The sequence below is a fragment of the Esox lucius genome, chromosome 16 (assembly GCF_011004845.1).
Source record: "Esox lucius isolate fEsoLuc1 chromosome 16, fEsoLuc1.pri, whole genome shotgun sequence".
NCBI lineage: Eukaryota > Metazoa > Chordata > Actinopteri > Esociformes > Esocidae > Esox > Esox lucius.
This window is the reverse complement of record NC_047584.1, coordinates 22,743,934-22,865,829: the sequence shown is the minus strand read 5'-3', so window position 1 is coordinate 22,865,829 and position 121,896 is coordinate 22,743,934. Positions and strand designations below refer to the sequence as shown.

General features: G+C 41.9%; 3 protein-coding genes across 7 annotated transcripts; 1 reads left to right on the top strand and 2 right to left on the bottom strand.

Moving 5' to 3' along the window:
- The first annotated feature begins 267 nt into the window (after positions 1 to 267).
- Positions 268 to 63,682, top strand: pde1a (phosphodiesterase 1A, calmodulin-dependent). Of its 3 annotated transcripts, XM_020054530.3 has the most exons (17): positions 268 to 675; positions 9,186 to 9,330; positions 21,785 to 21,811; positions 50,827 to 50,940; positions 53,460 to 53,642; positions 56,279 to 56,345; positions 56,970 to 57,086; positions 58,379 to 58,519; positions 58,987 to 59,087; positions 60,291 to 60,416; positions 61,006 to 61,107; positions 61,343 to 61,463; positions 61,811 to 61,892; positions 62,097 to 62,217; positions 62,464 to 62,657; positions 62,822 to 63,094; positions 63,470 to 63,682. In XM_020054530.3, exons 1-17 carry the CDS (start codon positions 480 to 482, stop codon positions 63,523 to 63,525), a joined length of 2,166 nt encoding a protein of 721 aa, XP_019910089.2. In that variant the 5' UTR covers positions 268 to 479; the 3' UTR covers positions 63,526 to 63,682. The 3 variants fall into 3 exon arrangements, with proteins under 3 accessions (XP_019910089.2, XP_034153526.1, XP_010878399.1); XM_034297635.1 differs by lacking the exons at positions 268 to 675; positions 9,186 to 9,330 and adding an exon at positions 16,243 to 17,715; XM_010880097.4 differs by lacking the exons at positions 268 to 675; positions 9,186 to 9,330; positions 21,785 to 21,811 and adding an exon at positions 32,971 to 33,285.
- Positions 63,683 to 63,998: 316 nt separating this feature from the next.
- Positions 63,999 to 79,408, bottom strand: ppp1r1c (protein phosphatase 1, regulatory (inhibitor) subunit 1C). 2 transcript variants are annotated; one of them, XM_010880098.5, is made up of 6 exons: positions 79,075 to 79,406; positions 77,981 to 78,047; positions 67,739 to 67,770; positions 67,005 to 67,071; positions 65,270 to 65,479; positions 63,999 to 64,893 (listed from the first exon to the last, which is right to left on the bottom strand). In XM_010880098.5, exons 1-6 carry the CDS (start codon positions 79,165 to 79,167, stop codon positions 64,796 to 64,798), a joined length of 567 nt encoding a protein of 188 aa, XP_010878400.1. In that variant the 5' UTR covers positions 79,168 to 79,406; the 3' UTR covers positions 63,999 to 64,795. The 2 variants fall into 2 exon arrangements, with proteins under 2 accessions (XP_010878400.1, XP_010878401.1); XM_010880099.5 differs by lacking the exons at positions 67,005 to 67,071; positions 67,739 to 67,770 and having other exon boundaries at positions 79,075 to 79,408.
- A 6,192-nt stretch (positions 79,409 to 85,600) lies between these two features.
- Positions 85,601 to 120,739, bottom strand: itprid2 (ITPR interacting domain containing 2). Of its 2 annotated transcripts, XM_010880100.5 has the most exons (18): positions 120,590 to 120,739; positions 106,695 to 106,940; positions 106,441 to 106,483; positions 102,948 to 102,997; positions 102,157 to 102,210; positions 99,911 to 99,953; positions 99,657 to 99,752; positions 99,204 to 99,412; positions 94,545 to 95,236; positions 93,793 to 93,853; positions 90,163 to 92,033; positions 89,892 to 89,960; positions 89,664 to 89,791; positions 89,185 to 89,329; positions 88,293 to 88,358; positions 87,607 to 88,071; positions 86,754 to 86,887; positions 85,601 to 85,780 (listed from the first exon to the last, which is right to left on the bottom strand). In XM_010880100.5, exons 2-17 carry the CDS (start codon positions 106,879 to 106,881, stop codon positions 86,780 to 86,782), a joined length of 4,287 nt encoding a protein of 1,428 aa, XP_010878402.3. In that variant the 5' UTR covers positions 106,882 to 106,940; positions 120,590 to 120,739; the 3' UTR covers positions 85,601 to 85,780; positions 86,754 to 86,779. The 2 variants fall into 2 exon arrangements, with proteins under 2 accessions (XP_010878402.3, XP_010878403.3); XM_010880101.5 differs by lacking the exons at positions 102,948 to 102,997; positions 106,441 to 106,483; positions 106,695 to 106,940; positions 120,590 to 120,739 and adding an exon at positions 102,468 to 102,700.
- Between the last annotated feature and the right edge of the window lie 1,157 nt (positions 120,740 to 121,896).

Below are 121,896 nucleotides of genomic sequence, written 5' to 3'. Positions count from 1 at the left end.
GAACATTACGTAAAGGTTACTTAAATTATAACTAGGATGAGTAAGCTACTCGATTTATTAGAAATCATCAAAGAATTTCATTTGATAAGCTAATAGGCTTACGTTATTGTTACTTTGAAATACGCTGTTTGAATAAGAAACGATACCCCATACCCAAATGCCTTTAGCACGTTCGCTAGTCACGTTCAATCACATCAGAGCGGTTGGGTTGCCGCCCAATCGAGAGGATGCTGTGGTAGACAAGACAACTGTCTTTTGTTGAACATCAGTAGCAGTGAGTTGGGAAGTGAGACAACACAACCAACCGACTGACTACTGCTACAACTTTCCCCATATCGATATGGGGACATTTTGTTATTAGAAATCATCAGGTGAATGACGCATCCAACAGGTGCGCTAATGTGTTTTCTATAATTGAGGTAGTAGGGAAGAGGCACCTCTCATGTTGACAGGTTTCGGCGGGGAATTCTTATTTCCACATGGGCACTCTCTCTTCCACACTTACACGACGGAAAACGTCGGTAGTCTCCGTCATAGTCACAGAACGAGACGAACCGGTGTGGACTGCAGCGAGAGAGGACCACCTGATCGAAACTGGACCGAACACAGGCTTTAAAAATGCGGTTCAAAAGGTCGTTCGAGAGGTGCAAAAGGTGTCTGTCATCAGCGAGGAAGGCAAGTGCTATAACTTCAGTTGCCCTTATCAACGCTGCATTCACTGAATCCCGTTCTCAGGGGGAATGTCATTTCACTGAATAGTGATTTATATTTCAATTTGGGGCTAACTATTTAAAGAATTTAATTATTATGTCAGTCAGTGACATTTGTCATTAATAGGGCTATTTCAACCAAACCTACACACAACCTCCTGGCTTGGGTAATCTTTTACTTTTTTATTAGTGTATGTCTATCCTTTGTTTCAAATAGTTTGAGTAAACAGACGCAAAAAGCAAGATTAGTTTCAGAATACTTTCATCAGCCTAATTCCATATAGACTTTATGATCTCCCTAAAGACACAGTCCAATACTCCCTGACACTGTTTTTACCTGCATGGACAATCCTGAAAATTATGTTAAAACACATTTACTTCCAGTAAATCCAGACTGTAAGCCTCATTTCAAAGGCTAAGAATAACATGACAACCACTTTCTGTCAAGATTTACTGTTTAATGCCCATGATAGAATGAGTGGAGCACATAAACACATTTAATGCTTTCCTTGGGACCTAGACTCACAGGACCTTGTTACACTCTGCATCACACCCGCAGTGGAGCAGTCTAGCTGTATAGTCTCTAGGGATTTGACAACATCATGCAGCTTGCAAATCTGAGGCACATCTTTACTAGTATAGTGACACTACTGGGTCTACTACTAAAAAATGTACTTACTCGTCTAGTCAGTATTTATGGCGTCGAAAACATCTAGTCTTATAACAGTGCAAGAAGGCTCACTCTCGCTCTGTCAGCTCTCAACACCCAGAAGGAGTAGACTAATCAGCTATCTGAACCGAGGTCCACCCCTTCCCAAAACGTTCCCATGACGGTTGCTAATATTACACCGCCAACAATCAGAGTTACAGATTGTTCATATTCAGAGCAATGTTGTTCAATCACAGCTGGGGTTGTCCTTGAGACAGGACTCCCATAGAAAACAATCAAAACACGCTGATTTAGATATCCTAAATGGTTAATAGTCTGTGTATGTGCCAAACAAGGGTTAGTGTAAATTAGTCTATGGGTTCACTGGGTCATTATTCAGACATTTGTTGTGTCATGGCAACCCCGTTACACATAAATCCAATGTTGTTGTCACTGTCGTCTTTATCGCCCTTTTGAAATCCATGATAATGACTCAGTCTTACTGTTTTTTTCAAGCCCACTGGACTCACAAGGTTGAGTATGCTGAACAAAGACAGTGGAATTCATTATGTGTCCTCTCCTCTACTCTCTGGGCAGTAGATTGAGCATACAAAACACACACACACACACACACACACACAGACACACACCTCTTCTATGGGCAGTGGATTGAGCATACTGCAGGTTCAAGCTCTAATGTGTACTCCAGAACTAAGTACAGCTACGATTTAAAATAATGAAAAATGCTTTCTATGATTTGGGTTTGTCTCAATACAGTTGTCCCAAAGTTGTTAAAACGCTCATCTGGCATGCCAGGCAACCTACAGCATACATTCGTGGTATTTTTATCATTGTAAATACTATTTAAACCCAGGTCTGTGGCTCTCTACTGTGTTGTCTGCTGCCAAGCTTATTGGAAGGCTGCTAGGAAAGCAATTAAAGATAGCCAAATGAAGCGTAATTAAAATAACTGAATTCAGCCCAATCACAGTGAATAGCTGTTCAATTAACATAAGTACAAACCAGGGTAAATCTGCAATGTCTTTTTCCATGGGCATCTCTTCAAAACAAGAAACATCCTCTGTACCATTGAGAAAACTTGAGATTTTCTCTTTTATAATGCTTTTGATAACGCACGTTGCTCCAGCAAACAGTTTATTCCCCTGCACTGTGTTAATGGAAAGATTTTGTAGAGAAGAGTCAGTAAAAAAAATCAGAGTACTACAGTTTTTTCATATTGAAAGGAGGCATACAGCAAGTTGCCTTAAGTGCGTAGCTTAGTTGCCATTACATAATATTGCACTTTGACCTCTCACATTAATGAGTAGTCCTGTCTTGTAACATCTACCGGCCTCAGGCCACAGCATTGTCTTGTAATGAGAAGGTCTGAATCTGATGTATGTCACCTGTAGATCTGAGATGTAGGCCGCCCTGTTGCATGTACTGTCACACTACGGTAAATGCCACAGTCTGACAATGGTCCCGGTCAACCTGATGATGAGCCAAAGTAGTTGGAGAGAGACTCTACTTTTTGTTTAGATGATAATTCTAAACTTTGTGTTTGGAGCTATATTTTGAAATTGTAAAAATTATGACAATGCATTTTTTGTTCAGGTAATATTACCTTGTTTCACTTGGGGTAGAGAATTGGACTAGAGATGTCCCCAGCCAGTTAAATAATCCGCCCATGCAAAACAAGCTTATGATTCAGTCTTTTCAAAAGGCTCTTAGAAAATGCTAAATCCCTCGGTCCTCTATTTGCACTTTATGCACACCTTTACCATTTGCATACTTTTCCCAAAGCTGAGGGAGGGAAAATGATCAAGTGTGTAGGGCCTAATAAGACCCTCCAGTGGCCCCTTCCAGTGATTGAGAAGCCGAGTGGAATCCCATGGTGCTATGCGGCCCTCTTCATCCCATTTTACATTTATGTGTGGTTTCATACATAAGAATAAATAGACCTTATTTTATGATCTATGCATTTGTTGATGTTGATTGTGAGACTTGACACATAAAAGACTAAATAGTGAGGATACATTTTCATAAGATGACTGATGAATTTGTTCATTTGCATGTCATGCTTGTTTGATTATTTAGTAGTGTAATGTGAATTGCATCATTCAAGTCACAAGTGTGTCATGAAGTTGATGGTTTTGTTGATCCCCTTGCCACTTGAATTCATCCTCAGAGTTTCGACAGAATCATATGATAATAGAGGGTACTCTGATCAAACGCGTAGGCCAGAGAGGTTAGTTAGGTTTTAATGAAAATTCCAGTCCTAGAAAAAATTGCGCTTGAGATTACTTTTCACTGGAAACTTTTTAAAATTGTATTCTGCCAATTGAATTTGAGCAACAAAAAAAATCACAGTAACATATTTATTACAGAGAAATGACTTGCTTGTTTCTCGTCAAGTACTGCATACACACAGGATATTTATTTAACATGGCCACTAGATGGCTCCCTGTAACAACAAACTTCTCTCAATGTGGAACCAGTTTGGGTTTATAAGGTGCAACACATAAGGGATGAGGGATGTGTTGGTGGGTTTGTGTGTTAAGTGGGTGTACACAACATAGCATGACATGTTTATTAGGGATTTCTGTGTGTGTGTGTGTGTGTGTGTGTGTGTGTTAAGAGGTGTATGGGTGAAACGTAGCAGGCCTTACCTGAGGGAACATGACCTCTAGGACATGTTCAGACTATTGTTTAATCTTAGATGATCATTTTGTCACACCGGAGAGTTGATTTAGTTTTTTATGAATGGATTTCAAAGTGCCACGTGCCTGAGGATTACCAAGACCTTTCAACAAAGTTGATGCTGACCAGGAGTCAGGATTATGTCTAATGTTTGATCCTGTTTGATCCAATCTCCAACTGGTAATAAAAGGAGCAGTTAATAGTGGTTCCCACTGAGACACAGCCAAAATAGCATTTGTTGAGCCTGGCTTCCGTGAAAGTAGTTTTTATTTCAGGTGCTTGTGGGCTGAAGTTAATTCAACGGAAAGGATGGGGATGGCAAGGAAACCACCGACGTCTTGACAGCATGGAATAGAACGGAGAATATATTATAAAAGATTACAGTTATTTTTAAGTTCCTGGCAGATATGTATTACATTCCAGTTGTAAGACCTTTCCTGACATTTCAAACAGAAGTCTTCTCCTGTTCCATCATTAATGTATTTGGGCTTTGCATGGCATTTGGGTAGCCAGGCAATGTTTAACCTAGGACATCCTTTTTTAAATCACAGTTAAGCTGTATTAAAAGTGCCAACATCATTTATTAATTTATGTCAGGCATTGTCATCCATTATCATCAACTAATATAAAATGTCTAGTAAATCAACCAGGGAATTTTTGAGGCTTAATTTAATTAGCTCATAAATGTTCCATCATGGTGAACTATTGAGTTCAGTGTCTTTGCAGATGGATGTGGATATCAATAGTCTGGAAAAGTGTGACTGGAATTATCGGTGGTGAGTGATCATTTTATCTTTCTGGTCTTTGGGGGTCTTTAACTAGCCCGCCTCTAGCCTTGTCTCCTTCCCAGGCATTTTTGCCTCAATGAGCAGAAATGTCTGGCAATATAATTTTGGTGACCAAATGTAACACTCTTACAGACCTCCCCACTTGGTCTTTTGCTGATGTAAAAAGGACTTTCAAATAAATGATATACCAATGAAATAAATCCCAATAAATTAAATCCCAGTGAAACCCTGTGGGGTAAGCAGATGGGTGAGGACGGGTGAGGATGGGTGAGGAGTGTCCACAAAGGACCGAGGACTCATCTGCAGAGCTCCTATCTTGGCAAAGAGATTGTGTATTAATGACTAAATGCAGAGGTTCCAATAATTGTGGCAACCATGTTTTTGAACCAAATAATTATTTAATTTGTAAATTATTTTAATCTTTTCACTCAATTTAAATTTGGATACATATACCTTTTGAGTGCAAGGTCAAGTTGATAAACAAAAATGAATTTATTACCCAGGGTGCCAATAATTCTGGAGTAGCACACACACATGCTTTTCTGCTTTGCTTCTCTGTTTGCTTCTTCCCTTGGTTCACATTTGTTTTAATAGTGTTTTATTAAAATAACTTTATTTAAGCTTTTACCGATATGTACTTTCCATATTACTGTCCGTAGTTGTAAATAGACTATTTTAACCAAAGCATTGGGTTATTAGCAACAATGTCATTAAAATAGCTGGTGAGCACTCTCAGACTCACATGTTACCAGAGAGCTGTACACACTGGGCTTCTATTGCTGAAGGTTACATTCCATATCCCTGGAAACATATTCATCAGGCCTTCTACAGATTTATGAAAAACCTTTTTTCTGTTATCAAAGGGGAAATCTACAATCCAGAATGTCTTTCCTCTACGAGCTACACAATGTTTGAAAATATGTACTCCCATCTTTTTAACGTTTGGAAGCTCTATGTATAACAAGTAATGTTGTTGAAATGTGTTCAATGACTTACCGGTTGACTTCCTAAACCATAACCTTGGAAAGAGGGGCACAGCGTGTGAGCCAATAAAACTCATTCAGAACACATAAACAATGTCAGGTCCAGTTTTAATCACTTTTAGCCTTGAGGGCAGCAGGAACCAAATTGTAAGATGTTTTTATTCAGGGTCTGATTTGCAAGGGGACCCTGAGAACCAGAAGGCAATGAATACAACCATTCAAAAAGAGCTCTTTGAACCAAAAGGTAATAATGAAGTGATTTATGGTTCTTCTGAATCAGGATGCAATGGTGCCTGTTAATTTTGTCATGTGTTATAAAGAGCACTGCGATAGCATGAATCCAGAGGTTTTATAAGTATACTCTGATGCATTTTATGATATTACCATAGTCCAAGACTGTCAGGAAAGAGGATTGTGTCTGCTTTAAGCTATTTTCAGAAGCGCACCGGCATCTGTTGTCAGATGGAAAAGCGGCACCCTTCCCTCTTATCTCTCACTAGAGAGATGATCATCTCTCAAACCCATTGACAATACAATGCCAGACGGGGACAAGCGAAATCCTTCAGTTTTTCCACAGCTAAAATCTTCCACAGCTAATTACTGTGCATTTATATTCAAGTAAGGAAGAACTGAATAGTGTAGGGAATAATTGTGCCATCTAAATCTATTTTTCTATATATTGGTTTACATATATTATTTTTTTAATGTAGTTTTATGGCTGTTTTAAGCTTATCAAAAAAAAGTTGCTAGAATGGGAGGCTTGATATGATTTGAAGCTAACTTCCACTAAGCAGAAGAAAATTAGCCATAAAATGCTTTAAATAAAAAAAATTTTTAAATTATTAATGGATTTCTATAAGGTGACACAATTAGATTACAGATCTAACATAGCATAGTCATCCAACTCCCCTTCTCTCAGTTCTCTGTCCTATCCAGAATAATAAATTAAGGTCCCTGGATGTCCACCATTAAAAGTAGACAAAGGTGAGAAGGTGAAAAGTTGTTTGGTACCGTGTTGACTGACAGCCAACATCACAGGGATGTTGACTGTGGGGATGTAGGGTTGACTGTGGGGATGTAGGTTTGGCTGTGGGGATGTAGGGCTGACTGTGGGGATGTAGGGCTGACTGTGCGGATGTAGGGGTTGACTAGGGTGATATAAGGCTGACTATTGGGATGTAGGGTTGACTGTCGGGATGTAGGGCTGACTATGGGGATATGGGGATGTAGGGCTGACTGTGGGGATGTAGGGCTGACTGTGGGGATGTAGGTCTGCTTTTCTTCTCCATTACTCTATGGATGCAGTGAAACAGATTAACGGATTTTGCCTGTGTAGGCTGAGCAAAGTATGCCTAGCATTTTAAACCCAACTTGATGTGGGTTTGCTACATCTAATGTCAGAGAACAAGATCAGAGTACATTCCATTTGACAGTAAAATTCTGTGGGACATTCATCAATTGTCTAATTTAGCATTCTTCTGTAGAGGATAGAGAAATGTAAGTTTTATGTTATTGACCTACAGTGGTGTTGAAATCACAAACTGATTTCCATTTCACGCCTACACTGATATCATTTAGATAGGAATTACAGTATTTCCATATAACCATCTAGGCCAATAACTGGTGGCGTGAAATGGTTAACCTGAGAAGTTTAAGCCCCCACTGTGGTTCCTGTTTCAGAACTGATTATGTATTTCCTTCATTCATTATATTTCCTGATAGGATGTCATTTGACACTTCTGGTATCTGGTTTTTATATTTTACCATGGCAACCAGAGATACAGCAGTTAGCGTGTTCTGTTCTCAAAAGCCGGAACCAGCCATCATCCAATCAGAATAAGATCGCTTGCTAATGGGCAGCAATGGAAGGACACAACAACACACACACAACATGGGTAATGGGTTTGATTTGAGTTAATCTAATCATAGAACTATCAAGTACTATTTTCATGTTTACGTTTAGTTTAGTGTGTGTGTGTGCGCGCAATAGTCATTGCTCTTCCTCAGTATAGGATCACTTTTACCCATTTAAGTGAGTGACTTCTATGTGTGTCTGTGTGGGCATTTGTGTGTGTGTGTCCTTACAGTCTGTTTGATCTGACTTCCTGCAAGTCAAGTCAGTTTAAAGAGATGAAAGAGCCAACCATTCCACTGACACCCCGTTGTCAGCAACCTTTTATCTAATGCTGTTCTTCCTATGACATTACAGGCTAATATTTCACCATGAACAAAAGCTGTCCCGATATCATTAGCAGCATTATGTCACTGGACAAACAGAATTACAGCACAGGAGGCTAACACAAGCCTCCTTTGTAGTTTGTAACCGGTTTCCAAACATTTCACTTTCGACTCAGAAAGAGAAATGCCTGAACCCTCTTCACTATTCTAATCACAAGCCTCCGAAATTACCCAATGTTCCTACTCACTAGAGAGCGAAAACATTTATTTGCTCTAAGACTAGGCCTATATTGCTGTTCCATCATGGAAGAGAAGCTTTGCCATTATATTAGTGTGCTGTCAACGTTGAAAGGGCTTCACTGACTGTGTTTCCATGGCAACCAGTTTAACCACTGACTGACTGTCGCTAACAGTGATCGGATGTATAAACAAGCTTACACATGTACAAACCTTTCTGTTTGGCCTACCCTTTTCCCTCCCTCTGTTTCTTTCTCTCTCTTCACTATCTTACCCACCCACCTTTGTCTCACTCAGTCACTCACTTAATTACAGTAATGGACTTCTGTTAATATTGTCTCATTTTGATCCTGATGACTTTGTGCTCTGGGCCTGACAGGAAAAGCATTAGTATATTAATGACGTACATATCCAAATGCAGCCAGTGGGATGGAATAATGAGACATTCCCTGGATGACTGTACTGCATTTATATTCTAATAGAATATCAGATGATCATCAGTTATCGACGTCATAAAAAGGACTACGGTGGGAGCATTTTTGGTGTAGATTGCCTAATATTATTACCGTAGGAAAAGAACTTTAGCGTTGGTGAGACGAACGGTTTGTATATTTCTGCCTAATTAAAGTGGATCAGGTATAATCGACTCTTGCCTCATATGGTCATACGGTTGACCGGTGTGTCGGCGTGCTGAACCCACGGCGAAGATGTGTCGTCTGCTCTGTTGCCAATGACGTCCTCCTCTTAACCCTGACAGGTGGCTCCCTCCATCTCTCAAAAGTATTTTCATGAATGCGTCGTGCCTCTGTCCTCACCTCCTTCAGTGATATTGTGAGGAGGTGAGGGGAGAGGCCACCGGGGATCACGCGCGTGCACGATTCAGGATGCAACTCGCTGGGTCTCGGTGGGGCTCTAACCGTCTGCTGTACTGTCCTGCCAGGTGATTCACCGTCGTCCCACCCTGCTTCGCACCAGCCATCCTACCCCTCGCCCCGCCTGCTGACGAGCAGGTGCCTCACGGTGGGCGTCCGGCCTGGGCTGCAGCCAGGGAAGGGAAGAACTGCAGCCAGAGACCCCAGGATCAGGTGAGGGCCGCGTTGGGGGACAGGCTGGCCAGCTACTACAGACGCTCGGTTCCGTTCCAGCCATGTCTCGTCGTGTTGACGCGTGATTACCTCCTATGGGGTTGGGAGCACGGTTCAAAAGCAAGGCTCAATAAAGTGCCAGTTGTATCCTAAGTGGTATATGAGACAAATAAATCCTTCGTCTCTAAATCCGAGTAGGAATTCACTGCAAGTTTGCAAAAGCTTGCAAATGTAAGTTCATGAAACGGGACAGTTTTACTATAATGTCTTTCCTCATTCCGATCCTTCTGGCCGGATAAGAACATAATGTTTGATCTATACTTAGATGTGTTAAGGAGGGTCTTTAATTACATTTAAATAACCCTTTGATCCTCTTTGATTCATCAGCTTAATGGGTGAGGGGGGGGGGTACAAAATGGTGGGAGTAATGGAATTCAGTGCTTTGGCATCTGTTCTAACACAAAAACACACACATGAACACACATACTCAGGTACTGTAGCCATAGCAACAAGTCCACTAAGTCATCACTGTTGCGCCAGTAGAAGAGCACTACTAAGACAAAACTTTACATATGTAACACTAATGGATTTTTCTTTTATCAAAAGCAACTACAGTGGGCATGTGTGATCCCTGTGGAAGTTGACCCCTCATCCTGTCCATTAAATTCTTCCTATTCACATAGGCTAACTAGCTGCCAGGACCAGTGCAGCTCTGACCCCAGTCAGATGAGGTCTATCTGAGTAAGATAACACCACCTAACACGAGACTGAGGTCACAGGAGCCGTTTGTGGCAGTGGCACACAGTCTACGTCCCAAATGGCAGCCTATTCCCTAGATGTAATGCCTTTGACCCGAGCCCTGTGGACTTAACGCAGTGAATTTTGGGACCCGCACCGTGTGAAGGCTGTCATGTGTCCTCCAGTAACATCTCCATCCTAATGTCACTATCTCTCCTATCATTAGGGAGATAATGATGCCTAGGAGGCCAACTCCGGAGGACAGATCGTAGTCAATGTGTGAACTAAATAGGCTAGCCCGCACATGCTAATCTCTCTTTACTGCTAGAATGAGGGAAGGTCAGTATTCAATATGCCGCTGTTCATTTCGGAGGAATTTACAGGGATTGTGTACACATATTGTATACCATATTAAGGAATGACATACTGTATGACATACAGGCCATACAGTAGGATTTACCTCATCGCACTCTAGCGACTCCTTGAGGCGAGATGCATGGCTGGATGTTCAGTTGTTCCGGTTGGCCCAGAGAATTCGGATCGTTTTTGGAGGATCACCCTGCACTCACACCAAAATTTGATTTAACGTCTCTGCAGTTCTCTGCATTGGTGATTACCAATCATCATTGATGAGCTTCCAGTGAAGCGCATGCAGACACCAATCTAGAATGTTCCCTCTGAAACTGAAATGTTTGCATGCCAATTGGCACACTACAATCTAGTGCATTACATTGATTAAAACCCTGTGGGTCCTCCTCCAAAATAGTTATTGTGGTTAGGGTGCCATTTAGGACGGACTGAATCCATAACTGATGAGCCACTAATGAGACAGGAGACAATATACTGCATATATCAGTCTAATTTAACAAGGTGTTGGAGCACAAACAAAAGAAATCGTAAATTTGTCAAATTATTGTCCCACATTGTGGGTACTCAAGTCACCTTTTGGTTGATCAATGGTTTTTCTTTAAAGCCTTTTTTTGCTGAACGATACCATTGGGTCAGACCATTCTGGAGGGCACTGTGTATTGAAGTTTACATCCATACAAGGGCCATACTCATATTATACCTCAGCATAGTGTAAAATGGACACTTAAACAATAGCCTGAATGTCAGCTAATTGTTCTTCTCCAACGACATCTGTCCCCTGTGTATTTCCATGGCATTTCCATAGTTTTGGTTGAGTTCCATTGACCTCTTTACTACATCTATATTAATCTAATTGAAAAGATTAGATTTTCACTCATTGCCTTATTCAGGACTGGTCTCCATGGTGATAGCAGTATTTCACAGTCCCATTACAAGGTCAGTATGAGACTTTCAATAGGTCTAGATGAGACTCTTCTATATGGTTTTCAAATGTCTCTCTGGTTTGTGGAGATCATTCTAAAACAGAGCTGCTACAGGATAGGGCCTGTGTGCTGAACCTGGCTTCCACAATAACAACTTTAACTAAGAAGTTCTGCCCTCTCTTTCTGACACAACGTAAGCATTTAGAAAAATTTCTACTGGTTTTGGAGTATTTAGGTATTTTGGTTTTGGTATTGTTACAGTATCATACTGTAGGTACTTAAAAATCAGTGTAATTAAGACGGCATATTAAAAGCATGTGCCCACACAGTGCTGTCTCAGCTGACCCTTAGCCTTTTGTCCTGACAACGATTGTTTTCACTGAGCGCTGACGTCAATGCGGTGTGTCTGTTACTGCATTACTGGGCCACAAAGCTTCAAGACAAATGTTTGTAGAAGTCAAATCAAGTTCACTCTTTGTCCGTTCACTGCTATGGCAGGTATCTGTCGTTGCATAACAAATAGGATTGAGAGCAGAGTTGATTAGAGCAGATTTAATGACTTTGCCTCTTAATGCCTCTGGTGTGTGTGCTTTGTGTCAGATGCACACTGATGACAGCTCTGGCTTTATACAGGGGGCCGAAAGGAAGGATAGTGATGTGCCCTTGAGCAGCACTGTAACATAACCTGTATAGGCTAACATACACACAATACCATTTCTGCTCATAGTTTATTCACCAACTCCCTCTTGGAGGAAGGTTGACTTCGACAAATGTATTGACAGTTTTACAGGTAAAGGTCAATGACCTGCGGCATTGTGTGCAGCGGTGAATAGCGTCTCAGCGTTGTCTGGGGAGGATGAGGTTGGTGTCGGACGGAGTGTCCTCCTCATGCTCTAGCAACTCTTCATGGTAGGTTGGACAAATGCAAGCTGAGTGGCATTTTTTGACTGGGAAATGCATTCTCCTCCATGCATAAATGCTGAAAAGTACTTCACGGTTTAGTAAGCGGCATAATTAGAAGCAGAACCGTTTGCTGAAATGTGTTTTCTGAGGACACATTACTTAATTTCTGACTCTCCCAGGCATATTGTAATTTTGTGAATTCTTATTCACTCTTATGGACATGCAATGAAGCAAAGTTACACTTTTTCAATTCACAAAAATGGATGGAAGAAAAAAGATTTGGGAGAGAATAAATATTCACCTTTTCTGTAATACCATATTATATCGGCGAATGTTGTCTTACATACCAAAAATATACTGTATGTTCTATTCTATAGAATTCTACAAAATACCATACAGTTTTTGTAATGCTCAATGTTAGTAAATACTATGTATTTATTAATACAAGAAAGAAAGACTGTCAAGTAAAATTACCTCAGACAATATAATACACACCTCTGCCTTGTGGGCATCAGATCCATTTATCTCTGTGTTTTTTCTTTTCTCCTCTTTGCAGCAATCAAATCATCACACTCAGTACTAAGAAGCCATTTGTGTAACAAGAAAGGGCATTACCATGGCAACCAGTCTTATCAATCACAGTGCATGGAGTTGTAGATGAGTTCACTGTGAGTGTTACCACAGACCGTTTTCTGTGTTTACAAACATTGCTTCTAGAGGGCGATTTGCACGCATTATTTCGTCAGAGAAACCAGGCAGATTTGATTGGAACTAGTTAGGGAGACTTTTCACTATTACAGTAGACTATCGTTTATCATCAGCAAACTAATGGACTGGTACAGTGAACTTACTTGAAATAATGGTATCAGCCTGATAAACCCACAACCATGTTAATGGACCTCTTGTTATTTGATGGACCACACAACAAATGAATGTAAGGACTTTAGGTCTTTGTTAATAAACATAAGCTTATTGACCTCAAGACGTGAATATGAATTCACATCACTGAATTATTAATTATAGTGGTGGCAAAACATTATACATTTCGTAACATGCAAGGTGTCATCTCATCACCTCAACAATAATCAATCAGTATTGAAATGATGTAAAAGAAGTTTCCGTTGTTGATGGTCGTGTTTGGTTAAGGTCAGTTCAAGATTCGATACCACGTTGGTATATTTTGCTTTGGGGCGACAGGGCTAGGTGTAGTTGACTATATTTCAATAGAGCAACAAGTGCTTACTAGTTGCATTTATTAATAAATCATTACAAAGAATTGTTAAAATATCTTTGTTTTTGCTTGAGTCCTGCAGTGACACGCGCTGATGCTCTACTTAGCTAACTGAACCAGGTTAGTCATTGCAGGGCTACAGCATGTTTCTGTTTTTCTGGTGGTCTCCTGGGCGAGGGTTTGAAACGCTGGTCTGAAGCCTTGCATACAAAACAACTGAAGATTTTCTTAAGTTCAAATTCAAACACATGAAATTCAATATCTAAATATTGTAACATTTAACCAAAAAATCATGTGACAATAATATTTGTATTTATCTATTCCAATTGCTATTAAAGGACAAGTAAAGCTGCAAGCAACACTGTTTCTGTGATATTTTCTATAATTTTCAATAACACGGACTGCTTTCAGTGTCTACTTCTCCAGAACCACTGACCTATAGACACCCAACTCAGGATACCGCATCCATATTAATGTCTTTAAATGCAATTATTTTGAAACCTTTTAAGCACCATTTACATCTTAGTCGCCATCACCTTAGTTATCGTCATGCCCCAACTTAATTCATCATTCAGCATTGACAAACAGACAAATAATAGTTATTTTTAATCATGGTGACTGAACAGATGTAAAATATGCAAAGAATAAAAATAAACGGAATTATCAGAACCGATTCTTAAGGAACCGCACATAGAGAGGCCAGTGGGACAAAGGTTCCTGGAGCTACAGATAACTGAGAACACATCATGGTATGAATGTGATAACACTTGCAGGTGCCATAAGAAAGAAAAAACATAACATTTTCCATCATTCAGCACACCTTGTTTTCCAAACTGACTTACGGGGGTGAGTGAATAAGACAAATCGTATTATACACACCCCTGGCTTTGCATGCGCCATGATCTACCAACCAAGCAGTAGAACTCAAAAATTAATTTGTGACAACATTGGCTTTAGACAAGACAGGAAATACCTAAAGTGCCTTCTCCTCTGACCTCCTCCAATGGGCTTTGAAGAAGAGAGAGGATTTACGGGACTCTTTCCAGTGTTTTGTGAAGATAACATTGTAAAAAAAAAAAAAAGATTTTGAAGGGTAGTCCTTAATTATTCTGCATGAACGCCTATTTATAGTTGAGAAAATGAATGAATAAATCCTTTCCAACACCCGTAGGGTACGAGATCACCTCAGCCGTGTTGCTCACTAGGGTCCCACGTAGTTGGTAGGACGTTGCCAGGGTTATAGGTTGGTGACTTCCTCTTGAAGCTACAACCTCACTAACCCCTTTTTCCATTTTCCAAGTGTTTTCAAAGTGTATCTGAAATAACTGCACATCCCGCTGTTTTAATTATGTTCTAGAACTAAATTATAATCCATCATTGCGGATCGAAGGCTTTATGAGGTAACTTTGTTTCTTGTGAGTAGAAGAACCAAATGTAATGACAAACGAGGTGAGGGGGGGCACTTTTTAGTAAGTTTACGTATTAAATTCACGTGTAATTGCGCCACCATCTGGACAGTAAGGGGCTAGACACATCATTCAGCCATGTTTTGTAAAGTATAGGCCTGTAGTGTCTGATGTAACATGCCAGACCTGCATATTAAACTGTAATTAACAAGGACTCAAGTAAATCATTTCGCATATGTCCAACGCATTGTAATGGCACCATGTTACGCCAGGTAGACATGCAAGATGCATGTAAAGGGTTTACCTATTATTTATTGTGTAACTTGTAACCTTGAATAAGCTACTTAGGCCAGATAACATGTGACTGACATGAGAAGCTCTCTTTACCACTCCAGTTTAATTGAGTAGAGGAACTGTGCTTCTGCCCGTCGTGCCATGCTAATTTGGAGACAATTAACTTGTTCTGCACACTGCTAACTGCTGTGCTATAATTATATGAAGGCAAAGCAAGCAGACCTCAAGGATATGATTAGGATTCATCTGTTCACAGTGAAAAGCATAGTGCAAGTGGCCCCCTTGAAGTGATTTTAGGTAGAGGAGTGAAGTGATGTTTCAGTATGGTGAAATTAAGACGTGAACATTTACTGCAGTGGTCGTTATAGTGAGAATGTTTGTGTTGCAATCTTAGGTGTTGTAACAAAGAACACGGCGAACAGTCAATGGACATTCCCCTTTTGTATTGAGCCTGGGTCTGTGTTTCTGTGCTTCAAACGTATTACCTTACAGATGTATGGTCTTCTATTCTGCAATGATTTGTTCAGATTGTAGGGCAAGTGTAAGAGATAAAAGTTCTGAATCTTTTTGGGGCCGGGGACCCATTTTATAACAGCAAATTCCCCATAGCCCGACTCATAATCAGAACCCAAATAGAGCAACATAAGAAATGAAAAGAAATCTTCGCAGTTTTTCTTTTACTTTGGCCGTGTTTTTGCAGTACAGAACTGAACTTGTACTGCCCCACTCTTTTTAACCCAAATGAGAAATAACAAAAAAAAAATCATGCAAATGTCCTGTGATTCTATAGAATTCTAAAGAGTTTCTTGTATGTCTGAGAGATTTATGTTGTTACAGCTTCAAAATGAATATCTTGCAATACACATTTTTCCTCGAACCAAAGCGAGGAACACTTGGGGGAACACTAGTATTACATTTGAATCTGTTCTTGTTTTCGGTAATAAAAATGAAAGAAAACCATTTACAGATCTGTCGGCAGTACCTCCGCGGACCCGCAGGGGTCAGCGGACCCAAGTTTGAGAACCGCTGTGCTTGGATACTGTGCTTTTCTCCCTGGTCTTGTTTCCCCTCTCTTCCTATTGTTCCCTCTCACTATTTTTCCATCTTCCCTCTGTCCACTAATCAGCGACGATTCATCTTCTGCTTTATAAACAGTCATGACATTTTCATCAGATCAGAGCTCTCCTTCCGTCCAGCCTTCCGGCAGAGAGAGCATTCAGCATTAAACAGCAGTGGAATGGAGCGATGAGACACTGTAGCAGCATCAGCCGCATGACTGTGTAAGGAAGCATTGAAAGAAGGCAGGACGCAGGATACTGCTACCGCTACCAATCTGCTTTATTTCATTAGTGCTGCACCTTGGTGATGTATAAAGAAACCAACCCAGCACCAGGACTTCCATCTATTGTGTTTTCTCCACAGCGGCTGATGCTGTTCTTCCCCTGCTAACAAAGCCGTGTGTAGTGTCTCATGGTCTCTTTCCCATGAATGAGGTGCCCATGCATGATAATTATGCCATAAGCAGCTGACGTTAATTGTACATCCTAGCATCTCTCAGTCTGGACAGAATGCAGCAGATGTGACCTGATCTCAACAGAGGAAACTGCTGCTATAGCTTCTGATAGGCATCTACTGTCCACATCATGTTTGACCGGGTCTGGATGTGGGGAAAGGCAAACGGACCTCTTGGAGAGAAAGGGCTCCGCTTGTCGTAGTCTGCCTCTGACAACTCATGGTGGTGCTGTCTCCGTCGTTTCTGATACCATCTGCTGCATCACCGTACCTCCCACTCAGTCTGTCAAATGAACGCCACCTACCCGCCTGTACCTATGTGCCACACGCAGGACTGGGTGTTTTATAAGGCAGCCGCAGCATCAGTGTGCACAATGCTGTAAAAACACAGGGAGAGACAGTGATCAGCGCTATGAGAGAGAGAGTGGCGGGGGGGAGAGAGAGAACAGAGATAGAAAGAGAGGGAGAACCAGAGCCTGAGCAACAGGGGGAGAAACAGACGCACCAGAGAGAGAGACAGAAAGAGACAGGAAAAAAAGAGAGCGAGCACCAGAGAGAGAGCTACTCTTGGGAGAGATTGAAACCCCTGACAGTCAGACACTGTTGGTGTGCTTTGGAAATTGCTTCCTGCCTGCCTGCCTGCCTGCCTGACAGACCTGCAGTGTGAAGCCACTGTCTCCCTCTCTGATACACTAATCGACTAATGAGTGCAGTAATGCAGGAGCTGTAGAGAGAAGAGACCCAAGCCTCCGTGACTACAGCTGAAGGATGATGCTCTGAGCACAGGACCGCAGAGCGCTCTGAGGATACAGCGATTCACACCGCAGAGTGCAGGGAGGGCTGGTGTAGTGTGTGTACCTGAGATACCGCCTCTTACCACTGTACCTTGTAACACATTGAGCACGGATATGGACGAACTGTGTACCTATACAGATGGCGTGGACGACAACTCCATGAAGTATCCAGCGACGGAGCAGTCAGAGAAAATGTGGATGCGACTCAAGGGAATGTAGGTTTTTCCTTTTTTCATCCTTCTGTTCATGTTGGTCCCTCAGAGAGTCTCTGACTGAGAGGCGTGTGACCTGTCATCACTGGACAGAGCTGGTGGTTTTATGGTTTAGCAAAACGGATGCCGTGTTGTTAAAAACCAGTTCACATCTGTTGCTGTCGGATCCTTGTACTCCATCACTATAATGTCGTGTGTTTTGAAACAAGTTTGGAACGTTCATCTGTGTTAGGGTTAGGGTTAGTGAAGACATAATGTTTTATGTATACTACTACAACAAGGTTTGAGACGATTGAATGCCCGAAATGTAATGATTTTAACTTATAAACATACATAGGGATGTATGTACTTAGCTCATGTATGTACTGTATGTGTATATTTAAGCAAATAGCTATATAGGTATGCCGATATAGTGTATATACGGTATATTGTCATGTAAGTTTAGACTGATGTGCTTTGTATAATTCCATAGCTTACAACATAGGGATAGGTCCTTTATGTAGCTGTTAAAACTGTGTGAAAAACATGAATGTATTAGTACATTCATGTTCAGTACATTCAGTACATTCATGTACATTCAGTAAACTGTTTATCACAAAAGGTTGTCTCAACTCGTGAATTGAATAGTTCATTATGAAGCGTGCTCGCACGTTATATACACGTTTGCTCCCACTCAAACAAACACACACACACACACACACACTCCACTGCTGAAATCCCTGATCACTTAGTCCATGACTGCGCCCCGTCCTCTGAGCATCTCCTCTCCACGCATGTCCCTACCCAGGCACACGGAGCCAAGTGTCTCTCACTGTAATCCGGTGAATACCTGTGGCCCGCTGGTGCATGAGATGGACAGACGTGTTGCTACGGAGGGGAGGTGAGGGGGCAGATACTGGGCATCCCACACCACGGCTGGGGGAATGGGGATGGCTTCTTGTTTCTGGCTGGTTGGCTGGTTCATCTCAGAGATCAGAAGCCTTACTTCAGCATTCGAATCGCCTCAGCAAACAAAGAGAGCACACACGCCAGTCACAGTCACACACACACCAGTCACAGTTACACCTGTCACACATGCACACCAGAGACAATTACACACACCAGTCACAATTACACGACAGCAGTCACACGTACACTCACCTGTCACAAATACACACAGCGGTCACACAGGCACACACCAGGCACACACATGCATGTGTACACTCAAACACACACGGACACACCAGTCACACACACACACACACACCAGTCACACGTACACACAGAAGTCACAAAAACAGTGCGCACACAGGCACATTCTTTCGTCAGGCATTTCCACTGGTCTGACATGATGTCATACTAATGACCTCTGTTTAGGCAGGGGTCACATACAGGGTCACGTAACGTCCTGGTCACATACAGGGGCACATTCAGGCACAGCAGATCCTTTCACATCAGATCCTTTTACATCAGATCTCTTTCAGGGCTTATCTGAATATCCTAATGACACGATAAACAAAAAGATCTGAATTGGGCTGCCTGTGTAAAGGCCACATAAAGACAACAGGAACACATTTGTCAATATTATAGTCCAGGGGGAAATCATTTCTTAAATAATATCACTAAAGTGGAGTGGTTTTGCTCTCCTAATAACATATTGTTCGGGATGTGCCTTGCTGTAATGCAAAAATGAGAAAAATAAATCTTGTGTAACGCTTCATTCACTTCTATTGACATTATCAGAAAGTGGCAGCAGATCAAGCATTCCTCTGACATTCATTTCTGTCGCTATGGATCTGGAAGCTTCTGAGTATGTTCAGATCAGGTGTTTCATTGTGTCCACCACCCTTCCCGTTTCTATTTCTGCGTCAAATTTCTCTCTTCACTCATGACTCGATGGACAAGAGACATCATACAACAGCAAAAAGCCAAAGCCTGCAGTAGATTCCCAGATGTAGGACTCTGGTGAATATCAAATAATGCGCTGTCCATTATAATTGTGTGGTTGTCTACCTGTATGATAATTGTAAACCTTGGTAAAGCAGGGGGCAAAGCAGTGTTCTTGTTCAGCAACCCAGGCTATTATATGGCAGCAGAACTGCAAACATCTTCGTTAGAAATGGCAGATAGTTGAATGGCAACTTCCCCAATGCAGTGTGTTGTCGACTGCCCTGCTTCTCATACTACTACAATAGATAGCAAGTTAAAATAGGCAGCGATTTAGGTAGCGTCTTAATTTAACATAAAGAAAACATACGATGCCTTCCGTAATATGTTTTTTCAATATTAGGTCACGGGAAGTATTGGGATATTTGGCTTGACATGTGTTTCTTGCTAGTCCGGTGTGTTCTGTAATGTCATTTGTGAAAGCATAAGACCACAGTCAATGTCTAGTCTTGGTTCTAGATTTTGCATTTCCTTTTGGGGTTTGCTGTTGGTGTCTGTCGACATGAGGACCAAAGATGTTTCAAATAAAGTGGAAGAAGCCATTTTGAGGTTAAAAATAAATCTGAGACGTAGCCCAAACCTTTATTGGCCCAGGAAGATCCCTACAGTGGATGTCTAAATATTGCACACCATAATAAAGAGAAAACCCCCAAACAACTGTTGGACAGTTCAGGAACATGCTCCAGGAGGTAGATGTGGATATGTCTGTTACTACCATCCGCAAAGATCACAACAACAGAGGCTACATCACTGGGCAAACCACCAGTTAGCCTCAGAAACAGGTTAGCCAGGTTTTACTGTCTAAAAAAGCCTACATAGTTTAACTTGTATAATAAATTTATGGCAAGAGGAAAGTGTGGAGAAGTAATCAGCATATAATGTCATTTTTGAAATGTGGTGAAATGGATGTTATCACTTGGGCATTTATGGCTGCCACTGGAACTGGGTCACGTGTCTTCATTGATGATGTAATCGCTGGTTGCTTGGTGCAGAATGTTTCCATAGTTACTAGGGAGTTTTTAGCAAAAAAGTGGAAAGTTCTTGAGCGGTCAACTGAACATGCCTTACATTTGCTGAAGATGAGACTTCAAATCAAACTGCAACTAATGGTGTATGCACCGAACGCCTGGCAGAACATTACCAGAAAAGATGCCCAGCATCTGGTGGGTTCAATAAGTTGCATACATGCATGTGTGGCTCAGAACTGCCCACAAACATTTAGTAAAACCTGAAAATGCTATGAGCTTAGAAGTTTAGGGTAAAACTTAGATTCTGGGTTAGCAGGACAATGTTTAGTTTTAGTTCATTTTTGGTTATCCCCTTTAGTTAAGGGATACAGCATATAGGGAACCGTTTTAATGGTTTCTACAAAACTTGGAAAACAAACATGTGTGGATAGGGTTAGGGTTGTGTGCGTTCCCTACAGGAGATGACTGACTGGAGAGAAGAAAGAAAACAGAAAAACAGCTCCCACATTACTAATTTTAACCCCCCAGACGATGCTGCTCCGGAGAACAAACACTCTAATTATTAATTTCTCTGTGTGTCTGAAATGGTTCCCTATTTTCTCATGATGCATCACATATTCAGGGGCCATAAAGAGGGAAAGTAGTGCTCTACAAAGAGAATTGGTTGTCCTTTTGAGTTCTGGTTCACCACACTTTCCAAAACCATCTAACTGCTTGATTTGTAAATTGGTATTTTAATAGACCCTGGTTGAGGATATGAATTGTTTTCAGGCTCTTTATACTGTTGGAACAAAATATCTGGAGATTTTAGGAGTTTCTGTTCATGTTTGGATCATGATCTGTACATATGTTTATTCTCTACGTGGTCTCCGCTACTCCTAATAAACAGCTGATGGTGTTTTCTGTGGCATGGCCTACCTGTATATTCAGGCACTTTCATACAGAATTACTTGATCGTCCAAACATTTGTCTTTTTGGGAAGCTCTGGACCTTTTGGTCTAAAGTTGCAATAGAGGTCAGATGTGCAGGCTGTACATTTTGTTACACTGTAGTGCTTTGTGTTTTATAAGATTGTTAATCTCAATTAGTAAACCAGGTAAATAAAAAATGGATGATACAGCTCTCAGCTCAATATGGCCTACTAATCTAATACGTACATTCTTCATTTTGTTTTTCAGGCAAAAGTACAAAGACACATCTCAAAGGTAAGTCACATATGCATGTCTGCTATCTCTACTTTATCGAAAAAGCCACATACTGTACAACCCTACTCTTCTAATTCACACAATAACAGACATTTCCGTTAAATAATCCAAATGTATGAACTTTGTATTTAGCGAGCAACATGTAGCAATTTGTACTAAGACATTTTTAGAAATCAACTATATATCCCAGAAAGCACTGATGATTTGTCTAGATAGGATGGCTAGGATAATTTATACCTAAGTGACTGATCTGCATTAGAGCATCTGCATGCCAATAACTTGGTGGGCACTTGGTGGGCAGGGCATTTAGAGGGAATTGTTGGAAGACCTCTTGGATTGTTGTGAGACCAACATTGTGAGAATTAAGTTGTTAACATGGCACCTGTTCTAACATGTCCAAACTCTAAACTCTTTACCTATATCCTGAGAACCTTTTGAATTATAATAACTCAGTTTGAAAATACCACAAACATAACACAAACTTAACACAAACATAACACTAACATAACACTAACATAAAACTCTCGCAGCTCCGACTTCCAAGTCAGTCGTTGCTGCCAGCATCTAGTCACCATTAGTGCATAGTTCTTAGCATGCCGAGGTGCCAATCAAGAGGCAGCAGCACTTTCACATCCTTAGTCCTGATTATCATCAACATTTCTCAAGACTGCTTTGCCATCTGGTTGTTATTACCGTCAGAAAAACTTCTGCTTCCTTCATACTGCAGTCCTCAGCGATCATGTTAGTTTAATATCTGACTGTCCAAACAGCACATCACAAGCGACCGAATGTTTATGTTTTCAGTCATTTGCTAAAATGGCTATGCTAGTTGTCATAGTAACAACAATTATGTGTGTGTGTTCTGCACCCTTATTGCCATCCCATACAAGCAGACGTTTTAAAGACATATCCCGTAACACATTTTAACCACTCTGTCCAAAATTGGACCAATGTATAAATTGAACAAAGCTCCTTCCTGCCCACAAATGAATGCAATTTCTTATTATGAAAAGGCGGGCCAAATTATGTAATAGAGTTTCCCTAAAAAATCAGCGTTGACATGTCATGGGAACCACTCCACCCCCCCACCCCACCCCCCCCAATATGCACTACAAACCTGAGACCTTGTTTTGAGAGTCTTTTCATATATCCTTTCAATTGTGTGGATGAACTTTGGTAGAATCAATGGGTTTCAGGCAGCACAAGTCCTCCAGTCTCCTCATCACCTGAGGTTCCTAACGAAGGGTATGCCTCAATAGGCAGATGATGCAGGTACCCTACATTTTCAGTAACTTTTATTTGTGGCGCTTTGTCCATTTTCCTCAGCCAACAACATCATGTGGCTTAAGTGTAGCACAATGTAATAGCAAAATCAAAAGACATTTGACCCACATAAGTGGGATGTTATCTCATTCCTTTAATGAACTATTTTACTTATTGGTCCACATTCTAAAACATTTATTATTCATTAATGTATGGCATTTTTTTCTTTAGAGATAAAAGAAGAGAGGGAAACAGTATCTATTTTATGTTCAGTATTGCCTTGATGTACTTTTGTTCATAAAATTAAAAGAAAAAATCTATATATGTATATCTAAAAGACGATAATGCCTGAAGAAATCAATGGGTTTATGTCCAACACCGAAAATGACCTTATTTTTACCTGGACCTTTGTTATGTGTTATTTAGGGATGAGTTTGAGTACACTAAATAATTAACATCACTTGATCACTACGTTGTTACTTTTCTACAAAAGTTGCAGACTTTGTTAATCCCACATGAACCAGCTCAGTTTTCTATTACTGTGTGGAAATGCTCTCCAGCTCTGTTTACCTTTATTTGTTTATGTGGGTGATGTAACCTGGCAATACTGGGCTGTACTTCTTTTGTTCTCGATTGGTCTGCTCCTCTCCTACTCAAGCAATGGGGATGTCAATGACATGAGAGGGCGCCATCAGACCAACTCTTGAAAATATCTAGTCAGTGAAGTTTACACCTGTTTCAAAAGCAATGTTTCACTCCCCATAAAATGTTTTTAGCCTTAAGTGTGTGGAAAAACTGCTACCGCATACTTCGGATCAAGAGGCCTTCACACATGCATTAATGCATGCAGCTGCTTTATGTGTTTGTCAGTACCTACGTGACAGAGTCTGAGGGTTTCCTTTCACTGTTGTCCTCTTAGTGAGATTGCCGATGAGCCAGGCTGCTGCAGTATCACTAATGTTCACAACAGTCTGACATAATAACAGCTCAGAGGTTCCTTTTCCAGAGTCAACTGGAGACAGAAGGCCCCAATAACACTGACTCGCTGTCTCTCAGATCTTTTTTAAGTGACTGATAGATATCCTCAGAAGACAAGTTTTGCGTAGCTTGGTAACCCATTCCATGAATCTGATAGAGTACAGTAATGATCTTTCCCTAATAAGATCTTTAATTTAAATGGCACAAAGTTTGTAGAGCTCCCTCTGGTGGAGCACTGGTGCGTATAATTTACACGGCAAATATAATTGCGTGGATGTTTAGGGATGTTATGGTGGACAATTTGGGTAAGCCCTAACTTAATAATTGAGCGATTTCTGTTAATCAAACGAAAATAGTTTTAAATGAGTTCATCGGGGGAGTTTATTGACACTAGTTAACACTACTTTATTCTTAAAGGTCTAAAGCCTGTTCTTGAAAAGCTGGGGGACATTGCTGAATTAGATACATTCACAATTATACTTTACAGGGGAAATGTCAGTCTTAAATGTTTGCCTAGTTAGAAATTCAGGTTTCCTAGCCAGATCTATCTTTGACATTGACCCTGATCATAGCTTTTAAAACAATGGTTTCACCAGAGATGTGACTGTCCATCTGTCTCAAATCCAACATTGCTCACATAGAAGTGCTCTGCCACGATGACCCTTGTGGGAGTTAGGTTCTCAGCTCAACTCTGTCCTGCTGTCCCTGAGTTTGAAGGTGGGTGTAGGTTGAGAACTGTGGAGGAATATGAAACAGAACTCTGCATTAATATTCAACTTCAGTATGTTGAGCCAGCTGCAACCAAACTGAACTGTGGAGTTATACAGTATTCAACACAATGAACTGTCAATTTATACATTATTCAACCCATCTAAACTGAGGGGTTCTATAGTTTTCAACCCATTTGAACTGAGAAGTTATATATTATTCAACCCAACTGAACTGTAGGGTTATACATTATTCAACCTAACTGAACTGTATGGTTATGCATTATTCAATTCAGCTGAACTGTAGAGTTATACAGTATTCAACCCAACTGAACTGTAGTTAGACAGTATTAAACCCAACTGAACTGTAGAGTTATGCATTATTCAACCCAACTGAACTGTAGGGTTATACATTGTTCAACCTAACTGAACTGTATGGTTATACATTATTCAATCCAGCTGAACTGTAGAGTTATACAGTATTCAACCCAACTAAACTGTAGAGTTAGACAGTATTCAACCCAACTGAACTGTAGAGTTATGCATTATTCAACCCAACAGTACTGTAGAGTCATACATTATTCAACCCAAACTGAACTGTAAAGTTATACATTATTCAACCCAACTAAATTGTGGAGTTCTACAGTATTCTACAGAAATTATCCATAGAGGTGTGTTTATACAGTCTTCAACACAATGAAACCAAGAGGTTATAGAGGTTAAGTCATTTGGAAAGCAGCACTAAGTTTACGCGTTAGGCTATTGCCTTAAGATGCCTAATTAGGTTCATGGGAGTTTCAATCCGGCCCACAGCTCTTTCAGTAAAATATGCTCTCTTACTTTCCTCACTCCCTCTATCATTGAAAGCATAAATGAAAATGCATCTTTAAAAAAGAAAGGGTTAATCTTGATCAGCATATCCAGTCGCTGCAACATTACGATCCTGTTTTGTGAAACTGGACCGAAAGATATAAGATAGGACAGATGCACCTTGAATAACTCATCCTGTAGTAAGCTTGCCTGACTTCTCTCCAGCTGTGCCTTTTTCAGAATAAATGTTTGCTCCATAAGTCTCGTCCATGAACCGTATTTATTGTCTAATAGTATTCAGTGTCAAAGTAGCAGTCGGCCAACTTGTGTACACTCAAGACCTTTTTAGTAGGTTATTATATTCTACAGCCTTGAAGCCTCATGTTCTACTGTTCATGGATATTTTTTTCTACTAGTGAGTCAAACTGTGCCTCTACAGGCAACGGCTGTCTCAGTAAAAGTGTGAAGTGATTATGTATTCATAGTACATGCAGCATGTGTACAGATTCAACAGAGAATAGCAGACAAATATAAGCTACCTACACTTTAGTATCCCTGGCATTGACTACTCTCCATCCTTCTTTCAAGCAGAGCTTTGTCTTCTATGGCGAATTTTCAGTTAACCCAGAACCACAGTCTTACGTAGTTGGTCAGATGCTCGATAAACTTCGGGGTCCATGTGACACATGACATCAGAAATGGGTTAGAGCTTCGCCCTCTTTCTTCCAAAATGGCCATCAAGTGTGTGGGCCAAATCCACCCTCCCCTTTCTGAGATTCAAAAGATGCACTAGAACTAAAGCTGCTTGTGATCCCAAGTGAACCATTGTTTCATGTCCAGTCCATGTTGCCATTTTTTATTACATAGTCTGTCCATGAGAGATTATCAGGTGGGAACAGAATCCTGCCACTAAACCCCTTTCCGTCTCCCATATTCTCCATTATGTGTGAATGCTCAGTAACATCTTGAACCCTGTCCACTCAAATCCAGCCCCTACGTTGTGGGTATGTGTGTTCCTGTGCATGCTGTGACTCCAATACAGAATCTTCTATTGTCTCCATACAGTATTTCCATGAAGTCTATGTTCCTGAACCAGCAGCAGCAGATGGTCTGGATGATCCACTGTGCTGTGGCGTTTCCTGGCAACTAGCTGTTCTATTCTCTCTTTGTTTTTTTTTCTTTCTTTCCTTTTCACACTCTCCAGTGATAGGCAGCTGTTAATGGGCAGCCAATTATTGTGAAGTGTTCTGTGGCCATGCTATTGAGGAATGTGATGTTCATTATGACAGTGGAAGTTATTACAGATGTTGGTTGTTCAGCTTTAATGTTGAATTCTTTGAACGTACACTGTGTGGTTGGCATGTTGCCGAACCGCTGATAACACGTCTGTCACCATCCATGTATTTTGCCCTCTGGAAAAAATGTCCACCCTTGGTTATGAATTTGGTATTTTTTAAAATGTATTTGCACACCTGTGATTTGTACTTTGTTGTACCCTCCTCTTGCCAATATAACAGCAATGAGATCACTGAGTTGTCACATAATTATGTTTGATAAGGCGGAAGAACACTTTGCTATGTGGAATCTAAGACCATTCGTCTATGCAGAATCTATACCAACAAGGTACCATGGGCCTTCAAAAGCTAAACAAAGTTGCGTATCCATCACTATACTTTAACGAGCTAATTGGGATCACTTGGGCTGGACTATCCTTCTTTTCATGCCAAACCTGTAACTTGGCTGAAGGAGTTGATGTGTCACCTCATATTTATACCCCAGTGAAACAGGAAGTTGTAGATGACCACTTAAGAGTGTTTTTAAGAGAAGATACTTAGATTTGGTTTATAAGAATCCCTAGGGGTGCCAAGAGTTGTGACACATTTCTGAGAAAAAAGAAATTTCGGGAAAATTCCAAAATAAATAATTTTTTAAACTCTGTAATTTTACAAGATGATGAACAACAATTAAGAATATTTCAATGCTTTTTTAAATCTCCAGTCATTTTAGATGGCAATGCATGTATGGAATCTATTGACCTTTTTTTGACATTATCCTTTACTTTTGACAGTATCCTTTACTTTGAAAGTTGGAAAGTTCTTCAAGGAAAAATGTCAAAGGGTATTGTGAAGAACTATTTATACTGTCAAAGGGTATTGTGAAGAACTATTTATACTTCTTACTCAAAGAAACACGAATAACCAACCCGTTCAAAAATCTACCCCAAAAGGTTCTTGAAATGGTTACTTGCAACTTCCAGGGGTTCCCCGCGGTTTCAGTGTGACAAGAAACATTTATTTTTAGAGGGTATTATGAAGAGATCTGCCGTTCTCCCTTTCTCTCTTGATTAGAGAAGACATCACCTTACAGCCAATTCTGCAACAGAATGAAAACGTTGCAATGCAATTACCAATTCCAATTCCCCCCATTCAGCCTGTGTCCCCTATCCTATACCACCTAAGGCTCCATCTGATGTTTTCAGCCAACAACCTAACATCAAGGGACGGTTGCATGTTTTTCAAATAGCTAGGCTACCCATTCAGCTTATTACCCTGTCTGTAGTCGTTTGGCCGACTTATTACATATTTCGTCTCTCTGTCGCCACAGTTCATTGGACGTTTATAGCTTGTACGAATAGCTGAAATGGCAACTTGGTGATTTTGTATTCATGTTAACATCAACACTTTTATTGTAGGTCAAAGTGTTCTGTTTCATTGTGGCTTTCTTAGTTGCGCGTCTGTCACTGTCTTTGAGGCCTTTTGTCGTGAGGTTGACTTACAGTACTGTGGAAGGATTAATATTACAGGGATCAGGATGAGAGCGCTCTGTTGTCTCTGTTGGAGAGTCACTATCAATTGTTTACCAGCGACACACTGAATCCCAGGGATGATTTGGTGTTTCTTGAAGCCGGTGAGTCGAAATAGTTGAAAGTCTCAATCCCTTCACATAGTGCTAAACTTCCTAACCCCACACAGGGCTTGACTTGGGCTTATCGTACATTAGACTATGTTCATCAAAATGTATTGTGTTAGTAAGTCTTGCCTTAAAAAAGGAACCGGAACGCTGTTTGCCTTGAATTAGAAGTACCGGAACGCGGTTCCGGCTCAAGTCAAGCACTGGCCCCACAGGCGTACACAGCCCATAACAACACAGGGCTAACAGCGTTGGGGTTTTGATGCATTGCCAGTTTTTAAATGACACAAACTGAAATGCGGTCAGAGCTGAATGCAGAGCTGGAGTAGAAGGAGTACATTTTTTCCACTTTCTGTCAGGGTAAGGAGGGAAAGACTAGACCATACACCACACCTGGGTTTTAATGCTATTTATCTTTTCATTATGTTCCCCTTTAGCTGGTCCACACAAAACATGAAACATGACAAAATATAGAAAACTAATAGACAAGATCAACTACACATTTAAAAAAAGAGCAGTAGCACTGAGAAAAAGCTGCATATTGCTATAAATCATTAGGTTGTATAAGTTGAAAAGGTCATGTTGAGTGGCATTGCCTCACTTTGCTAACTTTGTTGCTTGCCAGAATTACATTGCTACCGTCACACACGACCGCACCCATTTTTACTTAGCTATTCAAATGTAGAAAACCTAAATAACCTAAAATATTTCCCTCAACATAACCTGGCCCTAATGCCTAACCATAAACCTAACAAGTAATACTTAATTTTAATTGTAATTCCTTACCACCAATTAGAACTTTTGCTCTTAACATAACCCTTAAGCCAAAAAATTGACCTTTTCAATATGGGGTATTTCTTTCTGATATAATTGCAATTTGGGGTTATTTTTATAACCATAGTTAGGTTAGAAACATACAAGATTTGAATACTCACTCATATGATGGTTCTACAGTCTATTTGAGGCTTTCTATATAATAACCTTTTCATTATTTCTGTTTGAAGTGATTTATTTACACTTTCATTGATATTTATTGTTCAGTTGATACAAACATTAGATAATAGTGAATGTCTCTCTCACTTACTGTTTTATCTGTCTCATAACAGTAGATCAATACCCCCGCCACCGTTTCTGGGTTTTCAAAAAATATGAAAATAGCTGTTACTTGGCTTTTATTTGAGTCCTAAAACAAGCTGAGAAGATAATGTTTTGCGCTTAGGAAAAAAATAATGGAAAAAACATGGTAAAGCAATCATAATGGCACCCAAATATAACTCTGTATTCCATGCACCAAAGCCAACACTAATACAGGGCTGACCTAAGACCGGAGCTGAGCAGTAACAAAGATTCTACATGGCTCTGGGTTTCAAATATCAGAAACACTTACACACATTTACTATATAAATATTATCTATCTATCGATCAATCTATCGATCCATCTTTCTATCAACACAATAGCTGGTAGATAGAGAGAGAGTGAGAGAGAGAGAGAGCTAAGGTTAACCCTTTTTACTGTACTTCCAACATTACTTTGACTTCAGCTACCTCATCTTACTTACAATATGTTGCCTGTCCAAGCATTACATATGACCCCTGTCACAGATGAGAGCACAACATAGACATGCATATTCTTTTCTATAATAGTATAAAGGTGAGTAGTTAAACAGTTAACATTTTGGAGGGCTTTCACTGCTTTCAGAACCTTTCATGTTTCAGCTTTTCAAGTTTAGAAGAGTTCCACAAAGTCATTGTGCTGCCACTGCCAGTATGTATTTTCCAGTCTTTCATATTGAGCAGCAAACTGAGATTTTTAGTTTCTTTCCTCCCGGGCAGATGTGCTGAAAGTCCCAAAGAAACCTAACCCTACGCTGTTTCACAGTAACAATAGACTCTCATTAAATACCTAGCTAGCTAGTGCAAGGTTTGATTCTGGGTTCTAAGATTATGTGAACACTTGTATATTCTTGTCAAGTTTTCCCATGTGATATTCTGCCAGAGTGGGTACTGTCTGCGACAGCCCGATGTAGCCTGTGATATTGTGTCAGTTGCAGTCATTTTGTGCAGCCTTGTCAGTCAGCCAGTCAGCCCCCCCTGGCCAGAGAACAGTGTAGTGGTATTGTATCTCTCACTACCATCTGCCTCCTTTCCTTTTAAACAGCTTTCTTTTTCTTCTGCTTTCATCCAGTGTTTTCTCATGCTGAATCTGAGATCCAAGCTGCCCGGAAAATATCTTGTTAATGCTTGAATTGATACTTATTTCTTGCTACATAATGGTAATATGTTGTTTATAGAGAATGCTCCTAAGTTATGCACATTTATTAGAACTAAGTTATTGGGGTTAAAAATTCTATAAGTCTTGAAAATAGAATTGATTTAAGGACAGATTACTCAATATGTATTGTTTATGTTAGGTTTGCGTCTGTGTTCGTTTTCCAAAATGTTTATCAAACAAATGTTGGTTTCACAAACAAACTTTGAGTAGAGTTGAATATTTAACGAGTGACATAAAAAAGATTTTGTTCACTGCAGTGCATTTGTCACTGCCTTCATTTCTCAGAACAACAATAGACCGACGAGTTTCAGAAGAACTTTCTTTGTTTCTGACCATTTCGAGCCTGTAATTGAACCCACAAACGCTGATGCTAAAGATACTGAACTAGTCTAAAGATGGACAGTTGTATTGCTACTTTAATCAGCACAACAGTTTTCAGCTGTGCTAACATGGGTTTTCTAATGATCAATTAGCCTTTTAAAATAATAAACGTATACAATGTGCCATTGGAACACATGACTGATGTTTGCTGATAATAGGCCTGTACGCCTATGTAGATATTCCATTGAAAATCAGCCTATCCAACTACAATAGTCATTTACAACATTTACAATGTCTAGACTGTATTCCGAATCAATTTGATGTTATTTTAATGGACATAAAATGTGCTTTTCCTTCGAAATCAAGGACATTTCTAAGTGACCCCACACAGTAGTGTAAATATCGTGGTTGAATGTATGTAAATTGTAACATTTTGTTTGTTGGACCAAGGAATATTAGCTGTTGCTATGACATCAGCTAGTGGGTATCCAGGCTAATAAGAAATAAAGCCTGTCCCCTGTACTTTGATCTTGTGACCTGGGGCCACAGGCTTTGATTGAAAGTATTGCACTATGTAGTTAACAGGGTGGTTTTTAGGACACATTCCCAGTGTTGGTGATGTTTATCATTAGTTTCCTTCAGCTCAGTTGGGGTGAAAAAGTATCATAGCTTCACAGAAGTTAAACAAGCCAATCTCCTGTTGATTAAAGCATGGCAGGACTCTGCTTCTAACCCCTCGTTGGTCCCCCTACACATTCACGCCCACAGGAACAGCATCCTAGCAGAATGAAAAGGAGGTTGTGTGTTAATGACCATGTCTTCATATTCAGCCTCTATCATCATGCATTTGTTTTCAGAACATTCGCTTAACAACGTGTAGGAAATATTCCGCTCAAACAGATTGAAGTCGAGACAGCAGGCTCCGAAACATTCGGTTTTTCTGTTCCATTATCGTGACAAAGTTCGCTGATTGAGGCGCTTGCTGCTGGGCTTCTAAATCTCTGCAGTTGGGGGTGCTGTTCTGTATGGTAGCAGTCTTTCTCAAACCCAGGTCTGCGTACCGGTGCGTGCACATGGAGAGTTGCCTTGGACATGCCCCTTGTGAACAAGTCATGCTGATTTCAGTGCTGTTTAGTTCATAGTTTGGTGAGTAACTTCTGGTTTGAGCTATTTGGTATTTGGCACATTTGTGGAACTATCTATTTTCCTTGTACTTGTTGGAGCTGTTAGTTATTGGGTTGTAAAAGATATGACTCCCAAGAACAACACAACCTGCAGGGCACATTAACAGGAACCACTTGATGAACTTCCCTGACGTATTCATGAACTTCCCAATTCCATTCTGATACGTTTCATTCACTACAAACCAAAGGCTCAAATACTCCAGACTGAAATTTGGTTTACTTAATTAGATGTGTGTATGTTAGATTGAGATGGCAGTTGCGTAAAGGCCAAATTCAGAAGTCTCGTCACTGTAATTGTTTCTGATACAGTACTTTGAATACATTATGTCCTATGAAATATATGTTAAGGATGAATAAAAAGCAAAGGTCAAGAATGTTTTACCCAAGAGGAAGAAAGACATGCTTTTCCAGTCCCTAGCATATGTTTGAGAATGGCTGGACCAGCAAACATGCACAAACATAGAATAACATACACACACACACACACACACACACACATACACATTGACTTTTAGAGGCGTGGCAGAATGTGAGTGTGTCTTCCTGCGCGTGTATTTCTACGTCAAGCCGAGCCCCTTTCTCCCATGGCTCACTCCTCTTTCAGTTCCAGAGTAGAAAAGCAACACTGTGAGGTGGCCTCTACGGCCTTTCTTACTGGGCTCTCAGAGAGCAAGAGAGAAAAGTGCGAGAGTGAGAGAGAGAGAGAGAGAGAGAGAGAGAGAGAGAGAGAGAGAGAGAGACTGAGGCAGAAAGGGTAACTGGTTGAGGGAGGGGGAAAGAGAGTTAAGTAGAGAGAGAGCTGATAGAGGTAGAGCCAGGACAATAACTAAGGGAACAAGGAGGGACCAGGCAGGACCGGTTGTCCCAGTCCCAGAGCAGTTCACCGTGAGGAGAGGAGCAGCTGGGGCCAGCCCAGTCCCACACAGAGCTCCCTGCTCCCATCCCCGACACAGCCCAGTCTGGACTCACACTTTAAATGGAAGAGTATGTTACCATCAAGAGGAAACTTCTCCATAGACCCGTCTTCAGGTAAGAAGAAAAGAGCAACCGTCCATCCAAAGGAAACCACGACTACTCTACTATGTTGCTCCTCCTACCTGCCTGTCCTCCCTGGGCTGTGGAGAGTGCAGGATAATGGTAACCTCCAGCAAGGTCTCTGCCTCTCTTCCTTGTCCTGCTGTTCCACCTTCCTATTGTTCCTGCCTGATCATCCGTTACGTTGGCATAATCAGAGTCTTATTTCATGGCTTGATGATAATTCCCAGTCCTCTCTCGCTTTCGCTTTTAACGCTCACCCCGAATGTATGTGTGTATGTGTGTTTGTCTGAGTGTGTGTGTGTGTGTGTGCGTGTGTGTGTGTGCGCAACATAGTAGGAAGTACTGAATAATGTCTGTTCTCTGTTTTGGTTATTACGGTCATTAGAAGCAGAACATGGTGGCATGGAACATTGGCCCGGGCGGTTGTTACAAGCAGGTAGATTATAGCTTCTTAGCATGTAAAACATGAGGGACAGAGAGCTGTTAAAGAGATACAGCCTGGCAACAGGTTCCCCGGCGCTCTTACAGTAAGCCCGGTTACATCAATATTTATCAGATACTTCCCTTCAGGAACTGCTGTTTTAAAGATGTTTTAAAGTGCTTGTTTTTCAAGGGGCAGGAGTTGTATTCACATTGTCAAGAGTTCATCTGCGTTGAGTCTGACGGAGACTGAAAGAAATTCTAGGGGACTGCATCTAGTTGGCCAGTTTATAGACTGCTGTTTTCTCAGGACCATTATGATAAGACTTTTCATATTGTTTGGAATGGATGCTTTTGTTCTGGATTAAGAACATGTCGTAGTACTCCGACTGCACCACATCAAAGATATGTTGGTCTTTAAACAATCATTTGAGTGGGATTGTTGGGATGTTTCTGGTAAAGTTTAGGTATCGAATTCTCTGAGCTCGTAAGTTGTCTATTCTCCTATTTTTACATCATGGTAATAGCAAAAACTATGTCTTGTGTTTTTTTTTTATTTGAACCCATCCTGAGTAAGGAGGGGGGGAATGCTTTCCAGGCTTTACAAAACTGCTAGGAAGACGGTCTCCATGGAAAACCTGTTTTTCGACACACATCGACACACATACACTGTCGTTTTATGGTCCTCCACGAGAAGAGTGAAACAAGACACACACGTACTCTCTCTGAGCAAAGTAAAATCTCTAGACTGGTCTCCAAAGAGGAAATGAGGCACGACGTATCTTCTGTTTATAACAACCGACATCCCAGGCTGCACTTCAACTCCCACTGGATAGACAGAGAGAAGAGGGACCAGAGGGGCCACATGACATCTGTACTGCATCATCTTGGCCAACTATTTCTGAGTCCCAATTGGCACCCTATTCCCAATATAATATAGACTAGTTGACCAGAGCCTAGGACCATAAACTATATAAAGCCCTCTATGTGGGCCCTGGTTAAAAGTAATGTACTATTTAGGGAATAGGTTACTATTTGGGACTCAGCCCTGATAAATAAATAACATGACATTTACTGAGGGACCAGAGGGACCAAACACACAAGTTGGTCAGGATGCCCACACACACTTGAAATACTTTATTTAGATGTACAAGTAAAATGTATATTTAAAGAAGGATTCAGAAATCTCTTATTTCCTTGTACGTATGGACAGGCAAAGGGACAGAGATTGGCCCCTTCTCCGAACAACTGTGCTACTCCCCACAGCTGAAACACAACAGACCACTGCTAGGCCTTTGTCTTTGGCAGATCAGCAATCAGGAGGCCACACACTGCACCACACTCCACTACGTATCTCAGATGTCCTGCATGTTGTTTCCCCAGTGGATATCTTTAGAATCACCTTAGCAGCTAACCAGAGAAACAATGCGAACATCTTAAAGTCCTGATTTTATAACTCAGGGTGTAAAACTTTAAACTCGCCTTAACAGTGGAGCAGACTGAAAGCCCACAACACTGAAGCCCAGCAGGTTGGCCACAGGGGTCAGAGGAATCTTCCAGAATTAGCGAGGCACTGGCTTTCTCCCTAACTGTCACAGCATCACAGGTTGGCATGTTCAACGGGATAGTCTGGTTGCAAAAGAATAACACTATACAGTCTGAACACGCAAACACACATATTTTCAGCTCAGGGAGTTAACGCCATGCGTCGGGTGAAGGATTAAGGCTACAAACTAGATCCTGAACAGTAATGTTCTTTATTTCTCTGGAACCTTTCATGGGCTACAATATGCACACTGACAAACAGATATTGAATGGTCATTTCTTTCTTTCACCTTTCTTTTACCTTTATTTATACAAAGAAATCCTATGAGACCACTGTCTCTTTTACAGCTGATCCCTGTATTACAACAATAAAAACACATACAAAATGGAAATTAAGAAACATCTGACAGTTGACAACAAAAATATATTTTATAAGAATTTTAAAATGTCTTATAGGCACTAAAACATTTAACTTAAGATCACTCTGAATGGCATTCCATGAGTTTGGTTCAAAATATTCACAAGCAGCTCTACCCAGTTACACTGAACAAAATTATCATGAGCTGAACTCAAAGATCTAAGACTTTCTCTATGTACACAAAAGGCCTATTTCTCTCAAATATTGTTCACAAATCTGTCTATCAATCAATCAATCAAAATTTATTTATAAAGCGCTTTTTACAACAGCAGTTGTCACAAAGTGCTTTACAGAGACACCCGGCCTTAAACCCCAAGGAGCAAACAACAGTAGTGTTGAATTTCAGTGGCTAGGAAAAACTCCCTAAGAAGGTCGAATTTTAGGAAGAAACCTAGAGAGGACCCAGGCTCAGAGGGGTGACCAGTCCTCTTCTGGCTGTGCCGGGTGAGATATTAAGAGTCCAATTGGAATAATAAATAAATTTCTCTTGGCTAAATCCAGAGTATATTTGATTTTAGACTAGGTCAGAAGTATGACCAGGTGGACAAGGACAGGAACAGCAACGGTCCCCCCAAACCAGGTAATCCGCAGGTGTGGACCAGGACCTCATCTCCTTCTAAAATTTAAAATTGGAGGAAACTGAGAAAAGTTAGTAGTACATCCCTCATGTCCCCCAGCACAATAATATAGCAGCGTAACACCTTGGAAACTGAGACGGGGGGGTCCGGTGACACTGTGGCCCTACCCGGGGGAGGCCCCGGACAGGGCCCAACAGGCAGGAAATCAATCCAACCACATTGCCAGGCATCAACCAAAGGGACACCCACCAACCGCAACCCCCCTGAATGAGGGCCGAGTATTGCTAGTAGCGTACAGCCCAACTGCACAAGTGCGCAATAGAGAATCAACAACAAGCCAGTGACTCTTCCCCGAAGGGCATTGGAGGGAGGGCATCCCAGTGGCGACGAGAGCCCACCTGGCAAGACAGCAAGGGTGGACAGTATCAAGCCTACTGGTCACCTTCACGCCCCCGGGCCAGGCTACACCTAATTATAAACCGTGCTGTAGAGATGAGTTTTTAGTAGACACTTGAAAGTTTGCACTTTTTAGTAGACACTTGAAAGAAGTGCTCACTAAATCTGTCTTAGTGAGCACTTCTCCTTTGCCGAGATAATCCATCCACCACACAGGTGTGCCATATCAAGATGTTGATTAGACAGCATGATTATTGCACAGGTGTGCCTTAGGATGGCCACAATAAGAGGCCACTCTAAAATGTGCAGTTTCACTTTATTGGGGGGGTCCGAAAACCAGTCAGTATCTGGTGTGACCATCATTTGTCTCACGCAGTGCAACACATCTCCTTCGCATAGAGTTGATCAGGTTGTTGATTGTGGCCTGTGGAATGTTGGTCCACTCCTCTTCAATGGCTGTGCGAAGTTGCTGGATATTGGCAGGACTTGGAACACGCTGTCGTATACGCCGATCCAGAGCATCCCAAACATGCTCAATGGGTGACATGTGATTATGCTGGCCATGCAAGAACTGGGATGTTTTCAGCTTCCAGGAGTTGTGTACAGATCCTTGCAACATGGGGCCGTGCATTATCATGCTGCAACATGAGGTGATGGTCATGGATGAATGGCACAACAATGAGCTTCAGTATCTCGTCACGGTATCTCTGTGCATTCAAAATGCCATCAATAAAATGCACCTGTGTTCGTTGTCCATAACAGACGCCTGCCCATACCATAACCCCACCGCCACCATGGGCCACTCGATCCAGCAAACCGCTCACCCACACAACGCCATCTGCCCTGTACAGTGAAAACCGGGATTCATCTGTGAAGAGAACACCTCTCCAAAGTGCCAGACGCCATCGAATGTGAGCATTTGCCCACTAAAGTCGGTTACCACGACGAACTGCAGTCAGGTCAAGACCCCGATGAGGACGACGAGCATGCAGATGTGCTAACACAGATTTAGACAGATTTGTGAACAGTATTTGTGAGAAATAGACCTTTTGTGTACATAGAGAAAGTCTTAGATCTTTGAGTTCAGCTCATGATAAATGAGGAACTCCTTTGTGGACTACAAGGGGCAAGTGTCCTTGGCCAGTCCCAATGAAGACAGCTTTTTCAATAAGTTTGAGATGTATTGTATCAAACGCCATCGGCAAGTTAACAGACAGAACAACACAGTTTAATTTCTCATCTAAGGCTTTGACAATATTATTTACAAACAGTGTAGTTACTGTGCCCAGATCCAGATTGAAATCTGTTCGAAAAGCAATTTTCTGATAAAAACGAAGGTAACTGTTTATTTATAAATGCCTCCAGGGTAAATGATAATTTACAGATGAGGGCAACAGTTATCAAGGACACTACTGTCCCCAGCCTTGTGCAGTGGGAGCACATGAGCAGTTTTCCAGACTTTAGGAATAACCAAATAACTTAATGTTGGATTAAATATATGCATTAAAGCTCCGAGATAATTAGAGCAGCACTAACCACTAAGCCTGAATCTAGCATATCAGCCCCTGTGATTTTTCTCTAAAACTAGCAATGAATCCAGGACCTCTTTTTCAGTAAACCTACTCTGACGCTTAAAATCAGTGTCCCTGCAAAATTACTTGATTTTCATGTATTCCTCCTATCATTTTGTATCTATTATTACGAGTAGGTATAGAGGTTTCTTTTCTCCAAAAAAGATCACCTACTGCAATAGTGGCAAATAAAGTCATCACCAATTGTATTTTGATCAGTAATGTATATAGAGTCCAACACGATCTGTTGTGGCAGTGTGGTGGTGGCACTTTTCTGTTCAGAATTTTCTGTTCTTATTTCTAGCCCTTTTATTAGTGGCATGCTTATCTGCTATTGAGGTAAAACACTGGTGATATACTGTAGTGCTACAGTACATTTTGTTAAGATCACTTTGCTAGAGATCTTGCAAAAAACTTGTCCACAACAATTCTTATTGCATACATTGGGGAATGGTTGCTGATATCAAGCGGAAATACACTGCTTACCATAAATCTTTCTTGAACAATTGTCAATATATAGTCAATCAATGTAGAGTTGGCTTGGTGATTTGTTGGCTTGGTGATTAGTTGGGTTAAGTTTAGGCCAGCACAGAACTCGTTCATACAATCTCCTTCCTGTGATTCCGAGTCTAGGTTAAAATCACCAATGATAATCACTTCATTTCATATGAATGTGGCCAGTTGGTCCATTAGGTGATTTAGCATACCTCTCTTGGCAGATGCTAAGCAATATAATCCACTATTACAATTGTTTCCTAATTTAATGCTCAAGGCTAGCATTCAAGTTTTGTATGAACACAGACAGACTTAAGAAGTTAAAGATGATTTATTTGTAAAAATGGCCATGTCTCCACCTTTTCCTAACCTATCTGCTCTAAATACATTGTACCCACCAAGTGCAATTTCTGCATCATTGTTCTCTTTGATAATCAAGTTTCAGATAAAATAAATAAGTCTGGATTGGACTGAGATATCAATATCTTAATAACATTCATCCTCGACAATAAACTGTGTATATTTAGCTGTAAAAACCCAAGATCCTCGTGTTTTTTATTATTGTCCACATATACAGGATTACTTGTGGAGTTGGTTGATTTGGCCAGTCACTTCCTTTAAGGCAACCCTGTATTGTTGAGATTTAATCCTGGCACCCAGATGATTTAGGTGGATACCATCTGCCTTATATGAATTTTGCTGCCAGAAAATATAGAAATGGTATATACAGTAGGGAGAACAAGAATTTGATACACTCCCGATTTTGAAGGTTTTCCTACTTACAAAGCATGTAGAGGTCTGTCATTTTTATTATAGGTACACTTCAACTGTGAGAGACGGAATCTAAAACAAAAATCCCGAAAATCACATTGTATGATTTTTAAATAATGAATTTGCATTTTATTGCATGACATAAGTATTTGATCACCTACCAACCATTAAGAATTCTGTCTCTCACAGACCTGTTAATTTTTCTTTAAAAAGCCCTCTTGTTCTCCACTCATTACCTGTATTAACTGCATCTGTTTGAACTCGTTGCCTGTATAAAAGACACCTGTCCACACACTCAATCAAACAGACTCCAACCTCTCCACAATGGCCAAGACCAGAGAGCTGGCCTAGCCAGTCTCCAGACCTGAACCTAATAGAAAATCTTTGGAGGGAGCTGAAAGTCCGTATTGCCCAGCGACAGCCCCGAAACCTGAAGGACCTGGAGAAGGTATGGAGGAGTGGGCCAAAATCCCTGCTGCAGTGTGTGCAAACCTGGTCAAGAACTACAGGAAACGTATGATCTCTGTAATTACAAACAAAGGTTTCTGTACTAAATATGAAGTTCTGCTTTTCTGATGTATCAAATACTTGTCATGCAATAAAATGCCAATTAATTACTTAAAAATCATACAATGTGATCTTCTGAATTTTTGTTTTAGATTCCGTCACTCACAGTTGAATAGTACCTATGATAAAAATTACAGACTTCTACATGCTTTGTAAGAGGGAAAACCTGCCAAATCGGCAGTGTATCAAATACTTGTTCTCCCTACTGTAGAAGTTTGGGTAACTACAAACATTTGCAGTAATCCTGCAACTAGTTATGAAACTCTAGGTTCCTGATGAAATGTTAAATCCCGTAATCAGGCTTGGTTCTCAAACAAATTAAATAACAATTAAATAAAAAGAAAGGGCTGGGGCAAATTGGCATAGTCTTTTGCCACTTGCGGATAGTTAGTATGCAGCCCCCCCCCCCCCCCCCCCCCAAACACACACAAACACAGTGTAACTGCATGTTTGGACTGAATACTGGGGTATTGAGTTCAGAATTAGAAAAAACCGTCCAGGAGACATTATCGAAAAAACCAAGACAGTTGATTAACTTGAAACTGCTTTCTCAGAACAATAAAAATAAAATTGGTCCAGGCAAATCTTCTAATCACACTTTGTTGCAAAACAATCATTTTATTGAATTGTGTTTGTTATGAATTCCTGCATTTAGCCATAGCAGAGGCTAAAATCACTCTTTGGAGATTGGAACTACAATACTGAGCAAATCATTTTACTTTATGGTTTGTAAAGTTCAGTTCAAACTCAAGTTGAAAGGGTCATGGTTCATATCTGTACTAAAGTTAGCATGCATAAAGCATATTATATAATACTCTGTTATTGTGTAAAAACTGGCTGGTATTCCCAAAACTTCCCTCTCATTTTAAATAAAATAACGATGGATATTGGGAATGTATATTATTAAAGTAGTAAATGGTACAGAAGCAGACTTCTGGCCTCATGCTCCCGCTGCCATTTGTGTTTCCTTGTCCGTCTCAGCAGTTTACTGTGTGATTTGTAACTGTTGGACAGCTGCATTGTTTGTTAGCACCATAGGAAATGATACGTGTTCCTCACAATGTTTTAGAATCACATTGCTTCTGTTTAAAGTACTGATGCAGTGGATACTTTGGGGTTGCTTGTGAAATATCGGTCACATACATGAAGCTCCCTGTCTGTCTCAAAGTGTTACAGTTTGATCATCGCCGTTAGTCGATCTGTCATGCCTGCGCGCCTGTGTGCCTGTGTGCGTTGTCTGGTGTGTGGAGTGTGTTATGAAAACGCCTGTCCCACCGTTACATGACCTCAAACCAGTTGCATCAAAGATGGTTACAGATGGTTTTAAGTTGAAAAAGAGAGAGAGAGCAAGAGGCCTTTGACACTCCCTCCGGAGAGAGAATCATCTGTTTTTCATATGGCTTTGTGTGTGTGTGTGTGTGTGTGTGTGTGTTTGTTTCAACTTTGGAACCGATTTTCTGTCCAGCCCTCAGAAAAGTGAACTGTTATGTTGACAGGAAGGGGATCCATGGTTGTGGATAAGTGGAACAGTGTACAGGACAGTAGAGAATCACAACCTCAGTGTATCTTCAGTTCAGTTACAGTATATTTCTCTTGTCAGTCTTTCAGGTCCTCTGTACCAATGTGTTAATCTTGTTGATGTCACTTTCTACAACATATATTTATTTCCAGTAATGTTTTTGAATCAGTGTAAAATCAACATAGGGCATTAATAATAAGTTTAAAACAAAAATCTAAATTAAACCTCATTAAAAACGTCCTCCTATCATTTACGTTCTGTAGGTCCTTTAAAGGAGAGATAAAGACATAGAGCTTGTTTGCAGTATATTGCATAACATTTTCCAAGACATCGAACAAGCCTCAGGATGCTAGATCATTTAGTTGTGTTAACTTGCAGATATCAATAGTTCAAGACAACCGAGATGGGGCCTTCCAAGGAGCCACGTATTTGATGGAGCCCTCACAGAGTTTTGCGAGTATGAAGGAAGTGCTGTGGAAACTTTATCAAGTTACTGTACACAAATACCCCTAGATTTCCCTGCGATTGACGTCCATAGTCCTGCATGGTGCAACTCGAATGTGTCGGTGTAAATTCAGACACTATGGAAAAGGTTATGCAGACCAAAGTAAGTCTATCTAGCTTCTCATTCTCTCTTTGGTAATGTAAACAAGCCCATAGACATAGAGAAAGAGAGTGCAAGACAGGCGGAAGGCGGAGAGATTGCAACAAAGAAAGAAACCAAAAGAAATAACGAGGCTGAGAGACTGAGAGTCAGACAGAGTGAGATAGAGAGAAAAGGCAGATTAATCGGGATGTACTGTATACCAAAGTGTTTTAGATAAATGTAATGATGTCATCCACATCCATGACCTCACCAGTCAGCAGGGACCTCCTATTGCAGCCAGTTTAATCAGTAACAAGCCCTCCCATCACATGTTGGTAATGTGGAACCCAAAAGAACACAACATGCAGATGACAGCCCCAGAGCTGATAGAGGGAATGGAGGAAGGAGAAGAAGAGGATGATAACAGATGGCATCATTCTAAACCAAATAAGTTACACTAGGCACAGAGTCTGTCCTTACAACATAATGATAATTCATGAATATGCAACGAAGGCCTGTTAATTAAACGGGCTAATTTCCCTTTCACTAATGTAGAGCACATCACTGTATGATGTAGTCTGTGTCCTACTCACGTCTCTACTCTAGCTCCATGTCTCTTGAAGAGTTAAATCTGGTCTTGGTTTTTCCTTAGTTGAAACTTCTATTTTAGATCTTTGTCGCAACGTTCACTGGATGACAATCCGATGGCCCACAGTTGTGAAACCAGCTTCTGCCTGATGATGAAAAAACATCTGAAATGTTACCTCTTTAAAGAGTATCAGAAATAAAACAGGTTGTCTTACTTAGCTATCTTTAGACGCATGCTCTGGATAAGTGTGTCTACTAAATTAAGAAATTGTTAAATGTATGGCTAAACTTACATTTACGGGTGGAGGATAAAACACAGAACTGTTGCTGGCCCCGAGAAGCTGAAAGCCTTCTGTTTGTGTGCTATGGTCATCCCAAATACTGCTTAGAAAGAAGGATTGTGTGTCTGTCTGTTCTGGCCAACTGACATTATAACAGACATGAAACCAATAAATGCCTTAAGTGGTAACCCAAGAGACCAGTTTACAATTCAGAAGAAAACATTGGCGTATTTTACAGGTGATATTATCTAAAGTGGGTTCATTAAGCAACAAAGAAAATGCCGGTTTTTCAGAATGAACTTGCTATACCACAGTAACATGTTTGTGTCAGCATGGCATCTTTGTGTCTCTCTGTCCATGCTGAAACATAAATCAAACTATTAAAAATAAAACGTCAATCAATCAATACATGGATTGGACTGGATTGGATTGATTGATTAAACCTGGTCTCATCAGAATATGTAAAAACAGTGACACTGAACTACTCTTTCTATGTAAGTATATGTCACATGGGCTAATGCTGTAAGGTCAGAGAACACAAAATAAATATGTAAATTATGTTTTACCTTCATATAGCCAATGGCTATGAAAAATATAATATGTATATATGTCCATGCCTGAAAATACCCATCTCCACTATCAGGGCAATAAGTCATTTAAATCAACTAAAGCTGTTGTAAAGCGGCCTGGAAAAGGACCCTAGAGTATTTTGCTTCCACAAGTTACCAGAGGCATGGTTTGAGAGATAAAACATTCTCTAAGGATCACAGTTGAAGAATTGCAGAAGTTGTTGGAATCTTGGGGGCAAAAAAGTCTCTAAAACTACAAGTAAAGTTACTTCCATGTCAACAAACTACTTGGACATTTTGCCAGAAGTAATTATCTTTGATTCTCCTGAGCCTGATGGAAATTGCTGTGAAGAAAAAAAGGCCAAAATCACAAATTGGACCGCTAGGAAATGGGGGTAGGGGAACCTTTTACCAATTCCTGCTAATAGACATTTCTTCAGACTTCCAAGGGAGGCATGAAAATGATTTGGTTTGCAGGTATGGCTGTTCAAAATGGCTTTTCTACATCACTTGCTATGAATTGCGTTCATCTGCAATGATTTCCCCTGGTCCTGTGAACACATTGGGGTTGAATGGTGCCAGTTAGAAGGCCTGCAGGTCTGTAGAAAGCAGAAATCAGCTCCAGTCTTTCAGTCCCTTCCTTCACTGACTGCAGGGGTACTCAAATGCTATTACATTTCCAAGGCTGTAAAGGTCCAGATGGATGTTGTCATTTATCACCATAGTAACCAACTACCACCTTTCATTCTACTCTTTCCATGGGGTAAAGAAAGTGTTCCAAGTCTTATGTGTTTCTCTATATGATACCAAACTTTATTAACTACGTTCTGGATTCTTATCCTGGCTGTGGGGCACCTATTTAGTATAGGGTCTATATGTTGACCAATAGGTCAAACACACAGCCAGATGGGTTTCTGTCACTGGACTTTGTCAGTGGTCCCACAAACACATTTGAGTTTAACAGACCCAATGTCATTCTGGCCTGAAGGTCTATAGAAAGCAGAAAGCAGTCCAATGCTCAGACCAGCGCTGACACAATGAAGAACCATTCTCACCAGAAGTGTTATAGGCAAGAGAACAGCCCGTTTTAAGAGCTCAAGCGTCTGAACTGGAAAGCCACCAAGATTGCTGGATTCAGTTTATTGTCATTATGAGAGAGCCTGTAATGATGAGCCAGACTCACCAGCTTTCCAGAGTTGGTTTTGTTTTTCTTATACAGCTCATTTTACGGAGCGAGGGACAAGATAACAGTCCACAATCAACAACACCAATACAAAGTTTAAGATAAGTCATTCTGAATCAGTCAGTTTATATGCATCATACATGACACAACACAGTAATATTCTGTCCTGGTAATAGCCAGTAGATTTTGTGTGGAATTTATGTATTCTATCACTATATATTGTCTATGGCAGAACGATTACATGTTTTGAGTGTGTGCATTTGCAATTAAAGGTGAAAGTTATTGTTATTGCTATCATTGTCGTCTTGTTTACAATCCCAGTAATCTTGGGAATTAGTTTAATGAGGAGCCAGCAAATATAGCAAGAGAGTCTGTGTTCCAAATTACACACAAATTACACTATTATTCCTTGTATAACATAGTGCACTACTTTTGTGCTCCATGGGAGCTGATCAAAAGTAGTGCACGTAAATAGGGAGAAGGGTGTCATGTTTCCAGGATTGTTTAGCCACCTGAAAGCACTGTTGTGTAGTTTTTATACACCTGTGGTACCATTAGGCTACAGATCAGCTTGTTTGGCAGAATAAATGACGCATAAAACAGTTCCAGAGCGTAGTCACACAACAGGATCCCAGTAGCTTGGCCCCTTTTTCTTTTTTCATACTTGAAGGGGATAGGTATTTTCTTTCCTACAGAGTAGTTATCTACCGCTGTTTCTAGGAGTTGGATCGTTATGGGGTTGTAAATTATTCCTCTGGGTGCCATCTTGAGGAAGGAGGAATGTTGGATCAGTCCGTTTGAGAGGTTGGCACAGCAGGCAGCAGGGCAGAGCAACTTGCTCCAGTCCCAACCCCAGCCCTGTCACTGTGCCCTCTGGGACCCCAGTCTGGGCCTCCGTGACGGCAGCAGCCCCCTCCAGGGAGAAGGCCACATCTAACTCATGGGAAAATACTCTCCTTCCTTAGGGACAGACTATTAACAGGGTGAACTATCACAGTGACTTCCCATCAAACCACAACGTATGTCTGACCACTTCATCTCAGTGTTGACTATGCAATGCCCATAGAAAGACTGAACGAAACGTAAAACACATTTGTTGCAACCCAAATATTGTGGAGCTGGCAGGGATCTCCACAGGGTGATCGTGCCTGTTTGAAGACTGTCATCCGTGTGTCTTGGAGCAGCAGGGCTGGAAGGGTGTTGTCCCCGAGGATGGAGTCGGAAAACATCTCCACTCTGGAGCGAGGTCTGACGTGTCTAGGCGGATGTTACTGATATCAGACAAAGCCTATTTTTATATTTTTCGGATTCATTGTCATTTTAATTATAAAGGAAACCCCACACGGTTTTCCGGTGCTGCATATTGTACTGTAGAGAATGTTATGATGAAAACGATGGTGCTGGTTTTAGAAGAACCCTCTAGTGAATGTACAGTAGTGGTTATTGTAAAATAATATAAAATATAAGTCAACACTTGAAGTTATATTGTCATTATACTGTATTGAGCAATATACACTCACCTAAAGGATTATTAGGAACACCATACTAATACTGTGTTTGACCCCCTTTCGCCTTCAGAACTGCCTTAATTCTACATGGCATTGATACGACAAGGTGCTGAAAGCATTCTTTAGAAATGTTGGCCCATTTTGATAGGATAGCATCTTGCAGTTGATGGAGATTTGTGGGATGCACATCCAGGGCACGAAGATGCTCTATTGGGTTGAGATCTGGTGACTGTGGGGGCCATTTCAGTACAGTGAACTCATAGTCATGTTCAAGAAACCAATTTGAAATGATTCGAGCTTTGTGACATGGTGCATTATCCTGCTGGAAGTAGCCATCAGAGGATGGTGGTCATAAAGGGATGGACATGGTCAGAAACAATGCTCAGGTAGGATTTGGCATTTAAACGATGCCCAATTGGGGCCTAAAATGTGCCAAGAAAACACCCCCCACACCATTACACCACCACCACCAGCCTACACAGTGGTAACAAGGCATGATGGATCCATGTTCTCATTCTGTTTACGCCAAATTCTGACTCTACCATCTGAATGTCTCAACAGAAATCGAGACTCATCAGACCAGGCAACATTCTTCCAGTCTTCAACTGTCCAATTTTGGTGAGCTCGTGCAAATTGTAGCCTCTTTTTCCTATTTGTAGTGGAGATGAGTGGTACCCGGTGGGGTCTTCTGCTAGTGTAGCCCATCCGCCTCAAGGTTGTGCATGTTGTGGCTTCACAAATGTTTGCTGCATACCTCGGTTGTAACGAGTGGTTATTTCAGTCAAAGTTGCTCTTCTATCAGCTTGAATCAGTCGGCCCATTCTCCTCTGACCTCTAACATCAACAAGGCATTTTCGCCCACAGGACTGCCGCATACTGGATGTTTTTCCCTTTTCACACCATTCTTTGTAAACTCTAGAAATGGTTGTGTGTGAAAATCCCAGTAACTGAGCAGATTGTGAAATACTCAGAGCGGCCCGTCTGGCACCAACAACCATGTCACGCTCAAAATTGCTTAAATCACCTTTCTTTCCCATTCTGACATTCAGTTTGGAGTTCAGGAGATTGTCTTGACCAGGACCACACCCCTAAATGCATTGAAGCAACGGCCATGTGATTGGTTGATTAGATAATTGCATTAATGAGAAATTGAACAGGTGTTCCTAATAATCCTTTAGGTGAGTGTAAGTCTTGGACAGTATAGTTAAGGCAAATAGCATACTCTATATAGAGCACTACTTTAGACCAGGGCCCTTAGCCTGCAGTCAATTATTCTGCACTATGTAGGGAATAAGGTGTAATTTGTGATGCACACTTTGTGATCGTTTATAACATCGTTATTATAATGCATCACCTAAGAGTTGTCCAGATGTCCTAAGCACTGTTTTCCAAATGCCCAAACAAGATCCCTAGATCTAGCTGCAACTTAGGCTTAAACATATTTAATTTGTCTTTAGTCCCTTCATGGTTCTACAGTCCACAATGTTCTTCTACTCCCAAAAGAATTGGGCGTGTGGGGGGGGTAGACTGACCTATTCAGATTATGATAACCCTCTCTCAGTGTAAGAGCTGTTTGAAAACCAAGCTTGAATGTCATGCTGTTTGGATGGGATGGTGCTTCAGGCCAACATTATGATATCAGGCATACGGGTGATTTGTTTGTAATATGGGCAGTAAAGAGGTCAGTGGAACAAAGGCTGTTGGGGGATAGAAGGAGGACGTCACTGCTGCACTTTTAAAACATGTGATCTAACAATATGCATCAAATCTGTCAGGATTCATTTATTGTTACAGGCCCACAGTGTGGTTACACAAGTCAATAATGGATACATGTGGCTGTTTTTGTGCCTTAGCATTTATAAATTGTACTTTTCAGGTTAGGATTTTGTTACTGCAAAAGGCTACCCCCCTCCGCTTCTGTATGCTGCCAGTATAGCTAGCATACAGAAACATGTTATGAATGGGATAGATTAAATTAATATAGTGAATATTGGGGATGACTTATAGTCTTTTTATGCATTTGCATTAAATTAGGTATATGAACATTAGCCTAATGGGGGTATTGAGGAGATTGTAGATCTTTCCCCCACAGTGTCTTTTAACTGCTGCCAACATAACTGTTTCAGCCACAGATATACTGGCACTTTGTCAGAATCTTGCAAACAAATACTGAAACATACAGATATAACATGAAAGAGAGTAATTTAACCCAGATAGATCCACCAATCAGGGCTTCTATTTCTATGTATCTGTTCTCTGTGTTCCAGTCCAGGGTGTGTGAGATAGAAGCCATCAGGCTGCTGACAGAGAGTGACAGAACAGATCACATGGCTGTGATACGGATGGAAATGGATGGAAATACTGTGGGCGGGAACAGTCCTGTTGATCTGCCCCCCCATTAACTATCCATTAACCATTTCCATGGTTTCCCACCATTAAACCGTAGCATTGAGAAGCCAACCCTCAGCATGTGTGAATCTTCCTTATATTCTGAATGCTCCACTGTTCTCTGAAATGTCCCAGAAATGTCCCAGAAATGTCCCTGAAATGTCTCTGAAATGTCCCTGAAATGTCCCTGAAATATCCCTGAAATGTATCTGAAACCGCAGCATGTTCTGCAACAGCATGGGTTCAAATCTGTCTTCAAATCCAGTTCCTCTTTCAGAAAAAAACTGCTATATCTTCACCAGTTTCCTGTTTAACAATTCACACAATTTCTTTAAAAAAAAATTATTTGAGGAATGTTATGTATTTTGATACTATTCAGTAATTTTAGCTGAAACCATTTTCAGTATTTACGGTGTCTAACACATCAGTGCTGAACTCAACATCTGTAGCCACTCATAGGTCTTGTTTTCATCTATCTGACAACCAGCTCCGGCTTCTTCTGTAAAGCTCCAGTGGAATTTGAACACTAGAATGGTATTGTCTTAGCACGACTCACTCCTTTTGACTGGCAGAACACTATCTGTGTTAACGCTCAGACAGAATAATAAGAAATGACTAAAAAGAAGGAAGAAAAATTGCTTCAAAAGACAAATAAGCTTAAAAGATAAATGTGCCGTCAGGCTTAATGAAGTCCAAGAATGTGTTCACAGTCTATTACATATGGAGGCTACATTCTGATCACTTTGTACATTGGCCATTGTTGTTTGCAACTGCATGAGTAGTTGTCTGTACTTGAGTTGTGTGTGCGTGTGTGTGTGTGTGCTTAGCATACACCATATACAGTAAATAATACTAAATAATAAAGGCTAAGTGGTTAATGGTAAAACCTACAACTGGGGTAAGGGTTAGGTTAATGGTTTGATGTGTGTTTACTGTATAAATAGGGACAAAAATGTCCCCAGACTGGTTCAACCAGGACAGTATTTCAGTGGATGTTAACCCCATTATGGCCCAAGCTTGCAGTAGGAATCATGGTGTGAATCCAAAATGACACCCAATTTTCGAAATATGTTCATTACTTTTGACCACTGCCCTAGGGATCGTCAGAAGGAGTGAACTGTCTGGGAAATGGGATGCAAATTGGGATTAATTTGAAGTCGTTTTTGTTGAGGGTTGGTTGGTTGGTTTGGGCTCTTGTCTTTGGTGATAGATTGTTTTTGCCCACCAAAGCAAGCCATGGCACACTGTCGATCTTCTATAGTTTTTAATGAGGTCCCGTGGTAAATATTTAAAGATGTGCATGAGAGCAAAGCCAAGGGCTTCACAGACACTTTGCTCTTTGTTGATCAGGTGGCCGGCAGAGTTCTGTTGCACACTCAAGTAGACATGCACAGGACACAGTCGGGCACATCAACACACTCAACACACACAGTGCACACATTAACACACAAACAGACATGAAACACCAGCCCAGATCCTTAATGCCGCGCCTGGATGAGTGATCCTGACAGCTCTTTCTACTTTAAGGATACTTTCACAGTCTGCATTATGTGCCTTTGCCGTTTATGAATAGAAACGCTAGTTTAGTTTAGTTCTTGAAAATACATCAGGATTGTGAGAATAGCTTTCTTAAAAGAAATCTAATGTCAGTTTCAAGAACGTCGGCTTTGTGTGTTCTCCAATAGTTCAGTGTGTACATACTGACAGCTTTCGTTGTTGGCCTTGCTGGAGTTCATGGGATTTGTCTGAAATTCGTTAAAAGAACCATTTAAATTATGTGGCAAAGAATTCATTATTATCACGTCTCCTTGCTCAACATATCCCTTCTGCTGCTGTCTCCACAGTATAGCAGAGTATACGGGTCATGTTAAAATATTGTAAAATGTTAAGTATTGGTTTTTAACTTAACCCAGTTATACATATGTCATATGCTTTAGGTTAAAAATAAAACCTGTGAACTGATATTGACTCAGGAAGGCCTGTAGTAAAAGTAGATATTTTGATACTACTACAACTCTACTACGTACTTCTGTGTATTACTGTTTACTACTAGCCGCGCTGTTGTTATAGCAACATACTGTTCTCCATGCACTGTATGAATGATCCAGTTTTCTGAAGATTAATTTTGAATCCACCTTCCTCGTTGCAGATTGAGATGCCTGGTAAAGCAGCTCGACAAGGGAGAAGTGAATGTGGTGGACTTGAAGAGAAACATAGAGTATGCCGCCTCTGTCCTAGAGGCAGTGTACATCGATGAAACCAGGTGAGTGGGCATCACTTCAATGCAATTACATCCCTCTCCTTTAAGCATGTGTGTCGCAAGTGTACCTGTGTCTGTGCTTGATACTACTGTCTTCGTAGTACTGTCATTTCCTTCCAGGCCTTAGTGTACACTCCTACACAGCCTGTGTGTGTGTGTGTGTGTGTCTGTGCGCAAGTGTGTTTACGTGTGTGTAATGTACAGTATGCATACGTGTGTGTCGAAGACAGGGAGAGATTGTCAGCGGGGTACAACTGCCTTCAAATGGGATGACAGATTACTCAAAGGAGCACTCATCCACTCCCCACTTTAGTCTCACAACTCAATGTGTGAAGCTTTCCATCTGTCCATGTTGGAGACCATTCAACTAGATTGTGACTGAGCCTGCCTCACATGCTCCTCAGCCCATACTGTCGTGGCTGTAGCTGCTGAAGCAGAATGCAGTGTGTCGGCCCAGTTGTGCTCTCCAGCGATAAGCAGGTGTTGTGAAGCCTGTAGTTTGATTGCAGAGCACTCTCGGCTCTCTTTTCTTCGTCTCGCCCTCAATCTCTCTCTCTCTCTCTTCTAATCTCTTTAATCACAACCCCTCTCTCGTTCCCTCACTCTTACTCTGTGCCTCACTCTGCGGCATTGTATAATACTGGAGAACTTTTCAAACACCTCAGTTTTTTGGACAATGTTAGAGCACGTGTTCTTGCGTTGTCTTTGCAAATCCTATTTTTCAGATCCCAATTAGCATAAACTAATAACAAATGCCTAACGAAACGATGCTGTAACATTAGTAGTGGTTATTGTTTTTTGAGGAACTACTTAAAGGACCATTCAAGTCACATGATTACCCTATTGAAATTGCCAAACCTCTCCAAAAACATTCTTTCTTAAAAGAATGGTCTCATTTTATCTATAATTGACTTCACCCTGTCTCCATCATCTTACAACAAAATACAACCCAATAAGATTCAGGGGTGCAGCAGGTTGTTCAGAGAAGGGACATACTGTTTGTTTTTGTGTTTCAAATATGTGTTAAATATGTGTGGATGGTGTGGATTCTGTCCCTCTTGGTTGTGTACCACTAGCAGAACTACACACCAAAAATTCTGTCTCTCTGTACATTTACTTATCGATTAGAGATGTTTCTGCAAGGAACAATATAATACCATCAAACCTTTGGTCTGTCCTATAGACTACTACATTAAATGTGAATGTAATTTTGAATTTGCTTCCAAATAACATGTAGCTTAGTTTTTTTAGCACCAGGGCTATTTTCAATCATCACCACACAACACAAGGCTTGGTGAATAAATAGCACCACTGCAGTCCCAAAAGACTGATCCAAATGACCGGCAGGAAGTCTTTGTTTGCATACCAAATTGAATCCTTTTTTCTCTATTTAGTGCTGGCTACTTTTAACCATATCTAGACCACTATATAGGGAGTTGGGTTGTTTTGTCAGTTTATTTTAATAAATCATTTGTTTCAGATTTTTATTATTACTTACAGAAGGACATTCTGTCACACACACATCACTACTCTGCAAGCTGTTTGCCCTGGATACTTCAGAACGTCAGCATCTCACCTAATATTAACATTCTATATATATTATATACATTATATATTCTATGTCACATCATGAAGAAATGGTCCCCTTATTTCCTTGGTCAACATTCTCTTTCTCATGAAGATCTGTTTTCCAGTTTTTTTCTACATAAATCACCACAGCTATTTTTCTCAGTAAATTGCTCAGCGTTACTGTGTGAAAGCAAGATGATTCACTGTGAGAAGAAGGGATAAAAAAAAAACTGCTGTGAAAAAAAGACACTGTCAGATAACACTTCATTACAACTCTTCATTTATTAAAATGACATTTAGTGGGGATCATGCTGGGACGACAGGGCTTAGGAGGTTGCAGGCTATGATATGTAAACAGGCATTTACAATCCAATAAACTTGGCCTGACAACTCATTTAACCAAAAGAAAAAATTAATTACACTAATAGGTTTAAAAAATGCTCATACTTTGCTCATGCTTTCACTGGCACCTGTAAGGCCAGAACTGTTAAAAACAACATATTTGCATGAATCTCAAAGCATTTCAATGACCATTGACTTGAATTGTGCTCTATAGAGTTCAAAGGCAACATTTTGATTCACTGTTTGCTTCACTGTATAGTCTGTTTCAGCTACAAACAACGGTCAAATAATTACATCCTACTACTGCCATTACCACTACCACCACCCTCTACTAATACTCAGTACTACTATAGCAAGCACAATACATTTACTTCTGTAAAGGTCATTTTGGAATTAGCTTCAAATGCTCATGATGCCTAGTGTGAGTGACATTTTGCATACATTTGCAGGGTAAATAACCTACAGTAGTCAGGAAATTGGTCACTTTAACAGGTGTGTTACAGGGAGCTAACAGGTGAATAACAGTGCAGATACAAATCCTATTAGATTTGGGTAACGCAAGTTCCAAGTGACCTGGAGTATGACTCTGCTCCTTGTTGTTCCCCTACCAGGCGTCTTCTGGACACTGAGGATGAACTCAGTGATATTCAGGCAGACTCAGTCCCCACGGAGGTGCGCGATTGGTTGGCCTCCACCTTCACCAGGAAGATGGGCGTGGTCCGGAGACGTCCAGAGGAGAAGCCCCGGTTCAGGAGCATTGTCCACGCTGTGCAGGCGGGGATCTTTGTCGAGAGGTAACACCACCCCCAGCCCACCTCCAACACACACACACACAATGCAGAGACACGTGAGTAGAAAAAACAAGAACACTCAATCCATCAACAGATGTATTAGATGTTCCTATTGCTCAATGAATGTTGCTTTTAAACTGAAAGCAGACTGTAACTGCCCTTTATAGAACAGTTTTATTAAAGAAACCTGCTTCCTGTAAGTAGGCACAAACATGATGTGTTTCCCTCAGTTGCTTCAGTTAGTGTTGTTCTCAGAAGCAAAAAGTAACCAGCCAATGTCTCTTACCTTTTTTAGGTATACAATGCCGCTATTGTAACGTGTTGATAATGGCAACTGATAATTTTTCTAATAAAAAGGTGACCCAGAAGTGTTTGTCCTCTTTCAGACAAGATAATTCTGTTATAGAAAGTCCAGTTTTGCTCCCTGGCGACTATAAATGCTGCATATTGATGTGCAACATGTTTTTATTTGTTAATATGGAGCAAGAGGCATTTTATTTTTGCATTTTATAAATAAACCGTAATGTACTTTTTTAGGAGAGAGTGGTTGGCACCCAGGCAGTGGACATGTAGGCTGCATTAATGCGCTTCCAGGATATTTGATTGACAGTTTTGGTTTCCTGGTGGTGCCTGTTAGTTGTTCTTCAGGCACAGTATTACAGACTTTACAGCATTTCTAGGGAAGCTTTTGTGTCGCCGTTTGAAAAGTGTGCCATTACAGATATACAACTATGCCGTAACCGAAGTGCTTGAGAGGCGCCAGAGTCCATATGTCTGAAAAGGGTATCTGTCTCCTCAAGGGCTGCAGCCATGTCTCAGCTCCATTCCCATGGCAACACATTGTGCCTTACACACCTGTTGGAAACATTCCTCTGTCTTTATCTCCTGAAGCTGAACATTACAAAATGAAACCCACAATGTAGATATTAGATATGTTATGCTCGGTTAAACAGTTGGAATTTATGGCTTATTATTCAAATTAGTCAAACTTCATAGATTAATGCTTAATGTGCATTGATGGTTTCTTTCTATTTCTTCATTTTGGGGTTAAGAATTTTGTATGACACAGTACCTGAATTCCTGTTAAGATAAAAGCCCAGATTCTTTGAAAAACCAACAGGTCTATGAATAACCACATTCTAAGAGGAGAAAAGAGTCAAATCCCAGCATGCCGATTGTTCTTCTCTATTCTAACTAGATGTAGGATGTGTCCAAAAAGCCATATTTTATGGTGAACTTCTTTTGACCAGAGCCCTTGAGAATATGGTGCCATTTGGGAAACAACCCTCTACTCTTTTATGACCTAAGATATTTGAAAGAACAGAGAGAACTTGGCTGGGATGCTGACATGTCACACCTTTCTTTGCTGCTGTTGCCAAAGACCAAATACAGCCTGTCTCATCCCACCCCCTCACAACTATCCTTCCTGTGAAGAATGCCTGCTCGAAAGCATTTTAGCTTTTTAAAATTAAATTACAGTTAATCCTATTACTGGTAATTGCTGAAAACTGAGGCATTATGGTATTATGTGACTGTAACATTTTGATAGAATTATGGGAAGTATACAATTCAAATATTTTCTTTTCGTTTTTTTATTTACACGTCTGCTTTCTGAGGTTTTTAAGAATGTGTCAAGACAAGATCTTGATATTACAAAAGATGTACCACAGCTACATTTGCAATTTACAGAAACAATATTGGTCTTTGTTAAAACCTGTAATATTAATGGATGTGCAAATGCTATGGTTATGCACAGTGGGATATTGGTATGTTAGAGAGGGGGCTATTGCTATGTTAGAGAGTGTGGTACTGCTATGTTAAAAAGTGTGCTGTTGCTATATTAGTGTCTGATTTCATTACCTCTACAGAAAGCCCTTTTAATTGAAAATAATAGGATGTACCAAACTTGCTCACATGATTATTACTGCGGTTTTCATTAGTGAATAGATAAACATGTGAGCCATATAGAGAGTCACTACTCCGTGCTGGAAATGAATTGCCAGGTATGTTTGTTTTTTAAGCCAATAAAGGCTTAACAAGGGTGTCAATGTCAATGTTGCTCTATTGGAACCGAGTCACTGGAATGAGTTAACAGACATCTGTGAGTGTTTTGACTGTTGGAACCGAGTTACTGGAATGAGTTAACAGACATCTGTGAGTGTTTGGACTGTTGGAACCGAGTCACTGGAATGAATTAACAGACATCTGCGAGTGTTTGGACTGTTGGAACCGAGTCACTGGAATGAGTTAACAGACGTCTGTGAGTGTTTGGACTGTTGGAACCGAGTCATTGGAATGAGTTAACAGACGTCTCAGAGTGTTTGGACTGTTGGAACTGAGTCACTGAAATGAGTTAACAGACGTCTGTGAGTGTTTGGACTGTTGGAACCGAGTCACTGGAATGAGTTAACAGACATCTGCGAGTGTTTGGACTGTTGGAACCGAGTCACTGGAATGAGTTAACAGACGTCTCAGAGTGTTTGGACTGTTGGAACCGAGTCACTGGAATGAGTTAACAGACGTCTCAGAGTGTTTGGACTGATTTCAGTAATGTTTTGTGTTGTTGAAATGTAATGTATATATTTCCTTGGGTCACATTGCACTTGTATTTAACCATCTGACTGTATATCTCTGTTCAGGATGTACAGACGGACTTCTAACATGGCTGGGCTGACATACCCTCCATCTGCCATTGCTGCTTTGAAGGTGCCTGAAACCAACAGTCATATTCCTATAACATAAGTATTCCTGTCCATACTATGTAGCAGGGGTGGGCAGCTATCAGGACTTTTTTTTCTCAGATTTGTAATCAATAAAAGACAGAACAAATAAATGTATTATTGGATTACACTGAATTCAGATCCTGTACTTATTTTTATAAATCTGTATATTTAGGTTGAGATTTCCTCAGTGACCATCGTTATTGTAATGTTTTATTGTTTTTGGCCTGTCTTTGGCTCGCCAAGGATCTGGTTTCCCAGACACAGACTCACTGTTATCCCGGGGTAATAATCAAGCTTATTGGGTAATATACAAAACCATATTGTTTTGATTCATCTGTGTCTTTGGAAACGGCCTGGTTAAATTAGTATAAAGATGAGATCAGTTTTAAGATACACTTTGAGATAGCAATTATACATTCAGAGACATTAAGGGGATATCATCATTGTAGAATACAGACTTTATGGTACAAGATGCAAAAGATTCAGCAGCTGTGTCATGTTTCATCATACCATCATCATATTCTGGCATACATAGAGATGATAATCAATGTGATATCTATTTCTTGCTGTGCTTTCATTATCGCTGACATCGTTTTATTGTTTACAGGATGTAGATAACTGGTCCTTTGATGTGTTTGCGCTACACAAGGCCAGCTGTGAACATGCACTGAAGTTCCTGGTGTACGAACTCCTCACCCGCTATGACCTGATCAACCGCTTCAGGGTTAGTCTCTCCTCAGGTCCTCTTTATCTCTCCTAAACTGCCTATAGACACAAAACATTGTCGTTTCTTGGTTGTGTGTGTGTTGCATTGGTAGGTGTGGGCCTCATAGGAAGACGTTATGCTGGTTGACACTTCATGCTGTTCTACCCTGTCCTTAACTCTCTGTCTGCTAGGTTCTCTGGCACATACTGGGTCAGTTCTTTCATCTGAATGGGAGGATTATATTTAATCCTGTGATCTATAGGTACCCTTTACCTGAACCCTCTTCTGTCAAAAGGGCAGCATAACACCACATAACCCTGACATCACCAAGAGCAAGTGAATCAGCCCGTGAAACCATAAATACCTCATAATAGCCTTATCACCTGCAGATAGTCACATATGTGTTTTGTCCTTCACAGCCTTACTGTCGCGCTGTTCCTAGAATTCATTGTGACAGCTTGGCTTTAAATGGATACTAAAATTTCCGGAGGAGCTCAGCTCTTTCGTTGTGGATGTGAAGTATGTGATGCATGACTTTCGTATTTGGATTTAGGTACTGCAGTGTTCTAGTCCCTGCTCAGGCCTTAGTCGGATCAAACAATAGGAGTTAAGCTCGCACACAAGCGACAGTATGTGTCTCCAGGTACCTTGTAGAAGGGATAACTCCCTGAGGCAATCCAGACAATGAACAATGTGCAGATGTAAAGTAATGCAAGAGAAGGCCATCCGCCTGATTGATGCCAATATTAGACATTTGTTTAGGTGGAAAAAACATCTAAATGCAGGTGAAATAATGGCCCCTAGGGGCAACATGTTGAATCCATTAAGAAATCTAAGTTATTTTTAGGCCCAGAACTACTAGTATTTTAGTTTGTGTGTTTTGTCTTTCACATTTCCCCCAAATTAACCCTTTTACCATTTGAGATTAACACATATCCCTAACCTAACTATCTATTCTGTAATATGGACGTTTCTATACTTTTAGAGTGTTTCTTTACCCATTACCATCAATGGTGATATCTTAAGCAGGGAAGTTACAGTATTGGGGATTTAATTTCCTGCACTATGAACGATGTAGTGGTATGCATGTTAACACTTCACCTCTGTCTCTCCAGCATCCAGGTACAGTATGCAATGTGTTCATTTACATCTGCAATAAAACTGATTGTCTCTGACCAGCACGTAGCCATTTACCTTCCTGTTGTTTAACTGGTCAAAACCTTGAGCTCTCTGGCTTTCGTTTCTGTTTCATTAAAATCAGTAATCTGTCACATCCTTTACCTTGGCCTAACCTTCATGTGCTTCCCCAGATACCAGTGTCGTCTCTGGTGGCCTTTGTGGAGGCTTTAGAGGTGGGCTACAGCAAACACAAAAACCCCTACCATAACCTGATCCACGCTGCCGACGTCACTCAGACAGCACACTATCTGATGCTTCACACTGGCATTATGGTGAGACACACATTTGATGTTTTAGGTTGGTTGTCGTGGGGACCCAGAACATTCCAGTTCCATAGTTTCACTAACCCCTATACCCAAAAAATATGGAATAGTCCTGACTTGTCACCGTGTTTCATGTTGTCATGTAATGTCGAGATATTTTAGAGTATTTTGGTCCTTAAAATGTTGGGGAAACAAGTGCACAGACAATTTACATTCCAATTCCAAATTCTGTTTTACCTTAAAGTCTAACTCTAATCTGGAATGGTCAAATTCACCCGAAGCCGAACCCCAATGCTGACAGTAGGGTATTTTCACCCGGTGATATTTTCCTTGTGCATGTAAACATATAATTTGGTTGGTTCATTGAAGGTGATCAAATGTGTCCTGAGCACAGATGAAAGGCGTAGTTCTGATTGCATTTTTGGTTACTTTTACACTCTGTCTCTCTCTCTCGATCCATCTCTTTCTCTCTCCAGCACTGGCTCACCGAATTGGAAATCCTGGCAATGGTGTTTGCTGCAGCCATTCACGACTTTGAACACACCGGGACAACCAACAATTTCCACATCCAGACCAGGTGTTTGTCACCAAAAACGTCTATAAATGGCACTTCTTCTTCAGCGTAGGCTGCAGTAGAGTGACGAGTCGACAATAATTAAATATTGACATTTCCATTCATCCCTTTCAATTCCATCCACCAACACAACATAAAACTTGAATTCACTCAACATGACCCTCTAATCTAATAAAAATTGATCCAAAAAACCACTGGAGTCTTAGACATGGTTTGTTTTCAAGACAGAAAAAGAGCTGCAATGAAATCCTGTATAATTTATTTTTGAATTTACATGCAACTACTTTTCTATTTGTGTGTATGTATATGCATGTATATTTGTATATATATATATATATACACACATACACATTTAAATAATGAATTTGTATTTTATTGCATGACATAAGTATTTGATCACCTACCAACCAGTAAGAATTCCGGCTCTCACAGACCTGTTTTCTTTACCTGTATTAACTACACCTGTTTGAACTCGTTACCTGTATAAAAGACACTTGTTCACACTCAATCAAACAGACTCCAACCTCTCCACAATGGCCAAGACCAGAGAGCTGTGGAAGGACATCAGGGATAAAATTGTAGACATGCACAAGGCTGGGGTGGGCTACAGGACAATAGGCAAGCAGCTTGGTGAGAAGGCAACAACTGTTGGCGCAATTATGAGAAAATGGAAGAAGTTCGTATGATCTCTGTAAACAAAGGTTTCTGTACCAAATATTAAGTTCTGCTTTTCTGATGTATCAAATACTTATGTCATGCAATAAAATGCAAATTAATTACTTAAAAATCATACAATGTGATTTTCAGGATTTTTGTTTTAGATTCCATCACTCACAGATGAAGAGTACATATGATAAAAATTACATACTTCTACATGCTTTGTAGTTCTCCCCACTGTGTGTGTGTATATATATATATATATATATATATATATATATATATATTATGGCACTGTTTCCATGCTTTGTTGGACAGAGAGAGTGGGGAACGTACAGAAGAGTTTTTCTGAAAGAGCAGCAGGCCAGATTCAAACCCACTGGAGGCAGCGATGTAGCTACCTCCAGTTGGTTTCACTCCAGGGCCACGATTAATAACCGTTTCCTAACGTTTTCCTGTTCTGCATCGTGATGGAATTATTGTTACGACGTCAAAATTGCTACCATCGCTGTTATGAAACGTCCTTATCCCTTCTTCTCATCTGTCCAGGTCAGAGGTGGCCATCTTGTACAACGACCGGTCAGTTCTGGAGAACCATCATGTCAGCGCTGCCTACAGACTGATGCAAGATGATGAGATGAATATACTAGTCAACCTGCCGAAAGATGACTGGCGGTGAGTTCCAATGATCGTTCGGCCTTGTCCCTTGCTTACAGAGATTTCACCGTATTCTCTGAATCTTTTAATGATTTTATGTACCGTAGGTGATGAGATCCCCAAACCCTTTGCATTTTTACGTTGAGAAACATTACTTTTAAATTGTTGTACTATTTGTCCTCTCAGGCTTTCACAGGGTGGGGAACCCCTCCCCATCCTCACTTCTGACAGACCCATCCTCTCTAGAATGATCTTTTAATAACCAATCATGTTACTGACCTGTTGCCAATTGACCTAATTAGTTGTGTGATATTCCACCAGGTTTAGTTTTTTTAGCATTGCACAACTTTTCCAGTCATTTGTTCCCTCTCTCCCAACTTTTTTCAAACGTGTTGCTGGCATCAAATTCAAAGTGGGCATGTATTTTTCCAGAAACAATAAAATGTCTGTTTTCAACATTTGATATTGTCTTTGTACTATTTTCTATTTGTACGTCATTGCATTTTGGTTTCCTTTACATTTTACACAGTGTCCCAACTGATTTGGGAACGGGGCTGTATGTACTTAATTTCTAAACTGCCTGTGTGTTTGTTTGCCTGTCTGTCAGGGAGCTGCGGACCCTGGTGGTTGAAATGGTGATGAGTACAGATATGTCCTGCCATTTCCAGCAGATCAAAACCATGAGGAATTCACTGCAGCAGCCTGAAGGGTCAGTGGGCTTCCTTCTGGACTGACCTATGACCCCTAACCCTGAAGCCTTACACCTGACACCTAGCGTTTAGTTCCAGCTCTCTGATCATGCGTTACAGCTCAGTTCTCTGCATCCCTATATGATGTCCCTGTGTGTGTGTGTGTGTGTGTGTATGTATGTGCATGTGTCTGTCTGTCAATTTAGGTGTACCAGTTTGTTTGTATTCTGCGTTAATCTACTGTTGTATCTACAGAGTAGACAAGGCTAAAGCCCTATCTCTGATGCTGCATGCAGCTGACATCAGCCACCCAGCCAAGGCCTGGAAACTGCACTACCGATGGACTCAAGCCCTGATGGAAGAGTTCTTCAGACAGGTGAAGTATCAACACAATACCAAACCTGCAGTCACTGACAGAAACACAAGGGACCATTGGTTCAGCACTGTAGTATGTTTATATATTTCATAGTGGGTGCTCTGGATCTTTTTGATTGTTTTCTGCATAGATATAGGCATCATAGGTAAATGACAAATCCCAGCCCTCCATTAAGGTTACATTTTGAACCAAAATAAAAAAGTAAAAAATCTGATTCCTAATTATGTTTCTTTGCGAACATCACAGAAGAATAACCCGGCGATACCAAAAATATTATCAGGCTGCCCTGGCATGAAATCACCTTCACTGAAATGGTAACCAAGGCAATACTGTTTCTTTTTTGACAGGGTGATAAGGAGATTGAGTTGGGGCTGCCATTCTCTCCTCTCTGTGATCGTAAAGCTACAATGATTGCTCAGTCTCAAATAGGTTAGCATCATGCCCTGTTAATGCCTCACTGTGATATGACGGGACAAAGCTCAAATGTGACATCTTGTGGACAATTCACAAATGATTCATGTCTGCCTCAGTATCATAAACCATGGGGACCTTTACTTTTCGTAATCATAAATGACCGTTACTGTGACATAACTCACTGTAGAATGGTCAGCTCCTTTTCTCTGTCCCTCTCAGGGTTCATTGACTTCATAGTGGAACCCACATTCTCTGTGTTGGTGGACACAACAGAGAAGATCATTACTCCTCTCATAGAGGATACCTTAAAGTCACAGGACACTGGTGTCCGCAGGTCAAGGTGAGGCACGTTCGAATAATTCTACACTGTACTGAAAACTGACACCCTAACAATATCTTTATTTTGAACATTATCTCTGTGGCCTTGCTACATTATAAACAACCAAGCCCTGGAACCGTTTTGGCTGTCATTTTCTTTTCACGGATACCCTCTTATGGAGTTGACATGTGAGTCACTCGAACCTAAGGCATCAAAAGAAAATTGGCAGAATACAGGAGTTTGTTTCTATCTTGTCTGTTGCTTTAGTTTGACAGGTAGTGGGTCGGTGACAGTGGTGGAGTCAGTCCAGAGACACAGTGTCCGAGGCTCTAGCCAGGGGGAAGACCAGGGGGTCACAACAGATTATAGTCTGACAGGCATCGACCTGAAACGAGTGAGACGCACGCTAGCCGAGGTTATCCAACACAACAAAGACCGATGGAAGGAGCTTTCTGTACATGGTATGATCCTCTTGATGTTGCTTCTTCCTTTTCTGTTCTTCTACTCAGTTTTGTCGCCTAAACATAGTAGTTACGTTCAATATTCTGTGTTCCTTCCATAGTCAGGAGACTACAAGTGACTTTAGATGTTAATTCCACTTGCTTGTGTTATATTTTCTCCTCAGAGTTGGCAAGTAAAGAGAGAGCTAAACTGAACCCTGAACCAGAGGAGTCCCAGATTAACACAGAGGTTACGTTGACTCACTCCAGCCCAGAGAGAGACAGCCAGGATCCCCAATCAGAGCCCTTCAATGAACTGTTTAACAACACAAACTCCAATAACTCTTCCCAGGATATTTCAGACCTAGACATCCGTCCTCAAAGTCCCCAGTCCCCGTCTGATGTTAAAGAGACAAGATCACCTGTGCCCATCTCTGCTGAACACCTTCCGTGTAACGGTAGGAATGTTACCTAGCAGTACCAAGCAACCAGGCCTCAGGAGGTGTGGTATACAATTAGTATACGACAGCTAAGGGATGTTTCTAAACACAATGGAACGCAGATACATCAGTTAGCTGTGGTATATTAGCCTCACACCACAATCCACAGAGGTGTCTTATTGCAGGTTGCAGCTTACAAAACCCAGTCTTGTCATGTTTTAATGCTGTCTGTCCATGTGGACTAAAGCTATGTGGTGTTGTCCTCATCTCTATGATCAGATTATCGTTCATCTGTCACATGTCAAATGTCCAAGAGTCAACTGCAGAGTAGATGGTTGTCAAGGTTACAGCTGTGTGATGCTGTGTTCTCATGGTAACTGTTGTTGATTGCAGGAGAAGGCTCTGGGCCAGTCCTTGAAGCAGGGGAGGAGCCTCTTCCGAGCACTTGATTCTGTTAAGCTACCCAACAACGCTGCAACTTCCTGATTCAGCAGGCATTATGTGTTTGTTTTTTTATTGTAAATTTGTTCTGATTTTATTTTCAGTCTATTATTGTAAGGTTATTTATTAAACATGGGAGTGTTCTTGCTCCTCTTTCCACCGCAAGTAGTTTGTGTCTATTTTCATTTTGTCTTCATGACTCTCTAGTTACAGAAGTTCATTTTCAAGTTTTAATGGTGATATGCATTGGATGCACAAGGCACACCGTATAAGAGTGCACACATAAGAACAGTAAAATTACAGTACTTTATATTAACTGCTTTTGTTCTCCGTTATTGGATGATAGAATATTGGTCTCCAATGTGCCTTGCCTACAATTACCGACACAATGAGTATGATTGGTTATGCAGTGCCTAATATTACCCACTAGGGGGTGATGTTGCTATCCTCCTTCTCCATACAATACAAGAAATACACTGACTTCAAATATGGAAACATTTTATTTTGTGTTATGAAGTCTTCCCTTTATTCGTTAGCTGAGACAACAATATATCTGACCAAAATAAACCGGACAGTTGGGTTTGGCAATTAATATGATCCGCAGTGTTTCTTTCTCTGCTCCACTAAATGCCCACAATGCTTTAGGCAACAAAAATGTATAGATTTAGCCAGCATTTTATTCAATATTAACCTAGATACTTTTGGTAACACCTGTAACACATCAGACCTACAGAACATAGCATTCAGATTCTCCAAAACACCAGTAAGGAAAACATTTGATTGTAGGACTCCTTGTTTGTACAGTAACTTGTAATACACAGTGGTACACTGTATACAAACCCAGTACCAGTAGAAAATACTACAAAAATATCACAAATCAATCTATGTGAATTATCAGCAAGTATTTTACATAATGAGATAACATGATGGGATGAAGCAAAAATAGAAGTAGATTTCATGTTATTTTCTTTTTGAAGGAAATATTAAAAAAGAAAAATCAGTATTTAACTACATATCAGTCAGTCTAGTTGCAGGTAAGAAGCACATAAACTCTGCTATTACAATATCTAAAATGTACATAATCAAAGACAACGGTACATTTTGAGATGTCCTTTTTGACTTAAAAAAAATGCAAGACTGGAAAAATGGAATCCCAATCTAGAAACGAAACCTTATACATTAAATCATAATCTTTTCCCAAGAGTTCATCACCCATTAACGTGTTCCATTAGAAATCCATTAGAAACATGGGCCAACAGACCGTCCCCTTCTCACCTCTCACTTCGGGTTCCTCTTGGCGTCCTCCTCTTTCTCCGCCTCCTTCTCCTCCTCTTCAGGGAAGGATACCTTTGATTTGCTCTTAAGCAGCTTGGCCCCTGGGAGTTGGACAGACGGAGTGCTAGAGGGTCATGGGTAATGGGGCAGACGGTGTGTCTGCGGTCACATCAGAAGGATCGATAGAAACCCCCGCGGTCTGTTCTAACAGATAACACGGGGAGTCTTTTGAACCTGTCGGTCAACGCCAACCCACTGACACACATTATGTGACTCGCACAACTGGACAATTTGAACCCTCTCAACATCACTTTCTAACCCTCAGTGGTGATCTACACATGCAGTATGTGGCGGAGGGTTTTCATAGTAGAACAACACGGTCCAACAACCCGGCTACTGTCGGAAGTGTCAACGGCCCCAAACTAATGGGGCAGTGATAGATGCTTGTGCCAGAGATGGACGGTGTGAAGAGCCTACCTGGGGTAAAAGGAGGTAGGTGCTGGTACGGGGTGTCTTTGCGTCTCGGTGTGTCTGTCGGTTGTGGTAGGGCCCCTGACAGCTGCTCTGCTGGGGCCAGTGTTTCTGTCAGTTGTGGCAGGGCCCCTGACAGCTGCTCTGCTAGGGCCAGGTTGTCCGTCTGGGAATGCAGACGGTTCTCTCTGTCTTCGCGGTGGCCTTGACAGCAGTCTGCGGACCCAGTGCAGGGACACATTCAGTGCTGTTATAATTCATAACTTGACCGTGGAACTGAGAGAAGTTTTAGCAACATTAAATCTTGTCTAAATGTTGTCATATACAATTGAACATATGGTCATTATATAGCAAAACAAAAGAAAGTGGGTTTAGGACAAATATAGACAAAGCAGTAAATTAAAAATGTTAAAGCATATCAGTTTTGTCCAGGACTGGACTCTACACACCATTGAGCAATAGCCAATCATAGTAGGCTTATATGCAAATAAACAATTAGCCACATACAGGCCTTCTCTTCAAAAACATTATGTTTAATTCAGAACAAATATACTTCTCCCGCACTTCATATAACATATCGGAAAATATTTCACAGATGGTAACGTGATTATCTATACTATAATGCATGTTTTCTTACATAAATACAAATTGAACAAACTGTTCAGATATTTAGCAAGCCAAAATAACAACAGTTCCTCTACTGGACACTTGCCGCAGCCACAAAATCCATATGCAAATATCACAGCCAAAGAAATCTATAGCTGAATACATTTCACATCACTACTGTCAGTCAAAGCAGTATAACACAGTTACACTGTGAAAAGCCATCAGTCCACTATTTCTGGTCCTTCCATTTTTCTGTAAGTATATGTGAGTCACTGAAACGGAAAGGCCATCATCCCAAATGGCTGGAGGCAACAAACAATGTACCAGTCTTTGATGTAAAACTCAATTGCAATATATATTGGACCACCAAGAAAATAGTCAATTAAATTAGTCATGCACTGAACTGCATCACTCTATTCTGCAAACAATGCTGGACTCCATGTTATTGTATTTTGATTCAGACAGAAACTTGGAGTTTGATATAATAAGGATTTTCTGTTTCTTTTCAATTCGTACAGGAGATAAAATTATATAATACTAAAACTTTATTTAACCATCTGTTACAATGGAAATTGCTTTTCTGGTGTGCTCTCAGCTGGAACGTATTCAGCATTCAGCTGAATTTAAAGCTGTTAAGCCTAAAGGTTTTTGTTTTGGCCATTGGATATCATGATTGGCCTCATTGTTAAAGCATTTGGCTATGTTGCATATATTCTTATCTAATCCCTAATTAACAAACCAAATTAGTAAGGAAAACAAAAACTGACTGCAATATTTCTGTTTGTATAAGATTTTAGCAAGAATGCACAGCCTGACCAATGATGATTCATTTAAAAGATCGCTATTGGATGGCTTACAGGGTCTGAATATCCATGTGTGAGACCTGTCAGAAAATTCTATTTATCAATATCTAAACTGGATTTATAGTGACTACGGCATTACCAGGAAATAGACTACCGCAATTATTCAACAATCATGGTCACAGGCTTTAGCAGGCTCCAACTGTATGTTTAGAAACACCACGCACAACACAACCAGTGTTTCCTACACTTTAGTATGAAAGGGGGAAAATGGGACTTTTGTTTTGACTATGATAGCAGAGCGATAACTGTTTGTGTTAAGAGAGGACCAGTACCTTTCATGGTCGGGGAGGTGAAGACACTGTGTTTTCTCTGAGCAGGAGCCAACTCTGCACTCTGGGTCTGTTTTGGGCAGATGGAGGGGGAGGGGCAGAGCAGCATGAGAAAGCCTTGCTGCAGAGATCTCATTTCCCTGACACCATTTCAGGAGCCGGGCCATCTAAGTTAATCAATGACAACGGCATTAAAAAGACGTCTCCTCACAGAGCCATAGACTGGTAAACCAGAGAGCTATCCTATAAGTGATGTTTGAGGAGTTACAGAGGTAACTTTGGTCAACTCGGAATTGAAGTGTCTTTAACTTTTTCCGCCATGTACATTTCTATGACAAGTCGAACTTGTCAAGAACGAACATGCTGCAAGTCAGGTTAAGTCCCAACTTATTTATCATCCTTAATGAAATAACTGAGTTGTTAGCTGAAGATCAATTAAATTAGATTCTCTCGCTGTCACATACACTCAGATTGTTATTATCCACTTCATTTTAAGAAAGATGATATCGCTTTGTGTGTCTGTGTGTTACATTTCAAGATTAAAATACCCATCATATTACATATTCAATGATAAATGATGAATAAAAACGGTAACGTAAAGGTAACTGAAGGGGTCTAGCTTCATGAAAGCCTGAGTAGATCCATGTTGGCCCTCTGAACAGTCAACATAATTTAAAATAAAATGTAAAAATAGTTTCTGCTTAAAAACACATCAGGTAAAACAGAGTTCAACATACCCCTCCGTGACGGCTGGTAGTCTGCCTGTCATCTGCGTGAAAGAAAGGTATATCGACACATTCATATCATTCAGAGTTTCATCACTAAACAACCATCCCTGAATCAGTCCCACATTTCTTTGCTAGCACATCTACTAAGAACATTACTGGTAGTGGGGCTGCTAGGGGCAGATAACATACAGTAGAGGGACAGAAAACAGTACATCCACAAAGTTGACATATATTTACATACGGTGGAAATAAAAAGTCTACACACCCCTGTTAAAATGCCAGGTGTTTGTGATGTAAAAGAATGAGTTTATACGATATGCGTTTATAATTTTGTAAGTGTACAACCCAATTTCCAAAAACTTTGGAGCCCTGCGAAAATGCTAATAAAACAGAATGCAGTGATGGGCAAATCATGTATCCTTATATTTAATAAAAAATCGTACAAAGTCAACATGTCAAATATTTAAACTGAGAAATATTGTTTTGGGAAAAATACGCGCCCGTTTTGAATTTGATGCCAGCAACACATTTAAAATAATTTGGTTCAGGGGCATGTTTACAACTGTGTTGCATCACCTCTTGTTTTAACAATACTCTGTAAACGTTTGGGAACTGAGGAGACCCGTTGCTGTTATTTTGAAAGTTATATGTATTCCCATTCTTGCTTGATATCTGATTTCAGCTGCTCAACAGTTTGGGGTCTCCTTTGACATATTTTTCATTTCATAATGCGTCAAATGTTTTCTTGTAGAAATAAGCAAGGCCTTCCCTAAAAAAGGTGTCGACTAGATAGCAGCATATGTTGCTCCAAAATCTGTATCTATTGTTCAGCATTAACGGTGCCTTCACAGATGTGCAAGTCACCTATGCCATATGCACTCATGCACCCCCACAGCCCGGAAGACGTGGCATCCATGATTCCCAAAAATAATTTCACATTTTGATTTGTCAGACCACAGGACAGTTTTCCACTTTGCCTCAGTCCATCTTAAATGAGCTGGAGCCCAGAGAAGGCAGTAGTGTTTCTGGATCTTGTTTATATCTGGTTTCTTCTTTTCTTGGTAGAGTTTTAACTTGAATTTCTGGATGCAGCAACGTACTGTGTTCATAGACAATGATGTTCTGAAGCGTTCCTGAGGCCATGCAGTGATTTCCACTACAGAATCGCGTCTGTTTTTATTAATACAGTGCCCGCCTGAGGGCCCGAAGATCACAGCCATCCAATACGGTTTTGTCTAATGTCCAGGCTATTTTGACTGCAGCAAGACACCAGCCGTTTGACCTCCATGATACCTGGACACATCGCTGTTGTTGGTGTGCAGTGAGAATAGCAGAGGTGAAAGCACTCCCCTTGGTGTCACTGCGATGCTGAGTGGTAGAGAGACAGAACTGTGCATAATCCTCTTCACAAATCGTGGCCAACATATTAAATGACTGACACAAGACGGCCTCAAAAGAATTTCAGGATCTCCACTCCATCTCCTGTATGTTAAGCTTGTTGCCAGAAATCCCTGTCTAAATGCGTGGATGGCCTGTTGAAGCAATGTATAAAACTTTATCAGTCAATGAGGATGTTGTGCGAAATTTCCCAGTGCTTCAGACATTGGCTTAACTGATTTACTCTACCGAACCAATCCTATCCTACAACACCTTTCTCTATGTATGCACCCAAGCACCAATCGTTACACTGGAGCACTGTTTGAGACCGCTTGATTACAACCTGTTCATTGTGTGGCTAGCATGTGGAGCCCATTAACATGACCAAGTAGTTGTTTAGGAACAACAGGAAGCCTGTGGTGTTGACCAACAACACAACATGACAGATACATTTACATTTACTTATTACATGTACTGTAATAGTGGTTCATGTTCTTGTACTGTAGGACTGTTTCATCATTTTGTTCATTTTGTACTATAGGACTCAATACATTTAGCAGTAATTTAAGACCTGAAGAGGGTATGCTTGTGATAAGATTTGGTTCACGCAATGAACAAACAGGGAACCGAAACCTTGGGTACCACTTCAAGACATTCCTATTAAATCCCCTTTGTTGCAGTAGAGTTCTTCCATCGAAATTGCATGCAGGGATCGGTTCCCAAAACAAACAAGTTCAAGTTGAGTGGAATGTAATGATCAACTGTGTCAAGTTGAACTAGCAAATGCCACAGAAAGCGTCATCACACAACAATCGTTGAATGGAGTCAGTGTGTCACGGACCACCAAGCCGTCGGTGTGGGCGGATGATGTCATGGTTTCTCGTGTCGTGGGAAGGGTAAAGAGCACCTCAGATCCCTGCGATCATGCGAGGCTGCTATTGCATTGTATATCATTTGTATAACATGAACGTGTATGATGCCTACATTAAGTGACCAAGTTCCATCAAGACACCAGTCATACAGTATTACTGGTCAGTGTTACTGGCCAAAACAACCCAAAGAGCCAACAGCAGAAAAAATCTGCTGTAAAAGAGTATTTTCTTCTCTCTTTCCAGGTCCATAGTTTAGACATATTATCCCTTTTAGGGCGCGTTTTAAATGAGATCCGTTACATCATGTCAGCTGGAAAAATGTTGACACATTTGATTGTCCAGGATAACATTGTTTCAGGACACATTATCAAGGGATATTAAACACAACACTACAGTAAGTTCCCATATAAAGCTTGTGAAGTGGCCTCACTCCAGCTCAGATGACATATAGAAAAACAAAGGGCTGCTTGTAGCTAATACAATAGCTGTGAATGAATAGGGTCCATGCAGAACACCTACAGTATACAGCCCACACACAGAGCCAAGCAGACAAGCTACAGACAAAATAATGTACTGTATTGGATCCTATCCACATCACACTCCAGTAACTCCCAATGGGATCTCTATGGGGAATGGAGTGCTTGAACCTCACAAAGCACACCTTCCTTATCAACTAGATAAAAAAGGCTTGCAGAGACAACTAGCCTTGAGAACTCACATGCCCATGAAGACAGAGGAATGGATCGATGGATGAAAGGAGAGATGGAGGAAAGGAGAGATGGAAGGAGGGATAGAAGAAGGGGCACAGAGGGTACAGTAAATCTGCCATGAATACAGACCTGTCATTGAAGAGAAATGACTTTTACCCTGCCAAGATAGAGAAAAGAAAGGCAAACTGGGTCTGGGATCACCCAACACACACACACACACACAACGATTCCATTCTGACAATTGATTGTCTCTAAGCTGGCTCCTGGACCCTGGGCGGGCTTCTGTCACAGTTCAATTGCCACCCAGTAGATCTGAGTTTAGGTGGATTGTTACTGAGACAACAACAGCACAAATGACACTATTTCCTAGACAATTCTCTTGCACAAGCATTTTTGCACCTGTAGTCAGATTTCAAAGCTTTACAAAACTCCCTTATAGAGCTTCGTTTGGTTTTAAATGCAAATAAAACCAAGTATATTGTGTTCGCTAGGTCCGGAAATAAATGGGCGGATACTTCGAAAATGACCACACCAGACAATTCGGTTTTAAAATGTATTACTTCAGACAAATATCTAGGTATTTGGTTATGTTAGAAATCAGCCATTTGGTATAGTGGTTGAAATAATTATCGCATACCCGGTTGTCAAGGGAGAGAGTAATTCAATTATTTAGATAGTCTTGTTCATGAGGTTAAGGACCTGGTCTTCCTTACACAACCTCAATCTCTTCTCACTCAATCTATTCTCACTGTAATGTTGGTTACAAGCTGATATATACATTGAAGGGTGTGTCTACCTAGCAGGTAGGTCAGGTTTCCAAGACAGTAACCCCCAAGCCAAATGGTCAATGTAAACATTCCTGGTTGTTACCAGAGCGCAACCTACAGGGAGTATCTAAACAGAGAGGTTTCTGTTGTTCTCATTATCAAGACACATTCACTTCCAATGAAACATACATTCACATTGTAATTATTAATGCTCAGATTCCACAGTTAGATAATATAAAAATGGACATTTAAACCCATATTGCTGAGTTGGTAAAAAAAAAATGTAAGATCAGAATTGGGTTCTTCAATAGAAATAAAGCATGTTTGTCATCTCGACAACATTTTTCAGGCCATGAAATACTATACATGCATGCCTCAGCTTCGGTTTTAAAAAGGTTGGACTGCAGGCTGGGGCAAGTTTTATATACACCACTGTCTTTTGTATACTGCTGTGGGTTGGGATTCCTTGTCTTCCACAAGGGCAGGACACTTTTTATTTGGTTGGTTAATAAATCAATCCTGCAGAAACTTCCATATTATCTTAATATTGTATTGGAAAACAGCTCTTATCAAAAGTGATCACAAGATTGGATAGTTCTCGAGGTGCCCCAGGCACAGTCTAAGATAGGTACAACATTGTTTACCTTCTGTGCCCCCTATACACTCACCTAAAGGATTATTAGGAACACCATACTAATACTGTGTTTGACCCCCTTTCACCTTCAGAACTGCCTTAATTCTATGTGGCATTGATTCAACAAGGTGCTGAAAGCATTCTTTAGAAATGTTTGCCCATATTGATAGGATAGCATCTTGCAGTTGATGGAGATTTGTGGGATGCACATCCAGGGCACGAAGCTCCCGTTCCACCATTGGGTTGAGATCTGGTGACTGTGGGGGCCATTTCAGTACAGTGAAACATTGTCATGTTCAAGAAACCAATTTGAAATGATTCGAGCTTTGTGACATGGTGCATTATCCTGCTGGAAGTAGCCTTCAGAGGATGGGTACATGGTGGTCATAAAGGGATGGACATGGTCAGAAACAATGCTCAGGTAGGCCGTGGCATTTAAACGATGCCCAATTGGCACTAAGGGGCCTAAAGTGTGCCAAGAAAACATCCCCCACACCATTACACCACCACCACCAGCCTGCATGATGGATCCATGTTCTCATTCTGTTTACGCCAAATTCTGACTCTACCATCTGAATGTCTCAATAGAAATCAAGACTCATCAGACCAGGCAACATTCTTCCAGTCTTCAACTGTCCAATTTTGGTGAGCTTGTGCAAATTGTAGCATCTTTTTTCTATTTGTAGTGGAGATGAGTCGTACCCGGTGGGGTCTTCTGCTGTTGTAGCCTATCCGCCTCAAGGTTGTGCGTGTTGTGGCTTCACAAATGCTTTGCTGCATACCTCGGTTGTAACAAGTGGTTATTTCAGTCAAAGTTGCTCTTCTATCAGCTTGAATCAGTCGGCCCATTCTCTTCTGACCTCTAGCATCAACAAGGCATTTTCACCCACAGGACTGCCGCATACTGGATGTTTTTCCCTTTTCACACCATCATCATCATCATCTTCCGCTTATCCGGGTTCGGTCGCGGGGGCAACCGTCTAAGCAGAGATGCCCAGACATCCCTCTCCCTAGACACTTCCTCCAGCTCTTCCGGGGGGACACCAAGGCGTTCCCAGGCCAGCCGGGAGACACAGTCCCTCCAGCGTGTCCTAGGTCTTCCCCGGAGTCTCCTCCCGGTGGGACGGGCCCGGAACACCTTCCCAGGAAGGCTTCCGGGGGCATCTGAAACAGATGCCAAAAGCCACCTCAGCTGACCCCTCTTGATGTGGAGGAGCAGCGGCTCTACTCTGAGCTCCTCCCGGGTGACCGAGCTTCTCACCCTATCTCCAAGGGATCGCCCAGCTACCCTGCGGAGAAAGCTCATTTCGGCCGCCTGTATCCAGGATCTTGTCCTTTCGGTCATGACCCAAAGCTCATGACCATAGGTGAGAGTAGGAACGTAGATTGACCGGTAAATTGAGAGCTTCACCTTGTGGCTCAGCTCTTTCTTCACCACGACAGACAGATACATCGACCGCATTAGTGCAGAAGCTGCACCGCTCCGTCTGTCAATCTCCCGTTCCATCCTTCCCTCACTCGTGAACAAGACCCCTAGATACTTAAACTCCTCCACTTGAGGCAGGCACTCTCCACCAACTTGAAGTGGGCAAGCCACCCTTTTCTGATTGAGGACCATGGCCTCGGATTTGGAGGTACTGATTCTCATCCCCACTGCTTCACACTTGGCCGCAAACCGTCCCAGTGCATGCTGAAGGTCCTGGTTTGAAGGGGCCAACACGACAACATCATCCGCAAAGAGCAGAGACGAAATCGTGTGGTCCCCAAACCTGACACCATCCGGCCCCTGGCTGCGCCTAGAAATTCTGTCCATAAAAATTACAAACAGAACCAGCGACAAAGGGCAGCCCTGCCGGAGTCCAACATGCACTGGGAACAAGTCTGACTTACTGCCGGCAATGCGGACCAAGCTCCTGCTTCGGTCGTACAGGGACCTGACGCCCTTAGCAAAGGACCCAGGACCCCATACTCCCGAAGCACCCTCCACAGATGCCGCGAGGGACACAGTCGAATGCCTTCTCCAAATCCACAAAACACATGTAGATTGGTTGGGCAAACAAAACCATGAACCCTCCATCGCCCTGTAGAGGGTATAGAGCTTGTCCAGTGTTCCACACTGTTCCTCCTGAATCCGAGGTTCTACTATCGGCCGTATTCTCCTCTCCAGTACCCTGGCATAGACTTTCCCGGGGAGGCTGAGAAGTGTGATCCCCTTATAGTTGGAACACACCCTCCTGTCCCCCTTCTTAAAAAGAGGGACCACCACCCCGGTCTGCCATCCCAGAGGCACTGTCCCCGACCACCACGCAATGTTGCACAGGCATGTCAACCAAGACAGCCCCACAACATCCAGAGACTTGAGGTACTCAGGGCGGATCTCATCCACCCCCAGGGCCTTGCCACCGGGTGATGGACGAGTCCACCTCTGAGCCCTCATCCTCTGCTACCTCAATGGAAGACGTGACGGCGGGATTGAGGAGATCCTTGAAGTACTCCTTCCACCGCCCGACGAAATCCCCAGTTGAGGTCAACAGCTGCCCACCTCCACTGTAAACAGTGTTGGTAGGGCACTGTTTCCCTCTCCTGAAGCACCGGACGGTTTGTCAGAATCTCTTCGAGGCCAGCCAATAGTCCTTCTCCATGGCCTCACCAAACTCCTCCCAGGCCCGAGTTTTTGCCTCCACAACCACCCGGGCTGAAGTCCGCTTAGCCTGCCGGTACCCGTCAGCTGACTCAGGAGTCCCACAAGCCAACCAGGCCTGATAGGACTCCTTCTACAGCTTGACGGCATCCCTTACTTCCGGTGTCCTCCACCGGGTTCGTGGATTGCCGCCTCGAAAGGCACCGGAGACCTTATGGCCACAGCTCAGAGCGGCTGCTTCGACAATAGAGGTGGAGAACATGGTCCACTCGGACTCAATATCTCCAGCCTCACTCGGGATCCAGTCGAAGCTCTGCCGGAGGTGGGAGTTAAAGATCTCTCTGACAGGAGACTCGGCCAGACGTTCCCAGCAGACCCTTACAGTACGCTTGGGTCTGCCGAGTCTGTCCAGCTTCTGCCCCCGCCATCGGATCCAACTCACCACCAGGTGGTGATCAGTTGGCAGCTCTGCCCCTCTCTTCACCCGAGTGTCCAAGACATACAGCCGCAGGTCAGATGAAACGACAACAAAGTCGATCATCGACCTACGTCCTAGGGTGTCCTGGTGCAACGTGCACTGATGGACACCCTTATGCTTGAACATGGTGTTCGTTATGGCCAAACTGTGACTAGCACAGAAGTCCAATAACTGAACACCGCTTGGGTTCAGATCAGGGAGGCAGTTCCTCCCAATCACGCCCCTCCAGGTGTCACTGTCGTTGCCCACATGGGCCTTTTCACACCATTCTTTGTAAACCCTAGAAATGGTTGTGCGTGAAAATCCCAGTAACTGAGCAGATTGTGAAATACTCAGGACCGGCCCGTCTGGCACCAACAACAATGCCATGCTTAAAATTGCTTAAATCACCTTTCTTTCCCATTCTGACATTCAGTTCAGGAGATTGTCTTGACCAGGACCACACCCCTAAATGCATTGAAGCAACTTCCATGTGATTGGTTGATTAGATAATTGCATTAATGAGAAATTGAACAGGTGTTCCTAATAATCCTTTAGGTGAGTGTACATTGAAAGTTTCACAGGATGACTTTAGGATATTGTTTTAATAGCACATTTTAAAATGCGTCTGACTGTACATTTTACAGTGAATTGTATTTGCTTTTCTTAAATGTGTTTTTTATCGGTTTTAAAATGGTTTCTTATTCGTGTTTTTATTTTTTGTTGTTGTAATACAGGGCACCACTGTTAATGAGACGTCGGTCTCAGCTGGTTTTCCCTTTATAACCGACACATCCTAAATTGATTACCAATTCCTTCCTCAGTACAATAAGAACTAAACAGGGTGTACATTCTACTGATTCAGTAGTACGGGTTTGGAGTCATCGTGTACACACCAATTATCAATCAAATTTGTTGTTCAACCCAGACACACATTCAAACACAAACACAAACGTTTGGTTTTCTATTCTTGTGGGACCAGTAAACCTGTTCTCCATGTTCCCTATCCTCTAACCCTACTCCTTAACCCTAACCTCAATAATCTAACTTTTGCCTAAACTTAACCTAGCTCTAATGCCTAACCCTAAACCTCACCCGTGGTAGCGAAACTTTTAAGTACCCCAATTATAACCCTGACCCTAACCCAAAATGTAAACCCTAAGCTGCAAATAGTGACCAGCCAAAACAACTTGTGGGGACTGATTGGTCAGGTTTTACAATCTTTATGGGGAGTTGGTTGTCACATGTAATATGTATGTTCAGAAAAACCAACACACAGACACACAAAAACACACAGAAACAAGCACACACTGCCTCATGGAAGCTCCTTTTATATTGTTTGTGCCAGATGACAGAATACTGTCATCTAATGGAAGGATGAATTTGAGCAAGGTTTCCACTGCAGGGAAATAATTCTACAGCAATGGAACATTTTTATTATTATATTGAAATATTCTCTGGCGTTGAAATATTTTCCTGCCATGTAGGAACATTCCTGCAACAACAGAATTATAACATTAGGATACATCACCTGTATCTATCAACTTTGAAGTAGAAATTGTACACAAAAGTGTCACATAATGGACACAGTCAGATGGATGCCAAAATCTGAAGCTTCCACTCTTCATTTCCACTCCCCCCAGGTAAAGAAATCACAGTAGGAAGATAGTGGAACCTATGGCGCTCGATGGAGCTGGACTGACCCTCTGCCAATTTTCTCATTGATGAAACCACTGATATCAGTAAAAAAAATTGTTCCGAAAAGTAGAATATGTTAGGAACGGAGTGGAACACTTTGTTTTGACTTCACCCATTCCAAAGTTTCAATAAATGTTGCACAAACTCCAAACTGCCCCAACGTTCCACACCCCCTTAACAGAGTAAATCTTTCCTGACAGAAACTCGCTAGAACACACCAGTATTGCCCAACAGGATTTGGCTAACTTGTGCTTGGCTCTGCTCACCAGCCTTCCAATGGAAACCACAGCTTGTGTGCCATCTTGGTTTAGCTATATAAATATTTCCATGTGTTTAATTACAGGATTCTAGTGTTCTGCATTCTGTGCAACTGACCAGGTGTCCTTTGTAAAAGAGTTTGTCCTGAATTCAAGGGGACCTCTTGAATAAAGAAAGGTGGAATACTGAAAATTAGCTAATGTCTGGGCTGTTGGGCTGTCGTCTCCAAATGCTGACGATACAGGGAAAGTATTTGTGCTGATATCACATCGCAACTCTATCCTCATCACAAACACAATGTTCTACATCTCCCACTCAAGGTTAGAGGCCACTGTCACGGTTTCATCATGCCAGACACAACATTGTGCACACTTGTTTTTTGCACAAAGAACTTCCATTCGCTAAGGCTGATATCATCCTCCTTCCATGCTTCTCCTCTAAACATCTTATAGTTTAATACACCTCTTTGTGTAGCCCACAAGAAATGTCATGAGCTCTACATCCACTTCTAATGCCGTCATTTTCCATAACTTATATTTAGATTTCTTCATCTCAAAAGATTTACACAATGAAAACAAGCCAAATGTTATAGATCATTCTCATTTTGAATAATGAGTAAGGTGGAATACATAAACAGACCAAAATAATCCAAATCAAATGAGCCTTCAATCTAGAATACTAATTTTATTCATCATAAAAATAAACAGTTGTCACACTAAGACACATGACTTTCATTAGAGTCTGGGGAGTAAAGCTTGGTGAATTGATTTAACATTCAGGCCATACATCAAATTTCAGGGAATAATTAAAATTAAATTTCTTTCCACTGAGTCTTACCTGCTGCAGTTAGGTCTGGCGGAAGATAGATGACATGGGTGGCTGGTGTTGGTCTCCTCTTTCGGATCTATCAGGGACAGAATGGACAGGTAGAAGGACACTGTTGAAACGGGATGGGATAAGAAAAAACAGAGAGACAGAGCAGGACAGGATTTTGCTTTTTGTTTTGTTTCTCGGTCAAATGCTAGGCTTAACTCAAGTTTCTTTTCTGTGTCAAAACCCCTTTAGCAATTAATCAATCCATAATTTCACCTCATCAGTCCTAGAATGTGATGGATCCTGTCTAATAGGTCCCAGAAAGTAATAACTTGGTTCAGAGCCAAAACACACATGTGTAAAGCTACATGTGCAAAGCGGGTCATTTGCTTTGACATTCGGATTTGTCCGATTTTATGAAATCATGGTGACGTGTTTAAAAAAATTAACTCCCCATTTGCATACCAGCTGAACAACTGCAAGAGATGTTTCAGACTGAATCGCAGAGAACCGGAGTTCAGCAGACGACAGGTATTTGACTCGTCAGGCAAGTGCAGGGCAGGGTGGTGTTACAATGTGGGGTCGAGGACAGTTGGAGAGAGAGAGCAAGGGGCAGTCACCCAGTGGGTTTACAAAGTGGTAGACTAGAGTTTAGCGTCAACACAATCAATGACCTAAGCGAGGGAGAGGACTGGGTACGGAGTGAAAAATGCTAGCCGAAGGTTTTGAACAATACTGTCATTCTAAAACCACCATAATGACAAATAAGGTTGCAAATGAAATTGCTTTGCACTGGACATATTTTTCCTGTTAAAAATCCATTCAAGGCACTGAGATGTTAAAATAACATCTAGGCAAATAAGATTATGAAGAACTGATACGGGTAAACAGTAATCTTAGTCCAAGTTTCCCAATGTCCATTACATGAAACAGATTTGCTACAAGATCAAAGTAAAGCTTATTTTTCCCAGTCAGTCTCAAGAGGAGCTAGCGCTTTTAAACCCCCACCTCCTTCAGCGAACCCACTAAACCCCCACCATCCCATTACCATGTCACCATGATAACAGCGTACATTATCACCGTGTCGTCATTATGTAGGAGTGAACGGTTTAACTCACATGCTCCGATGCCTGGGGGTCCAGCTCACTCTGAAAGACAGGTACGGCAAACTGGATCTTCTTGGGGCTGTTGGTTTCCATGCTGGACTCCATTGTTTTGAGTGGTGAAGACAACAGGACAAGGGGAGAACGCAGGAGAGGAAGACAGGGGGGACTGCGTTGGAAGCAGCAGCTACGGCAGCCTCTTCTGTTCCTCCTCCCTACCTTGAGCACAGGGGTAGCTTTCCTGGACCGCCCAACACAGCCTGCCTCTCCGCCTGCCCCCTGTCCCGAAGGGGAGAGAGAGAGAGAGAGAGAGAGACACACTCCACCGCCTCACACAGTCCTCTAGTGTCCAGTCCACTACTCAGCAGCACAGTCAGTGCCCCTTCCCCCCAGCCAGTCGCTGTCTTGCCTCCCGGCCCAGACCTCAGCTCAGACGGATCAACAGCATGCTATTTAGCCTCTGTTTAGTGGAGTGCTGTCTCTCTGATTATAGCCACCGGACAGTCTTAGTCTCTACTCTCACTCTCTCTCTCTCTCTGGGTATCATGACACCACCACCCAGAAGTGCAATGTAAGCCCCCAGAGGGACCAGGCTGGTGCAATGTTAATTATTGATAACCAAGTTTAGGAAGCGAACAGCCTCTTCATCCAGATCTTCCTTCCTTCCTCTCTCTGAGACCTCTCTAGATGGATTGAATAAATTAGTATTTTGAAAGAAATATTCCTCTTTATTAGACTTTCAGAGATGAAATTGAGATATCAAAGTGAAAACAAGCTAAAATAATTGAGATATCAAACAAAACTTAAACAATAGGTCCATAGAATATGCTGCATATATGGCAGTCATTTTAATAAAACAATTTTCAAAACCCTTTTGAAATGAGAAGATACCAGCAAAGACCCAATAAGCACAGTATACAAAAACAAAATTGAAGCGGTACTGGACCATGGGGGAAACTCTGGTGAACAGCACCATGGGTCACGGAGCTCAGTTCATTTCATGAACAGTTTAAAACACGTCAGAGATTTCTTAAGGGAGGCATGTGGAACCCTATTAATTTCATTATTAGCTCCAAAGCAGAGCAACACACCCTTAATTTGGAGCGATGTATGGCAAGGCGGTCATTATTGTATCCTGGGAGATTGCGATTTATTGCCTTATGAAATATATTGAGCTTCATGTTTACCCAACAGTCGAGGCACACAGGCCTGCTCAGTGAAGGCTGGACAGAAATGATTTTTCTCAGCTTCTGTGTTGTCTCCTTGTTGCAATGTAATTAGACTGGTTTATGAGGCTGAATCTTCTGACAGGTTTTAATGTAACTATCGGTCCTGTTATTCTATATGTAGTTCTCTATATCCTTTGAACATATATATATTCATAATTTGTATCATGCAATGTCCTAGGTTTTGTAGGGGCTCCAGCAAGATAAGCTTGTGCTAATGAAATCTTAAAAACAGCATAGAATTGCCTGTCACCTCATGTCTGGAAACGAACGCCTGTTCTTATATACTGCTGACTGTGGTTGACGCTCAGTGAAACCCATGACTACTCATTCGGGATAAGCGTGTCCTAACCTTTCACTGTTACAGTAGCAGTCTGCCAGGACTGACCAAAACATTTCCATTTCAGACAGTCGGCAAAACAACAACATAATGACGATAAACCAGTGAGCCATACATTTCTCCCTTTGAAAGGAACACTGATGTCATTCTCACCCAAAATCCTTTAGTTGTCACTGAGTCAAGGTGCTGTACACAGTCACAGTGAAACCACACTTCTGAAACTTCTGAAAGACAGACTTGCTATTTACACCATGCCAAGAGAGACTTTAATTCTCAGCTCAGTGTGAGACAACACCCTATTTAGTACATTAACTTCCACTATATAGACCCGAGTCAAAAGTAGCACTATGCTGAGGGAACAGGGGGCCATTGGGGACAGACAAGTCATGCCTTTGGCATCGGTGGCATCCATTTATGCTTTTAATATGTACAAGGAACAGCTAGGAAACACCCCTGGAGGAAATGCCAGAGGGTTAAAGGCAGGGCCTGGATTGACGGTAGGTGGGAAGGACAAAGCACCTTAAGTGTGACACATTACAGTATATAAGTGGAAAGTGCTGTTAAGTGGGGTATATTAATCTCTGCTTGACCCTAAGCACAGATCATATACAGGCGTGTACTACAATGTCCAGACTGACTATATTATGCGTGGGTAGAGTCACCTGTTAGCCTGTGGCTATACTTGATGAGCAACAATAAGTATAGATTACCTGCATTCAGTGATAGAACGTCTACACCAAACTACATACATCAGCATTGGTAAACACTGGAAACAACAAATGCGGGGTTATGTAATCAGTGGGTTATGTAATATATTTTTGTTGGCAAGATCGCAGAGTTTTATACACGGAGATAAAAAACTTAGTGTGAACGAAACTTGATGCCAAACTTGTGTCAGGTGAAAATGGCAACTGTTGCACTCCACCTTTAGAGGTAATGAGGCCCACTTTACCAGCCGATACGTCCGTGGTTTCTGAGGTCTAAATATGACATCTCAATCAATGTTGTTGGAGTGGCATGAGAAAAGAAAAGTTGGGTTTCAGTGCCGTCTTACACTGGCACTGAAACAATTCTACCAGCAACAGCTGGTTAGTCAACAGGTAAACAACTTTCAGTGAGTTTATATGCCTTCCAGGAGAGCGGCCAAAGTGTTGCACACACACACACACACACGTGTTTCGCCTCATGGCCCAATGACAGCAACTTGTTGATAGTGTGAATTGAACATTTTAGTTAAATTGTGCTCACTCGTTCAGTATAATTAAAAGGTTATCATTCTAAATGATAAGTAATGCTAAATTTACATGACAGTTCCGGCCCCAGTTGTCAGGTTCGGTCACTTCTTGCGCTGCATCAGGCTCCACCTCATTTAACCCCTCATCATTGGAACTTCCATCCTCCTCCGCCTCTTACTGCCCCTGGGTCCTCAACCATACTAAGCAGAATTCTCCTTACCACAGTCTGGGACCGGTCTCCTTTACTTTAAACAGATGAAGAACATATGCAACAAGTCCTGAAGTCCTGCAGAGGACATGTACTGTACAAATTAATGGAAAAAAAAACAATAACAAAAGATTAATTTACTTTGAAAACTGTTAAGAATAAGAAAATCATCTAAACAAACAAGACAATTTGAAAAAAGACAGAGAAATCAAGAGACATGACCATATGAAACATTCTCTCAGTCGGTTCAAACCTCCCATTCTATTCATATAAAAGAGCTTGGTCCATTGTATCAAATCCCAGAAACCCTCCCATTTTCCACCCACAACCACCCTGACAGCCCCCACAAAGTGTCCCTCATCAAACAGAGGTTACTATGGCAACCACAGGCTACATAGGATTTTTATCAAATGAATATGGTTTTATTTTAAGCCTTCACAGGTATATCAAAGATGGATACTGAACAGAAGACCATAGCATAAAAACAATGTGAGCAACTTCATGAAGTCTAAAGGAAATCAATCCATTTTCCTTGGGACCGAATTGTCAAGTTTTAATTTTCTTTTGTAAAACCAGGATCTCCTTCGTACACTTTGTTTCGGCCTTGGGAGATCAGACCAATGAAAACTTTGCTTGGATTCCAGGTTGTACCATCTTTGTGAGGACAGTACACATGGACCCGGACCTAACACTATATTTGGAGACCTCCCATGCTTTTAAAAAGCAGTTTTATCAAAACCTAACATGGCTAAAATGCCATTCAGAGGTAGAAACTGAGCACCAATAAAACCACACCAATTGTATTGAAAATAAATACATCTTTATTTGCTATATAGTTCATCCCTCATGCATCCCAAGACAAAGGTAAACAACAAAATCCCATTAAAAATAAGCTATTCGTTAACAGGGAGTAGCTATATAGAAATAAATCAGTTAGTAAAAACCAATAAATCATTTTTGAATAAAATATAATTAAACATCTGTGGTAAAATAAATGTCTGTGATTTATCTTCTAATTACAAATACAGCAGAGCAATACAATATCATGGTTCTCACATTTGAATTATAATATATTCATAAATACCCAATAATTGTGTCCATAATTAGTGAACAATAGTTACACTACCATTAAAACCTTTGGGGTCACATAGACATTTTCAAAAGAGAAGCACATTCTTGTCCAATGAAATTATATCAAATTGATCAGAAATAGTGCAGACATTGTTAGTGTTGTAAATGACTATTGTAACTGAACAACAGACTTTTAATGTTGTGGGAGCAGGAAGCAATGCCCACCAAGCCAACCAAACTTGTGGGAGGCGCTTCAGAACACATGAAGGGTGAAATCTCTTCAGATTATCCTCAACAAATTAAACACTAGAAGGCCAAAGGAATGCAAGTCTGTAATTGCTGCATATGGAGGATCCCTTGATGATAAAGTTTGAAGGACAATTATTATTACAAGTAAGAATTATTTCAAACCTTGTCAATGACTATTTCCTATTCATTTTGCTATATTTCCTACTCAAACTCATTTGTTGTTTGATTTCATGAAATTTCCAAGTGACCCCAAACTTTTGAAAAGTAGTCTAAACCGAGAGTGCTATCAGGCTCTAATTACTTTTTTCAGCGCTTTCAGATCTAGATGATACTCATCATTTTAATGTGTTTCTACCCCTTTCCTGACGACCTTAAATAAAATATCTGGACCAATACATTTAGTGGTTTAAACATATATTCATTATAAGAAAGACAGGAATGTGAAAGTTTTAGTTTTTCACATTAGACAGTCGAACAAACAGACATCTGTATCATTTTCATTACGCACCAAATACAGGAAATTGACTAAAACAGGGAAGGACTGACTGGATTTAATAGTCCAACAAGAAAGCATTTTGTTCCATTTATCATAAAAATTAAGCAACGTTTTCCATTGTTACCATAATTTGCAGAACGCATGACAAAAGTGTGGAACAAACAATGTGTACATTTAGATTCAGTGGACAGTCTATTAGGTAATACCACACTGTTCAAAAAAATGTATAGGCCCTACCGACAGGCATCCAGAATATTAGAAGAGGCTAAACAAGTGACTTTCACAATTGAGTGTGGTATGACTTGAGCATTTCAGAGATGGCCAATATCCTGGAGTTCAAGCACAACACTGTCTTGGGTTTACCAAGGACGGTGTGAGAATCAAAAAGCACGCAGTCAGTGGCAGAACGCTCGGATCTCGGAAAGGTTTGGAACACGGAAATTGGTTTGGATCATGGACGACCACAACAGGTTACCTTCGATCAGGTAAAAACAAAGCTTTTCTCCAGCTAAAGTAGCTGCTGCTCCAGTGAGCACACAATCACCCAAACAGAACAGTTGAGGACCGAAAACTATTGCTTAGTAGGACAAATACTGGTTCCCGGTATGCCATGTGGAAGTGGTCAGGAGTTGGCGTAAGCAGCGAGTCCACTGACCCATTCTACCCCATGTAAACAATACCGGCTGGGTGGCGGTTGGGTTCTGGTGCGAATAATGTTTTCTTGACACATGTATTGTCCCTTGACATCAAATGAGCAACATTTGAACATCACCACAGTGCATCTGAACATTGTCACTTACCAGGTGCATCCCTTTTCTGGCTAGTTGCCTCATCACAATGCCAAAGCATAAGCAGAGATCAACATCCCCGTGGAACTCCTCAAACACCTTGCAGAACCCTGGCCCTTAATGGCCGTTCTGGAGGCTAACATGTCAAAATCTGAAATAGATGAGTACCCTAATAAACTGCCCACTGAGTGTATTTTCAAATACCATAGTTTCTACTATTGGTCCTTTCAAGTTAAGAGAAAATGGAATGTATTGCACAGTTAGTTACATAAATACCAGGGTTCTAACACCATCTGAGCTTATTTAAGATAAGCTTGCCTGGGTTACTGAACACTGGGTTAATCTGACACTCCAGGCAAGATAGAGTGAACCCAGGTGGAGAACTATGTGAACCCAGGTGGAGTTAGTTCCTCATAGAGGTTGCATTACATGAAGAGGACATGGTCATTTACAGCCTACACTAAACTAGTAAACTCCCATGCAACCAATACCATAATCTAACAGGACTTAGTCCCTTCAACATTGGTCACCTTTCACCTTTAGGTCAAGACACACACACAGACCCACATCTACATGCTTCAATACAACCTAAAAAAGTGCCAGAATCATAACATAGCCATTTCCAACCAGACATGGAATTAGAAACATCACTCTGGGAACTCACCAATCCAAGAACATTAAAATGCCTGGGAACTGCTGTACAGTATGGTTCCCCAGAAATCCCACCCGTCGACAAAACATAAATACAGTCATCTGCCAAAACAGAAACAAACTTCACACTCTTTAAGTCACATTCTGAGTGTTTGAAATAGGATGGTTAAGACAAAGGAACAGATGAACTTTAACAGCAGGTATACAGCAGCATTAGTGTTTCCCAGGCACAAGGCATACAAGTGTTAAAGCATCAGAGTATCTCATCATTAGTTTCATACGTAGAAAGCGTATACATAGAGCTCTACTTATATGGTAAAACAGTGTTAACAATCTTTTATTATCAGACTGTCAGGAAATAGTCGAAACAGTGTTAAGGGGGTTCTGGGGGTGTTCAGTGCATGGCTTCACCAGTGGTCAGGTCAGGTAGATTTCACCAAGCTTCACCAGTGGTCATCTTCAACAGCAGGATAAAAGAAAAAAAAAGAAAAAAAAGAGAGAGTTAACAAATGGATACATATGGACATTAGTTAAAAGCTACTATTGAAAAGCTGAATCTCAAAAAGGAAACTTGAGAGAAATTCTTCTAAAGTTGAGAAAAATGCCCTAAACAAACTCAGAGTCCATTTTGTGTTTCCACATGAAGTGGCGCATGTATCATGTTGTCATTGTCCATTAACGACGTTACCAAACTGGCACCAGATGAAAATTCACACACGTGTGGTAAGACGTTAGGCAACATCAGGCTAAATAATGAAACACATACAGTGACATCTAAAATTCGTGATATTTAGCTAATAATCTGAATGGAGGAGAAAGCACACAAAACATTTTGCATGAACAATTACCCTAGAATTAGTTAGAATATTTACCTTCTGTTTGATACAGTCATGAAAGCTACTATGCATCAGAAGAGATTATAAATAAACAGATAGCATACCAGGCCAGCATGAGTGGACTTGGTTGCCGTCTGTGTCATTTTCCTTGATCCACTTACACTTTCAACGCACAGAATACGGCTCAATAGCTGTATGAGCTACTGCCGCGCTTCTCCTACAGCCGCACTCCACCTACCGCCACAGCTACAACTCATTGAGTGGCTGCATTTCTTATCGTTTTTATAATGATCAGAAGCATGTTCGTGATAGTAGGTCCTGTCTAATTTAGACATTGTTTTGACTTGGGCTTTTTATGATCTCAGCTTGGTTGTTCACACCCGTAGATTCTACTGCTGATTTCAGCTTTAGCAGGTCTATCGGGCCCTTAAAACCAATTTGCAAGAGTATGAATGGAACTGAGCTGCACTGGACACAATGCGGTTGATCACTACAGGGATTACAGGGTGCAGAGAATCAGAAAGGATCTTTGTTTAATGGTGCAGAAATAGTTTGAGATTACAGTATGATTAGATTAGACCAAAAGAAACTAACCTCAGATGAAAGACTCTGCAACAGTCTCAAACGGGGTAGTCTCTGGTCAACACAGGTGATCGTCGTGGTGATACAGCAGCCAGGAGCTCACTGACTATCTCCTGCCTGATCTCATCAGCAAGGCTTTGTTTCATCTGGGGTAAGAACCAATAATTAGACACTTATATTCATATCAAATCAAACATTTATAAAATAAAACGCTATGTTCGATAGGGAATAAAACAACACAGACTACTGAACATCTAACATAAGAATATGCTCAAAAGCTTAGTGAAGCAAGGAGTTGCCACCTGAAGTTGTCTTTTAAGAAACAATCGTTTCTTAAGAGAACTACTATTCCGTCAGTAGTTTTCTACTGATGTGTGATGGAAAGAGGAAACTGTGGTGTGTGTGTGTGTGCGGGCGACATGGGTTTGTGTAACATGTAAGATCTGTTTCTTGGATCCGTGTAAGGCCACATTGCTACCATGTAGTTTGAGAGTCAAAAAGTCTATTTAAATGTGTTTAATGGATCCCCTGCCAAGCTTCTAAATCAGCTCAGTAAAGTATTTTTAATGAGCGGAACCTACAATCAAGGAGGTGTTAGTCACACTGCCGGTCAGCATAAAACATGGCATTTTTAATCAATCGGCCAAGGACATAAACTTTAGGACAACACACCCATTCATTATTCTACTTCAGAAATCTACTGGGCAGGACTGAGCAGTTTAAGCACCCATAGTTCAGTGAAGGACAGATGAAGAGCCAAGAGAAAATCAAAGACACACACAAGCAGGGTCCATGAAAGCTGCACTAGAAATGTTCAGAATCTTGATGTTGGCTATTCTGAAGTAGAATCCTAAAACACACTAACCTCCTTTATGAGCAGGTGCAGCTGGAGGTTGTCTGCTCCCACTCCTCTGACCTCCTCTCTGCGCCTCTCTGTCAGATGGGAGACAACAGCTGCTCCTCTTCCTCCACTGTCCTTGTCCTCTCCTGTATCTGGCTCCTCCAGATGTTGCCTTCCTGTGTGTACTTGGTCTGGGGCCTGGTCATCTTGAGGATTGAACTGGCCCTCAAGAACCCCCTTGGAAGCGCCAGGCCTGGGAGGGAGGGCTGGGGTGAGGGAGATGGTGGCCCGGTACACTTCTGCCTTTTGGGTGTCTCGGAAGGGGGGTTGTGAGGGTCCTCGGTGACCTCCAGAGGACCTCATTGGACTTGCTGACCTAGAGGAGCGGCCTGAGCTGGGGGTGGCGGCCATGCTAGCTCCGCCCTCGGCCCCACCCTCATAGCCCAGCTCTGTCTGCAGGTACAGCTGCTCCCTAAGGAGGTCCGACATCTGGAGGGACGAACCACAAAAAGAACAAGATGCACGTCACACAGTGAGAGAAGCACAACAAGAGTAGAAGCCTATAACTACAATGACTAGAACAGACATTCCCGTTTAGGTCAATGCCCTGTGATTGGTGGACCAGTTCATTCCATTTCAATACACAACATTATAGGGAGAAAAACTAAATGTAGGAAAAATAACCTCCCAGACCCATTGTAGGGACTCACCGGCTCCATTGCTCTCACAGCAGAACTGTTGGACAGGCTGTCCATGCTGTGACCTCTCTGGATGTACTAGAGAAGGAGAAATATCACCTCCATTACAGTACATGTCGGGCATGATGAACATGATAATGATGAAAGGTGGTCATACAACAAAAACAAGAGCAGCGATCATTTAAAATGGAAAGAAATGCATTAACAAGAATGAGAGGACATGTTGGTCTGTCGGTCTGCATGTTCACTATACTCATTTCCCCACAAGGGTTTCCAACTTCAGGGGGCATTTCACCACACCACATCAGAAAAATTGCTTTATATCAGTAAGATTTGAGGGTAAACGCTACAAATGGCTTTAGGTTTATACATTATTTTGCAACAATCCTCACAAGAATTGTAAAACCTTGAATAAATGATTTGGACAGATTAATATTGTTTAGTAGTTGTGATGAGCTGCCTGAAACAGTACTGCAGAAATCTTCAGCTCCAGCACATTTCAGCACTTTTTGTATTTTGTCATCAGCATGTGAAAAGCGTACTCGTTTGTATTCAGAACAGGTGATAGACTTCATTAGTTAAGAACGTTCCACTTCGTGAACCTGAAAAACATAGCTACACCAGAGTGTTCAGCGTCACTGTCTAACTGCATGACAAAGCGCCATCCAGTGAGTTGAGGTGTTGGGTTCTCTAAACTCTTCATCCAATATATAGATGAAAACACCTTCAAATTAATGCTGACAGTTAACCCTCATAACCACTGCACCATTTCATGTTCTGTATCACAGCGGCACAGCCCAAAGAAATGGCAGTGTTCAACTACTGTTGGAGTAGGTACTCCTCTTGATGTAGGTACGTGTGTGTGTGTGTGTGTGTGTGTGTGTGTGTGTTACCAGGAACTGACCATGCGGTGGCGGTAGAGGCTGCCGTGGCTGACGGAGCGGAACTGTTCATTCAGGGTCAAAAGCCGATCCTCCAGCTGGAGCTCTAGTTCCTGCAGTTCCTGCCTCACAGCAGACCGCAGGCTCTGCAGCTGATCTGCCTCCTGCCTGCCAACGCCGACCAGAGAGAGATCCCCATTTAAAGCCTGCGCATGCTCAGGTAACTGCCAAAATAAACTTGAAGGGTAGGGTCAAGGAGGGATACAAAGTTCATTGAACACCGGTGCTTCCACACAGGCGTGGAATTAACACTCACTGAGCTGTTAATAAAAATGCTAGACATGCCCAGTTGCCAATTCTTCTGGCTACAGTGGCTATAAGAGATAAGACCAGTGGTTGTCAGGTCACTTTTAGGAGTGGCTTGATAAAGTGATGAAGATGCCAGCTATGGACTATGTTAACTTCCATGTCCAAGTAGCCAGTGTGACGGCCTCTATCCTACCTCTCACTGTGATTGAGGTGCTGGTAGACTAGTGCCTGTTGTTTCATTAGGGACAGTTCTAGATCCATCATCTGGCTGCGGAACACTTTCAGACTCCTCCTCTTCGCCTCCAGCTCCTGGAGAGACATCTGAGGGTAGGAGGAGATTACATTACTTTGTGGCAGAGATTTCTTTATATCTTAATATTCAATCGCATGGCGGTCAACATTGAGAAGATCTCGTGCATACTTCAACCTGGCCAGGTTGCTGAGGACTGAAGGAGTCGGTAGGAATTTCTCCTCCGTGTTCCGATGAACTCTGTCGAAGGAAGATCAAATATTTAGTCAATGATAAACAAACTAGCGTGCAAACGTCTCTGTTTGCATTATGGGTGGGATGGCTGGTGAGGCACCAGTAGCTTAATCATTAGAGGGCTCAAGCACGGTCAAACTAACAGACCGGTGGATCAAACTAACAAATGGTAAAACGCTTATTTGAGCGCATAGTAACTTTGTCTCACCTGAGCCAAGTTCTGCACAGTTCCTCTGATGTCATGAAGGACTCTTCGGAGCTGCATTTCAGTAGTAGACACGGCCGGGGGAGGACGGGATGCGGCAGCCATGGGATCGTGACCCGAAGGATACGGGAAGGCAGGGGGGTGGCCTGAATATGGACCACTGTATGGACCTCCGAAGGGGGGCGCAGAGAGATGAAGAGGTAGGCCGTACGGCGTGTGTGGCGGGTTCCAGTAGGGGCTGTGGGCGTGAAGACCGTTGAAGGACCCCCCATAAGGGCTACCCTGGTAGTTGTGGTGGGGCGAGCCGAAAGTGGCGCCGTAGGGTGGGGAGCCATTGGGGGAGTAGTACGGGAAATGGGGGGACTGCGGACCCGGCGGGAAGTTGCCGTACGGGGCGCTGTGGGGATGACCGGGGGACACGTGAAGAGGTAAGGAATGAGCTGTGTGTTGGGGGAGGTTAGGGACACTATTGTAGAGTTGGCCATGGTGGGCGATCAGGGGCGGGGTGGGGGCCTGATATGGGAACAGGTCGGGGACGCTACCGTGGAGTGGGGAGGGACCGTGTTGCGGGTATTGCGCAAGGTTGGGAACGCTGCCATGCAGCGGGCTGGGGTACAGGGCGGGGTTGTTGTGCTGAGCCAGGTTGCGCTGGGTGAGGCTGGAGTTCAGGCTGCCGTGCCGGCCGGGGAGCGGAGTAGGGTTTCTGTGCCGGGCCAGGTCAGGGTGGCTCTGCTGGGCCAGGTTGCGCTGGGTGACATTCGGCACGCTCCACGTGCTCCAGGAACGGTGGTGCTCCCCCAGCGGTCTCTCCCCCCACTCAGGAGGGCCGCTGTGGCTGTGCAGTGAACAGGTTGAGTGGGTCAGGTGGCGGGGGATGGACAGGGGGTAAGGGGGCTTTCTCAGCTCCCCGTCTCCATGCATCACGGGGCTAGGTGATGGCTCGGCCTCTCTGTTGATGATCAACATTGTGCGGCAACTGCCACTCCTCTGACCCTCATCCTCGGCAACCTCCTCCGCCACGGCGGAGCCCACTTCCTCCGTGTCCTCATCCTCTGGGGTGTAGCGGTAGGAGAAGACCGGCGGGGTGCAGTGCTTCACAGTCCCCTGGCCAAACTGGATCCTGACAGAGGACACCACACGGGAGGGGCTGAGGAAGGATGTAGGCAGAGATTGGGACCTTATCATCGGGGCTCTTCTCCTGAACTGGCCCCTGGCTGTCACTCTCCCCCCGGTCGAAGGGTCCTGGAGCCCGGGGGACGAGGCCATCTTCTTGGCCCTGTGAAGGGCCTCAAGGACACTGGCTGAGGCACTCAGGCTGGGGCAGCTAGGGCTGGGGCTTGGGGGTCTACCGCTGGCGTCCAACCAGTCAGGCACACCTTCCTCCCTGGCGAGAACACTTGCGCTGCTAGAATCTTCCGTAGAACCAGGCCCTACCACGGCAGAATCGGGATCTCCTTCTAAACTGGGCATGACAGTGGAGAGAGTTTCAGTGGTCGATTGATTGTCAGTCTCTTCAGCGGGCTGCTCTTCTTGGTCCAATCCAATTTCACTTGGTCTAGATAACTGGTGAACGGAGTACAGTGGCACCTCCTGGTGCAACTCCTCACCAGAGATCCTCCTCACCTCCTCTGGATTTTTTCGTGGGGTGGAGGGTATCAGAAGCTCCTTCTCTACACCTTGCAGCCGGTCGAACGCAGGGTGATCCAGGGCCAGAGGAGTTGTCACCTCCCCGGCGTGGGACGTCACAGTGTTTTCACTGTCACAGCTGTCAGAGCTTTCCTGCACCTTCAGATGACTAGAGGAGCCATCAGTAGAGGGGTCCTCTGCAAACCCACTACTGTCTGACTGCTGGCTAGCTGTTCTCAGTAGGTGCTCTGTAATAAAGGGGAGAAAAGAATGTGAGAAAACAAGAAAAGGAACCAGGAAAGGCTAGTTCAGTGGGCCCCGGGATTAGAAGGACTGAATGTTGTGGCCCTCACTGGATTCAAACCGGGGTCTCCTATGTGACAGGCTGGGTCTTTAACCACTACGCCACTAAGCTATACGTACGCAGTGTTCTGCATTGTTAAACCAATTAGTTAAAACTCCACGGTTCTTGAAACTAGTTCCCTACATTAGCTAACTTCCAACAACAGGTATAACAGGGTTGATACACTACATCCCATGCGTTAAATTAGAAAGAAATGACTGTAGGGACCGATTGGGACATGCTACCGCATCAGAAAATTGCGTCTCGACATTAGATCATTTTGTCATGCATTAACACCATGCCAGGTTTCAGTATTTAAGTAGACACCATTAATAATTGTGTAAAACTGACTAACATTTCTTATTAAGTCTACTTCCACCACAAATGGCATCGATGAACTGTATGGCTTTTGCCACTGGACGTTTTAACAGCTTATTAGCCAGTAAAAGGCTTACTAGCATCTACTCACAACTTGAAATAGTCATAAGCAATTTCTAGCGAGACTGAACAAGAGGTTTACACTGCCAAAGCTATTTCATGGCACAACAACGTTTGTTTTTCTTTCATTCCTGAATGACAACTATCCATATAGGTGATGAAAACTGACTTTTCTAATGAAAAGACGAGAATTGTGGAAACCCCTCCTCTTTTACTCAGCAAGGGGTTGCGGTCTATATTACCCCAAAAAGCATGCATGGATGCATACTTTGAAAATCCACCAGAAATAGTCGCAAAATAACCGTTTTATTTTAGACTTACTATTAAGTACCTACTGAAGCTTGTAGCCAGAAACGTTTGTGTCCACCTGGGACAAATCCTAATACATACTGAATTCTGTCGGAGGTGCGGATCGAACACTGGTCGCCCAATACACTATTTAATACACTACACTGTTTAACACTGGGTGGTCAGTCAGTCAGTCAGTAAGAGACATTCGCTCTTCTTGGCAGGCAACGCTCACGCAGTGCTGCAAAAATGACATTCCGCAAGAAGGACCATCAATCTGGATTTAAACTAAATGACAGGAACTAATTACAGGAATTAAGAGAAATATGGCAGTGAGTCAAACATCTGTGTTGCATTAACATGCATGTATTTCATGACAATTCTAGGCTACTACATAAGGTGTTTGAACCTTGAATGCTGAAAGCAGTGATGAGACAATGTACTCCTGTGTACCTTAGTTGGTGGTACGGATCTGACAAAACATACCTTATTACTCTTCTATTGTGCTGGTAAAGCGTTTACAGCAGCAATAATAACTCCACAATGCATCACACCTTGAACAGCCGTTAGGTGTGGAATATTGGCAATTTACCACACCATGTCACTTTATTTACCTCACCATTATCACTTAATTATATCATATCAACATTTGAAAAATGACACCAGGTTCCCACCAGAGGGCAGGCTCTATCAATTTACCAGTAGTTAACTTCAGTTCCATGTACTTTGGGTGAAGATGAGTCGCTCAAGGGCTCTAACAGACTATCACGCAAAGTGAAAGTACTAAAAAAAAATATTCAGTTCCTGTGGAATGGGGACCCTTGATTGTACAGTAAGACTTTACATCAACCTAAAAGATAAATAGCTTTATGACTGGTTAAAAAGGTAACTGATCATTCTGTTAATGTCTCTTAAGACAGTCTGGAGTCCAGACTCACCACTGCCTGCTCTAGATGTGCTGCGTGTTCCGGGTAAGGCATCATCCTCATTACTCTGGACCTGAGTGTGAGAGAGGGAGAATTTAACATCATACCCATCTAATCCTCCCACCTGTTGAACAAACGGCATCCACATTTACTTTGTCTGGTAAAACAAAGCCAACCAGGAAAAACACATCAACACACACTTCTGATGCACACAGGACAGGCCCCTCCCACCAGTCATTGGAACAAACCCGTTCTGTAACATTTGGGGAGAGGAGGGAGTGCAGATGGAGTCACAATATTAACTTAGCCTCTAGGGCCCTGCACATGCGCCCTCTTACTGTTACTAACTTATTTATAGACAGGAGGTCAGGACCTTAGCTTCTCTCACAATATCTACTAGGACAGATAAAACCTGGGTTGTGGGAAACAAATCAGCGTGAGATTCAAAACAACTTTGTGTTTGAGGGCTGTGTCGAGATTAAAACTGAACCCCCTTCTCAACCTCTGTAAGCCACCCCAAACAAAACAGGAAACTATTAAACTCAGAGGCCACAATTAAGCTGTCCAAAACCTCCCTCCGGAACCCCGTGTTTGTGCAGACGATCTCCATAGAACCGAGAGAACAGTACAGCTAAATCCAGAGTAGAACACCCTTACCTTGCTGTGTTGGCTCAAAACGTTTAATGACATGGAAGGAAAGTACATCTACTCCAAGTGTTGAACACCCACTCCTCCCGCTGAACTCCGTGGGAGCATAATCTTACCTCTTCCATCTCAAAGGAGTCCTTGGTCTGCGTGCGGAGGAAAGCAATGTGAGGGTTGGGAAGCAGGCTGCAGTTGGGTTCTTTATCTGGGGTTGAGGTGGTGACTTGCTGGCCCTTCCCCTGAATGTCCCGGGACCCCAGGTCCGTCTCACTGGACAGGCTCAGGTCACCATCCACGGCATCCTCAGGGAAAACGTGGACCGAGATTGAAGCACGAACCTCCCCATCTCCTTCAGGCACCGGGCCGTCTCCATTTAACCTGGGAATGTCTCCACCGCTGCTCAGCGGGGCCTCGGTGCTGCTCCCAGACACGCTCTCCTCAGTCACTGTGGCTAGACAAGGAGAGTCCTTCTTCCTGAAGGCTTTCTGCTTGAGCTCCCCCTTGTGATCAGGGTCAGTACTGACAGGACTGTCCCCTGTAGCCGGACTTCCATGTTCTGCCGGTTTCTCTGTGGTAGTAGAAGACACTCCCTCAGCCCCCCCACCTAGGAGGTTGTGTTTGGTGAGGGTCCTTTTCAGAATACTGGCTACGTTTAGGGCCGGATTCTTCTTAGGAGGGGAAGAAGAGGTGACACCGGGGGGTTCCCTGTCCACACTGGATATCTTCTGGACAGGCTGGCCCGAGACCTGGGAGTAGAGCTGGAAGAACTCGTTAGCCACCGTGGTCAGGACCTCGATTTGACGGAAACGACCTTTGGAGGAACAAAAGACAGGGGAAACTATAATTAAAACACAGCCCAACTTTCAAGGGGAAGGAAAGAGACAGGAACTTGCTAAACCCAATATAAAGAGGAAATTTTGAACCTAAATGAAACCAATGACCTGTTAAGTATTTTTTTACCAAAGGCTTTAGATAGTCCCTAGAACGTCATTATGCCCCCCCCCCCTATAACCCCCCCTGGAGCATCGGATTCAGCTGCTAGCTTGGATGATGATGAATGCACAAGCTGCTTCCTGACATTAAGTTTCATGGACACAGATAAGCAAATTCTGTGACTGGGAAACCACAATAACCATGATCTTTCAAAGCAGAAACAGTAAGAGACCAACCCAACCCACTTCTCCAGGGTGCAGCATAAACAATGATTTATAGAGGCACTGAAGTGTCAAGCACTGTCAAGTATTACTAATCTAAATCCCCACTACAGAATAAAAAATTAAAAATAATGTAAAATTAAAATAAAATAAAAATAGCATACAATTTCCTAATTCCAATGGAGGACAGCTGTTACTGGAGATGGCTAATACTGGAAGGCTGACTTCAAAGCCTCAATGGCCAATGCATCAGCAAACAACAATATCAGTAACTGAGTAAGTCAGTTAACACTATCTCTCCTCTTCACATGCAAGTAGGGGAATTAAGACACTTCTGCAAGTCAGAAACCAATACTGCCTTGGGCCTTTATCTCTGAGCACATACTCCAGTTTCTTCCTGATTTCTGATGAAGGCTGACTCAGCAGAAGACCACAAAAGACCAAAATAGGAAATTGATTACTTCACACAGCCCTTTATACAGTGCCTTTGGAAAGTTTTCAGACCCCTTCACCTTCCCCACATTTTATTGTGTTTTAGACTTGTGTTTTTATTTTATAATAACTTTATAATTGACAAAGATTTGTTTTGCCATCGATCTACAGACAATACCAGACATTGACAAAGCGAAAACATTTCTAGACATTTGTGCCAATTTACTGAAAAAGAAAAATAAGGAAATCTCATGTAGAAATGTATTTACACCCTTTGCCATGACAGTCCAAATTCAGCTCTGATGCATCCAGGGCCTTTGAACATCCTTGATATCTCAAAAAAAGGGTCCAGTTCTAGCAATCGACTGGATATGATTTAGAAAGGCACACTCCTGTCTATACAAGATTAGAGCAAAAACCCAGCCAGGAAATCCAAAGAACTTCCGTCGACCTCAGAGATAGAATTGTGTTGAGGTTATAAAATATTGGTACAGTGGGCTTCATCCTTGTAAAAAGGAAGTTGGGACAACCAAGACTCTCCCTAGAGCTGAATGTAACATTGGTCTTGGTCAGGGAGGATTCACTGGAGAAATGGAAGAAACTGCCAGGACAAACATCTCTGATGAGAGCAAAATGTAACTATTAGGCCTGAATGCCAAGCGTTATGCCTGTCCAAAACAAGGTAACACTCTCCCCTGGGGAACACCACTCCTATGGTGAGGCATGGTGGGACCTTCACGCTATGGGGATGGTTCTCATCGGCAGGGCTTGGGAGACAGTCAGGATGGAGGAAAGAGAAACAGAGAGTCCTTGAAGAAACCCCTTTTTCAGAGTGCATCCAGAGAATTAACTGGCACACATCTAAAAACAACTGTCATTATTGGGACATTGTGATTGAAGTCTATAACACAAAATGTGAAGTAAAGGGGTCTGAAAACTTTCAGAAGACACTGTATATTACAAGAATGACACATCCCCTTAAGAAGGTTTACAGCCAGAATTCCAGTGGCTCTCTCAAGGAGGAAAAACAGCACTTGCATAACAAAAATCAACATTACACTGAAGAGGAGAGGTGGAGAGCAGAGGAGGAGGGCTGCATTGCTGTTCCAGGGGCAGGCTTTGAGCTGCAAACTGCAGAACAGTCTAGAACAGTCTAGCCAGGGACACCCACACACACACACACAAACACATACATACATACCCATACACACACAATAATTCTGGCACATGAACAAGGAGCAGCAGGGTAGCCTAGTGGTCAAAAGCATTGGGCCAGTAAACAGAAGGTTGCTGGTTGTAATCCTCGTGCCAACAAGGTGAAAACCTATGAGAAAAGTAACCCGGATTTCTCCCAGTTATTTCTGTATATAAGAGTCTGTTCTTACAACTGTCTATTACACACACACACACACACAAAAAAGGGTACAGCTCAACAACAAGGGCTTGTTGACATTATGCTACATTTTCTGAGAAATATCGAACAAGACTCGAGACGCTAGATTATTTTAATGTGTAAACTCGAAGAAGTCAATAGCTTGAGATGTTCCAAGGTAGCGTGCGTCACATTTTCGAAAGAGCCCTCCCAGAGATGAAGACAAGTGTGAAGACAATTCTATTGGCTCTGTATAAAGTTTTCAGTGCAGCGTGCATGCATATCACTACATTTTCCCACGTGGCACGTCTCGAACATGCTGGTGTAAGTTCAAACGCTATGGAAATGATTGTGCTAAATTAGAGAAGTCCATTTTCTGTTTTAGGCACTCTCTCGTAATGTAAACAAGCCAAAACTTCTAAGGGGGTGATGGGACAAAGACACTCATGCCTCCCTAACATACCAATATAGATTAGATCTAGATGAAACTCTTGATTACTGCTGCAGCACAGCATTGCTTACTGGGCCTTAGTCCAGCTGTTTACAGACAATAGGGCCTGTTACAGCATTCTGGCTGGCCTGTTTGCAGCAGGGCTAGCAGCTGCTTTGTCTGTCTCACACACACACAGACACACACAGACACACACACACACACACACACACTTTATAGTGCGGTGGGTGCTGTGGCAGAGTGGACAGACTCAAAGTGAGCAGAGCACAGAACAAAATCAGGTCCTCCTCTCCAACCTTAGCCTTTGTGTCCAAAATGGCACCCTACATAGGGCACTACTTCTGATCTGGGTTCATAGGACTCCGGTCATTAGTAGTGCCCTATACAGAGAATATGGCAGTTTTTGGGAAGCAACCCATGCCTCTCCGCTCACCGCACTGTTTGGCCAACACAAGACAAAAGCTTCCTTGTGCTGGGGCTCTTTTCACCCAGCCGTGCTGGAATGGGTCAGAATGGGACCTCAGTCATTCCAGCTTCCAGCTCAGGCCCTCAGATCTACGTGCCCTTGTTTGGCAGACAGCTAAATCTGCCAAGAGGAAGAAGAGAAGAACAAGATGCATAAATGCAGAGGCTCTGTGGGAACGGAACCAATTGATGGATGGTGTGTCCTCAATTATATCACTAACCCCTACCGCCATCATTCATTACACCACCTACCACCATGAGGCTATCACTAATCCAGTACCACCACCTAACCCCTACCGCCATCATTCATTACACCACCTACCACCATAAGGCTATCACTAATCCAGTACCACCCCCTAACTCCTACCGCCATCATTCATTACACCACCTACCACCATGAGGCTATCACTAATCCAGTACCACCCCCTAACTGCTACCGCCATCATTCATTACACCACCTACCACCATAAGGCTATCACTAATCCAGTACCACCACCTAACCCCTACCGCCATCATTCATTACACCACCTACCACCATGAGGCTATCACTAATCTAGTACCACCACCTAACCCCTACCGCCATCATTCATTACACCACCTACCACCATAAGGCTATCACTAATCCAGTACCACCCCCTAACTCCTACCGCCATCATTCATTACACCACCTACCACCATAAGGCTATCACTAATCCAGTACCACCACCTAACTCCTACCGCCATCATTCATTACACCACCTACTGCTACTCCTCACCACAGGTCATTCAAGTCAATCTTCCCATCACAGTAATTAATCACACTACTGGTCTGCATGTGCGCTCATGCCACAGCTTTGTGAACCCATTTAATGGCAGAGCGATACGATTTGGGTTTTCTTGTTGTGACAGGAGAGAGAAGACTTACTTGTCAGGGCATAGTTGGGGTTCTCCAGCTCCATGCGCTGTAGCTGCGCTCCCAGGTAAACCTTTATGTCGATGCCCTTAGCGGAGGAGGTGCTGTTGAAGAAGCGCGAGGGTATCTTATACGCAATGTCTGGCTCCTCCTGTCCGAACCCAAGATTGTACAGGATCTCCTCTGGGTCCTCTTCATACAGGTCCAACAACTCAGACACACTGGATTGATGAGAAAACATAAGCACTAAGTATTACAGGGACCGAAGCAGGACAGCAGACATGGAAAAAATGTGGCGATGTTAAGTCAAAAGACAAGCCGGACACAAAACGGATACATAAAACAGAGAGTACACTTTTTGGCGACCTTCTGTTTTGTCAGGGTTAAGCCTAATTCATTACACCCGCTGCTAGAACTTCCGCGGTGCTGGCGCTGATGTGTCTTAGTTACCGGGCTAAGACTCACCTGGACACGGTGCTGCTCTTCCCCGAGCCCGTCGAGTTCATGCTCCTGCCTTTCTGTCGAAACTGGCTCCTCTTGTCCTTCGCAGGCATTCCATAGCTGGAGAGCAGAGTGAGCAAGCCGTGACCAGTCCGCCAGTTACACGACAACAGCCAGTGGTCTTAGGACCACTGCATGAGACTGGACTGAGGGGATGAGGAGTGGGGAGAGGGTGATGAATGGCCAATAGGATAAAAGAGGGTCTCAGTCTCACTTACCAGGGTGTCTCCGCTTTGGCACTGTCGGGCCGAAGGTGGTTGGCTAAACACAGAGGAGAAAAACAGTGAAAAAGAGAAGGAAAGTTGTTGAATGCAGGACCTTTGTATGCTGCTCAGTGTTTCGGGTAAGCTGGCTCTGTACAGTAAAACCTGATACACCAGCGTCTCTTATAAGCCCATTGGTCGAGTTTACGGAGTTTTCCACTGACAAAACGTCGCCCGTCGAACCTAAGATTTAGAAATCTTGGTGACTTCAGTCAAGCACGTGGTCAAGGACAACAGGGTTTTCCAGTCAACCACAATGACAACCAACCACAGAACAAAGTTTAAGACACAGTAAAACTGTACCCGAGGAGCAAGTCTGAATCCTAGTCTAATGGGCTACATAACTAACAAAAATAATGCAAAAAGGGGACGTCCATCTTTGTCTCCTGGCTTCAAATACTACTCAAAATTATGTTGAATACTGCAAGGATCATTTGAGCTTGCTTGGCTTGATGGATCAACAGTATAGGCCCAAGAAACTGCAAATGTCTGCCATATGGGACTCCAGGCTCCTGGAACAACTGCTTAACATATTTGTTAACATCTGGTCCTGGTTGAGACAGACAGCAGAGTACATGTTATGTTGCCTTCCTCAAAGTCAACAAGCCTGACTGGTTCATCATCTGCAAAGACCTGGATAATAACGCAGCCCCACTCTGGACCCACAGGTTGCATGTTGGCCTGTTAAAAGTAGCCAGAGCAGACCTTAAGTAGCCAGAGCAGACCTTAAGTAGCCAGAGCAGACCTTAACAGGAGCAAACCCCAGAGGCAAGTGGTGGTATTGCTGAACACAAACACAGCAGTCATGACTAGTGACCTAGCACACTGAGTCAGTGAGGAATTCTGACAATGTGGTTTAAGCGACCACTCCTGGGTTTTAGGTTCTTCAGCTGGCTGGGTTACCTGGAGCAGTCATAGCAAGTGTATAGTACAAAAAAATAACTCATCCGGCACATAACGCAGCCTAAAGCAAACAGATACTGCACGGCGTCTGGTCTGTCGTGCAAGTCGAATTTCACAAACAGCAACAACTGCAAATTGAAATTTCCATACATAAATATTTTTTATTTTATTTAGTCCCCTCTAAAATCATTAGCATTGTTGACAAAGATGAACAAAAAAGGCTGTGCAAAATACAAATAATGTCCAACATGTGGAACGTGTGTTGCCAGGTTCCCTTTTAGTTACTGACTGACTTCAGGAAGTTGGTTATAACCTGTCTGAAATGTGGATCAACTAGAGGATACTTGCCATAGCTCGTGTCAACTGTTTTAGTTATGTAAGCCAGCTGGGTTGCAAGGCGGGGGAGTTGTTACTAAGCCTATAAAATACAATACCTGTGCAGACCTTTGGCACCAAGGACAGTGTGACTGGACTGGATATTCTGAAATACTCTGGGTTTCCCTATGGTTCTAGTGGGGAAGTAGAGAACATCTATAGAGCCAGAGGACAATAAAGGGAACGGACAGAGGACTGAATGCACGTCCAGATGAGGGGAGCGCTTTAAAACGGAATACTGAGTCACAACTCATTCATCCACCCTCCTTTCATTCCTTCACCAAACGGTGAGCGAAATAAGAGGCAGATACACGGTTTGATCAGATCACACAAACCGTTCTGCTCAGCTTTTGAACAGGGAAACCTGTGCATGGGTGGTGTGTGTGTCCTCTTGCACTCAGTGTCTGCGTGTTACGAACAGTAACAGCAAGGAGTTCTCCCATGGCACTAGTGAAGGCAGCTTTAGTAGAAACCAAAAGACCTAAACACCCCCAAGAAACAACCACTAAGACCAATCCAGTCGCTGTCAGACGTTAGGGGCCACAGTCTTTCCAGGTGGCTCATTAGCTATATAAGTGTAGCAGTAGCAGGGTCCTAGGACCTATTACGCTGGTGAGACACACAACGTTCCCTATTCCTTAGCCCTAACCTTATCCTCAATAACCTAACGTTTACACCTAAACTTAACATAGCTTAACATAGCCCAGACACTTCAACATAACCAGTAATGCCTAGACTTAAAAGTAATCCCATTTCATGACTATAGCCAATAACACGCTTTCCCCTAAAACATATGCCAAAAACTGCATTTAACCTAGTCAGCGCTGCCCCAAAGAAAACTTTCAGCACCTATATTTCCATCTTTTCTGGGATATTTAGTTCCCACATATACACATGGATCCCACAAGCACCTAGTTACTCACCCTCAGCTCCCAGAGACAAGTCGTCTTCAAAGCTACATCCATTCTTCACGGCACCTGTCGAGAAAACACCTGTCATTAAGAACAGACAGTACTTGTCCCCAACAGTAGACTAAATAACCATTCACATAAAAAAAAAAAAAAAATCATACACATGAACAAGCCTGGAACAAAAGAAGGAGCATGGCTCACAGAGCACATGCAGACAAGCGTACTGCAGACAGACGCTTCAAACCATGACAAAGGTTTACAGTTGGTTAGGACAAATATTTACAGTCAACTATGTTCACAGCAGGTTGATTGGTATGTCTTACCTACTGTAGGTAGCCATTGATCAAAGGCCAACCGTTGCTCATGTGGTTTCACATTCCCAGAAAACGTTCAAGTATATACAAGAAATCAAATTTATTTTTTCCCCTTCAGCTGGTCAATTGTATCACATCTGACTGTTTCCTACTCAGATTTAAAAGGACAATAAGTGAGCCACAGAGTTTGTGAAAGCTACAAACTGGTAACTGGTGTGTGTGTGTGTGTGTGTGTGTGTGTGTGTGTGTGTGTGTGTGGGTGGGTGTATGTAAAAAAAAAAAAAAAAAAAGAAAGCAGCCTACAGTATGCTCCAAAGTTCACTAGGGCTAGAAGGTGGGGTGTGGTGAATCAGTGGCTGCAGAATAATCTTTAAAAAAATACTTCGCTTACTACACAATTATTACACAATTCACTAATAGAGGAAGAAATGATTTGTATTTGAGTTGCAGTATTAAAATACGGTATTACAGTAGAGAAAGCCAGCTCACCCTTTGACTGAGGGTTGCTCTGTTCATCCAGGGAGGCCCCAAGAGGAGTCCTGAGAAAAGACACATACTGTTAGAAACATCACATTGTCTACAACACAAAGACATTCTGTTCCCCTACAGCATACACATATAATCACACACCGGTCACCAATACCAGACAGAAACTGGTCAGAGTCACAGGAAGGCAAATTCACCAGTCAGATTGTTCACACATACAGAACAGCAATTTAACTCCTAGAATAAGAGTAATATCACTAGTTACATGGCTGCAGTATTCTGGAGTATTTTGTGAAGGAAAAAAAAAAGGGTATGTCAATCTCAACGATATTATCAGGGCTTATAATAGCAACAGACATGACTCAACATGCCTAACCCTGTTCAGTCCGCTGCTTTGCTACCTACAGTACCTCACCACTCTGTCCATAAATCAAACAACTCCACATGGTCCTTTCCCAGAACAAGATCATAGGTTCTGATGCAATCCCATCTCACCAAGCAGTACTTCTACAGCAGGTCAGACCAACTCAACAAATCTAACGTCCCATCTAACTCCATGGAATGCCTGTTTGCTGACCTACCACGTGACACCAACATTTCAGAATTGTACATCAGGGTTAGTCTATAAACTGTGTCAATGGCGACAACATCACGAAGCCAGTTTCGGCACGTTTGAACTCGACTCACACCGCAGGTCTGACAGGACAACCACGCAGCTTGGTGAGCACACAGCAGGGCAACATGCCAAACGGTCGGCAGCCAGTGTGCTACAGACTATATGTTAACATAATACAAGAGATCAACGTTGAATGTAAAAATAGCAGAGAGTTAAAAAACAAGCAGTGCACGTTGTCAGGTGGGGCCTGATGGGTTTCTGCCCCTTTCACATCACCAACGTCAGATGATAACGAGTTCGTTTGCAGCGCCCCAACAGACAGCTGTCTTATTGAATTCAAATCTTCATTTCCCTTTGGCTTACCAATCCCTGTTCAGTTTTAATGTGCCTTGTTTGGCTAGGCAGAGCCTTCTCTTTCTTGATCAGCCATCAAAAGAAGGTGCAGGGTCTTCAGAAAGCATTCAGACCCCAATCACTTTCTCCACATTATAATTAAGTACTTATTTTTTTGGCCATCTCCCATAGTGACACAGCAAAAAACATGTTTTTAGAAATTTGGGGCGATTTATTGAAAATAAATCAAATGGAAATCTCAAGTACATACGTTTCCAGACCTTCTGCCATGACACTCCAAATGAACTTATATGCACCCTATGTCTATATAAAGGTCCCACACCTCACAGTGCATGTAACACCAAAACCAAGCCATGAAGCACAAGAAAAGTATTTGGACCCTTTGCCATGACACTCCAAATCGAGCTCAGATGCAGCCTGTCCTTGGATCCTCCTTGAGACGTCTCTAAAACCTCGGAGTCCAGCTGGAGCAATTGACTGCATATGATTTACAGTAGAGAGGCACACTCCTGTTTATGTAAGGTCAGAGCAAAACAATAACCCATGAACTTTCCATGTGTCAAGGCATAGACCTGTGGAAGGTAATAAAACACAAAATAAATCACTAAAGCAAAAAATAAGTTTTACTGGACTAATTGAATTGGATGTTTAAACAAAACCGTTTATTCATCTCTGCTTTAGGCTTTTTGACAACATGTTTGGTAAAAATAGAAATAAAATGCAGTCTGAAACATCCTTCCAAACCATAAGGTCCAACATTTTCTGGCCAATAGGCTGTAGTTGTAACTGTAGTTGTAGTAAACTACTATGATAAGTTAAACTTAAACAAATATTTGTAATATGATCCAAATGTCTATTTATTACAGGGCATATGTTCCTGCAAGCAGCAGCCTAATTTAAATAAGCGGGAACTAAAAAAGGAGATGCATGTCAGTCAACAGCTTTAAGCTGAAGAAGTGGTGCTTTCCCAATAGTCAGCCATTCCAGACAGTCAACCACTAAAAAAGCAGGATATTGGAAAGCACCGACACAGATAAAGCTAATGTGCAAATTTGTTCACGCCCTCAATATGAAACTGATGGAAAGTAGCCTAGTAGGAGAAATGACAATGCTTACACAGAAGATCAAAAAGGCAGAAATATCAATAACCTGGATAACGCTATGCCTACTAAACTTCTATTTAGAGTAATATAACTGATGAGTGTTTGTGTAGGCTACAAGAAAATGCTAAACGCTACCAACATCAATCTACAGAGCTAAATAAAAAAAAAGCCCCCAAATATTATTTTGTGACTTTCTGGGGCAATTTAAATCATATATTTACAAATGTGTGTAATTGCAGTCCTTTATATTGCTCTCTTCCAGCAAACTGACCACTCCATTTCGCACATCACACCTACACACACACTGAACTCCACCTGTGTCAGTGATGACAGGATAGGTTGATCGGACGACGTGTCATTCTAGACATCGCCCATTCGTGACAATATGCAAAACAACCATCATCATGCAATTTACGGTTTATCCTCTTCTGCTCGACGTCATACTTTCTCGTGTACGTAGGGTTTTGTGAAATTTCCAACCATGCAGAATACTTGCTTTTCATGGCAACATTTGTTTAATTAACACAGCTAGACCACAGTTGTCGCTGATAACCTAGACCCTGGACTAATGGAAAAACTAAGGATTTCCAAAGTCACAGCTAGCAGCATAAAGCACATGCCTATCACAAAGCAAATACAACATGGCTTACATGGAGAGCTGGGTATAACTAGCGTACAAATAAATAAATAAACAATTCACGGTTGCCATTCTCTGCCAAGGGCTTTACCAATGTTTAATGGATTCAACATGTATAGAAATAAGACTAAATCACTAAAAGGTCTGTCTGGAATTGGAATCAAATTTCAGTTTTTCTGCACAACATTCTATACTAATTCTTTTCTGAAAGTACTTTTACTTAAATGACAGAAAACGTCTTTTGCAGTGTGCCCCATTGACATGTTTTGCAAATGTACTTTCTATTCAATAATAAATTATACCATGCACAACACAAACACTTCAAGAATCAAGCACACAACCGTCCATCAAAAGCAAGCACATTTTTCAACAAGCTAAACATCCACCAGGAATGCTTTACATTTGCTTAAAGACACAAGGAAATCAATACGAAAACGTAGTTCATATAGCTAGTAATGAACATGACCTAGGCTAAACAAGGAATATTTCTTCCAGGAGCAATTAAACCTGTCAGACATTTCTGTGGATCCTACACGCTAAAAAGGGCAACCGAATATAAGCTTCCCAAGATGTAGCGAGTACCCAATAGCTATCCCTCTTGTCAATACACCATTAGTCATGTCACGCCAAACAATGAATTTCCAAAGCTACCCATCCAGTCACTTCACCACAAGTCCTTATTCAAATTATATCTAAATACAGGTCTGAGGCACCAGCTATGCTGATATACAGACGGCTTTCAGTTCCCATGTAAATGTTGCTTTCATAACAAAAACACTACTTTACCTGCATTCCTTGAGCCAGCTTGCAATCTTGTTAGGGATGCGTCCTGACAGAAAAAATAAATTCAAAGCCAAATACAATTTGGTGTTTCTATCAACGTAATGTAACATTCAAGTGTCCCTTTGTAAAATATCTTTAGCCTGGTGGTCAAAAAGTTTTACACACTCCCGGTTTATTTTCTATTTATTATTAAGATTGCCGTTCGGAGATTAATCATTACACCCCAACATCTTCACCTGAAGCGTATCCCAAAGTACCTGTCTCAGTTGGGGCAGTCTTCTCCATGGTGGCCTCTTCACCGCACCCCTCCTGGACCTTAGCCTCCTCGCTATCAGAAGGACCCTGCCAGGATTCTTTGCTATGGGCCCAGGCCATCCGCTTCATATTCGCAGGCCTCCATACGTCATCTCTGCCGGGGCTCACAGGGGTCTCCAGCTGCTCCATGGTCCCCTCCTGGATCCTCTCCCGGATCCCCTCCGTCGCTACAGCCAGGGAATAACCACCTGCAGAGCAGAGGGATGTGATTAGACAAGACGGAAGCCCTTAATCTGACAAGTTGACTGAACAGACATGGTAATTTACAGCAACGATCTGGGCTAATTACTCTGCCTTAAATGGTTGCAGGCAGAAGGCCATCCCTGTTCCACCTCTTATACAACTAATGTATTTCGTGGGGTCTTCTTTTCACGGGGACATGAAGAGGTGTGTGAGCGAGAGACCAACTGTCAGTACCAGGCCTCAGGGCCTCTCTGGCTGGCTCCACTACTCAACAGAACAGCACAGCTGTGGATGTCATAATAAGGCCTGGCTAAAGTACCTTCTGGACTGTACTGTACAAACATCCGTTCAGTTCCACACATGGATAGGCTAGGCAGTTACAAAGACATTTACAGGGAACTTCATGAAGACATTTGCTGATTAATGTCCGTCCCAGTGTTGGGATCCCAAATGCTACCCAATTCCCTATTCAGTTCACAAGGGAACAGGGAAAGACATAGGCATGTGAGTGAAGGCTTTCATACTGAACATGTCAATAAGCAGGCATAGCCCCTCAGCCAGTTACACAACGCCTACTACTCACTATAGCTAGCACCATGAATATGTCCCGAATTGCACCCTACTTTGGACAAGAGACCTCTGGGAGCAGTACGCTATGTTTGGGGGGGGGTGGGGGGTGATGGTGGTGCAAACCTTGCCTTGAGCAAAGGCGATTATGACGTGGAAGGGTGTGTTGCGCCTTCAGTCATACCCTCCCTATGAATATTACACTGGTGATATTGCAAAACAGTTAACTGCTGCATGGCTGTCTGAAGTCTGAAAGGAAGCCAAACCAACCACCCAGAGCACACGCACACAGATAAACACATAGCTTAGCAACAGGGACCACGGCAAACACCTGGACAAGAGCTGGAGGTCAAGGACATAAGAGAACAGAACAGCTGGAGTTTAGCATGTCCCCTACAAGGAAAGTCTGTGGAGTCTTTTTTCAACAGTATGATGCCTGTTTCTTGTTGGTGTTAAGCAGCTGTGTCAGAACAAACACTGTCCCGCTGTTATCATGTCTATCAACATCAAACTCCCTCAAGACAAAACGAGTAAAAAGGATATATTTAGGTCCCAGACCACACACCCTCCATACCAACCCATTCCACTTCAGACCGGCTAACCCTTTCAAGGCAAACTAAGGATGTCCCAGTACCTTCCTCACGGGCCATATGGAAACCGTCTTCAGTCCTTTGTGACACGCACTCAAACACCAGGGATGTGTTCAGCAGAAACAAGAGGAAACAGAAATATGGCAGGTATTTTCTAAACTTCTAAATGCTGGTCTCCATGTACGGTGGCAAAACAAATTGCAACAGTGTCCCCTAATGAACAACAAGTGTTTAGCGACCAAAAATAGGTTCTTAGAAGGAGGATATCCTGAGACAAATTATTTCACTAAAACTCTAGCATGCCACTGGGAGGAATGTAGGCCTACATGAAAGTCTCCAATTGGAAATTACATTTGTGTATTGGGAAAGCAAAAATATAAAATTGCCATTTATAAGGAAAAGAAATGCCCCCCAATGTGTGTTTAGCTTCAAAAGGACCTGGACTCTAGGAACTCTACTATGACTTTTTCATTTCCTTTTAGCCTATAACTTCTCACTTTTAGAAACAAAATTCCATAGCATTAATTTAAAGAGAACACAGGCTATGGGCAGTGCAGTTATGGGCCAGGCTCATGGGGTTAGTACAGTATCATACTTACTACAGGTCCATCCCGAATAAACAACTTTTTCTCAATGAGATTAACCCATGCCACAACTTCTGGGAAGACAAAACTACTACCTGAACAAACAATGGGATCCTATTCTGCTAAACTTACTTTTGAGTTCAGTTCAGAGTCAAAAAAATCAAAAACAAACAAGAAGCAAAACATTGAGCTTCATTACAATCCAGCCAGCAGAATCCTAGCTGAAGAAATGAATGCAGTATACAGAAAATAGGGTGCCGTTTTGACACAGACAGAGTCAATTAAGGCTAGCATTCTGAACACTGTCTAGAGTGGCAACCGAATACCTTGGCCTCCTGCTGCCCCACACATGTAATCGCTCTCTGACCTTCTCTTCTGACATCCTAAGCAGCTAGCTACCAGGGGTATTAGGATAGCTGACTACCAATGCACACTGACTGACGCAAATACCTCCATTCCCCATTGTGATATTGTTTCAAAGCAGTGTAACCCAGGGCGTCGTCCCGCATCGTTGGAGAGCCGATTCAGGTCACCTTCCTGTGCCCGTTCTCTTTGTCAAGGGACTGGGATTAAGAGCATTTGATAATGCCAACCGCATAAACTACTGAACAAAGAACCAGGAATAGACTACCTTGCAGACGCGAACATTAAACAAAGGGTGCTTGTCAGGCTTCTGAATGATTGTAACACTTTGATTGATTTAATGATTTAAAAGGACAGAACCAGGTGTAAATTCTGTTCCTGGACACTGTTGAGTGTGAATATACCTTGTGATTTTAGAAGTTGCGGGAGATACTGGAGTGCTATCATACCCGAATGGGTCCTAAAAGGAAATCTGCACTTAAACTTTCCAGGTAATTTTGTAATTTTACAGTGGAAAGGTGTTATCCCAGCTGGGACGACAGTGGGATGGCATAGAAGTGTCAAGGTGCTGGGGAAGCAATAACATGTAGTGGACCCTCAAAACCCCACTCCAGTACTGTCAGACTTGACAAGAACAGTCTCCGAGGCTGAATAAATAGTATTAGGACTCAACAGCATGTCAGACTAACTGGGATCAAATCCAAAGACTGCACTTTATTTAGGAAAGATGTGACACAATGCTTATCATAGTATCAGCAGCTCTTTTGGCATTTTTGTAAAGCTATCTGTGGAACAGGGTAGAGCTTAGAAGTATGTTTCCGCTACAATCCAAACAAACTGCCTTCCCCGACATTAAATTGGGATGAATCTGGAATAAATCTAAAAGAAGATCAGACTGTTCTCAGTCTCAGGAGGCTCCAAGAACTGACTCTGCGGAAGCACTCAACCAGACAGGCAGACCCAAGACAAAGGGACAGAGAGTGAGTGTCCTCATTCCATAAACGATAGTGATTGAGAAGATGTCAAGTAATTTTGAGGCTAATGGAAGTGTACACCATACCACAACAGCCCACTTAAAAAAGCAACCCATCTGTATCCCAGCACAAAAGTTTAAAAAATTGCCACATCCCCTATGAAAGAGCTCCAGTTTCCACAAAACAGAAACATGTTTAAACAACACACTACATATTGTTGCATCAATAAAACATATTGCACAACTGATCATTTATTAGGTTACTAATTTCTTTTCACCTTAAACCAACTTTGCTTGACGGTACCAGAGAGATAACATGCACTAAAGTGCGCTGTATGGAATTGACTCCCCTCGCCTCCTATACATGATAACCTTTGAACTTTTTCAAAAGAATGCCAGAGAGGACAGAGTGGATAGGCCGGAGGTCAGAAGATAAAACTGAGAAAAGCCAGGATGGATCACTAAAACACAATGGGCTTTTCACACTTTTAGGTTCCCGGACTCTCCTCCGGTCTTGGCCAGAGTGGATATTTTCACCACAGCCTATAAATCAGTCATGTTGACTCTCCATCCCCTAGTAAAAGGGAATGGACCGGAGGTGAGCACAAAAGCAGCGCCTTAAATAGCAATAGTTTTTTCAATAGAGCACTAGCAAGAAGGCTTCATCCAAAGTAGTGCACAATACTGGGAATTTGGACGAAGTCCTCAATCCGAGTCCTAGTTAAGAGAGTGACAGCGCAAAAAAGATATGCATTCTGCAGAGGTTATATAAAGCACAAAAAAAGGTAACGATATATTAATTGTGTCAAGTTCAACAAAGTTCTAGGAAGAGACAGAGAGTAATACTAATTGATAAGGTGTTATTGCTCACTTATTTTGTCAACATCAACCCAACGGTATGAGTGACACAGCGGTGAGTTAAAGGAGAGAGAGAGAGCCGGAGGTTTCTACATTTTATATTTAGCGGCACACATGAATGCTTACCTTAAAACAAGATATACAATGGAAGTACCTGATTTAGTTGACAGGGAAATGGTGACGTGGACATAAATGTCGGTTTGTGAAGCAAACTGTTGCGTGACAAGGAGAACATTTTGTTATCTACTCTGTAAAACCCAGGCAAAACTGCTGCAATGTACGCCGCTGCAGAAATATTTTACTGCACTCAAAAGCAGTTCTGGTATCAAAATGCAGACTTGAATGCTTCCCACACCCCTCAGATTTCATTCAAACAAGTAGGTTGTGTACACAAAAAAATACTAATTGAAAAGACAAACAGCAGCGTCTTAAATCAACCAAATTTTTTATAAAAATAAGCATCTGCAGATTAAATAACCTGGTTAAGGGATAAATCCTTTAATTACTAGGACAGGTAAACACAGACGTCATGGTTACAGATGTAAGTACCATCCGCCACTGAGGGGCACGCTGTCTGTAGCAAAAGAAAAGTGAGATAGGAGCCACAAAAAGTGTTATGCTATTAAGAAGCTGTTCACAATTCACATTTTGTACGCCAAACTTCAACAAACAGGCTTACCAGCATGTTCAGTGAGGTAGAACATTTATTCTGACTGCCAATTAGGGACATCTATCATCAGGTAGCCTGATTCAGACACTCCCGGTAATCAGGGTTGCAGAAATGAGCATTATAATGACAAGGTAAAAGGAGTGTAATAAACGGTTCTCTCCGGTTGTTAGCCTTCCCCATTGTGTTCCTGCTCACTAGAACACTTTGTATGCTGAACATGCTGTTACAGGGACAAGAACGGGGGAGGGGGTCTCACACGGGGACAAACAAATCATTGCAGCCAACCTACTGTATCTTCAGGCTTTCGAAATCTATTCAGCAGTCACTTAACTAGACATACTCAGACGGACCGGTAGAGCAGAGGTCAAATGTTAGGCTGGTTTAAGACTAAGGCCCAAATCCTGATGCACAGATTTAACTATTCATGACTAAAAGTACAACTATAACATATTAAGGCAACTAACGGATTTTGGTAATATACACACTAATTACTTTGAGCATACCTCTAATTGCAATACATGCATCTCAAGCGCTTTGCTTGGGCCCAACCCAAAACTGCACAGTAAAGCTCGGTTCATTCCTTTAGACCTTCGGCTAGATGAAAGGGAGCCTGAAGACACATGACACTCAGCTTCTAGTGAAAACCTCTGAACACTAACCCAGCCATCTGCAGCATGTTAATTAAGCAGTGCCACCTTCACACAAGACCTCCGCAGGCAACAATGACAGGAGTGGCGGCTAGAGTTAAAAAGGACTGACCGCCACCCTGTCAAAAACCGCCTGGGAGCATTGTCCTCCGTGCTTTGTTCATCCACTGAGGCCACAATGCAGAAAGAGGGGAAAAACGGGAGTCGGCCGGGCCAGCCAAGGAATCCCACCAGCCAGTAACACCATTATCCACCAGCAGCATTATCATAAAACGTCTTAATCATTAACCTCAACCAGGTCAGCGTCGCCCATGGTTTCCGTTTGATTAGCACAGACCACAGACTGATAGACAGGGCTCCAGTCAGAGAAACAAACCTGACTGGGGATTGTTATATCGGTGGCTTTATTCCACATCTGAGAAAACAGACGGCTAGATTAGCAGTGTTGGAGATTACTGTATTGAATCCCTGAGCCAGTTGTTCCGTTTCCATTTTAGTTGAGCCCAACATGGCAGTCCACGGCCATTAATGTGGGTTATTTGGGGAAGTCAAATTTCACCGGGATGTTAATATCAAGCAATTTTCTGCCAACATTTTACAATGATTGCATGACGGTTTCAGAAGATGGATCTGAATAATGTGGTGTTAGGTTATACACAGACTATTCTGCATCCTGCTGATAGGTCTACTTAAAAACATGGTTATGAAATAGAAAATGAGAAGACGAGCATATCCTCACCAGTTACTGTCTGCCACAGTACACCAGCAAATACACTGCTCAAAAAAATTAAGGGACCACTTCAAATCAAATATATCAAAGATCAAAATCTTTACTGTACATTGTGCAATTCGTTGAGAACAAAATGACATAATCAATGGAAACCAAAATCACCAACCAATAAAGGGCTGGATTCAAACTCACACCACAAACCAAAGCAAATAATTGAAATCACAGGCTGTTCCAAATTGTGTGAATTTCCTCAAGGCAAATCATAATGTGTATGGCCCCCACATGCTTGTATGTTCTCCCGACAATGTCTAGGTATGCTCCTGATGAGACAGCAGATAGTGTCCTGGGGGATCTCCTCCCAGACCTGGATCAGGGCATCAGTGAGCTCCTGGATAGTCGGTGGCGCTACTTGGCAGCGTTGCATGCATGATCTAGAACGTCCCAGAGGTTCTCAATTGGATTCAGGTCTTGGGGAACGTGAGAGCCAGTCAATGGCACCAATTCCTTAGCCATCCAGGAACTGCCTACACACTCTGGCCACATGAGGCAAGGCATTGTCCTGCACCAGGAGGAACCCAGGGCCCACTGCTTCTGCGTAAGGTCTGGCGATGTTGTCTGAAGATTTCATCCAGTGTACCTAACAACAGTCAGGGTACCATTCGCTAGCATCTGGAGGTCTGTGCGAACCTCCAAGGATACGCCTCCCCAGACCATCAATGACCCGCCGCCAAACCGGTCATGCTGGACGATGTTGCAGGCAGCATAATGTTCACCACAGCGTCTCCAGACTCTTTCAAGTCTGTCACATGTGCTGTGTGAACCGGCTCTCATCTGTGAAGAGAACAGGGTGCCAGTTGCAGACCTGCCAATTCTGGTGTTCTCTGGTGAATGCCAATTGAACTGCACAGTGCTGCGCTGTGAGCACAGGTCCCACTAGAGGACATCAAACCCTCATGCCACCCTCATGGAGACGGTTTCTGACAGTTTTGTCAGAAACATGCACACCAGTAGCCAGCTGGAGGGCTCTGGCAGTGCTCCTCCTGTTCCTCCTCGCACAAAGGAGCAGATACCAGTCCTGCTGCAGGGTTGATGCCTTTCTATGGCCCTCTCCAGTTCTCCTTGTGTAACGGCCCGTCTCCTGGTATCTCCTTGATGCTCTTGAGACTGTTCTGGGAGACACAGCGAACCTTCTTGCGACAGCACATGTTGATGTGCTATCCTGGAAGAGCTGGACTACCTGTGCAACCTGAATGGACTGCAGGTACCGCCTCATGCTACCAGTAATGACAAGGACACTAGTAAAACTAGAGAAGAATCAGTCAGGAAGGATAAGGGGCGAGCAATTGTCTGTGGCCACCACCTGCAAAACCATTTCCTTTTTGGGGGTTGTCTTGCTGTTGCCTCTCCAGTGCACTGGTTGTCACTTTAATTTGCACCAAAACAGGCGACATTGATTCACAATCGCTCATGCGTCCTAACAGGACAGATTGATATCCCTAAGTTGAATGGACTTGGTGTTATACTGTGATGACTACGTGCTCCCTTCATTTTTTTGGAGCAGTGTACTTTGCCGGATGAATCATAACAGAGGATTAATCCCAATGATTGTGATCTACCACAAATACACAGGACAATCCCACTACATCTCTCATAAAAGGACAAAACTGGAGCACTGGTATCAGAGTGCGTGAATAACAAACAAACGACAGCCCCTCTCGCCCTCCCCTTTTCTCTTATAGTTAGATTAAATGGTAGTTGTTCTGTTAATGGGACTCAGGCCAACTTCATTTCCTGTGTCCAGAGCAGAGCCCCAAGTCCTATCTTTGTTGGGACCCGAAACACTATTCCCATTAAAAATACATTTCCCTAAATCTAAAATAGCTTTTTTCACTGGTGTAGAGCCACATTTCTTTACCATGAAAGAAAAACCTGTACCCAAACTTTCAGTGTGGCTTATAGGTAGGTTCCTAGAAACACCTAAATCTGAAAAACAAAATAGTTACAGAAAACAAAAATATGGATAACTTATACTGTGTGTGTGTGTTTTGGTGTGGAAACAAATGTTTCTCCACTCTACCTAAAACACCTTGGAGCAAAGGGTCACAGCAAAGCCATGCCTCCAAATTCATGTTATCATGCTTGTCTTGGAGGTATGTAAAGCCAAAGCAGTTTGAAGAGAGCACTGCCCAGCAACAATTTTGGGGGAATGTAGCATTTTAATAATGCTTTCCCACATGCCTGTTCATGATAACTATGTGTAATATTTATTCACTGTTATCAGAATGAGCTCCACCAGACTCTAGTATTGAGCCTTGTCTGTGCCACTAGCTAACAAGTGGCTCAAAGCTTGAGGGGACGATAGATATTAACAGTACATTTCATGTAGTGTACAGCATAATTTGGGCATGCAAAGATATTTTTTTGCGTGTCTATTGCTAGTGGTTAGACACACATTTTTGCATGGTATACATACCCCATATGAGCAACTGTGTTGAAAGAGACAGGATTTGGGAATTCAGGAAATTTTAAAATGTGGATAAAAATCTACTGGACTGCCGAAAAAGCCTAAAACAACTGCAGCTCATTCAGAATGCTACTTCTAGAATGTTAACCAAGACCAAGAGAACAGAGCACATCACTCTGGTTCTTAAATCTTTGCATTGGCTTCCAGTCAGTTGCAGAATAGATTTCAAACTGGTGCTTTTAGTTTATAAATCTCTGAATGGTTTAGGACCAGAATACATTTCTGATATGTTTGCAGAATATAAACCGAGCAGGGCTCTTAGATGCATGAACACAGGTCAGCTAGTAGAGCCCAGAGGTCAAACTAAACACGGAGAAGCTGCGTTTAGCACTTATGCTGTACAAAACTGGAATAGATTACCAGAGATCTTAGACATGCCCCAAACGTATACATTTTAAAATCCAGGTTAAAAACACTTCTCTTCTCACGTGCCTATGACTGAGCACTTAAACTTAACCACACTGTTTAGCCTTATAGCTTCCCACTTTTAATCTTTATATGTTTTCTTATTGTATTTTTTTATAATTGATGTTTTCATTTGAGTATTTGTTTTTATGTTATTGTTTTCACACACATACGTTTCTTTGTAATGCACATTGAATTGCTTCGATGTATGAATTGTGCTATATAAATAAACTTGCTTGCTAGTTCGGCCTGGATTCTACCATGTCAAAGGCTGTGTCTTTAACCACTATGCACAAAGCTATAAGTATGTGGAATGTCGCTATAGCATCTCAACATTAGATATTTTTATTACACTAACATGCCAATTTTGGATATTTCGCTAGGCACCATTAAGCATTGTGTAAAACTGACTAATGTTCCTTATTAAGTTCACTACAAATAGCATCTATGAACAGTATGGCTTAACAAATCCTAATGCACAATGTTTTGACTATGAGGCTTGAACATCGGTCCTCTTGCTTGGCAGTCCGCATCTCTAACCACTACGCTATTAAACATGGGGTCGTCAGTCAGTCACTCACTCAGTAACAGACATTCGCTCTTGTTGGCTGGCAACGCTTACGCGGTCCAGCAAAAATAAAAAAAGCAACGGGCTAGAAGTATTCTGCAGGGTTATTCTGTATGCTAGCTTGAAACATAGAATGAAGAATGGAAGAAAACCTGGAGTCAAAAACATACATCTGTTAAGCCAGAAGATCGCTATTCACAAAGATTGTTGCAATCAGTGATTTCTAGGCCATCCTTAAGTACTGCTGCACCCACAGCCCTAACCCGGGCCAGCACCCACAGCCCTAACCCGGGCCAGCACCCACAGCCCTAACCCGGGCCAGCACCCACAGCCCTAACCCGGGCCAGCACCCACAGCCCTAACCCGGGCCAGCACCCACAGCCCTAACCCGGGCCAGCACCCACAGCCCTAACCCGGGCCAGCACCCACAGCCCTAACCCGGGCCAGCACCCACAGCCCTAACCCGGGCCAGCACCCACAGCCCTAACCCGGGCCAGCACCCACAGCCCTAACCCGGGCCAGCACCCACAGCCCTAACCCGGCCAGCAACAATGGAGCTCTGCCCAAGAAAGGTATTTGACCGATTTAAAGATTGACCAGGCATTACCACATGTTCCCGCCCATATTTAGGAACAGTTCTATCATGGACTCCTCCAGGCGTCAGGTTTTAGGACAATGCTAAGCCCATGGATAATATGTTGTACCATAACATGGTATTTCAATAGTAAGGGTCTAATTACACCCAAATCCAGCTCCACAAAGCCGTGTGAGCTGCAATCAAAGTTTGATATTCAGGTCAGCCTTTACAGTTTTTGCTTTACACATCAGATCTCCAGGAATGCTTACAGCTGAAAACAATGTTCTACACCAAAGCTTTGGTTCACAAATGACTGAAGTAAATGTAAATGTATAAACTATGAAAATAGATAAAAAGCACATGAATAATCCAATCAAAATAATGTTCTGCCTTTCATTCTATTAGTGGTCATGACAATTTCTTAAAAAGGCTTGCAAGTCGTTTTATTTTGTCCCTAATTCTTCAGGCATGAGTCACTCATACAGGGCCTTTTCCTGAAAATAATGACAGCATTTTCTGACATGCAGACCAGTAGATTTAGAGTTTTTCGCCAAACTTTGTAGTGTAGCTTTAGAGGTGGGACTATAAGCTTCCAGCAACACTTTCACAGGTCTGACAGGAACGCAGTCACAAATGTCAGTGTGAGTCATCACATAACCCAGAAATAAAAAGACTGATCACTTTTCACAACATTTCTCATTTGGAAGAAGGATTGTTGACATGGGTATCTACTTTCATTTATTGAGCATGATAAGCTTGCTGCATATCAATGTTTCCGAAAGTGAATGCTTGTTATGATAAAGATATGGTCCATTTCATATATAGAAATTGGCATAGAAGGCAACATATCAGATCACAGCCCTCCTCGTACATGTATCATTTCACATCCTGTCGATTATTAGCAGTTGGTGACAAATGTTAAATGTTCACAATCAATCTGTGCATAATGACTAGAAACTGGATCTTACAGTTTCACTAATGCTTGAGCACTTTTGCATAAATTCACACTATTTAAACAGATACCATGCACTTCCAACATTAAACTTTGGATAAGACAAAATCAAGTACATGATTTCTAATGAAAAGTTATTACTAAATAATCATTGTATAATGGCCCAATAAAAACAAACTCAGTATACTCTAGCATGGTTAACTCAAAAATGCAAGTAAACTATCCCAACATGGGGTGTATTTTGAATTCTCGCCTAAGATGATTTTACTGAATAAGATCAATACACACAAAAAAAATAACATGCCCGTTTTAAATGTTATACATTCCAAATACTATATAGAAAAAATATAAATGCACTAAGCAAACAAATCACAGCAAATACCACTTGCTTCCCAGCCTCTTTCATGTAAAGGCCAAGATTGACAATCTTGTCAATAACCTAGCCCAATTTTGCAAATTTTTAGGTAGCCATTTGTACCCTTTGTTTTAACTTTCTCCATTTATGTCATTTACCTTTAATGTAATTCATACATTTTATCAAAGCATTATTTATTAACTGGTTGCATTCTGACTAACCTATTAAATCTCCTTGAAATTTCCTTGAAATGCATTTTGTAAGACATTGTTTGAATCAACACTCAACATGCAGAAGAGGTTCACATTCAAGGGACTCATTTTTATGAAATGGTTTACTGAATTGTATTTTTAGAGCATTACATTTATTGTTTGTCAAAAATGTGGTTATCATTGACGTTTTGCGTAGAGTAAAAAAAAGGATGCGCTGTACTCATTTGGCTATATTAAAGATCAAATGTTACCCAGTTTCACTCAGTGTCATAACCATCGAGAAAAATGAATGTAAAAAGGATTACTTTAAAATAGTTATTTTTTTGGTATGACTTCAGTGAGAAATCACTCAATAGTCAAATATTTAGTGGATACACCTGTGTTGGTTCGGCAAACACACCCTTATCAGTGCAAGTGTTGCACACCCATCTGGACGACGTCATCTACACAGGCCCAGGTTGTATTCCAAATGGCACTCTGTTTCCTACCTAGTGCACTACATTTCATACAGGAGGTTAAAGAGCACAATCATTAGGAATGTAGCAAACATAAGCCTTTCATTTGGTAAAGAAATCAATCCCACAGGTGAAATAAGAGACATTAAGTTATAGTTGCAACATAAACTGAAGTTATGGAAAACGTTTCTGAGCTTAGTTGAAAGGCACACGGTACAAATTGTATTCCATTATAATAATAATAATAATAATAATAATAATAATAATAATGTTCCAGCCCTCAACCATCGGTTCCAACATAAATCCTTCACAGCAGAATGTTGTTGCCTACCCCTGCTGCAGGGAATACAGTGCCATTTGGGACACAGATACACAAGATGCATGTGACCCAGGGCATATAGGCGGCCAGTTTGCTCAAGGAGGAACGTCTGCGCTGTTGTTGGGTCAACATCATGTGAGAGAAACCAACCCATGAAATAGAAAAAAAAACTATTACAGTCTAGATATGATATAGGTCAGACTTTACAGATGACCGAACTCAGCGCAGGGGAGATGGTAAGGAATCTTAAGGTGTCTTATATTGTCTTATAGTGTCCTATACTCTCTATGCATCTGTCTGGTTTCTCGGCACACTACAGACCTCCTCAGCTCAATCCCAGGTTTTCAAGGTTACACAGGTAGTGTAACCACACAAAGAAAGTAAATCCTATTCAGGTACTAAGCATTGTCCTAAACATGTCCTAATTCAGGCCCCTAACACAATCTAAGTCAGTGCCTGTAAGGCTGGGGACTGCAACCACTTCTTTTTTCAACCACCAAATACCATACAGCGGCTCTTATTGCGTTTTCCCCTGTACAAATATAATACAAAATGATATAAACAAAGCACTTTACCCAGAAACACAATTCATTTACCTTCAATATTCACACAAGGCACATAACGTTCCCTAAACTTTCTCTGAACGTATTGGGAACCAAAGTTTGGGTAATACAGCGGATATTTGTGGTATATACATATTACTACTTTCCTCTACCTTATCTATGAACACAAACACGTAAATTATATAAAATATTATAAAAAGCAGGTTGAGAGTATAGGCAATGTTACTGTAACTTCTGACCTGTATAGGCGGTGTGGCCAAAAGCAAAAACACAGGGGAATTATGTTCTTAACATATATAATAAGAAGCATGTTTGGGTTTCATTAACATGTGACAAGAAACAATGAACATTTTAAACTACTCTTTACTAGAACTCTCATTAACTTTACTGATACGCAGGCAGAGACTAAGAAATAAAACACAAAACAGGTTAGTTGTCACGTCCCTCACCTGAGATGTTTTTTGCATTCTTGGCCCATCCTAAAGTATTTATCCTATCCTATTCACCGCATGACATGATGTAGAAATGTATTTTAATGTCTTACATTTGAATTATAAACTTCCCCTGAACATCAAACTGGGTTTGTAGGCCTTTCACAAAAATAACTAAAACCGACCAGGCTTGAAATCAGTGACAAGTCAGGTCCATGTGAACACCAGGCAATATAAATATGCGCAATAGTAAAAGTCAACAGATTTCGAAACATCGTAGATGTAATGTTTGCATAATAATAAACACTTACCATTGTGACGCGGGTTGGAATAAAGTTTATAGCGTTGAAAAGCAGCTCCGTGGAAATAGAATCGGCCAAACTTTTCCCAAATTCATTGACGAAGTAGTAGCATACCGAAGCCTTCCGCCTTCGAACAGAGTCATAGAGTAGGATAGAGGCCTCTAGTGGCAAAATGCCTTTTTAGCAGGGTGAGGCTATATTATACAGCTCTTCGTCGGTACGTCATCAAACGAGTCCGCGCCCCGTTTTTGGGAAAAAACAAAGGAATGTTTTTAGAGAAAACAAAGGCAACGCATAGCAATTCATCACAAATTTGCGAAAATATATGCTTGTTTACTGGTTAGCCGCCTACAGGACAAAAAGTCAAAAAGTTGTGTAGAAGACTGCACCAACAATAAGTGAACTGTGGACTACACTTACCATTACATATTTTAATATGTTCCTTGCTATCAACAAAATAGTTACAAAATAATTTGTTTCCCAATTAATCAGATTTTAAACTAGAAGTTGCATGATGTCATTGGTACTCGCTGAGTATACTTTGTATACTGTAACATACAGGGGGTGGACAAAATAACAGAAACACCACAGGATTGTTACTTTGAAGTAACTAAATCAAATTTACCAAACACACCTGCAAAGGTCACATTTGGTTGATTGCCAATTTGCAGTACAAAGTGTGTCAGCTTTAAAAGAGGTCTGACAATAAATACAATGATATTTAAGCATTCAAGGCAACTCACAGAGTTCCAAAGAGGCCAAATAGTCAGTGTCCTTTATAGGTGCATTGGTCACAAAAACTGCATAATTATTCAATGTGTCAAGGAAAACAGTCTCAAAGACCATGACAGTATATGCCAAACAGCTCACAATATTGTCCACTGCCGTTAAACATGGGGGCTGCTATGGGCAGCCATCTCAAGGGAATCACTGGGTTGTTTCCACTGGTGCCAAACACTGGTGTTTTACCTTAAAGTTTCCACTGACACGGCCCAGCGCCAGTATTGTTTATATTATTTTACCAGAAAAATAATATATTTAATTTTTCGTAGCCGGAAAACCAAATCGCATTGATAGTTTAGTCCTCTCTCCCCATCTGAGCCCCTCCTATAGTTCTTGGTACCAAACATATAGTCGAAACAGGAAAATCTACATTAGCATAAATCACCAGTGTAACCCTGGTACCGGGGTAAAGCACCAGTGGAAATGAGGCATTAGTGTAGTAGGAGTGACTTGTTTTTGAGTATGTAAGTCTTAAGGTGTCCTCTCTTGTCTGAGTTGTCTTTGTAAACATACAGTTTCTGTTGGTCTTCATC

Coding starts and splice junctions, on each gene's coding strand:
- pde1a (XM_020054530.3), top strand. CDS start 480: ATGGGCACTCTCTCTTCCACACTTACACGACGGAAAACGTCGGTAGTC. Junction 61,108..61,342: donor TCACTGCAGCAGCCTGAAGG/GTCAGTGGGCTT, acceptor TTGTATCTACAG/AGTAGACAAGGCTAAAGCCC. Junction 61,464..61,810: donor TGGAAGAGTTCTTCAGACAG/GTGAAGTATCAA, acceptor CTTTTTTGACAG/GGTGATAAGGAGATTGAGTT.
- ppp1r1c (XM_010880098.5), bottom strand. CDS start 79,167: ATGGAGTCCAGCATGGAAACCAACAGCCCCAAGAAGATCCAGTTTGCC. Junction 78,048..79,074: donor ACCCCCAGGCATCGGAGCAT/GTGAGTTAAACC, acceptor TGTCCCTGATAG/ATCCGAAAGAGGAGACCAAC. Junction 67,771..77,980: donor GCCAGACCTAACTGCAGCAG/GTAAGACTCAGT, acceptor TCTTTCACGCAG/ATGACAGGCAGACTACCAGC.
- itprid2 (XM_010880100.5), bottom strand. CDS start 106,881: ATGGAGCAGCTGGAGACCCCTGTGAGCCCCGGCAGAGATGACGTATGG. Junction 102,998..106,440: donor AGCTGGCTCAAGGAATGCAG/GTAAAGTAGTGT, acceptor GTCTTTTCTCAG/GACTCCTCTTGGGGCCTCCC. Junction 88,072..88,292: donor CTGTGAGAGCAATGGAGCCG/GTGAGTCCCTAC, acceptor TCGTCCCTCCAG/ATGTCGGACCTCCTTAGGGA.